Raw genomic sequence first — 107,663 nt, 5'->3', positions numbered from 1 at the left:
ATCTGCCTGCAATATGGGAGACCTGGGTTTGAGACATGGGTTGGAAAGAGCCCCTGGAGAAGGGAATGGCAACTCACTCCAATATTCTGGCCTGGAAAATTCCATGGACAGAGAAGCCTGGTGGGCTACATACAGTCCATGGGGTCACAAAGAGTCGGATATGACCGAGTGACTTTCACTTTCATATTAATATTTCTCTCAATTTTCTATAGACTAGAAATACAAATTCTAGACATGTACTCAGTTGAACAAAATCCAACCACAGTAAAATAGGTTAGCTGTCCTTGGAGTTTGTTATAACTGGAATTTTACTTGTACTGAGCTGGCTGGGGAAAAAAACAAAACTTAAAGGAATATGGTGGGCAGTGAGAAAGTAGATGGCCATTTCTTCCTCCTCCATTTGAAAAGTGCATAATTTATTTATCTCCCTCTCTTTTGGATCTCAGGATTACTTTTCTTTTTGAGGTTTCTAAGTATTTTTTTTTTTTTCTTAAATTCCGGAAATGAATAAAAAAGGAGCGAATTATCTCTTGTTGGTTTAAAAACGAATCCAGACAAGCCAGAAGCTTGCTTTGGGAATTACAGTCCCCCTACATACATAACTCAGCTGGTAAAGAATCCACTTGAAATGCAGGAGACCCCGGTTCGATCCTTGGGTTGGGAAGATCCTCTGGAGAAGGGAACGGCTACCCACTCCAGTATTCTGGCCTGGCGAATTCCATGGACAGAAGAACCTGGAGGGCTATAGTCCATGGGGTCACACAAAGTCGGACACAACTGAGTGACTTTCACTACATATGTGAAAGAGAGCTCTTGTTTTTTTAGAATGCAGAGAAAATGGAGGTAAGCACGTTGCTGGGGACTTGAGTAGGCACAAGTGTCTGCGAGACGCCGAGAGCGCACTGAGACGTCTGTGTTCATGTCTTTATTTTAGAGTTTGGGCCCGGAGAGGGTATAGTATAGTTCACAAGGCTCACTCCACGGCAGGAAGTGGACAAAACTCAATAAAACGTTATCATCTTGCAGAATAGCCTGGGACCTTGACATATTCCCATTAGAGCTGGTCCAAGTCAAGAGAGAGGGATGGGAACTCACTGTCCTCTGAAAAACATGCGTGGAAATGATGCTCAGGGCAAGGTGCTGATTCTAGCAAAATGAGGAACCTGAGGGAACAGGGAAGAAATGACAGTCTTAATTTGAGAAGAAATTAGTGAGGTGATTCCTTAAGGACTAGTCCTGTGGTGAGGCAGCTCTGTGGCATGTGACTCCTTCCCTGGGAGGGGGGAACCATGGAGTCTAGAGGTGGCAAAAAAGGTAGCCTGGGACCCAGGCTGTGCAGCAGACACCAGGGCTTCTTGGAGGTTTCCAGAACACATCACAGGAGAAAGATGCCTATTCTGTCTGTTCCCCTCTTGTCTCCACACCTCCCAAAAGAGACTGGGTCTGGGGAAGGGATAGGTCTGAGACAGGAGGCACCTGGGTCATCATCAAAGTATCTTAGATCAGAATGAGCCTTAATTCATTCGCCTCCTCCCTTTACAGAGGAGAAAACAGTGATCTCTGGTTCAGTGTGTGCTAAGTTGCTTCAGTCGTGCCTGACTCTGTGCAACCCTGTGGACTGTACCCCGCCAGGCTCCTCTGTCCATGGGATTCTCTGGGCAAGAATATTGGAGTTGGTTGCCATTTCCTTCCCCACTGGTCCAGAGTAACTAAGCAAACGATCATTTCCCACCCACCTCTTTGAATTTCCAATCTAGTGATCTCTTGAAAAATAATATCATGCTTTTTTTGGTGGGTGGTTACTCACTGGACTAAGACAACATCCTAGTAAGTAGCAGAAGCCATGGTGGATATACCTGAGCAGTGAGGTATCCCGACAAACTTGGTGATGTCCATTCTTTGGCTCACATCCTGGGTTATCCCCCTCCAGCCCAAGGTACCGTACACTTTCCCCCTGATTGTGGGTTCTGTTTTGCTTTGGCAGAGGGCTTTGGCATACACCCTCGAGGGCCCAGCTTTCAGCTTCTTCTCCTCTATTTCATGCTTTAGCTTCTTGTTTTCCTTTTGCAGATGGACCATCACATTGTGGAGGTGGCTGGGGAAGGAGAGGGAAGGACAGATGGGTGTCTGGTCTGCTTTGGCCCTGTGGACACCCAGTTCCTTCCAGAGCTAGGGCTCTCATGTCTTCTGTGGAAATGGAGGCCTATGTGCATCCCCTGGAAGAAGCCCAGGTCTGGGGTTGGGGTGGGCCCAGAGTGGGTGGGCACTCCTGACCCACTCTGTCATGTCAGCTCTGGGCTGGCTTTCTTAACTGTTAGATGGGGACAATTCAGCCTGATCTGCCTTCTGGGGCTCATATAAAAATCCAGTTTGATAAATTATAGAAATCTGACTCTAAGAGCCAGAAGAGCCAGAAGGACTTGGGCTGCGTGTCCTCAGTTTCTCATGGCCACGCCTTGGAAACATCTGCACTCAGTTCTGATGCCAATGCCCAAGTTCTCTCGCCTCTCTCAGCTGAAAGGTTGAGAGAACAGGGGGTCCTGGCTCCGTTGAGAGCTTGGGCAAATTACGTGTCCCCACTTTATGGATGCAATGGCAGCTCCATGTAGGTGAGGGGAAAGGTAACTGAGCATTACCCTGTGGCTCAATAAATGGCAACTGCTAATACTAACAGCCGCATTTCTCCAAAACCAGTGTTGAGGGCAGGTGACAGGGGCTTTGGGTTCAGGTCTCCCATGTTGGGATTCTGACTCTGTTGCTTACTGGTCATGAGATCACGGGCTAGGTATGTAGCCTGAATCCCTCCCTTTCTATATCCATAAATGTGGATTATAAGTGCACTGCACATGTGAGGTCTTATAAAGATTAAATAAATGAATACATGTAAAGCACTTAGAACAGTGCCTCATATGTGGAAGCAACAAATATTAGTCGAGCTCTTGTTATGAAGATTAAAAGATGGTGTTCCTTTTATGAGGGGAGGACTGCTCCCCTCATAGAGAAGTCCCTTCTTTGTTCTATGTCCCTCACTTGGAGAGGGACTCTCTGTTACCACAGCTTAGCCACTACCCTAACTAGTACAGTCCGCTTTTCAGTTCCTGTTTCCTTCTCAGCATTCTGACCTCTGAGAACTGTGGAAGGTGATAGAGATGGACAAAGAGACTATTAAACCTCTTTTTAGTCGTTGGTGGGGGTACTGAGGCCAAAGAGGTCAAGTGGTGTGTCAAGAGGTCACACAGACACAGATTCAGGACTCGGGGTCCTTCTGTACACATCCAGGAATCCCTGGTTCCCGGCTGACTCTTCTCCTTGGGGGCCAAGCTGCAGCCAGGGTGGCATGGGATGACTTACTCCTTTTCACCAGTCAGCTTGGCGATATATTTGACCTGTTCCCGGAGCTTGTTTCCTAGTTTCTCATTGGCGATCCTATAATAAAATTCACAGAAGAGAAAGAGTTTCCCAGACCCCTGTGAGCAAGAGCGCAAGTTGGCTGAAAAGGACATTGGGTGTTCTTGGCAAGGCCTCTGCTTGGCCTAGACCCCCACTCCCCACTTCTTCCTCAGCCCCCAGAGTTAAAGCCTTCCTTGCAACTGGCAATACTTCAGTGGAAAACCACTGTGGTCCCAAGAGCGTTCAAGGGATCCAGGCAATGAAAGGCAGTAAAGTCCGTTGCCAGGCTGGGAAGAGGAAGTATCCCTTCTGTCAGGGAGCTGCTCCATTTCTGGGTGGATGGGCTTTCTGAACCTGTGTGAAGGGTTGAGGGCCCTTCATCTTATTCCTAACCTTTGGGCCAGGCTGAGACTGGATCAGCCTCCCAGGGGGACTCTGTGTGTGTGTGTGTGTGTGACACTATTCTTTAGCACATGTGTGATTCCAGCCCTTAGAACCCTGCCTTACTGCTTTTTCCTCACTTACTTCTGCTCTTTTGCCCATTGCTCCATGTTGGACATAATCTGATCATTCTCTCGGTGCATCTTGCAGTTGTCTTTGGGCGCAGACCGCTGGGGCAGGCAGGGCTTTGGCACAAGAAGTAAACGAGATAGTAAGGGGAGGGAGCGCAGGCTTACCACCTCCCCACTCCCAAATCAGGCCTCCTCTCTTCCTGGGAGAGGAGATGTTGACTCTGCCGTCCAACCCCGAGGCACCCCGAGGCCGGAGTTGGAACTAACGCAGCAGGACTTCTCCTCCAGCATCGCACTGTCACTAAGGTGATTTCTCTGAGCAGATACCACTTATGCTAGAGACAGAGTAGGCTTGTACCTTTATAATAATGATTTTCAGGGTATCAAAGTGACTTATTCTAAAAAAGCAGTGTATTAAACCTTTTAAAAAATAGATGGGAGAAAAAATATCGGGTAGGAAGAGATGTGTTTTTTTTTCCCCTAATTTGAGCAAAGGCCTGTAGTCACTCCGAGACACGTGGCGGCCTCCTGCTACAGACTTCATTGCTCAGAGAGCTGGGCATGCCCACGGAGCTCTCAGCCGATTCTGAGGTGTCAGAAGGGGCGCGGTCTGGAGGGGTACGGACCAGTGATTACCTAAGTCAGGGGGCTGCTGGAGTACCTGACAGGGAGATGGCAGTCTCTCCCCTCTGAATTGGGACCTTTGCTCTGCTCAATATCTCTATCAATAAAGTCACAGGAAGATGGTCGGGTTGAGACAGCAGCTGTGGGCCTTGAACACCCAGACCCTGCTTTGGTACTGAATGGGGAAGATGTCCTTTCCTTGCTCCCAGGCATCCCGCCCCCAGCCCCACCCAAGGGGGTCTGTCATCCCATCTGTGGTCCTGGGATGTTCTTGGGGGTGGACTATGGATGTTCTTGGGGGAAGAAGTGATCGGAAGACAAGGGGTGCCCACCTCCTTCTCATCCGCCAGGAGGTTCTCTTTCAGGGCGCACATTTCCTCCTGGAATGCCCTGAGCTGCTCCTCTTTAGCAGCCAGCATCTTGAGGTCGCTCTGGTGCTGCTTCTGCCACTGCAGTACCTGGCTGCTCATATCCTCCAGCTTTTTGTCGAAGGCTTGCACCTGCTCGGGAGCACATGGTGAGGAGGGAGACCCTGGCCTGCCACCCAGATCCTGAGTACCCCCAACAAAGCGGGAGGGACCTTCCTCTGGGAGAGTCTCTGGGAGTATTTTATTTTCGGCGGCCAGCAGAGGGCGACCCTGCTCTGATTCGTTGCCACCTTCCAGAAACCTGCAGAACCCAGCAAAAGGGAGGGAGCCCAGCAAAAGGGAGGGAGCCCAGCAAAAGGGAGCGAGCCCGTTAATCAAAGGGTAGCTCAGGGCGAAGTGTACAGCTCTGAGTGCAAGAGGTGGCCTTGGGCCCCTGGACGGGACAGCAGCCCGAGCCTTCGGCTGCTCCTCACCTCTAGCTCACTCTGCTGCTGGAAGCCCTGCAGTTTTTTTAACTCCCCATTCAGCTTTTTCATCCTCTCTTCATAGGCAATGATTTCTTCTTCCAGCTGAAGTTTCCTGTCTTGGGCCTGTGTCAGGCTCCGGTGCAGATTCTTTGTCTCTGAGGTCGAATGATTGAGCTTTGATAAAGACAAAGATGTGGGGAGGAGGGTAGAGAGTGTCTGTCATCGTGCTTGGGCCCTCTCTGCCGAGACCTGGACGGGGAAGGGTTCTACGTCCCCCACCCTCTTTCTCCCCAGGGTGGCAGAGACACCCGGTTACCTTGCTTAGTGTCCCAGAGAGGGGTGAGAGGTGACAACGCTCAGTCTTCTGCATCTCCCCTTTCGCGCTCCCATTTCCTCTCTTTCCAATTCTATGAACTGATCAGCCAGGGGTGATCAGCACAGGGGTAGGGCATGAATTTCCCTGAAAACCCAGGTATTGGGAAAACCTTGCTCCAGGTCACCCATTGGCACAAAGACTTGCTCAATTTGGCCTCTATCCCCTTCTTCCCCAAAGCCTCACTAAGAAGCAGCAAGCCTTCTCTGGACAGACATCCCCGCCGATGCAAGGGCTTGCAGATGGCCTTGGTGACAGCCGGTCATGCAGGAAATTGACTCCTGCACCTCTCACGCTTTTGGGGAAACTCTGATATTAAACAGCCCTGGGATGGGTGGCGCTGTTGGTAAAGACTCTGCCTGCCAATGCAGGAGACTTAGGAGACATGGGTTCAATCCCTGGGTTGGGACGATCCCCTGGAGAAGGACATGGCAACCCACTCCAGTATTCTCGCCTAGAGAATCCCATGCACTGAGAAACCTGGCAGGCTACAGTCCATAGGGTCGCACAGAGTCAGACATGACTGAAGTGACTTAGCACACATCTCTTAGGAGACGCGGTGTGGCCCACCTTCTCCAGGGCTTGTGTGAGGTCGTCCTGGCAGCAGGCTGACTTCCGGCATAACTCCTCATAGACGTCCTTACTGATCATGGTCTGGAGGTAATGCTTCTCTTTCTCCCCAGCCTTGTCCAGCTGAATCTTCAGACTCGCTATGATCTCCTTCTGAGAGGTTATCTTTAGGGCGGGGGAACATTACTGTCAGGGTTCATGGCCACAGAGGCATTCTCTGTGTTCACAGAAGATAAACAAGCCCCGGTCTCTCTCCTCTCTGCACCAGCTTGCCAAGCAGTCTGTGATAATGCTCACTTCCCCTCACCGTTGTAAGAGGAAAAGCTGCTTTCCAAAGTCTTTTGCACTCCTCTCCCCAACTTCCTTTCTATTAATAGTTAGCACATCCCCCAACTACAAGGAATATTGGAAGCACTGGGCCCTGATGTGGCAAGCACATGAAAAGTCTTTTTCACAGATTTCACAGCTTTGATGCATGCCAACCAAGCATGCGTCCTACACTCGTAACTGGATGGTTTCTGGTAACAGCTAATTGTCTCATGGTTAGAGTTAGGATTAGGGTTAACCTGGAAGTCAGTTCTGGGTTATAAACATGATGCAACATTTCAGTTGTGTGCATTGTGCCTCAATCCCTGACATAATCCACTAGACCTAATGCACCGTGAATGGAGGGCTGTGTGTGCTCTCCATCACTGTGTCCCCATTACCCAGAGCTTAGGGCGTGGCACACTAAACAGGTGCTCACTGAGTATACCAAATGATTTGTTTAGACTGAATGAAATACTGCATTGGGCAATACTAGGGATGAACTGAACATGTAGTCCTGACAGAGTGTGTTTAAAATTGAAATATGAACTACTGATGAAGGGAAATGCAGTTTAGAACACAAAACTAAGCCTCTTTCTAAGGGCTGTTTCCAGTGATTCAAAAGGTCTATTATATGTGGGGTGTGTGTTAAGAAAACAGAACGTGCTTCCACACACCCAGACCCCTCTGGATTTCCATCAAAGGAATTCTGAAATTAGTGCTGCAGATTGCATATTTACATAACTAACGTTCTTTTGGCAAATGTGATAACGTGTGTACTGAGTCGCCTCAGTCATGTCTGACTCTTTGTGACCCCATGGACTGTAGCCCACCAGGCTCCTATGTCCATGGGATTCTCCAGGCAAGAACACTGGAGTGGGTTGCCGTTCCCTCCTCCAGGGGATCTTCCCAACCCAGGGATCGAACCTGCATCTCTTATGTCTCCTGCATTGGCAGGCAGGTTCTTTACCACTCGCGTCACTTGGGAAGCCCAAATGTGATAACAGGCCTATGTTAAATATTTAGGCAGTATGCCTTATATTGAGAACAGTTCCTTGGGGATTTGCGTGATTAAGGCCTCAAATCTGGATCACACTAGAGGAGAGACGAAACTCCAGAAACATTGGTGCCTCAGACCTCTGCTGTTTAAGATGGCAGCCATTAGCCACATGAGACTACAGACATTTAAAAGAACCTAAAATTGGTGAGTATTAAGCTTATAAATTCAGTTCCTCAGTGCTACTAAGCCATATTTCAAGCACTCAATAGCCCCATATGGCTAGTGCATGTAGTATCAAGTAACTCTAATATAGAACTTTTCCATCATCATGGAAAGTTCTACTGGGTAGTGCTATTCTTACACTTAGAATAGTCATAATATTTTAAGGTGAATTTTTTTTTATTATGAAGGAATCAGAGCTGCTTGGTCTCTCATTTATAATTCAGGAGACCACCTAATAAAGATGCTGTATTTTTTTCTTGGCCGGAAAGTTGGGAGTACTGCCATTCATGATGAAGAGAAAAAAGAGGTTTGGTGCGACAGCCAGATGGTCCAGGTTCAAACACTGCTCCATCCCATCACATCCTAATTAAGTCAGTTTGAGCCTTAGCCTTTCTCTCCTCTGTAAACCAGCAGAGGGAAGCCATGTCAAGGACTTAAGTAGATAGTCAATCAGTGATAACTGAATGTGAGCACAGTGCCTCACATACATTAGAAGCCAGTGACTCCTTTTTGTCTTTAATTCATGTAATGAAATAGAACCAAGTCCCCCTTCCACCTCATTTTTTTGTGTTTTGGGACTATTTCTGGAAGTGTTCCCTAGCAAATTGCCCCCAAACAATGAGTTCCCCCAACTCTGGTCTAAAAGGCAACTCTGGAAGACTTGATGCCAAAGCACAGATGGTTTGGGGCTTCACCAGATATTAAGACTTTCCGCAACTGGAAGAGATCCTTCTCAGCCAGCAGGTGGGTGATGGAGGCATACCCTACTTCAGGAGAGAAGTGGGGCCTCAGGCACCCCAGAATGCTCATGGACTGGGCAGTTAGTGGCATTTCTGTGATGCAGAAGAGCTGGGCGCCAACTTAAGGGTCAAGAGTCACAGAGCTCAAATTTCTCACCCCCTTGGGGTTTCTGTGTACTCACCTTATTAGTCAGCTCCTCGTTGATTTGCTGGGTGCTGTTTTGTTTGCAGAGATAGGTGTCCAGTTGCATACTAAATTGCTTTACCTGTGATTTGAGGTTATCATTCTCCTCCTCCATCTTTCTCAGATTCTCCATGGACTGCTCCCGGATTAAGGAACAACACCCAGAATGGAGGCATTACTTCATCACCAGAAAAGAAGCCCCTCCTCCTCTGCCCTCAGGCACAGCTCTGCTCTGTGCCTGATGTATCTCAGGCCTTCTTTCTCCCCTTCACACGTCCTTCTCACCTTCCCTCCCTTCTCTCCTGAGGTCTGAGTACCCTCAGCCTCTATATCCCGCCAGGCCATGCAGGGCTCAGGTCCAGCCCTGGGATTCTTAACCCTGAGTCTTTCCAGATTATCCTCACCATCTTTTCTCTCCTTTTCCCTTCTAGTCGGAATGTCTCGAGCTCTTGCTCCACTAACTTCTGCTGCTCTTTGCTTTTTTTCAGTTGCTCCTTTTTATCCTCCAGCAATCTGCTTATCTCCTGAAGTTGTTCTTCTAGACTGCTTTTGGAGGAGGCGTGCTCCCTGTTCTGAGAAAACAAAGGCTGGGCTGAAAGTCAGTGTTAGACACCATTTGGCTGGGCAGGGAGGAGTGGAAACCCAATCCAGAGATGACTGAAATAAATATGAGGACAACTCCTTGGTTATTTAGCATGTATAATAAAAAAATCCCTCAGGCTGAGCAACTCTTTTTTGGTTCAATTAGACATATTTTCTATTTATAGATACAGGTCTCACTTATTTACCAAGTCTTTCCACATAAAAACCTCTTTGAATAAATTTTTTAAAAATCGTAGAAAAATACAAAAAGAATAATTCAAAGTTAAAAAAAATTTAAATTGACTGAGAAGGAGAGCTTATGAGTCCTAGAAAAAGAAATAATATTGTCCTTTTGTTTTTAAGCTTAGCCCTTGAAAATGCTTATTAGTGGTGGTGGGAACTGGAGCTGACTGGCCGGCTTGGCAATTCTAACACAAATTCTGGATAAGTAGTTTGCAATGGATTGGTGGTAGCATCTTCCCAGATAAAGAACAATGCAATTTTTTTTTTTTTTTTGCCTCACCACTGAGTTTGTGGGATCATAGCTTCTGACCAGGGATTAAACCCAGTCCCTCAGCAGTGAGAGAGGGGAGTTCTAACCATTGGACTGCTGGGAAATTCCCAAGAGCTGTGCAATTAGTCTTAAACAGAGCCAATGCTTGCGCTGGCCACCTGCTTGCCTTCCGTACCTGGTGTTGAATGTGGTTTATACGATCTAGCTGTTCATTCAGTTTTATATCTTGCTCAGCCAGTGTCTTCTGAAGCTGCCTCTTTTCCTTCTCTGAAAGCTCAAGCTTTCTCGTGACCTCAGAGAATTCTAACGTCAGCTCCTCTATCCGTTTTCTGAAGCAAAATGGCAACAAACAAACAAACAAACACACACAGGTGGCTGGACTTCAGGGTCCGTGTCAGTGGACTGTGGGCTAGCTGCAACAGGGCTTGCTACCCCACTCCTGGGCAGCGGCCCATGGTGCCCAACTGGCTCACGGGGGACAGAACCTCTGTCTGGAGGTGGACCTGCGATACCTGCTGGGGGCGAGCTCCTCCTCAGCTGTCAAGGAATCCTTCTGCAACTTCTGAAGCTCCCTCTGGAGCTCCTGGATGGTCTCTGCCTTCTGCTTCTCCAGGCAAATACAGCTTTGCAGCTTCCTCTGGCAGTCTTCCAGGTTGTCATTTGCCATAAAGACCTCTTCTTTGTAGTCGGCTGCTTGCTGAGCTGCAGAAGACAGGAGATGACCCCTGGGGCATGTCCACATGTGAGAGGAGTATGTGTGAAGATTGGACTCTCAGATGAGACCAGTTTAAAAAAGTCTGCTCCTTCATGTTGTGACTTACTTCAGTTTCCAATCTGTCCTCCTCTCTATTTCATTATCACTCCTGAAGAGCTTGGTTAAACTATCTGTCTTCAACCTACCCACCAGCCATGGACTTCTTGTTAAGTTAAACAAACTGGTAGAAATTGCTCAGGATCTGTTTTGCGACTCACCCTGTCTCTGGGTACAAATCCTGACCTCATGGAGTTTAGCTGTACCTGGTTCACCTGAGAACCAGTAATGTTAAACTCACACTGACTGTGATCTCAGGAAGCAAGATCAGTGTGGGTAAGTAGAGCCCGGGCCTTAGAAGAAGGACGAGAAAGGTAATTATTGGTGGGGGGTAGAGGTGGATTGTTAGAGGAAATGCACAGTGAAAGGAAGCGGGGGCATGTATGAAGAGGATGGGAAGATACCAGTTTAACTGGAAAGTGAAAAGGAATGGTGGGAGACAGTTAAGTGCATGGATTTGAGGCGGGTTTTGAAGAATGTCAAAAGGCTGAGAGAAATATTTAGACGTGATTTAGTGGGTTCTTGAGCAGGGACCTGCCATAAAGGAAAGAGTGTTTTAGGAAAAGTGGAATGTCTTAGAATGGAGAAAGATTTCTCCTAATATCCTTTTAGCCCACATCCTTGTCTACACTGGGTATGAAGGAAGTGAAGTGAAGTCACTCAGTCGTGTCCGACTCTGTGCGACCCCGTAGATGGCAGCCCAGCAGGCTCCTCCGTCCATGGGATTTTCCAGGCAAGAGTACTGGAGTGGGTTGCCATTTCCTTCTCCAGAGGATCTTCCTGACCCAGGGATTAAACCCAGGTCGCCCTGGGCACTGTAGACAGAAGCTTTACCGTCTGAGCCACCAGGGAAGTCCATACTTCAGGGTATGAAGGAAGAAGCACTCAAATAATTTGTTTACTGGAGTTTCTCAACACAAATACCTCCCCACTTCCTGTTGTTTCTCCTATCATTTCTACGTTAAATATTACTCCTCTCTCCTTTTTTGGGGGGGGGGGCTGGAATACTGGAAGAAAGATGGTGTCACTATGGAAATGATTATATACCCAGCAGAAGGGAGGATTTTTTTTTTTTTTTTAACAAGGAAGAGAGCAGGTTCAGCTTTGGGAATGTTGGTTTAGTCGGGAAGGTGGATGCAGCTAGTTTCTAAAGACAAGACTGACTAGGTGCCATGTCAGGGCGTTGGAGTTGCCTGCAGAGGAATGCGGCCACAAGGAGCAGAGGCGCTCACCAGCAGAGGGAGAGGAGAGACGGCGGAGGGTGGGGTCTTAGAGATAGGTGACCAGGGTCAGGGCAGGAGGGAAATGAGGTGAGATCTGTGGAAGAAAGGGTCAGATCTGTGGAAGAACAAGGGACCTGTCGTGTCTCCAAAGCTAAGAGTTAGAGGAGGGTGAGGAAGGACACAAGCTTTGAACTTTTTTTTCCCCCAAAATTGATACATTGCTCACTTAACATTTATCCTTGTAAATTGTACAGTGCAGTGGTTTCTCATAGGCTCACAAAGTTGTGTGACCATGAGCATATAATTCCAGGACATTTTTTATCATCCCCAAACAACCCATATCCAAGGCAGGAAGTTACTAGTGACCTCTGAGAAAGCACTTTCAGCAGAGGAGCAAGAACATAACCCACGCTCTAAGTGAATGTGTTTGGAGGCCAAAAAAGGAGAGAGAGAGAGAGTTAAAAAGCAGGGAAGGAAGAAGTGAGTGGTGTGATAAAGGTCCCAGAGAAGGTGGAGAGGAGTGTGGTGCAAAGAAGCAGGGTACAGAGCTCTGTGCTCCTGTGTGGAGGAAAGGAGAGGCTGCCAAGAAAATGTGGGCATGTGAGAGCAGCAGTCTGCTTTCCCAGCCTGAGCACCTGCTGTGTGGCGGGCGCTTCACAGGGAGCATAAGGTTGGGGTGAGGAAGGGGCTTAGAGGGCGGTCCTAACTGCTGTGAGGTGAGATGGGATCCTGAGGCGATTGGAGTGAGACAGTGGAGAGGGGAGGGGACTGCTCTGGTCCAGTGCGTTGGGGGCAGTGGGGACAGTGCTTGCCCGGGGGCCTCACCAGCCAGCCTCTGCTGCTGTTTGGCGTCTTCGAGACATTCCTTCAGCTTCTTGATCTCAGCTCGCAGGTGCCCGTACTCGGCCTTGCACTTGTCCTGCCTCTCCTCCTGGATGGCGATTTCGAGTTCATTTGTCATGCACTGCTGCTTTTCCAGCTCCATCTCCTTTTTCACGAGGTTGTTCTGAACCTGCGCCAGTTCCTTCTCTAGCTCGTGCAGCATTTCGTCTTTCTCCTGGAGGAGCTGAAGAAAGTGAAGTGTTAATGCTGATGGAGGCCTGAGCAGCAGCAGGGCCAAGTCAGCTAGAGATCGCCTTGAGCCACTGTCTTCCCTTGTCAGGATGTTATAGTAGCCTCCACCTGGGCTCCCTTCCTCCCCTTGGGCTATTCTCTGACAGAGACTAGCAGCCAGAGGTGGGCTTTACAAATGCGAGCCAGATCTTGTTATGCTTCTGTTCAAAGCCTCCACTGGGTCCACCTCACGTGGAAAAAGGCCAAAGTCCTTACAAAGACCTCCCGGGATGCTCACAATCTGGTACTTGGCTACCTGTCTGACTTTACCTCTTGCCACCCGACACTTGCTCTGCTTCTCAGCTCACTCCCGTCTTAGGGTGCCAGCCCTTGCTATTGCCTCTGCCCGGAATATTCTTCAGGATCTCAGCTTGGGTGGCCCTCTTTCTTTATTCAGATTTATGCCCAGATGTCACCTTATCAAAGATGGTCTTCCCTGACTACCCTGGATAAAATAGCCACCAAGTTGTTTTAGGAATTCATTAGTACCTAACATTTTATTTTAAGTTTTGTTATTTGTTGGTTGTCTGTCTCTATAGACTAGAATGCAAGCTCCATGAAAGAAGGGATGGCACATGTTTTATCATATTCTTCATGCCTTGAAGAGTGCTTGGTGTATCATAGAAATTAAAAAATATCTGTTGAATGAACATACGAGTGACTCAGAGATGCTTATCCAGACTCCTCACTTCCTGTTGTCATCTGTCCAAATATCTCCATTTAAAAAAATTAATTTATTTTTAATTGGAGGATAATTGCTTTACAATATTGTGTTGGTTTCTGCTATACACCAATGTGATTCAGCCACTGATATACATACGTCCCCTCCTTCTTGAACCTCCTTCCAACCTCCCACCCCATCCCACCCCTCTAGGTTGTCACAGAGTGCTGGTTTGAGCTCTCTGAGTCACTACAGCAAATTCCCACTGGCTGTCTGTTTTACATATGGTAGTATATATGTTTCCATGCTACTCTCCCAATTCGTCCCACCCTCTTCTTCCCCTACTGTGTCCGAGTCTGTTCTCTATGGCTGTGTCTCCACTCAGTTCAGTTCAGTCGTTCAGTTGTGTCCAACTCTTTGTGACCCCATGGATTGCAGCACTCCAGGCTTCCCAGTCCATCACCAACTCCCGGAGCTTGCTCAACTCACGTCCATCGAGTCGGTGATGCCTACCAACCATCTCATCCTCTGTTGTCCCCTTCTCCTCCTGCCTTAAATTTTTCCCAGCATCAGGGGAAAGCATCAATCTTTTCCAAGGAGTCAGTTCTTTGCATCAGGTGGCCAAAGTATTGAAGTTTCAGCTTTGACATCAATCCTTCCAATGAATATTCAGGACTAATTTCTTTAGGATGGACTGGTTGGATCTCCTTGCTGTCCAAGGGACTCTCAAGAGTCTTCTCCAACACCACAGTTCAAAAGCCTTTGGCACTCAGCTTTCTTTATAGTCCAACTCTCACATCCATACATGACTACTGGAAAAACCATAGCTTTGATTAGATGGGCCTTTGTTGACAAAGTAATGTCTCTGCTCTTTAATATGCTGTCAAGGTTGGTTACAGCTTTTCTTCCAAGGAGCAAGTGTCTTTTAAGTTCATGGCTGCACTCACCATCTGCAGTGATTTTGGAGCCCCCCTCAATAAAGTCTCTCACTGTTTCCCCATCTATTTGCCATGAAGTGGTAAGACCGGATGCCATGATCTTAGTTTTCTGAATATTGAGTTTTAAGCAACTTTTTCACTTTCCTCTTTCACTTTCATCAAGAGGCTCTTTAAGTTCTTCTTAGCTTTCTGCCATAAGGGTGGTGTCATCTGCATATCTGAGGTTATTGATATTTCTCCCAGCGATCTTGATTCCAGCTTATGCTTCATCTAGCCCGGCATTTTGCATGATGTATTCTGCATATAAGTTAAATCAGCAGGGTGACAATATACAGCCTTGAGTACTCCTTTCCCTATTTGGAACCAGTCTGTTGTTCCATGTCCAGTTCTAACTGTTGCTTCTTGACCTGCATACAGATTTCTCAGGAGGTAGGTCAAGTGGTCTGGTATTCCCACCTCTTGAAGAATTTCCCACAGTTTGTTGTGATCCACACAGTCAAAGAAGCAGTCAATAAAGCATAGTCAATAAAGCAGAAATAGATGTTTTTCTAGAATTCTCTTGCTTTTTCAATGATCCAATGGATGTTGGCAATTTGATCTCTGGTTCCTCTGTCTTTTCTAAATCCAGCTTAAATATCTGGAATTTCATGGTTCACATACTGCTGAAGCCTGGCTTGGAGAATTTTGAGCATTACTTCGCTAGTGTGTGAGATGAGTGCAATTGTGTGGTAGTTTGAACATTCTTTGGCATTGCCTTTTTTGGGGATTGGAATGAAAACTGACCTTTTCCAGTCCTGTGGCCACTGCTGAGTTTTCCAAATTTGCTGGCATATTGAGTGCAGCACTTTCACAGCATCATTTCTTAGGATTTGAAATAGCTCAACTGGAGTTCCATCACCTCTACTAGCTTTGTTTGTAGTGATGCTTCCTAAGGCCCACTTGACTTTGCATTCCAGGATGTCTAGCTCTAGGTGAGTGATCACACCATCATGATTATCTGGGTCATGAAGATCTTTTTTGTACAGTTCTTCTGTGTATTCTTGCCACCTTTTCTTAATATCTTCTGCTTCTGTTAGGTCCATACCATTTCTGTCCTTTATTGTGCCCATCTTTGCATGAAATGTTCCCTTGGTATCTCTAGTATTCTTGAAGAGATCTCTAGTCTTTCCCATTCTATTGTTTTCCTCTATTTCTTTGCATTGACCACCAAGGAAGGCTTTCTTTTCTCTCCTTGCTACTCTTTGGAACTCTGCATTCAGATGGGTATATCTTTCCTTTGCGTCTCCACTGCTACCCTGCAAATAGGTTCATCGGTACCATCTTTCTAGATTACATATATATGCGTTGCCCAGAGTGTATGTGTACTTAGGCACTCAGTTATGTCGACTCTTTGTGACCCTCTGGACTGTAGCCTGCCAGGCTCCTCAGTCCATGGGATTCTCCAGGCAAGAATACTCGAGTGTGCCACGAGAAATGTCAAGGAAGAGCTCAGAATTCCACCCCGCCCCCCATTCCTGTGGCCCCCCCTACCCCCTTGGCCCTCACACCCCCTTGGCCCCCACACGTCCTTCCCCGTGTCTAAAGCGCCGCAATCTCACTGCGCATGCGTAGGTCCTCTCCAAGCAGCACTGAGGATGGCAGAGCCGCAGAGCCCGCTCGCGCCAGGCCTAGTCTCGCACCTGCCCTGTGGCGGTTCCAATCAGGGATCTCCTCGCTTTACCTTGTCTTTCTTCAAACCAAGCTTCTGGGTCTCGGTGAACTGCGTCTGCAGCTCCTGCAGCCGCCGCTGCATGATGATGACCTCCTTATCCTTCCTCTCCACGTGGGCAGATGTCTCCTCCCGCAGCCCGTGCAGGTCCAGCTCTAGCTTCATCATGTCTACAGCGGGAGGAGACAGTGCTTCGTGCTCAGAGGGGCACTCCACCCTCCAGGGCTCCCCTCACCCCACTCCGCCACTGGCCCACGGTTTACCCTTCATGATGTTTTTCTTCTGTTCTGACACGGACTCTAGCTCCATGCGCAGATCCTTCACGAGGTTCTGGTATTCTTCCACGTGCAGGCACTGGCTGTCTTTCTGCTCTTGCAAGTGCTTCAGTATCTGCACAGATGGAAGAAGAGCAGGGCGGGGTGAGGACCTGCGGGGAGAATGTTCCCTAGAATGGCGAGGGTCCAGACAGGCAAATCCGGAGGGACACAAAGTAGCAGAGTAGTTGCGGCGGGAGGGTGGGGGGTGGGGGATGGGGTGAGGACGGGGAGGATGGGGGGCGATCCGTGATAGCTCATGGATATGGGTCTCTTTTTGGAGTGATGAAAATGTTCTGAAATTAGTGGTGATGTTGCCCCATTTTGTGAATATACTAAAAACCACTGATTGTACACTTTAAATGGTGAGTTTTCTGGTATGTTTGGAGAAGGAAATGGCAACCCACTGCAGTATTTTTGCCTGGAGAGTTCCATGGACAGAGGAGCCTGGTGGGATACAGCCTGTGGGGTCACAAAGAGTCAGATACGACTGGGTGACTAACACTTTTCTTGTATGTAATTACATCTCAATTAAGAAATAAAGAGTAAAAAAAAAGAAGGATATGGCCGGCTTCACCTGCTCACACAGAATGGAATGTGCACAAAAGCCACCCCCTTCCTTCTTGCCATACTCAGTGTCATTCATGAAGCACTACTGTGTGCCAGGCATTATCGGGGGTGCCGCAAACACCACAGACACCACTTCTTACCCCAGGGAGCTGACCTTCTGGTGGGGTGAGACAAACAAAGAGCATAAAGTAGTGACTAACAGAAAACATGAACAGCTGATACCTGGGTCTCCTGCACTGCAGGCAGACGCTTTATCGTCTGAGCCACCAGGGAAGCCCATGGAAGAAACAGGTCAGCAAAAGGGGAATGGAGATGTATGGGGTGGAGGTGAGGTGTGCTGTAACTTTAAATAGGTTGGATAGGTTAGCCTCAGTGAGATGGTGACCAAGGAGGAACAGTTAGTTGTCTGGGCATGATGGGATGCTGGGGAGATAGTTTATGTGATTTCAGAGTTGACAGTGATGGTGGGCTGCGCTATGAGGACTGAGGGGAGCAGCTGCAGAAGTGCAGGGCAGTCACCGTATGACCTAGGTGTGGCCCTGAAGGGCCAAGGGAGGGAAGAGAGGTGGCTGGCCCTAAGTGAGATGTGAGTAGTCTCAGTCCTAACAGAATATTTACATAATGGCTTTGGGTAGGATATATAAAACATATGGGAAACTGGATTCTGTTTCTTGAAGAAATCTGTACCTTAAAAAAAAAATAGAGTGTTAAAGAATTTGTGTTTAGTAGATACAGAGTTTCAGTTTTGCAAGATGAGAAAGTTCTAGAGATTTATTGCACAATAATGGGAATATACTTAACACAACTAACTGCACATTTAAAAATGGTTAAGGTGGTCAATTTAATGTCATGATTTTTTTTCCATTATGAAACATCAAAAAGTGAGGGAGGAATAAAGACATTTCCCAAACATGGAGTGTATGAGATCTTGCTATATGTCAGGATGTGAATAACATGGGACTGACCTTTAAAATATATGTTGACAGACGTACAAGGAGAAATTCCAAAGTTCATCCAGACTCTATGGAAATAGAAAGCCCTGGGAAAAGATGCATCTGTGTTCCCCAACCAGGGGATCCCTTGGAGAGCTAATGTGTGTTGACTCTCTCTGCCACTTCCCTTTACCACTACAGTATTCAGCATCGGCATGGCCTCACGTGGCTGGCTTTATTTTACATCTCAAATTCAGGCATGACTGACTTCAGATCTCCTAGAAGGGACCCTCGCCTTGTTTTCACTATTTATTGGTTGGTCAAGTCTTACGATTTGTTTATCTGGCTTAAATGCTTTTTGATTATTTGAGTCAACTTTTGAGAGGGCTTTGAATTTTGAAAACATAAGAGTTTTTAAAAAGGGAGTGAATTTGAATTAATAATCTTCCCTAAATTTGTTGCTTTTCAATTTCAGCCAGAAACCAGAAGGCTGGATGATTCTTCTGAGTCTAGCAAGCCAACAGGAGTCTCTGTCTTGTTTAGCTATACCGTTGGACATGAATGAAGAGATAGATGCAATGCCAAAATTCAATTTCAAAATCTAATCATGCCAGACACATTCCTTGGGTACATTATATACAGTATCCTTATGGCAGGGCTGAACAAAGTGAGGCAAATATAGAATAAAATATAAAATGTAGTATAAAAATTTTAACAAGAAGGAGAGCCCAGAATCAAACCCAACTCAGCCCATCCATCAGCACAAATAGGCAAATTTCTCCCACCTTTTTGATGTCTTCACAATCTTCTGAGGAACTAGGGGGGTGTCGGTGGGTGGCTGTATAGGAAGCAAAGTCTGCTTGTAATTTTATCAAAGCCTCTTCGCGCTCCAGAACCTGCAACGTAGCACAGATCAGTTACTCTGGATCATCAGCACAGTGGCTGTTACTAGTGCTATTTTTGCAAGGTGTTCCTTTGTCAGCCCAAGTTTATTACAGCATTGTGTAATTCACATTATATAAACTAGGGAGAAAGAATTATGTTTTCAGTCTTATATCAAGGCTCACTAAGGCACAGACAGTGGTTTTTCTCGAGTCCATCAATGGCCACACTTTGGACCCCCTCTTGATCCTCTCTGTATGGTCCAGTTTATGAGGCAGAAGAAGGTTCTTTGGAGACTGTGATGGAAAGATGTACTGAATCTCTCAGAAGATAGGATTCAAAGTTCAAGAAGTAAAGAAGGAAGCTTCTTATCGATTGAGTGACTGTGTGTGTTTTTTAAAATAATAAAAAAAGAAACTTTAGTTTTTGTTTGTTGAAAATAATTCAAATAGAACCCAAGCATCGAAAATAAGAAGTGAGGGACTTTCCTGGTGGTCCAGTGGCTTAAACTCTGAGCTCCCCATGCAGGGGGCCTGGGTTTGATCCTGGTCAGGGAACTAGATCCTGCATGCTGTAACTAAGAGTTTGCATGATGCGACTAAAAATCCAGTGTACCACAGATAAGACCCAGCACAGCCAAATAAATAAATACTTAAAAAAAAAAAAAAAGAAGTGAGACTCTCCTATTTAGTTATTCTCTTCTTTCTCACTTCTGCTAAGGAGGAGGAACACTATTGATAATTTACAGTAGGGGTCCCCGACTTCTAGGATCTAATGTCTGATGATCTGAGGTGGAGCTGATGTGATAGTAATAGAAATAAAGTGCACAATGAATGTAACACACTCGAATCATCCCGAAAGCATCGCCACCCCCTCCCCCATCTGTGAAAAAACTGTCTTCCAGGAACCGGTCCCTGGTGCCAAAAAGGTTGGGGATCACTGATATATACTTCTATATTATGATCTAAGACTTAAAAAAATAAAAGCTGGATTGGACTCTACACAGGATTCTGAAACTTTTTCTCAATAATATACCACAAATATCCTTCCATGCAGCCCTTACAGATCTACTTAATCCTTTTCCTTGGCATATTATTATTCCATAATATGGATGTCTCTTTAATAATTTCTTTTAATCTCTTTAACTGTTTCCTTGTTGATGGACTCCTTGGTTGTTGAGTGAGATTTTAAGTCTCTTTAGAATCTCAGACTTAGTGTGAGTTGGGGATGCACAGCAAGTAGAACATGAACAAGAGGCAGGGGCATGTATGCGTAAGACATGTGAGGAGTGCTGGCGAAGAGATTACTTTAGGCGATTCTTTCCCCTCCTTCCTTTACTCAAGACTTTATTTTGGGTCTCTTGGGAAAATGTTCTAGAAGGAGACACTTACCAAAGCATTACTGCAGGCTAGCTTATTTCGAAGTTCCTGTATTAGATCGTCCTGTTCAGAGACCTTTTGCCAGACTTCAGATAATCGTTTCAGGGTCTCCTGATGCTCTTGAATCATGCAGGGAGAAGTGAATATACGCACCTTTGAATGATCACCCTTGTTCTCGGGATCCTGAGATATTTAAAAATGATAGGTTGATTTTGAGCCAATTTTGGAATCAATTTCAGAATGCTATGAACACAAACAATCTCTAGACCAATATTCTAAAAGTTCATGTTCACATATCTGATTCATATATGTGAATCAGATCTTCCAGAACAAAAGAAAACAAATTAAAAAGTGCACATACAGTAAGAAGTTCAAATGGTTCACAAGAGAAAACACTGAAAAGTAAATCTTGACCCTCCGTGACCCAGGTCCCCTTTTCCATGATGGTCTATGGTACCAGTTTTTTGTATATCCTTCTGGGGAGAGTTTATGCATATTTACATATCACTTATATATGTGTGTGTAACCCCTTACTCTTTCCCTACCCAAGTGAAAGTCTTCTGCATACTATTCTAAACATTTATTTAGGATATTTTCCATATTGCTATTTGTAGATCTATCTTATTTTTCTTTTAAAATTAATTTCAAAATGTCAAATTAATTTCAAATTAATTTCAAGTAATACACACACAAATATACATAAAATCTTTATAGAACACTGTAGGGACTTTCCTGGTGGTCCAGTAAGAATCTACTTTTCAATGCAGGGGACTCAAGGGTCAACCTCTGGTTGGAGAACTAAGACCCCACACGCCAAGGGTCAAGTAAACCTGCATGCCACCACTAGAGAGAAATCCATGTGCTGCAACAAGGCGCCTGCATGCTGCAGCTAAGACCTGACAGCCAAACAAAAACAAAAACAAAAAAAAGCAAACCCTAAACTGCCCCACCCCAAACCTCTAAAATGAAGAACACTGTAATATTACAGGCAAGTCTAAATTTCTCTTTGACCACCACCTCTGCTCACATACTTACTGCATTCTCCAGAGATGATAACTTGTGCATATTTTTCTAGAACTTTATCTATACATTTACATACATACAGATGAATATTGCAGAATACAGATATTATTTTCACTTTTTGAAACATAAATTTTTTCTCAACAAGATGTCTTAGAAATTTATCCATGTTGGTACACGTGCCTCTATTTTGGCTCTTTTAAATATGTTTATCTAGTTTCCTATTGATGGGAATATATGCTGTTTCCAAGTATTTTTCTAAAATGAAGCTGCAATGAATATTTTTGCACGTAAATCTTTGAGTAGCTATTGTAGTTTATGTGTAGATTAAATCTGTAGATGTATTATAGAAATCTATCTAAACAGGGTCTATTTAAAGCTCTGATAGCTGTTGCATGCTTATCCTTCAAGGAAATTACCAATTGACACTCTCATCAACATGAATGTGTCTGTTTTCCTAGAACTGCATTTTTTATTTTTAAATGTCTTTCTCTAGATTATCTGAAATCATGCATGAAGGTTACTACCTGTTCACTGGTCTGCACTAATAATGGGGTGAACTGATGCAGAGAAGCAAAAAAGAACAAAAAGTCCTAGTTTGGATGGTAGATCCTTTCTCCATTAAACTATATCCCTAACTGGGCTTTTTCAGGCAAAGTTAGAAATAGTTCATGTTCACTGAGCGTGAAAGTTGCCCATGAGTATATAAATAATTCAGTGTCTATGTGGAAAAAGGAATGGGGAACAATAAAAAGGTTAAGAAACAGAAAGATGATATCTACAGATTCCAATATCTTAATACTTACAGTATGAAAAATAGAAATTACTTTTAAAGTAATAGAAGAAAAATTCTTGGAATTGAAAAAAATGTAGATCTTCAAAGGATCAGCTAAGTGTTGAGAGACTTAATGAGAAATAAATTTTAAAAAATCCTGAGCCTAAAAACCTCTAGAGTTCAGAGATAAAACAGGTGACTCACACAAAAAGAGAAACAGGTTGAAAACTAACAATTCCTCTTTAATACTGCATGGTATAATACAACACAGCTATAGTTTTCTAAGACTTAGTTGTAAATCTGTATACCCAATCAAAATAGTATTCACAAATGATGGCAAAATAAACCTTGTTCAGACATGGAAATTTTGAGAATTTTTTCCATTCACTGTTGTTTCTGAAAGAATTAACAAGGAATTATTGCAGCAAAAGGAAAAGTCCAAGAACGTAGAAGAGGTGGAGTATACCGCTTAGTAAGTAAAAGTTGGCTTTATTTGTAATCTTAAAGAAATGTACATTTTGTCTGTCATATAACTAGCTCAAGAAATTAAAGAAAAGATGAAAAGTTTTCAAATTCATTTACATTAGGGTAGCATAATCCAGACACCAATATGAGATGAGAACACATAAATTTAAGTCATCAAAATAATCTCACTTCTGAAAATAGATAAAAACTAAATGCTAATAAGCTTATAATAGCAGTTTATTATGATTTAATTTAGCAGTTTATTATGATATATATTATTTAATTAAAATTAAATTATTTAATTAAAATAATAACATATATCAAGGAGGATTGGTTCCAGGAATGTAAAGATTGTTCTATAAATGAAAATCTATTAATTTATTACACTTCATTACAGGAAAAAAACTCTATGATTACTTTGATAGGTGCTAACAAAAACATCCAATAAAATCCAATATCTATTCCTGGTAAAAATTCTTGATAAGCTATGTAGAGACAGTTACATCTTTAACTTCAAAAAGGATATTAACAAGAATCCAAGAACAGATATTATATTTAAAAGTGGGATATTAGAAACATTTAAAAATATGAGGAGCAAGGCAAGGATGCTACAATTCTACACTGTTCTGGAGGTCTTAGTCAATGTGGTAAGATGGAAAATAAATTGTATAAATGCCAATAAGGAAAGCAATTTAGGAAAACCTGAGATAGTCAACTAAAAATCTGGGAACAGAGCTCAAAAATACCAGGATAAGAGTTTTTCTCTACATCAACAATAATTAACACAATTAAATGTACAAAAGAGCTCATTCATAAAATAATAACAACTGTAATACATCTAAGAATAAACTTAAGCAAGAAATATGTGAGATCTATAAGGAAAAGTGTAAAATCTTACTAAAGGACACACAAGAAGCCTTGACTAAAAGTAGAAACATATCATGTTCCATGTGTGTGTGCGTGCTAGGTCACTTCAGTTGTGTCTGTTTCTTTGCGACCTCAGGGACTGTAGTCCACCAGGCTCCTCCGTCCATGAGATTCTCCAGGCAAGAATACCAGAGTGGGTTTCCATGCCCTCCTCCCAGGGATCTTTCCAACCCAGGGATCAAATCTGTGTCTCCTGCATTGCAGGTGGATTCTTTACTGCTGAGCTACTGGGGAAGCCTGTCATGTTCTATAGGGTATGATAATTTCTCCCAAATGAATATAAAGTTTGAAAGTAAGACAATATGAATTTCACCAAGACAAGAGATACAAAAAAGACCAAGAAATATTTGAATGTAAAAAAGTGAAGTTGGACCCGCCCTAAAAGGAGGTATGGAAACATAGTATCAGTTACTATCAAAAACAACTCTGATCTGGTGCAGGAACTGACAAGTAGATCAAAAGAACAGAGAATCCAGAAAGAGATTAGTATGTATTTTGAGCTGGCACTTCAAGTCAATGGGAAAAGGTGGGGATGTTTCATAAGTGGAGCTGGGACAACTGGAGATCCATTTTGATAAACATAAAATTACAGCCTTCTCTCATTATTTATATAGGGCTTCTTGGCCCTGGGTCAGGAAGATCTGCTGGAGAAGGGATAGGCTACCCACTCCAGTATTCTTGGGCTTCCCTTATAGCTCAGCGGTAAAGAATCCGCCTACAATGTGGGAGACTTGGGTTCAATACCTGGATTGGGAAGATCCCCGGGAGAAGGAAAAGGCTACCCACTCCAGTATTTTGGCCTGGAGAATCCCACGGACAGAGGAGCCTGGCTGGCTACAGTTCATGGGGTCTCAAAGAGTTGGACATGACTGGACAACAAAACAGCAACAGCAGCTCATTATTTATAAATGAAATATATATATATATATAAAATATAACTACAAAATTATAAAACTGTTAAAAGACAGTATAAGATAAACTTTTGCAATCTGGGGGGCGGGGGCGGGTAGTGAAGGCCTTCCTAAATAAGACATAAAACCTAGGATCTATTTAAAGAAGGGCCAAGAGATTTAGTTTCATAAAATTAAAAACTTTTGTATGTTGAAAAACACCATTAACAAGAAAAAATAAAAATTACAAACTGGGAGAAAATATTTGTAACTTATATAATGAAACATTATTACCTATAATATAGATATAGAAGAACCTTCTAAATCTATATCATAGAAGGTGTAGAACCGTCTATGCGGTTGCTGTTTAGTTGCTCAGTCGTGTCTGACTCTTTGGACTCCATGGACTGTAGCCTGCCAGACTCCTCTGTCCATGAGATTTCCCAGGCAAGAATACTGGAGTGAGTTGTCATTTCCTTCTCCAAAGAACCTCCTATAAGTCAACACAAAAAAGGCTAACAATCCAATAAAAAAATGGTTATACACTTACGAACAGGGCTCAATACTTTGTTCATGAGGTGGGTACTGTGACCTGCCTCCCCGATCCCCTTCAGCAGTGAAAGACTTACCCCTCTAGCTGCGGGGGTGCTGCCCTTCTTGGGGATTGCCTGGGTTGAAGAAAACATTTGCCCAAGGTCATGTCTTTCCCTAGGAAGACAGCTCACATCCAGTCACTGACCACCATGGAGGTATAAAGGCCAGCTCCCTTCTCCCCAGTTTATAATTGCTCTAGAGGTCTTTCCAGTCTCAAAGCTCGCCATGAGGTTGACTAAGGCATTTGCTGGGACAGCCCAATATCTCCTTCTGCCCAACCCTGCTTCCTTTCCCTTCATAGGAGCTGATGCCAAGACCTTTCTCTAAAAATGTCTGACATGCCAGTCTGTCTCAGAGTCTGCTTCCTGGGGAGCTCAACCCACAATTATTAGAACGAAAGGAAATAAAAATTGTAATGAGAAAATCTGTTTTATTTTCCCCCATCCATCAGTTTAACACAACTTAAATAGACTGAAAACATGCCCTGTGAGTGTGGGGGAATTATTGTTGGTCAAAGTGTAAACTGGTAGAACCTTTTTCAGTATTCAATGTAGAATTCTCTTTAAACATTAAAAATAAGCATTTCCTTTGACCCAGCAAAATCTCACTTCAGGAATTAACCCCTGTATGTGGTAGAAAAACAGGTCAGTAGACGGCACAGGGTACAGTCATACTACAGAATACAAGGTAGTAACTAAAAGAAATCATCAATTAAGAGAGAAAAGAAAAAACCATCAAGATATACATTTAAAGAGCAAAGTACAGAAGCACATTTTTAAAGTGACTCATTTATGAAAAAAGAAAACCTCAACATTTTATATATGTAAGTGTATAGCAATAGGCTGGGGAAGATTACCAGCACATTTTGAGTGACTGCCTAGGGGGAGGAGAGTGGGATGGAGAAGGGAAAATGTGGACTTTTACATTTAATCTCCATAATTCTGTCTAGAAAGCCTCTATTGTTGTATTAGTTGTATAATTTAAAAAACCAATTAAAAGAAAAAAGAGACAAGTTCAGGCACTTTGGCTCTTCTTTGCTATGTTTCGTGACTTTCTCCTCCTATTTGATTCTGAAGCTATGATTTGCATGAGTCTTGTGACCTAGAAGAGGCAACAATGGAAGATTTGGAAGCTCATTTGGTAATTTACTTTCTGTCTTATTTGAAGTGGTGGTTCCTTATATTATCTTTCCTTGTGACTCATACGGTAAATAATCTGTCTGCAATGTGGGAGACCTGCGTTCGATCCCTAGGTGGTGAAGATCCCTTGGAGAAGGGAATGGCTACCCACTCCAGTGTTCCTGCCTGGATAATTCCATGGACAGAGGAGCTTGGTGGGCTACAGTCCATACAGTCCCAAAGAGTTGAATACACTTTCTTTTCTTCTCCTTATGTTAATTAAGGAGCCTTAACATTCCTAAGGAGCAATCTTAAAAAAGATGTGAAGGCTTGAAGTTCAAAGCTGAGGGCCACAAAAGTCAAGGGAAGGAATGACAACTAGTTGAAAGTTTGGGTTTCTGACAGAGAGGGTGGGACCACTGCAGGGACCACTGAGAGCTCCTGGCCCGAGTGGTCTGGTTGAAGTCCTACCTGAGCGACGATCCCGCTGAGCTCCCCCTCCAACATCTTCACTTGGCACTCAAGTAACTCGATGTTGCTCAGGGAAGTCTGGTATTTATCCCTGTAGAGGTTTAAGCTCCTTTCGAGGGAGACGATTTTGTCCCCAGCCAAGGCGAGTTGCTCCTGGGCCAAATGGAGCTTATCCCCTGTGTTCTCATTATGATTTCCCAGTTCCTCCTCATAGAGAATCACCTGTTGGTATAGTAAAGAAACCACACTGAACCCACGGAAGCATCTAATGACAAAAGGATATGGCTGTAAGATAGCATGCAGAGGAGTCTTTTATCTTAACTAGAAATGCAGATGCAAAGAATAGGCCCAGCACAGATCTAAAAGCTACCATATGTAAAATCAGAATGGTAATGATTAGAAAAAATTTTTAAAAAGATTGTCCTGTTTGGATGGTAAGCTTCTTAAAGGCAGGGACCATTTCTGTTTCCCATTCTTCCTGGTATGTAGTTAATTCAATAAAGATAATGTTAGTTGATTAACAGGAATGAATGTATAGCTCCATTTTTAAAGGGCTTGAGATGGAAGTATTATTTCTTTACTAGGTATTCTCTAGAGGTCTAATTTAGAAAATGTGGAGTCTCTGGTGCACACAGGTCTGCTTCAGCAAAGGTCCCTACAGACAGTGGGGGAATAGGACCTGAAGTTCCTGGGGAATTCGCATCCTCCTTATTTAGGTTCTTTTTCTTCCTAATCAGTTAATTAGTGAACCAATTGAACAGATATTTATTGAATGCTCAAGAACAATGTCTTTGGTGCTTAGGGATATTTAGACTTACACAGCACAGGCTCCTCCCTCACAGCATTTACAAACTTCTATTGGGGGAGATACAATTTAAAATTAGCAAACAACTCTTGAGTGTGCTAAATTATATGACTTGCATTATATGTATTGAAGGAGTTAAGAGCAGGAGGGTCATCAAGGAAGGCTTTATTTGGGTTCAAATAGTTCAGAATTCAGATAGAACACATTCTGTTGGTTTAAGCTGATGTATTTGCTGCCTGCTATTTTGAGAGTCATCTTAGGAAAGGATCATTTACTTTGAGGTGTTTATTAGGGAAGAAAAAGTTCTAATGAGGTGGATGAAACTGGAGCCTATTATACAGAGTGAAGTAAGCCAGAAGGAAAAACACCAATACAGTATACTAACGCATATATATGGAATTTAGAAAGATGGTAACAATAACCCTGTGTACGAGACAGCAAAAGAGACACTGATGTATAGAACAGTCTTATGGACTCTGTGGGAGAGGGAGAGGGAGAGGGTGGGAAGATTTGGGAGAATGGCATTGAAACATGTGAAATATCATGTATGAAACGAGATGCCAGTCCAGGTTCAATGCACGATACTGGATGCTTGGGGCTAGTGCACTGGGACAACCCAGAGGGATGGTATGGGGAGGGAGGAAGGAGGAGGGTTCAGGATGGGGAACACATGTATACCTGTGATGGATTCATTTTGATATTTGGCAAAACTAATACACTTTTGTAAAGTTTAAAAATAAAATAAATTAAAAAAAAAGAAAAAAAAGAAAAAGAGAAAATGAATATTTTATATTCATATGTTTATAACAGAAGCTGTCAGGAGGCCTGCCTATACCCCCTTGACACTCACCATTCCTCCGTATGCTAACTCCCTTCCAACTGCAAGCATCTTTAGTTTTTTTGCCTGAGGGATGCACTGGCCCCAGGAGCCCACTCAAGCCGAGGAGCAAGACAAGACAAGTGACAAGTACGGGGAGTTAACAATATCAGGGGCAACCCTCAACCACTGACTGGAACGATTGGCTGGGATCAATTTTCAGTGTGTCCTATATTTCCTACCGGAGTTCTCCACAGGGATTGAACCCTGGTTTCCCACAGCAGTGATAATCTTTTTTTTTTTTAATGAATTTTTATTGGGGTATAGTTGCTTTACAATGCTGTTATTTTCTGCAGCACAGCAAAGTGAATCAGCTATATGTATACATATATTCCCCCCTTTTTAAGCTTTCCTTCCCATTTAGGTCACCACAGAGCACTGAGTAGTTCCCTGAGCTATCCAGTAGGTTCAGCAATGATCTTAATTGTAATTTTCTTTATGGGCTTCCTGCCCTTGTTTGACACACTTCCTTACTCTTTCACTGTGCTTTGTGGGATCACCTCCCTCCTGAATTAACTAGTACGTATAGAGTCAGACATGACAGTGACTAACACATACTTGTAGCCATCTCCTTGTTTTAGGATCTGCTGCTGGGAAACCCAAACTTAGAAGTTTGATACTTCTGTGAACAAAGTACTGAGGGAACTTGGCAGAGTGCTGAAAGTAACTTTCCAGGACTTTCCCATATTGGGCTCTGTGTCAGTGACTGTTGCTTGCCAGATCCCACAACAATTCCTTCTCTCCTCCTTGTAACAGAACCTTGACTTTGTTTGGGACAAAAGTGTGCCTCACTAAAACACTGCATTTCTTTGCCTTCCTAAGAAATTGTTACAGCCATGTGACTAATTGTTGCCAGTGGTATATAAGTCAAAGTATTGTGTGGGGCTTCTGCAAAGTGTCCTTTAAAAGGGAGGAGTGTGCCTTTCTCTCTCTACCCCGTTTCCTACCCTCACCCTGATTATTTGGAACAAAGATGTAAAGGTTGGTGCTCCAGCAGCTCTTAGGTGACCTGGAAAATGGAAGCTCTCAGCTGATGATGGTGGAGCCGAAAGACAGGACACAGGTAGCAGTCTTAGACTACCTCTCTCTTATTTTATGTCATAGAAATTAACTATTTTTAAAAATAAAAAGTATTTTATTTTTTTTTTGAAAGATCCTTCCACTAGATAGACAAGTCTAGCTTGATACATTTTTTATATTTTCTGATTACTAAAGAAAGATCTGGTGATCCCCAGAGTTCTCTTTCTGTGTAACTCGATCTTCTCTGTTACTCTACCTTACGAACTCTAAGAACTTAGTCTTCTGGGATCCTTAGATGATTCCCTTCAAGCAAGGGAGTCTACCAGGCTCTCCCAGACTCCCATTTTTGTGTCATGGACTAGAAACTCGAAACAATAAGCCAAGGACAATAGTAGTGCTCACCTCATTCGTTTCCCATTTCTCAAGACTACTGTCTTTCATTGTCTGGTGTCCAGTGTCTTCAAAAACAACAGTGTCTAACTATTTTATTTAAGACCCTATTGCTTTGGCGTTTTCTGTTATATGAAGCCAAGTAAAATCCCAACTATTAATAATTCAGGGTCACTTTATTCAGGCTGGGCTCTTGTTTAAGTTAGGGTGAACCAACCAGTTTTAATACAGCTTTGCATTAGCTTTATTAAACCATGGTTTATGCTCACAGGCTTTGTCCCAGATTATATTTTGTAGAATAACCTTTGTTTCTTTCCCTCTCAATCCTTTACAGCAAATTCTCATTGGTCATAATATTTCCTTAAAAAAAAATTCCATGTTTCTTCAAGGCCCTTCATAAATTCCCTGGAGTTAGTCATTAAGTAATAGCACCATTCAAGACAGTCCTTGGAATTTTATCTCCAAAGGCAGAGGAGGACAATACCAGAGGAGGCTGCCTGTTCCATTACTTCAAACCCATGGTTTTACTACTGCTAGTGCTACCACTGCCCAACTGATTTTCGTTCTAAGGCTTTTGTCTTTGTAATTTACTTGGGATTCTATAGAGATGATATACTCTGGTTAAAAAAAGAAAAATACCACCCCGGGACATGAATAGAAATGAATATCCAGAATGTACTTAAGTCGAGTCTACTTGATCTAAAACTCCAGTCTGCAAAAATGACTGACGAGGTACTCTCAGTGATTAACTCAGACTCAACATCTGGTTATCTTATCCGCTATGCAAGTGCCAGGAATTTATATATGATTGAAATCTGATTTTTCTAAAAAAATGATTGATTTAGTGGACTTTATACCTCTTTCATAACCCCTAGAGACCTAGAGTCTTTTGCATTTAAATTGCCATGGTAATAGAATGGAGATGATAAGCCTCCGTGCACACCACACACATATGTGTGCATGTGCACACATACACCCCACACACGCACACACATACCACACACCCTGTATGCATTAATACTGGACCTCTCACCCAGTTATGCCATTCTGTTTAGTTCCCTCTGTTCAGTTTCAAAGAAATCAAGAGTTAAAGAGGGCAAGTAGATAAAATCTGCTCAAGATGTGAAGCTCTCCTCTAAGTCCACTGCTTGCTTTCTAGTAGTTTTGACCTGATTTCTGTAGATACATGGTCATATAGGACACTTCCATAGTTACTTTCTCTATACCTCATCTTCTTTCATCTTGCAGTGATGGTGGAGAATAACCAGGTCGGAAGTCTGCTTCTCCAGGACTGACTGATACTGCAAGAGGGAACAGTAAGAAGTCTGCAACTCCTCGGTGCGAAACTCCAGTTCTTGCTGAAGGGCCAGCAGCTTTTTCTTGAGTTGTTGGAGTTGCCTTAGATGACACTGCTTATTAGGCTCAAAATTCACGTGTGACTCCTCAAATGCTAAGGCTGTCTTCTTATTCTGTAATTGAGAAAGGCTTTAGATTGTTACCAAGCAGGCAGTCACTCTTTGATTTTTTTTTTTTTTTGATCAACCATTCACATCCATCTATCCACCCTTTTGTCTTTTCATCTCCAGAGCACTTATTAAATGTTTCACTCTGTTCACAATAAAGCATTACTTTGTACTTTCACTCTGTATGAACAATTTAAAAGAAGGAAAAAACCATAGTTCCTTCCTACTATTTAGATCTACCATTCCTATTATGTAGGTCAGAAGAAAACACACACACGAAAGGGACCTAGAGAGCACTATAAAGATACACTCGATAATATGCTTATGTTTTGTCTTCAAGTGAAAAGAAAACACAATTGACCTGGAATGGAATGGATTTCTGGTTATGGTTCTTGGACTAAACTTGATTATTAAAAATGCCCAAATAAAAGGACAAACTCTTGGGGAAATAGCTTTCTGGAATGCTGGGAAACAGGAGGCAGAGATATTGCTAAGGCACATCTGAGCACTGACTCTGTCTCCTCTTGAAGGCAGATATGAGCTTGCAGTTGCTGAGTGTGTGTGTGTCTGTATGTGTGTGTGTGTGTGAGAGAGAGAGAGAGAGAGAGAGAGAGACAGAGATCTCTCCTTGCCAGTCCACAGTCAACCTGAAATGCTGCTAGACCCCACTTAAATTTTCACTCATTCATTCATTTCATAAGCATATGTTGAGCACCTACATTGTATCAGGTATTCTGCTCATAGGACACATCCCTGAGTTGTTTATTCTGGTACAACTGAGGTCTTCGCACGGATGCTTCTATATTTTCTTGCCCAACATTCCCAGTTGAAACAGAAGCAGGACCCTATGGTCCTTCTCCTGCATGTTCTCCACCTGTCTTTTGTCGGTAGAAAAACTTTAGCCAAAGCGTAAGTTTAATCAGAGAAGTGAGAAAATGCAGAAGCAAAGGAAAGTAGTCCAACAAGACCAAACCATAATAGCTTAGTCATTAAACAAAGTCAAGGAACTTTAGCTCCTTCTCAAGGGCTATATAGATAATATTCTGAGCCATACCCTGTGAGCTGTCTTGTAGATACTGAAACCCCCACCAGGTGGAAGAAGTTAACTACCTGATGACCAGACTGTAGCCATGACATGCTGCTGCTGTGCTTCAGTCGTGTCCAACTCTTTGCGACCCCATGGACTGCAGCCTACCAGGCTCCTCCACCCATGGGATTTTCCAGGCAAGAGTACTGGAGTGGGTTGCCATTGCCTTCTCTGGTAGCCATGACATAAGCTGCCACAATTCTGAGAACTGGCCTCAAAGAAATGGGAACAAACCAACCCTGGAACTGAAGATCAACTATACTTAAAACAATCAAGATGACGCTTGATCAGACCACTGCATGACCAACTTCAAGATGACTGTCACAGCTGATGGTGCTGTTTCTGTATGTAGCCCCTTTCCTCCATCTATATGCCCCTGAAACTCCCCTTTAAAAGCTCTTGGCCACTGATTGTCAGTGGCGGGAGTCAGCCTTTGGACATGAGTCTGCCCACCCTCCTCCCCAGTTGCTGGCCTCTCACATACAGCAAACTTTCCTTTCACCAACCTTGCCTCTCAAGTATTGGTTTTAGAGTGGCGAGCAGCCAGGTCCCACTTTCGGTAACATGGTGACTTGTGAAGGAGAGGTGGATGAAGAAGCTGGCTTGTAGGCATCCCTTAGTTCCTTTCTCTGAGTACTGTCTTCCTATTCATTGTTTAAAACCCTGCCCAAATACTGCTTTGTTTTTTGTTTTCCCTCAAAGCTGTATTTGCACCAATACCATAGACTTTCTGGGCATGTCCTTAATGTGGCATTTCACATTCTGCCTTGCATTGTAATGATCTCTGTGCATCTTATCTTTTAATTAGACCATAAATTTCTGAAGGTCAGGGGTCATGTCTACTCGTATAGGGCTAGATTAGAGATTCAGAGAGCCAGGTATTGAAGGAAAGAAAGACATGAAAACTGGCTCCCCAAAATTTGAGCTTGTGACCTTGGCCCAATTAACAGAGTACTTTCAAACTTTTCTGAAATTAAATTTGTTTTTTTTTTTTTTTACAGTTTTATCAGCATCTTCTCTATATGTCATAAAATTCAACTACTGTTAAGTATACAATTCAATGATTTGTAGCAAATTTATAGAGTTGTACAACCATTATTACAATCCAGTTTTAGAATATTCCTATCACCTCAAAAATTCCCTCATGCCCATTTGTCACTCCCATTCCTACCCCAGCTCCAGGCAACCACTAATCTGCTTTCTGTCTCTATGGATTTGCCCTTTTCAGACATTTCATATAAGTGGAATTGTATAATATGTCATCTTTTGTGTCTGGCTTCTTTCACTTAGCGTAATGTTTTTGAGGTTCATCCAGGCTGTAGCAAGAATCAGTATTCTGTTCATTTTACTGCTGAACAGTGTGACTATACCATATTTAGTTTATCTGTTCACCAGTTAATGGATATTTGGATTGTTTCAGGTTTTGGCTATTATGAATAATACTGCTATGAACATTAACAGCTGTCATGTGAATGTCATATTTTCATTTAATTAATTTGTTCAGCAAATATTATGGTACACTTACTATGTGCCAAGCACTCTACTAGTTAATGGGGATACAGAATTTTATAAAACAGAATTTCTGCCTTCATGAGGTCTGCATCTACTGGTGAGGGAGATGTGTGGAGGGAGTGAGGGTCGGAGAGAGGGAATGAGAGAGAGAGAGGTAGCAAATTAAAGAAGTAAATTGTGCAGTTTATTAAGAGGAAAAAGTGCTATGGAGGAGAATAAAGCAGAGGAGGGAGATGAGGAATGCCAAGATGGACGCAGTTGTGATTTTGAATTAAGTGTTCTCATGGAGGACCACACCGAGAAGGTGACATCTGAGTTAAGATAGTCAAGGAAGAAGCCTGGTGGGAACGTACAACAGGAACACTCCAGACAGAAGTAACAGCAAGTGCTAAGACCTGGAGGTAGGAGGCGCCTGATGGTGTTTGAGGAGCCACTTTGTTCAGGTTGTAGCAGAGAAAGTAAGGGGAGAGTGGTTCCAGGTGAGGCGAGAAAGGAAAGGGAGGAGAGGTCTTTTAGGACCATGTAGGCCATCCTTAAATCCTTAACTTTTCCTTTTAGGGAGATGAAAGGCCATTGGAGGGTACTGAGCAGAGGAGTGACATGATCTCCTGTAGATGTCACGAAAGACACACTGGCTGTTATATTGAAAACAAACTGTAGGGAGCCAAGGACAGAAGTGGGGAGACCAGCAAGGAGGCTGCTGCAAGAATCCAGGTGAGAAGGGACAGCAGCATGGACCAAGGTAAAAGGTGGAAGAAGTGGCTGGATTTTAGATGCATATTTGAAAGTAGACTCCACGGGATTTGCTTCTGCATTAGATGTGGAATGAGGGGAGATAATGGTCATCCAGGGCAGAATGATTCCATGGTTTTGGTCTGAGTAACTGGAGAGATGGAGTTTTATTTATTTTTATTTTATTTTTGGCTGTGTCATATGGCATGTGGGATCTTAGTTCCCTGACCAGGGACTGAGCTGGTGCACCCTGCATTGGAAGCATGGATCTTAACCCCTGAACCACCAGGGAAGTCCTGGAGAGATGGAGATTTAAAGAGATTACTTCAGTAAGAGTTGGCACCCAAAAGGAAAAAATCTTCTCTAATGAGAGTGGGTAGGGGCAGCACAGATAAGGTCAGGGAGGCTCAACCCAGTTCAGAACCAGAAAGACAACAGCTGACTGTGTCAATTCAATCTGAAAGAGAAGACATAAAATGGACCATAATGGTCAGTAGGCAGAAGAATTTCCAGACAAAGACAAGCTGAATCCTTGACCTGAACATTTGGTGTATGTGGCCAGAGGGAAGTGGATGAGACTTCTTTCCTAGGCCAAACAAAGTTGAATTTTTTATTTACCCAGCTACAATTGCCAACATTTACAATAAATGTTTTAAATTAAGTGTTTTCATTCTTTTCAAGATAAGAATGGTGCTATTATTACAACTCATGTGTGAATGAGGTTCAGAGGGAAGGGGCTTGGGAGTGATGTGTGTGTGTGTGTGTGTGTGTGTGTGTGTGTGTGCGCTCATGCTTGCATGTGTGCATGAACACAAACATGCATGGGGGAGGTTCTCAAGAGCCCAAGTCCTCAGTCCATATAGGTGATACTGTGGAGTGGGGAACTACTTGGAGAAAGACATGGTCATGGATAAATATACTTAATGTGGGTAGAACTAAAGCAAAGGGTGAACACCTGGGTATGGTTATTGCAGAAGGGCTTATTTTAGTAAAGCACCTACCTATAACCTATTTTGCTCCAGTTCTATTTCTCTTAGCTTTGTTGAAGGTGGCTTGATCTCTAAAAATTAAGAAACTGGAGTTCTGGTCCTTCTAGAACTTGTGTGCAATTGTTGATTTGGACCTGCCACTCTACTGCCAGATGTGTAAGCCCCAGTTGAAAACTGACCAGTCTCCTTATTATATATTCTTTCTCTACCTCCCCTTATTTCCATGTCCCCATTTTCTTTTCATTACCCAAAAGAATAAAAAAAATGCTTTTCTTTTTAAAACAAGCCAAACTCTTTTCTTAGGGCTTCCCCTCCAAGCATATCATCTATACCTCGGTGTGTTCATAATTGTTCTTTGACTTTAAAGCCTCCTGTGGGTAAAAAGTGACTTTTCCTAGTGTAAAGCTTAGCAACCTGGCAATGATACTGGCAAATTGTTAATAATATCCCTTCATCAGAGGTCGTGTTCAATCTTCTGGGTTTAATCTTGGTTTGAGGTAATATGATAGATGGACCAGATGATGAGAGTTCACTAAAGTTTTTCAGTATAGGGCAAAGGTAGCACCTGACCTATTTTGTCTGGCAATAAAGATCCAAGAACTGCTCATACCTGCAGAGAAACTAGAGTTTTCTTGGATGAGGATTTTAAACATTTGCACACTGTAGATACCTATGGGTTTAAAGGAATCAAATTTCAAAGACTTGGAGAAATGCCTAGACTTACTTGAGACTTATTAAATTTCTACTCATTTATCCTTAAGTGTTCAAAAGATTATTTTTCTTAATTCTAAATGAATAGAAAATGACATGCTATGGATTAAGCCTGAATTTCACTTACATTTGTACCAAGAAGCCGTGTCACAAAGGCATAATGCATTTCCTGCTGCTTCTTTGTCTTCTTTTTTTAAAAAAATTCTTTATAGTGAAGGCAGATATTTTATTAGATTCTGCTTTGACCTTTAAACTGAAATCTGGAGAAAATGAGCAAGTTGGAAATAATCTTATGGAAGTAAGACTAGTTCTTAAGATGACCATTCAGAGTTGGACATGATACTGGAGGCCATCTGGTCTACCAATGTTTCTCAGATTGATTTCTGTCCAGGATTCAGCTGTCTTAAAAAATAGAGGACTTGGCCACCTGTAGGAACCTGTTCTCATATTTAGACTACTTTTCAGCTCTCCTTGTGGTCAAAGAGATTATAGCTATTGCTCCCTCCTTGCTTATGTGGCCATTTGATCACAGAAGGAAATTAATTGGCCTGGCATGATTTCACCTTTTGAAAAGTCATGTTGGTTTCCACCCAATACTTGGTGGTTTTCAAGTTGATGCTAATTGATTGATGTTAAGTTCTATATTTTCCCTGATATTGAAGTTAAGCTGACAGGTCTATAATTACCGAGATTGTCCTTTTTCCCTTTTTTAAAAGATGAGCACTTCATTTACCCTTTTTCAGTCTGCAGGGACTTTCTTTATCCTCTTGAGTTCTCAAAAATAATCGCTAGCAGCTATGTAATAACACCTGCCAATTCCTTAAGTACTCTTCGAAGTATATCATCAGGCCCTGCTGCTTTGCCTAAAGCCAGCTTTTCAAAATACTTTTTAACCATTTTATTCTCTTTTTTAGTTTCTGTCTCAGGTTGGCACTGCTCTGAAAACTGAATCCTTGATGATTCTTCTTCATTTAAGGGAAAAAGCCCATCTTTTCCCAGTCGTTGTCAGAACTTCTTTCCGTGTCTTTGAGGTGGGAAGTGAGATATTTCCCCTGTAAGCCTGATTTAGTCTTATATCACTAGAGAGGTTCATCCCGGGGTTGGGACTAGAGTGAGATAAGTGATGGGCACATCTTAAGGAGGCATTCAATCTTAGGACTGAACAAGTACAGGGTTGGCACCTAAAGAATGAGTGCCCTTGGACCTCCCTGGTGATCCAGTGGTTAAGAATCCACCTGTCAGTGCAGGGGACACGGGTTTGATCCCTGGTCTAGGAAGATTCCACATGCCTCAGGACAACTGAGCCCCATGTGCTACAACTACTGAGCCCATGAGCCCTAGAGCTGAGGCTCTGAAACAAGAGAAGACACCACACTGAGAAGCCTGTGCACCTCGAGAATAGCAGCCCTCACTCGCCGCAACTAGAGGAAGCCCACGGGCAGCAACGAAGACCCAGTGCAGCCAAAAATAAAGAAATACAAGTTAAAAAAAATAACGAGAGCCCCAATATTCTGCACCCCAGGCACCTGACTTGCTTTACCTCGGGCCCAGCTCTCTCTGTTCCTGGGACTTGGGGCACACTGTATTCCTGATTTACAAGGTCACCTTGCCCGTCCCTCTTTTACACACACAACATCTGATGTCATATTTTAATTTTTTGCATAACTGTGTTCTAAACCTCTTGCTTATTTCTCCAGCTCCTTGTCAGATATTAGTCAAAATTTCAGAAAGCCTTGGGTTCCTCCTTTGTTCCCATATTATATTTCCTTGTGGAAGGCAGGTCTTGCAGGGGTTTTCTGAGTGGATGAGTGTAAGTCTACATCTAATTGTGTATTTGTATGTGTAGTCTGCAATTTAAATTCTCTGCTAAGTGCTGGGGGAAAAAAAAGAGCCTGTTTTAAAGCTTGTTTCAAGCTGTTAGACCTTCTTTTGGGCAATTAGAATAATAAAATGGGACTTAATACCTTTCTCCCTCCAAGTTGCCAGGTACATTTGTAAGCCACATGACTTTCCCTGACTGGGGGAATAAACTTGCAACAGTAATGGTGAAAATATCCTAAAATGTTAATATTTAGAAAAAAAAATTACAGTAGTATCCTTCCTGGGATTCTTTTAAGGAATCCAATGAATTTTTCTATATTTGTGACTTACTGCAGAAAGGCCAGTACTGTGTGATGAGTTGCTTCAGTCATGTCTAACTCTGTGCGACCCTATTGACTATAGCCCACCAGGCTCCTCTGTCCATGGGATTTTCCAAGCAAGAATACTGGAGTGGGTTGCCATGCCCTTCTCCAAAGGACAGTAGTGCTCAGTAAGAAAAGGTAGAATTGAAAAAAAAGAATTGCTTTGCTTTTAACATTTTTAGGGCATCACAGAGGAATAATTTGTGGTTTCCATAGGGAAGTAGTAAGTCCTGGGAGAACTCTTAACAGAGTTCTAATTAACTCTAATTCTAACTCTCTCAGTTAGGAGAGGCCAGATCCTTGACTGCACCTAGGAGGCTAACTTGGAGGCCTGGCAACAGATCTGTGCAACCAGTACCTGCCTCATGTTCGCCAATAACTCAAGTCCCCAAGTAGAAATGACGACTGCAAGTTAGGAAGTCTTGGAAACCCAAAGTGTTTAGGAAACTCTGGGAAAACATCTCCCAGCTGGCTTCCCAGCTTGTGTGCATAAATTTAGAGACTGGTTTAAAGAGCTTAGAGCTGGAGTTTCCAAAAAGAAAAAACCTCAGAATGAAGTGAAGTTGCCTCAGCTGATGAGTTGCCTAGGAGGTTAGTTCAAAATCAGAGTCTCAAGAAAGATGATCATGCCAGGAGATCCTCCTGCTCACACAGGTTCAGGACAAGTGTTACCGAGTATCGTGGCTTGGGCACCTCTGGAAGCAAGTCCTATGACAAAGAACCAGGCATCGAGTAAGTAGCTTGTGTGGAAGGTAATTTTAGGAAACTCAGGTACGGGAGTGGGGAAATGAACAAAGCAGGGAAGGATACTGTGAAAGGAGGCCAACCCAGTTGCCACTGTGAGCACCTGGTACTGGGCCCCCTTGAGGAACTCCAGGAGGAGCAAAGAACGTGCCTGGAGTTATCTCCAGTGAAATAGAGTAAGGGAGACGGGTTGCTAATCAGCCCTCTCCCCATCAGTCATTGGTTTAGGGCTGCTTCTAGGGGCATTAATTCTTCTGCACTTCAGCTTGTCCTGTGACTGGGCTCCTGTATCCAAAAGTAAAGCTTATATGCAGAGGCTGCAGGTATGGCAATAAAGAGCTCCGGCTGCACTGACAGGAAGTGACACCTCAGAGCAGGTGGAATGGCTACTATTTTCATGGGTGATGTAGAAGTTTGTCCAAAATCCATTAAGAGACTTCCCTAGCAGTCCAATGGTTAAGACTCCACACTCCCAAGGCAGGGGGTACAGGTTTAATCTCTGGTTGGGAAACGAAGATTCCACATGCCACAAGACTTGGCCAAAAAATAAATAAAGTAAAATCCACTCAGAGATGCTATTCTCTTTACATAACTACATAACTATGATCTGGCTTTTTGTTTTTTTTTTAAGGGCAATGGACCTCAGGTGCTAATTCAGTGTGAAAGACCAGGTAAAGAAAAGAGCTCAGATGTAAATGACCTTGGAGATAAGATAGCTAGACTGAAAAGTCCTCAGGGCAGGGATGGCATCTGTGTGTGTGTGTGTGTGTGTGTGTGTGTGTGTTTAGTTCTCTCTCATTGTTTGCTCAGTAAGTGCTCTTGAATGACCAGTGGGAGAACTTTCTATTATTTCTCCTACCCAAGGAGGCAGAAGTGGAAACAGAGGGAGCAGAGGTGGGAAGTGGACAGTGAATCCCTTACGTGGCTGCTGTTCATCATGGCCTCCTCCACACAGAGCTGATTCTCCTGCAAGGTCTTCCCCTGTCTCTTGCAGACATTGTGTAGATTCTTGATGTCAGCTTGCAGGCTCAAGAGCTTGCTGTTCAGACTGCTTACGTCTCTGTCTCTCTCCCCCACCTCGGCAGTCAGAAAAACAAAAGCATCAATTATGAACTATCAAGAAAATGCTTACTTTCGTTCACTGGTTGACAGAGACTTTAAATTTGCTGGAAATTTGTCCATCAACCCTTCACTGTTATTACTTATTCTGTGTAATGTTTACACAGTATCCATTTGCGAGGTGTCTGAGTGCTCTGCATTATTCAGACAATTACTTATTTACATTAATTAATCTTCACCCACTGCTGTGGGGGCATCATAGACATTTCCCTTGCTTTCAAGAGAAAGTCAGTGCCTAGAACAATTTCAGGCACCTGGTGAGCTATCTATAATATTAATGGCTCTGCCACTGATGAGATGAACTAGTGAGATGTCAAATGGACTTGTCAAGACTCTAGTGAATCAGTGCTGGAGTTGATGTGGCTTCTGCAAAGTCTCTTCACTTTCCCTTCTACCCACTAAACTAAAGTCTTCCCTCACCTACAAACTTGGGTTTCTCTGGTGGCTCAGATAGTACAGAATCTGCCTGCAATACAGGAGACCAGGGTTCGATCCCTGGGTCAGGAGGATCTCCTGGAGAAGGACATGGCAACCCACTCCAGTATTCTTGCCTGGACAATCCCACGGACAAAGGAGCCTGGCAGTCTACAGTCATGGAGTTGCAATGAGTTGGCCACGACTGAGCGACTCACACTTTACACTTTTTACACCTATAAACCTTGTGCTTTTCTTTGGAGACATGTATCAATGGGAATAAATGTAAAATCCCTGGACTGATTGCATAAGATCCCTGTCCTTGATTATAAGTGAAGAAGACTTGTTAATTACTGCTAGGTCAGATGGAAATTAGTGATCAAGATCAAAATAGAGAATGTGGGGCACAGTAGCTTGGGTGGGGTTGGGGCGTACAGCCGTGGGAAGGAGGTGGGGACTCTGTCATATAGGATGCCACCTTCCACTCCCAGTGTTGTGGGTGACAACGGTGTGAAAAGATATTAGCAAGCAGCCCTCTGTGAACCTGTCCAGTGGTTTAGTCCTATCACTGTGCAAACTCTTCGTGATACTCCTGAGGACAGGCACCTCCATCTCCGAGTCTTAGATGTTGGAACTGAGGCTGGTGCTTTTATAGTAGGTGCCTGCTTGTGTAAATTATCAGAGCAAGCTCTTAGGTGAGGATTCCTGGCATCTGTTAAAGAAAACAATCCCAAGAGAAATCAGCAAGTAGATGGGGGAAGCAGGACAGGGAAGAGAAGGAAACTAAGGAAGGGCACAGTTTCAGACAAAGTTTTGTGGGAATGGCTTCAGCCTAATTCCACAGGGAACTCCAGAGTCTAAGTAACACCTTAGAGCCCGTCCTAATTAGATGCAATGAAAGCCGGGCTGTCAGCCTCAGCATCGGCCAGCCAATGGTTAAGGGCTGCCTCGTGGAGTGTAAGCTCCCAAGGACTTCCAGCTTTCTGCTCTTGGGAGTAAAGTGACCCCAAATGCCCAAGGGCAATTCTTCTAAGAGAGTTGTAGGTGCAAAAGCACACAGAAGCCATGAATGCCCAGAAATGGCAAAGTGGTCCAAGTGATAGTGTCCAAGGTCCCATAGGTGGTTAGCAGAGGAGAGTTCAGCTCTCCTGGCCCTGCAGCCGGTGCTCCACCACCACGTCCCACTGATTGCGCTGACTTCTTAAATATATGAGCTTTATAAGGCATACTCCCAGGGGGAGCTGGAGACCTGATATGGACATCATAAATCAAGCCTTGCTGGACAGGTCAGTTTAAGAGACCTCTGCACAAGGCTGGGGGTGGGGTGGGAGGGGGCAGAAATAACCACGAGAATCGGACACCTCAATGTCAGAGTATTCGGAATTCAGAAGGTTTCCCAGAAGTGCTGCTGTCTCAGCTGATTTATTCCATCATTTCCATTTAGTACCTGAACATTTTTTTTTTTTTTTACCACTTTACAGTTTAATTAGGTTAACGGCGTGGCTGTGTCATTAAAAGGATTTCATTATCTCAAAACTCTCCTTCTTCCTCTCCAGCTCCTGTCCCTTGTTCCCCACTTTCAGAAAAATAACAGTGGATGTCAACTGCCCCAAGCATGTAATTACCATTAAGACAATTACCAGGGACTCTCTTAAGAGAATATGTGTACAGCAGCTAAAAAAAAAAAAAAAGGTGTACAGACACTGTTCTCTAACTAGAAAACAAAATCCTTGATCTGACAAGGAACAGCAGTTTGATTCTAGTGCTTTTAAAAGCCCTTTTCTCATGGCTTCCTTACTGGGAATACGTATGGAGACTCATTGGGGATTTGGGGGTGGGGAGCCTAGGGATTCCCTATTGCTACAGGACTCTCTCTTTGGCATTTATGAGCAGATTAGGTGAACATACAATGCTTGCTTTATGAAAGTGCCACATGCCCTATACTCTTGCCTGGATGCTGAATATATGCATCCTTAGGTGAGGACCATGTCAACAGATTGTTGTGTATGAAGCTGGGCACACCGAGGACTCACCAACAAAGTACCAGTGATATACAACTTGAGCTTCTCCATGTTAAAGCTCAATACCCTCTCAGGCCAATTAAAAAACCCCCACTCCTTCTAGTTTTAGATGTCCTCTGAGAAGAAGGCCGGCTAGCCCAATTCTGTTGCACCACCAGGGCTTCAGAATGTACACGATCTCATCTGATTTGGACATTAGCACTGACTCAGTGGCACCCCACTCCAGTACTCTTGCCTGGAAAATCCCATGGACGGAGGAGCCTGGTGGGCTGCAGTCCATGGGGTCGCTAAGAGTCGGACATGACTGAGTGACTTCACTTTCACTTTTCACTTTCATGCATTGGAGAAGGAAATGGTAACCCACTCTAGTGTTCTTGCCTGGAGAATCCCAGGGATGGTGGAGCCTGGCGGGCTGCCGTCTATGGGGTCGCACAGAGTCGGACACGACTGAAGCGACTTAGCAGCAGCAGCAGCAGCAGCAGCACTGACTCAGAGTCTCTGAGGCAATTTCTTTGTTCATAAAACAAGAAGTTTGGAATAAATAATCCCTTCTTTGAGGATGCCCTAAACCAGTTGAATAACAAAGGCATTTTGCTGAACGTCACATGAAATTTGCTTTGGAAATCAGAACCTAACCATTCACTCCTAATGGCCAAATTACACAAGGGTTTTGATTCACCAGAATAAGAGTGAAAATGCTGGGAGAGCACTAAGGTGATTTCCATGAACCATGTATTATTTTTTACTGTAAGTGGTTGTAAGAAGGGGCTGTGCTCACCTCAGAACTCTATAAAGGCCAGTGTTTCTGAGGTTTCAGTAAACTTAATTTCTTGCTAATATCATGCACAGAGGTCACTGTACACTATTTCTAATCCTATCTACTTTATGAACGCTAAATTCCAGGCAGATGCCTTTTGAGTATCAATATGCAGTAGAAACTGATTTAATCTGACATTTCATCAATCAGAGCTCTGTAACCAGTACTGGGACACGAGATGAACTGAGAGTCTAACGCTGACCCTCAGGCGCCATCTGATCCTGCTCTAAATATGAAGTCATGAACAATCCGAAATTACAAGCCTCCACTGCTAAATGGGTTTCACGTACATAAACCACATACTTAGATACAGGCAAACCTTGAAGATACTGTGGGCATGGTTCCAGACCACCGAGATAAAGTAAATATCACAGTAAATCAAGTCACACAAATTTTTTGGTTTCTCAGTGCATATAGAAGTTATGTTTACAATATTCTGTAGTCTATTAAGTTTGCAAAAACATTGTATTTAAAAAAGTATATCAGTTCAGTTCAGTTCAGTCGCTCAGTCATGTCCGACTCTTTTCGACCCCATGCATCACAGCATGCTAGGCCTCCCTGTCCATCACCAACTCCCAGAGTTCACTCAGACTCACGTCCTTTGAGTTGGTGATGCCATCCAGCCATCTCATCCTCTGTCGTCCCCTTCTCCTCCTGCCCCCAATCCCTCCCAGCATCAGGGTCTTTTCCAATGAGTCAACTCTTCGCATGAAGTGGCCAAGGTATTGGAGCTTCAGCTTCAGCATCAGTCCTTCCAATGAACACCCAGGACTGATCTCCTTTAGGATGGACTGGTTGGATCTCCTTGCAGTCCAGGGGACTCTCAAGAGTCTTCTCCAACACCACAGTTCAAAAGCATCAATTCTTCGGCGCTCAGCTTTCTTCACAGTCCAACTCTCACATCCATACCTGACCACTGGAAAAACCATAGCCTTGACTAGATGGACCATTGTTGGCAAAGTAATATCTCTGCTTTTCAATATACTATCTAGGTTGGTCATAAATTTCCTTCCAAGGAGTAAGTGTCTTAATTTCATGGCTGCAATACCTTAATTTAAAAATAATTTATTGCTAAAAAATGCTAACCATCATCTGAACCTTTAGCGAATTGCAATCTTTTCGCAAAAGTAACAAAGATCACTGATCACAGATCACCATAACAAATATAACAATGAGCAGTTTGAAATATTGCCCAAAAGCCAAAATGGGACACAGGGACACAAAGTGAGCAAATGCTATTGAAAAAAAATGGCGTTGATAGACTTGCTTGATATAGGGTTGCCACAAATCTTCAATTTGTAAAAAATATAATATCTACAGAGTGCAATCAAGTGAAGCTCAATAAAATGAAGTTTGCCTGTACCCAGTTTTGCTTATAAGGAGTTGGAAACTGATCACTTTGTTTGAAGGCCTGTGATAGCAGCAGCAGCTACCAACCAGGCAAAGTGATGAGTGCTGATGCTGCAGTTGCTACTATATTCATGATAGTTATTAGAAAATAGGTTACTTACTGAAGCAAATTTTCTGTATTGATTAAGTGAGTCTTTTTTCAAAGAACATGCCTTCTTGAACTATATTTCAAAAGATGATATGAAATTTTGCTCTAGGCTTCAAAAGTATTGACAGGACTTGCCTGGTGGTCCAGTGGTTAAGAATCTGCCTGCCAATGCAGGGGACACAAGTTTGACCCCTGGTCCGGGAAGATTCCTATGCCTTGGGGCAACTTAAGCCCATGCACCTCAACTACTGAGCCCACATGCAGCAACTACTGAAGCCTGAGTGCCCTAGCGCTCGTGCTCTGAAATAAGGGAAGCCACCACAGAGAAAAACTTGTGCACCACAGCTAGAGAGTGGCCCCCAACTCCGCTTGCTGCAACTAGAGAAAGGCCTGTGCAGCAACAAAGACTAGGCACAACCAAAACATAGAACTAAACAAAAGATTTTTTAAAAAGTATTGACAGAGAGTCTTACGCTTATTTTCCGGGGGGGCTGATGTTAAACTGAAGCTTGTGATTCAGTAGCACACTCAGGCCCCAGGAGCATTACAAAGATTCAAGATGGCAGCATTTCCCAGGATTTGGAACTTGAACGATAAAGCTTGGATGGCAGTTTCCAGAGTAATTCTGGAGTCCACCAACAATACCATAAAGTTATTATCTGGGAAATTATTTTTGTGAGGATAAAGAAAGGTCTTCAATAAACAATGGAAAACCATCCTTAGGCCTCACTACCATTCAAAACATATCAGTTTGTAGTCAGAGTTATGTTTTTAAAAGCATGAAATCTTAAAAGTTAACATTGCTACAGGAATTTTTATAGTTTACTTCTACAGTAAAAGAGTTTAAAGTTATCTATAGTAATTCCAAACATTGCTATTGATATTACTAACTTGATTCCTGAGTTTACTTTTCCATCTATAAAAACATTACAGTTTTTATTTACTTAAGATGGGAATTAATGGGCACTTACCCAAGGTTTAGCCTGTGAGTAAAAATTTTGGATCCAATTATGTTCATATAGTGAAGACTGAGTATATTTTATTGTGTCTTAAATTCTTTAAAAACTGACACCCTGTATAAGTATATGGCTTAGGATACACATGGCCTATGTCAGAGATCCACCACCTATGGACTATAGGCCAATTCTCATTGGCATATAATTTCCTCCAACATATCCTTGGAGAAATTATTTCCCTAGAGAGTAAGCTCCACAAGAATAGGGATCTTTGTCTATTTTGTTCACTGCTTCATCCCTAGGCCTTAGAGCAATGCCTGGCACAGTGAAGTGTTCCAAAGATAACAAGTGAATGAAGAAATGCCCTTCTAGAAAAGCCATATCAGACCCTTTTTCTTCCTGCAGAACTTTCAGTGAATCCTGAAGGGCTCCCACTAGTAATCTAGCAGGAAAGGAGTTGAAACACCTCTTTTGGAAACTGCTTACCTCTAGGTAGGAGGTCTGTTAGAAAGCATATGTCATGTGGGACAGCCCTACAGTAACAAAAACATCCCCCTTAAGTCCTTTCTGGAACAAGTCAGGGAAAACATAAACACAGTTTGACTGAAATATTAAACTCAGCAGAGCACTCTGTTTCCATATCAGTCCAGATAAAGAGAAAATGTTGGCAATAATATTTAATAAGTGCTTAAGTCCCAAGCACTGGTTTTTTACATGTGGTATCTTACTTAATCCTCACAGTGAGCCTTGGAAATAAGTGCTCATTATTCATATTTTCTAGGTAAGGCAAAGGAAGCTCAGAGAGGTTAAGTAAAATGCCCAATATCACACTGCTATTAGATATGGACCCAGACCCACCTAACTCAAGTCTGGGCTCTTATATGTTATGTATGCTCTGCTGCCCAACTCTGTCTGAGATTTGAGGATGCTTATTATAGGAATTTTGAATCATGAAATTTGAAAAGATGTCCCTTGTAACAAAGGTTCAATCAACTCTATTCCTTTATACAGAGGAGTAAGAAGACTTACCTCATCTTTCATTTCCTTGGTACCTCTCAATTCTCCTTTAAGTTTTAGCATTTTCTGAGCTTTGTTATAAACCTGAAAAAGTCCAAGAATTTAAGATGGAAAAGCATAAATTTGGCCCTTTAAAGATTTTCCCACCTGGATATGCGCTCTCAGCAGGGAGTCTGGAAAAATTTCTGAACTGTTGGCAATACCTACTTGCCTCTCCATCTGTTTGTGTTTTCGAAAGTGTGTTAAAGCCTTTGCTAGGAAGACAGGACCGTGGTTTTACATCTTTCCCCAAAAATCACCAGTTGGTAGGCTAGATAGTTTCTGAACTCATCCTTCTTGGAAAGTAAAAGGTCTGAAATGATTTTACTTTCTAGGTTTCTAAATATTCTACGGCTCAAATATAGTTAATATTAGGTACTAATTATGAACCAGTTGGGATGTGCACGCATATCAGCTTCATTCTCATCATAACCCTGGGATTTCTGTCTCCACTTTACAGAGGAGGAAATGGAAGCCCAGAGAGGCTAAGTGACTTACCCAAGGTCAGACAGGCTCTCTTACTACTCCATGGGGATCTTCCCTTCCATTAATTTCTACTTATTAATTTGGAAATATCTGATGATGTGATTTTTTTTTGCAGTGTCAAGTTACTGTTATATTGGCGGTTGTAAAGCTAGGAAACTTGGAAAGTGCTGAGAATTATCCAAATAAAAAGCCTCAAGGAAAACCACAGATATTTGCACATATGTGTGTGTAAGTATAGGATGATGCATGTGAGGTCATAATGCACTGCACTTATTATTGAAATAATCTAATTCATTATGTTTTAAACTCTAAGACTAGAGGAAGTTTCCATCAGGCACTTACCTGCAGAATAGTTGCAAGAATGAGAAGCTATCAAAATACTCATTCTTTGTAATGAACCACATACCGCACCCCTAATATAAGCCAAGAGGAAGAAAGAATGTTGGTGAGAATTTGGAATGTTTTATGGGGTTGTATTCTGATGTGCTGCATTGTTTACCCTCTTACGGCTTCATGCAGAGAGATGCATCATGGGAATGGTGATGTCCATCTGGCTTACCCAGTAGGGAGGGGCTAGGTGATTCCGCAGTAACAAATAATCCACAAATCTCAGTGATATAAAACCATGAAGGTTTATTTTTCACTTGTGCTACATGTCCTTTATGAGTCAGCTGGGGCTCTGCTCTTTATTGTCCTCAGCTAGTAGAACCTCTATCATCTAGTATGCTGCCTGTTGCCATGGCAGCAGAAAGGGAATTAGGTGAATCACACACAGGTTCTTAAAGTGGAAGTGACACACTTCACTTCTGCTCACATTTCATTGGCCAAAACAAGTCCTATGGCTATGCCCACTTTCTTCCTTTAGCCTCAAGAGGAAATATTGGTGAATGTTACAAATCACTTCAATGCAAGATATCTTAGTTGACTGGGCTGCTGTAACAAAATATCACAGACTGCATATCTTATAAAGAACAGAAAAACTTTTTTCTCACAGTTCTGGAGGTTGAGAAGTTCATGATCAAGGTGCTAGGAGATTAGGTGAGGACCCACTTCAGAGATGGCTGTTTCTTTTTTTTTGCTGTAAATTCGCATGGCAGAAGGGACAAGGGAGACTCCTGGGGTCTCTTTTATAAGGGCACTAATCCCATTCATGACAGCTCCATCTTCATGATGTAATCACCTCCCAAAGGCTCCCACCTCCTAATACTATCACCTTGATGGTTAGGATTTCAACACATGAGTTTTGAAGGGACATAAACATTTACTCTACACTGTTATACAGCCAAGAAGATTAAAAATAGCATGGCCTAAAAGAACACTGAACAGGTCTCTATGCCAGGAAGCTGCTAAACCTAGTTCAGCACCTAAGTCAAGGAGCAGCCTATGGAAAAGCACTCATCTCTCCAAGCCTTCATTCTCCCTCTCTGAACTGAGGAGTTGTACTGAACGATGGCTTTCTTTCCTAGCTCTAAAGTTTACTGTTTTGATTCTACCTTGATGGACATTCTTCTTTAACAGGAATCGTGAACGCAGCCCAAGCATCACACAAAGGTTGTAGTGGAGTAAACATATCCTTGAGAATAATATTCCTCTAGAGGCTGACAACTGAGTGACTAACAACAGAAGCTGACTTCCTGGATCGTCAGGAGATGATTCTTAAATAAAATGAAATCTTGTCCCAGAGACAGAAAAATGATTGTCTAATTCATGATCGTTTCATCTACTATGGAGTTCCACAGCTACCATTGCAAGGGCCAAGAGCATTTGGAAGGAAAAGTGGCAGGCACAGGCTCTCATATTTGCATGGAAATATATTTACTAAGTAAAATAAATTAGAGGAAAAATAGAGAGCTGAACTGTGTTCCATGAAGGAAATATGGGAGTCCTGTGAGTCATTAACAATAGAAGTGGGCAATTTGGAAGTGTTTATGATGAAAAAAAAGGGAAGGGTTATACAGTAAGTTTGGAAGCATTTGACAGTAATGTGTGCCAGATGGGTAAGGAAGAGTACTGTGGGGCAGCCTCAGCTGCTTCATAAAATGATCACAGGAACCTTCACAATGCCTTCTGAGGAGTGTGTGTCTAGTGTGGCTGGACAAATATTTTGTAGAGGAGAGAATTCATCCCAGAGGGAGGGGCTCCCCACCTGATCCATGGTACTGATCTCTGGGCACAGGACTTGAAGGTCCCCTCTCTTCTCAAACTCTTGATTCTACACCTGTGCTATTGTCTCCGGCCTCACTGTTGAGACCTTCACATCCTTGTGCCTCATCTCCTCCACTGGCATCTCCAGTTCTGTTGTGTCTCCCCAGGGAACTATTCTTTGTGTATTCGAAAGTTCTGCCATCTGCTTTTCTAGCAGGCTTTTTCTTGGTGACAGTTGGGACCACAAAAAACAAAAGACAAAAACTTGGGCAGGGGATCTAGTGATGTTTTGTGCCTCTGAAGTTGGCCTCAGCCCCCACACAGAGCACTTTACAGATTCTCAAGAAACACTTATATTACATCTAGTCATCACATCAGTGACTAGGGTAGCAGTATGAACTCAAGTGTGCAAAGAAAAAGTAACTATTTTTGTATTACTCAATCTCTTTGTTAGATTCCATTTATACCAAATGGCAGAAAATGGAATCTTAGTTATTTCTGAGAAATAGCCATCATTTTTCAGATAAAAAATGAAGCAGTTCATGATTCCTTCCACCTATTTAGGTCTCTCCAGAGTGTGCCTCAGTTCTGGGGTCCTGGTTGCTCTGGTCCCTGGTCAAGGGTGTCTCTCGCAGCTGGAGTGTTCCCAGATGTCTATGTGCTGGTCATCAGGCTGCAGAGACTTCATCTTCTTACTGTAGCTTTCTGGGCCTTTTTCTTCCTCTGAGGAAGCTGCTAATGCAGAAAGACACACACACATGTGAGACTGGTCTCAGGCTCTCTTCTCTTGGACCTGCTCTACCATCATTATACCATCATCATTTCCACCATTCTCTAGAAAGGTCAGTTGAGAGGAAAGGGATAGGATTTTAAGATCTTGTTCACTCACTTCCCTGTTACCCCACTCCTGGTATGCATCAACATTTCTGCCCCTGGACTGCTAAATCCATCTGGGGTTCTATTGTTTTCTCAATTTTTGACAATTATACTGATCTTACCTGGGTCAAATTCTCTAACTTATGTTCATATTCTCCTCTCTTTCCTCTTTATTAATTCAGAGAGTCCTTGTTACCTTGTGGGGAGAGGAAGGAAAAAGGTCTAAGTGAATAAGTTCAATGAAACACAGGTTGAGTGGGGGCAGGATGGGAAACACACGTTAGTACTTCTTACACCATCTATCAATATCTTCGTGAGGTTACACACATGCCATCAACACAGATTACTGGTGCTGACTCCCCATGAAACTGCTCACAGCTTGGGCATATGGATGAACTACTGGCCTTAAAGCAACACTGTCTGTTACTTTTCCTTCATGACCTAGATGGAAGAATATCAAGAATCTATTTTTTTAATTTAAAACACATTTCTGGGTTTTCACAGAAAGAGATACTATTTAGTTTAAAGTTAAATCTATCCTTTGGGGTTAATCAAACTTAACATGTTTACCTACACTTAGCCATGAGTCTTTCCACCTGTGAAGAAGGCTGAGTGCCAAAGAATTGATGCTTTTGAACTGTGGTGATGGAGAAGACTCTTGAGAGTCCCTTGGACTGCAAGAAGATCCAACCAGTCCATTCTGAAGGAGACCAGCCCTGGGATTTCTTTGGAGGGAATGATGCTGAAGCTGAAACTCCAGTACTTTGGCCACCTCATGCGAAGAGTTGACTCATTGGAAAAGGCTCTGATGCTGGGAGGGATTGGGGGCAGGAGGAGAAGGGGATGAGATGGCTGGATGGCATCACTGACTTGATGGACGTGAGTCTGAGTGAACTCCGGGAGTTGGTGATGGACAGGGAGGCCAGGCATGCTGCGATTCATGGGGTTGCGAAGAGTCGGACACAACTGAGCGACTGAACTGAACTGAACTGAACCAATAAAAACTAGTGGTAAAGAACCCATCTACCAATGCAGGAGACATAAGAGACATGGGTTTGATCCCTGGGTCGGGGAAATCCCTTGGAGAAGGGAATGGCTACACACTTCAGTATTCTTGCCAGGAGAATCCCATGGACAGAGGAACCTGGCGGGCTATGGTCCATAGGGTCATAAAGAGTCAGACATGACTGAAGTGACTAGCACGCACGCACACACCAATATAAAAGGGTGACGACTCCTAGGGGTATTAATTATTGAAATGATGTTCAATATTCCTTCCAGTTTACAAATACGTGAACACCATGAATTGACAGGATGCCCCTTGTACAATAAATTGCTTCTGCCAAGAGCTCATAGACATAGACATGTGTGGAGGCCTGGCATGAACGATCTACTTCTTTGGATCAAAATCCAGTTCAAAAAGAAAATAATCTCTGGTCATGTAGTGCATATCTGAGAAGCAGAGGTGGGAGAAGGGGATGGTTTTGCTTAGGTTGGGGATTCTGTGCCAGGACTTAGTGACAGGAACCTGACACCAAGGTTACTGACTAGTCCAACCCAATGACTGAGGCTATTCTGGAGAGGAAGAAGGGCCAGTTGGGTCTTCTAAAGGAGACTTTGGAATGGCTGAAGAAACAAGGGTCTTGAAGGAACAAGAGAAGGGGTCCCAGGATTTATCAGACTCATTGCTACAGGTGAAAATCTCTCCCTACAGCTAGCTCTTCTCACAGAGGCTGTCAGTTGTCTGTTCCAATATCCATACTATAAATCTTTCATTGTAACAGAACCTTTATCAGGGTGTCTATGTACTCATCCAAAAGACTACCTATCCCAGCCTCTCTGGTAGCCAAGCATGGCTATATGTCTAAGTTTTGGCCAATAAGATGTAAGATGAAATATTGTGGGGACTTCCTGGAAATCCTAAAGAGTAGTGTACAGCTTTTTGTTCCTTCTTCCTTTCCGGTTGTTTGGAATGATGATTTAGGGGCTGGTGCTCCAGCAACCATCTGGGATATGATGTGATGCTCATAGACGTAGAACCTAGGTCTTTGATGGTATGGAACCACCATGCCAGCCCTGGAGACAGAGAAAGAGCAACTTTAAATTTATTTATGTATTTATTTATCATCACATCTCGCGGCATGTGAGATCTTAGTGTTTCAACCAGAGATCGAAACTGCTCCTATTGCAGTGGAATCACAGAGCCCTAACCACTGGAGAAATTTCTATCATTTAAGTGACTTCTATCTTTAGTCATGGTTGTTTTGGATTTTTTTCTATTTTTAAGCAGTTAAATCTAATGCAAAAGGATAAAGTACCCTTAATTACAGTCCTCTTCAAGAGACCTCTTTACTGGAGAAATTTCTATCATTTAAGTGACTTCTATCTTTAGTCATGGTTGTTTTGGATTTTTTCTATTTTTAAGCAGTTAAATCTAATGCAAAAGGATAAAGTACCCTTAATTACAGTCCTCTTCAAGAGACCTCTTTACAACTCACTCTCCGTTTATAGCACCTCCACTAGCTGCTTCTACATTTTGGAACCTGTGTTTCATTGTGGACCAACTCTTTGACCCCATGAACATTTTTCTCAAATGTTCCTTTCTCTTCCTTGACTTGGTTTTCTCTTGATACAGTCTCTTTGTTTCACTCTTTCTCTTTTTCCACTTGATGTATGGAGTACAAAGATCCAGGGTGGGGAAGGGAGCAACATACTTAGTCCTCCTACTGCCACCATCATTATTCCCATGCCATTTAGTAAAATATCCTCTTTTGAAGCACATACTCCATCTAATCTTGGTTACCCTTAGGATAAACTGACATACTGAAAACTCTCCCACCTGATTTCTCAGTATTTTTCTTTTTCAAATATGAGGCATCTTCTTTCTGTCTGTCCAAAATACACACACTTTCAAGACACAACTCAGTAGCCATTTCTGTCATCTTCTTTCCAACCACATGCACTTATCAACACTTGTGTGGCAGCTACTATATGTGAGGCACTGTACCAAACATAAAGAACAACAATTCTCATAGCAGCCTTGCCAGGTAGGTAACCCCTCAGGCTCCTGTGGCACTTAATCTGTTCACTTAAAAAAATATTCACTTATCTGCCTGCATTAGGTCTTAGTTGCGGTGCGCAGATTCTAGAGAGCTCGGGCTTGGCACTTGCCCCCTGGCATGTGGGATCTTAGTTCCCCAACCAGGGATTGAATCCGTGTCCCTTGCACTGGAAAGCAGATTAATAGCCACTGGGCCACCAGGGAAGTCCTTAACTATTCACTTTTTAAAGGCAACAAAATCTGCCTTTATTAGGCTATTTGTGATTTGCTTTATCTCTCCACAAAGGTAGCAGTGGTCAACTCTGGTGAAAAAAACAGGAACACACAGACCTCTTTGAAATAAAGCTAGATTTTCAGAAAAGTTGCAGACATAGTACAGAGAGTTGCTATATACCCTTTCCTCAGCGTCCCCAGTTGTTAGCCTCTTACACACCATCAGTATATCTTATTACCGATGATATTGACCTTGGTCATTTGGTTATGTTGGTGTCTCCTGAGTTACTATTTCCCCGTTATAACTAATAAAAAATTTCATAGAATCTGCTTCTTGAGTTGCCCTTTGCTGCTTTCTTCCTGATATCATACAATAAGATTCTTATCTCGAGAAAGGATTTTCCACAATTCCTTTACCTTCTCTCCTCATGTTAACCCCCTCCACCTTCTTGCAGGTTTCAAATGATTCAGTCGAAAAGCCCAGGCCTCTTGGAGATGCTATGATTCACGAGCATTTGCCTGAGTGCCTGCTCTCCAGCAGGAGAGGGGTTAAATTCTTTGGTATAACTTCAGCACTGAACTGCCAAGTCTCTTAGGTTCAGCTCAGCAATCAAACTGCATAACCTAATAGAGCCCCTGGTGCTTCGGGAAACACAAGACACTGATTTATATTTTAATATCAGTAATTTCCACAAGAGCAACATTTCTGAGTGTCATTTTACAATTTCTGTCAAATGCCAGCTCAGTTTTTCTTAATTCTGTTTATTGTGTCTGAATTTGCAACCTCATCGGCAATGCAGATTCTTGGCTCCCAGGGGAGGAGAAAATTTTCGTCTTTCTCTGGAATGGGAGGGATGGAGATAGGGGCAGAAATGGGCCTGTAAAGTAATTAGAAATGTAAATAAAGTACTGTTGATAATAAGAACAGTGATAAAATACTTCTAGATGAAAACAGGCAGGAGGCAGTACTGGACAAACTCTGCAAAAAAGTGACAAATGAAAGAGGTGTTTGGTTGGGATCCAAACTGACTCTCCTCCTAGAATGGAGAATGGTTCTGTACACTGCAAAACGGAGAGAAGTGAACGGGTGTGGGAAGAACTTGGCTCGTTGCTCTGGCCACATTAGCACTACAGCAAGTTGTTAAGGGTTTCGGGATCCTTAACGATCAAAGGTGCATGGCTGCATAAACGCCAGATGTTGCCATTAGAAAGAAGGAGCCTGGTTCTCTCCTGTGTTCTTTGAACATCTCATAAAAGAACAAAGCTGGTGCTGTTGGCACCAAACCACCTCTACTCAGTGTGCTCCAGGCTGGGTGTGTGTCCTGAGGCCGCGGGCTGTAGATGCGTGCCCTAGGGAGCCCGGCGTCATCCACGGGTTCCTTGTGGGTCTGCAGCTGTGGTTTTCATATTGTTCTTTCCTGGACAGTTCACAGACAACCTCCTGGAAGAGCTCAACCCAATGCTCTTCTTTGAAGCCCGAGATTTAGCTTCAGCTAGAGAGTGTTTCTTCTCTGCTTGTAACATACAGCCACCCAAGAGTCAGAAGTGAGGACTCTGTAACCTGGTGAAGCTTCTGGTGTGGCTACTCAGGGCCTTTCCCAAATGGCAGTGTCATAAGTGCCCATAATCCTTTTTTTCCAAAGCCTGTTAGGTCACTGCGAGCCCAAAGCTAGTTTTCTGCCTCCAGTTGCTGTTAAGACCTCGCGCTTTTCGCCAACATCCTTTAGCTTCATACACTCTAAATCCAACATCATGTCTCATTGCCAAACCTCTGGCAGAAGCCGTGTTGAGTTTCTCAGTGGAGCTATCGACCACATTGACTGAAGCCGCAGCAACGTGTTTCTCCCCGTCCAAAAGGGTAAAAATAACAGGAACAAGTTGTCGGAAATGAAATTTCAATTCATCCACGCCCTTTCTACACTTCTGCTGCGACTCCCAAGCAGGGATCAATAGTGTTTAGACAGCCAAGGAGATTTTTTCCCCTCTTAAAGCACCAGATCAATAGTAAAAAAAAAAAAAAAAAAAATCCTCCAGCCCTCTGTATGTGTTGTAGTAAATGTGAACAAATCAGAGGCCTTCGGCTAAACGGATTGACGGAAGGCAGCAGCAGTCTGGCGCTGTGTAACTAGGAGCACATCAACTGCGCGGGTGGCAATGAGGCAGGAAGGCCACCAGGCCCCGGGTGAACGCTGGTGGCTCTCCCTCAGTTCCATCACAAGGAGGCGTCAAAGGGGATTTTTGTCCCCAAAATGAAGGGGAAAATTAAAAGATTACTGTGCATTACAGCATGTGGGTGTGACTTTTACAAAAGTTAGGAACGGTCAGGACCCTTTATGGAAATGAATTTTATTTGAAGATAGCTTGGGTTGTGGGGTACACTGCACTTCTCCATTTTGTCGCTGCTTTTTACAATTTCTTTTTATTTTTTTTTTAGATTAAAGTTTTTGGCTACCTATTGCTTTTCCTCACCGCTTCGCAAATTTCATTTTCCACAATGCTCTCAAATATCTTTTCCCCTAGAAAGATTCTGAATGCTGCTTTACTGGGTTGCCTGCCTTTAGCCCAGCATGGGCATGCCTCTGACGCACCTGGATTCCTCATTTGGCATCACTGATGTTCTCTGGTCTGTTCTCTCTCCTTCCCTTAATCCCATTATTCATATGAGGGAGAAATTGAGTTGAAGTTCAATTTTGATTTTCCTCAAATGATTTACCCAGGAGCAACCTTTCCCTCCCATTATAAAAATTTCTGTATTGCATCTTTTCTTTTCTGCCATAGGTAAATAATACAGTGTGCAGATATTCACATGGATATTCTAGTCTTTAGACTGACTTCCAAATTTGGTCTTTCTGTTTCAAGAGAGAGAGAGAACTGATGGACTGAAGCCTTAATTATGGTGTGAGAAGCTGAAGACTTCTGACAATCCAGTTCCTTAACTTCACTTGAAAAAGCCAACCCAAGGGCTCAAAAGACTATCACATAGCTGGTGCCGGTTTGTGGGATGAAAAGTTATTCAGACTGCAAAGATGAACTGCTATGAACATGTGAATGCTGGCTTTTATTATAAAAGACTTGTTATTCTTATCGATGATTATCATGCTAAATTCTGTAATGAATTAAAATTTTATTTGAAATAAAGCACTGGCTAAATCTAATATAGAAGCATAGAAAAATGATAGCATGTCAACATGTATTAGCTTTAGATAATATAATTTTTGTGGTAAGTTTAGTTATGCAAATGTTTATAGCCATAGATAAAAGAAATGATTCTTACTGATTATCCTATAAACAGAAGCTTTTCCTGGAGTCCCTTCCTGCCTCTTATATGCCCATACTTTAAACCAGACCTGTTCTTCTTACAGTCACTGGCATATCTGAAAGATCTCCTAGGGGAAAAGAGATATACCTCAGTCACTTTAAATAATCAAGAGGTTAGGTGATAGCAGAAAAAGTCCCTCTCAGTGGATGAAAAAAAGAGAAATAGAAAAATACAAATATTAATGTATTCAGTAATTAAAAAGTGCCAAGAACCCAGTATGCATCAGGTGAAGCAGAAATGAACAAAGACAAATATAACTACCAGGATAGTGGTTCCATAGAACAGTCCACTTCTCTCCTGCAAGGGGCCTCACACAGTGTGCAGACTTGTTCTGCAGCTTCTCCTTCTCTATGATTCTTCGTATCAGCAAGTTAAAGGTTTAAACATTTGAATACATAATGCAGCCAACTGATTCCAAAACGTGGAAAGGCATTGGGCCAGGTTTCTCTTTGTCTGTTACTTTCTACCCTTTTCTTTTCTTGTTAGGGATGTTCAAGGGAAGGAGGTGGGGAGAACACAGGCTTGGAAGAAGAGCCAAGACTTAAAGGTAACTGTTTTTAGTTACTATTCGTATGAAGATAGTCCAGAACAAAATCCCCAGCACAGATCCCATTTGCAGCTCCAGATCTATGTATGCAATTGCCTACTAGAGATCTATTCTTGATTGCTCCACAGATTTATGCAGTTCAGAATCTCCAAAATGAAATTCATAATCCGTTATTCCAAACCTGCTACTCCTCCTTTGTCATCTATTTTGGTTATATAACAAACACGTATAACATTTATTACCTGCAAGGCATTGTTCTGAACATGTCAGTATTAACCCATGTAATCCAAATAACAACTCTATGATACAGGTACTCTGGTTATCTTCATCATAGATGAGAAAAATAAATAGCCCCACATGAAACAGTGGTAAAGCCAGGATTCAAACCCAGGTAGCCCAGCTCTGAGTTTGTGCTCTTAATCGCTGTCACATGCTGCCTCATTGAAAGGCACAACCACCCACTCTATTTGTTCAAGCTCAGAAATGCGAGCACCGTCTTGATTCTTCCGTCTTCCTCTCTCTCTTGCTCACTTCCACTCCTAGTCCCTTTATCTCTTTACTCACCAAGTCCTGCCTATTGTATCTTCTAAATAAATCTTCTATCGGTCCTCTTTTCTTCATCTCCAATGACACTGCCCGCTCCTCCAGCAACCAGCGATATGATCATGGCATTTACTTGCTTAAAACCTTTCAATAATTCTGCATTGCTCTCATGATAGAGGACAGACTCTTAAAATGGTTTATGGGCCCTCCTTGATCTGTGTGCTGCTCTCCTGGCCCTCCTCCCTGCCCTTATTCACATTCCCCACTCTAGCTCCACTGAACTATGTTCAGTTTCTCAGACATACCCTGAATCTTTTTCATGATGTCTGTGCTTATGTGCATCATTCCATTTCCCTCCTCCTATCATCTTTGGGCTAACTCCAGCTGATGCCTCAGGATTCAGGTAAATATTATTTTCTCTACAAAGGCTTATCTGGCTCCTGGAGCCTGGATTCTTTCTCCAAGCGTGTGCTCCCACCTGGGTTCCTGAACATTTCTAACGAGGCACCGCACCTTGTAGGACTGTGGGCATACTTGTCTGTATCTCCCTCAAGACCAGCAGTCCCCAACCTTTTAGGCACCAGGGAGCGGTTTTGTGGAAGAAAATTTCTCCACGGACCGGAAGTGGGGTGGGGATGACTCTGGTTTCTCCCACTTGCTCATCTCCTGTTGTGTGGCCCGGTTTCTAATAGACCACTGACCGACTGGTACTGGTCTGTGGCCCTGGGGGGACCCCTGCTTTAGAATGCAAATGCATTAGATTGAAGGACTGTATGGCCTTGTTCACCATCTTATCTCAAATGAGTAGATAAATACCTGACACATTGTGCGTGTTATTCGCTCAGTCATGTCTGACTCTGAAACTCCATGGACTGTAGCCTGGCAGGCTCCTCTGTCCATGGAATTCTCCAGGTAAGAATACTGGAGTGGTTTGCCATTTCTTTCTTATAGTAGATATAACATTAATTAAAAGAATGATTAGCCAACTAACTAATATACAGTGAGAAATCACTGTCACAGGAGCTAGAATATTCTCAGTCCATGCGACCAGCGCATGTTCTTTCTATATATAGGAAGACCAACATGAAAAACCCAGAAGGATTTTGGTTGACAGAATCAGGACTAAGGGGTATCTAAAGAGTCCAGGGTTGACTGGCAGCTGGCAACGATGGCATCATAAAACCATATCAGATAGCAAAGGTGTTACCAATGGAGCTAGTATTAGCATCTGTTGGCCAAGGCCTTCTGTCTCTTGGACATCACTAGGAGGGTCCAGGCATCATTCCCTCTGTGACAATGCTCCCTCCTCCCTTTATGCATCACAAGATTGATAATCTCTTTCTTTAAATAGTCTATTCTGGTACAGTCTGGTTTTGCAGATATGGAAGCTATTCTGTCTCTCTCAGGGGACTCTAGATTCATAATATATCTTTTTCTCATTTTCAAGTTCTGGGGTAACCCCCCATAATTCACTATGAAGAGGCAAAGTGTCCAAAAATTTTATAGCAGTTCAGAGGTACAGTGGTTCACTTTTCACTGGAACAATCAAGAAAGACCATGGAGATGACTGCATTTGATCTTGACTTTGATTCTGATAGGGGAAGATGAGTTGTATTCTAAGGTATTGGGGAATAATGAGAATTTCCAATGAGAGCCAGAAAAGCAAGGAGAGGCAGGTTTGTGACAAGCTTTCGATGCTAGGATGTAGAGTCTGGGATTTATCTAGAGGCACTAGGGAGCCATTGAAGGTTTTTGAGCTGGGAAGTGACACTGCAAGAGTTGCTCCAGGCAGTTTAGCCTGGCTTCTGTGTGTAAGGAGACAGGGTAGCAGAGGCAGGAAGAAGAGGAGAAGGCCCAGAGAGCTAGACAGGAATTAGGAGATGACGATTTTCAAATAAAGTTAACCAGCTGAGTAGAGTAACAGGCAAGAAATCTGTGTCTTTAGTTTTTCACTATACTAGTACAATATTATATCCAAATACACAAACACATCATGCTGAAGTTTCCTGAATAGTAATTAAAAGCAAGCAAACAAAAGAACTTCATTCTGAAGAAATACTTACTAACTGTCTTACACTGTTGGTGGGAATGCAAACTAGTACAGCCACTATGGAGAACACAGTGGAGATTCCTTAAAAAACTGGGAATAGAACTGCCTTATGATCCAGCAATCCCACTGCTGGGCATACACACTGAGGAAACCAGAAGGGAAAGAGACACGTGTTCCCCAATGTTCATCGCAGCACTGTTTATAATAGCCAGGACATGGAAGCAACCTAGATGTCCATCAGCAGATGAATGGATAAGAAAGCTGTGGTACATATACACAATGGAGTATTACTCAGCCATTAAAAAGAATACATTTGAATCAGTTCTAATGAGGTGGATGAAACTGGAGCCTATTATACAGAGTGAAGTAAGCCAGAAGGAAAAACACCAATACAGTATACTAACGCATATATATGGAATTTAGAAAGATGGTAACAATAACCCTGTGTACGAGACAGCAAAAGAGACACTGATGTATAGAACAGTCTTATGGACTCTGTGGGAGAGGGAGAGGGAGAGGGTGGGAAGATTTGGGAGAATGACATTGAAACATGTGAAATATCATGTATGAAACGAGATGCCAGTCCAGGTTCGATGCACGATACTGGATGCTTGGGGCTAGTGCACTGGGACGACCCAGAGGGATGGTATGGGGAGGGAGGAGGGAGGAGGGTTCAGGATGGGGAGCACATGTATACCTTTGGTGGATTCATTTTGATATCTGGCAAAACTAATACAATTATGTAAAGTTTAAAAATAAAAAAAAAAAAAAAAAAAGAAATACTTACTAAAGAAAGATAGGTGGTGGGTGAGATTTAAAATCACCCCAAAGGGATGATACCTATTTCTGAATGGTTCATTTGCTTCAATTACTAGATGAGTCTACAGGTTAGATCTGGTTACAATGGGCTCCAAGATCTGTCCACATTGAACGGTTTGCTCAAAGAAGTCTTAGGTACTAGTCAGGTTGTGGGGACTTGGAAACCTTTCCAATCTAAACAATTTCTGCTGCAGTTGGATCTGCCCTGTGCCCTATAGAATTATGTGTCCAACATCTCAGTTGTAGCCCTAAAAGGTTGTTGAGATGAGATGAAGGTAGGGCTGGTTTTAGAATTGGGTGGGGACAGTAGACTACGTATTTCAAACTCATTTACATTTCAAAGTCCTTTTTCTGTAGCTGTTCTCCAGTGATGGAGTCTTGGAGGGAAGGGAGAGTGAGGTGGTTACATATGGGCGCTGCTATTGTTATATAGGAAAATACTTTTTGATGAACAGTCATTTCCTTCCACTGCCAGAGGGTGTTGATAATGAGCAAATTACCTTTTACTCCCTCTGGTGTGGATGTGAAATTGGCTGTTAATAGAGTTGCTAATGCTACCGGGTTAGCATGTGATTGTTCTATTTTAAGCCAATTTAAGTTATATTTGGGGACTAGCCAATCAGACAGCTCGCTAAGAATATGGGCCCAACTGCAGCATTTAATATTGAGAAACCTGCTTCACCCTTAGATGTGGCTGGGAGCAGAAAGTGCTGAACAGGCTGTTGTTAACATGAAATGTTTTAATACAATGTCTTTTTTTTTTTTTTCCTTTGTAGGTACAAGAATGGTCTCATTAGACAAATACCAAATGTTTTCATCATAGGATAGGACCCATTTCAAGGCTCAGTACTATGGAATGCTATCTGACAATGATGTACTGTGCTTAATCTAACAATGGGTTAATATCGGTCATTTCATTACTGCTTGTTATGCTGTGAAAGCTTACTAGAAAATGAAATGTTCAGAAATTAGTTGAAAGGAGCAAAAAAGGTGAGAGATTTCTACTGAGTTATATGCTCGATTGGGCTAATTAAAGGTACAGATGCATTAGTAAGGTATGGGGATAGCTTTGATTTCTTAAGATGCTTGCCTAGGAGGGGGATGGTTTACGGCTTTGTGAGCCCCTACACCCAAGGGAAGGGAATACAGCTTTCTCTTATATTCTTCCCAGCCCTCCCCTCACAGCACCCATTGCCACCTGGCACCTGGTGGCTGAATTGACTGCATTGCTTGGGAAAGTTTCTTGCTTAAATAGGATATTCTTGAACAAAGCACTGTTGATTTGTGATTTTTATGTTTTATGGGCCTTTCATGTTTTAAATGTAAAGCTCATTAGCTACATACAGAGAAGGAAACAGGTATGAAGAATGGAAAATAAAACTCAACTGATGTGATACAGAAAGGTACAGTGTGTGCCATTCTGGTTTAGATTAATTGGGCTTGGCACCATTATGACTCCTGTCACCTGATCAGTTTACTGGACTGAAGAAATTGCAGGAATGGAAAGTGCTGGTGCCTAATAGTACCCCAACCTCATTTCTTGCCAAAATACCTCCCAAGGAAATTCTAGGCTCATGCTCTCTGATTTGCTGTTAAGATGGAGTAGCCATGGTGAACCTATCTCTTCTGAACTTCCTCTCACTTAACAAATGCTTCCAGAGAATTGCCACATGCCAGGTTGGAATACAGAAGAGACAGGGACAAAGTCCCTGACCAAGGGAGCACAGAGTATACTGGGAAAACACTTATCTAAAAACATAATATATGGTTATAATTCAACTAATAAGAGATGATTAAAAGCATGGACATTTGCAAAATACTTTGAGAGTTGACTTTTTCCCTTCTTAAACATCTACGGGACTTACAATGACACCCACTCTAAGAACTTTACAAATATTAACTCATTAATTCTCATAGCAATCTTTGGTGGCAGGTACGATCATTGCCTTCATTCTATAGTTGGGGCACAGAGAGGTTAAGGTTGAGTAACAAGGTCACACATCTTGTCAATGCAGAATTAGGATTTGAACTCTCATCATCTGGTTTCAAAGTCCCTAGCTACCACATGCTGTGGTCCCTGGAAGACAAGTGGGATTGAGCAGAAGGAGAAAAGAGGAATAGGTGATATTTGTTTTCTCTTTTTGACTTACTTCACTCTGTATGACAGATGCTAGGTCCATCCACATCTCTGCAAATGGCACAATTCCATTCCTTTTTATGGCTGAATAATATTCCATTGTATATATGTGCCACATCTTCTTTATCTGTTTCTTTGTTGATATTAATAGACATTGAGGTTGCTTCTATGTCCTGGTACATTGAACTTACCTATTTTTAAAAAAAGAGAGAATGGGTGAGATGAGAATTTCAGGCTTAGCCTTTCAGGCAAAGGGACAAACTTATCCAGGGTTACTGACGGGTGACTACATATGGCATTCAAGGAGAACCCTCGTGGTCACTAACAGGATAAGAGGGGATGTGGTTGGGGTGTGGGTCCCAATCTTAGAGGGATGGGAAGAGAAAGGGGAAGTGGTGGGGAGGGCTGAGAAGGAGCCTACAGAAAGAGAACTCCCAGAAGGACCTTTCCAATGGGAGGGCAGAGAGAGAAGTCCAAGTAGGATGAGGAGAACCTGGCCATTGTTTTAGAGATAAGGAGGCCATCGATGACTTTGCGAGCACTGTTGGTAGAACAGGGGACTGAAATGAATGCTGTAGTTGATGCGGAGTTCCTGGAGGAGAGTGGTGTGAATGTTTTTCTAGAAGTTTTATAGTAAAGGGAAGAGGGGAGAGAGAGAGTAAAGGGAAAGGAAGGGAAGACAGTGATTCTTGGCTAAGGATCAGAGAAGGGGGAAAAGCAGAATGAGGAGGGGGGTGGGGAGTGGGGAGGAAGCATCAGAGACAAGTAAGATTGAGGTGCGGAATCTCTTCTTGCCAAACCTCAACCTGAAGCATTTCCTGAGAACAAGGTCAATATTATTTTTACCAGGCAGTGGAACATAATGTCAAGAGGTTCAGATGCAGATTTAATACAGGGGTCTTTAGAAGACATCACAGGCTGTGAGGACTTTGAGAGAAGAGGTTGTGTTCCTAGCAGAGCACCAGGTAGAGAGCAGGTTCTTAGAATGTGTTTGTTGAATGAATAAATGGGTCTTATTTACATTTTTATTGTGAATATTATTAAAAAAGAGTAAGACACTGCTTATAAAACACTTGGAGATACAGTCATAAAAAAAAAACTAACGTTTTATGGACTGGGAATCATTTTATGAAATGTTGCAGATACCCTATATCCATCCTGCCTGAGGCCTTGAAGTAATAGGACCATTATAGGATTTCTCATTGGGTCATCAAAAAAGTTTCATCTCTCATATTCCTGCTACTTCACAGACAGATTCTGTGTTTTATTAAAGGTAGGGAAAAAATAAGTTGTTTCTGAAGCACAGGATATAGTTAAAGGTGTTAAGAAAACATGCTACAATCCTCACTAGTGTCTTGACTACTAATTTGAATAAATGTTTATTCTTAACTGTTTCAGCATTATCTTTCTTTTTCCAGAAAGGTCACGCATATGCCACTAAAAATACATTCAGTACATTCAAGAATATTTTTCAAGTGATTTATTGGGGGGTAATGTATGGACTATTTATTTAAATATCTCTCCTATTTCCAGTAATGCCACAACCTCATTAGAAGTGACTTGGCTCATTGCTTAAGCAAAATGATTTTGCTATTTAGTACCTCTCCTTTAAAAATAGGCTATTTCCCTCTAAGCATTTACCAGAATTGGAGATCTATTTTTAGAAAAGTAGAAGAGAATGGGTAAGGTCACAGCCTTGGGCCTTGGGGAATCCCTCCTGAAGTTGTGTCTGTTGTACCTGTGGGCTCATTTTTCTCCCTCTGGATTCTCCAGAGCGAAGGGAATTCTCCACTTGAGGTGTGAGGGCACAGCCGCTTCTCTGGGGAATTGCTGAATCCTGCCAAGAGGCTCTGTTTCGTATTCCCGGTGGCAGGCATCTAGCCGGCAAAGTATGGGGCCTGGTTTTAGCAGTGAAAAACTGCTTTGCTCTTTGGGGACATGAGAGAACTATTTGCCGTATTAGCAAATGAAATTTGCTAACGAGAGACTCTGCAATACATAACCAACCTCTCTGCGGCTGATACATTTAGATGCTTATAACACATATAAAACAGAACAATAAAGTGAACATGTGTGACCCCTCTGGGAGCTGAACCATTCCCGATGGGGCATTTAAGAGTTCCTTCTGTTTCATTCTTCTGACCCTGTCTCCCCCTGAGAGGTAACCACAGTCCTCAATTTTGTGTTCATAACTTTTCTGATGAAAAAAATGCTTTTGTCACATATGTATGTACCCCTAAGCAATAAGCTTTTTAAAGTTGGCTTGCTTTTGAGCTTTATAAAAATTGTATCATACTCTATTTAATGTTCTGCAACTTGTTATTTTCCTTCAGTGTTGTTTCAAAGATTCATCCATGCGATCGCACTTAGGTGTGGTTCATCCATTTCACTGCTGCGTGACAGCCCATTCTGGGAATAGGGCACAATTTGCTCAGCCCTTGTCTTGCAGGTGTACACTTGGGCTGTTGGAGGTTTCTTAGCTAAGCCAGACAGGGCCGCTGTATGCACTCTTGGGCACGGTCATGCTCTTGTACAAGTGATTCTCTAACGTGTATGCCTGGTTCAGAGGCTTGCAAACTTTATAACACAGAGCCAGACTGTTATTCTCAACACTGCCATTTGAATTTTTTACCCCTTAATGAAAAATATGTCAATGCAGCTGTGATTCAAAAAGAAAGGCGGCAGGCAGACAGGTAAGGAAGGAAGGAGGGAAAGAAAAGAAGGTAGGTGAAAAGAGAAAAGGGTTGGAAAAGAGGGAGAAAAGAGAACTCCCTTCAAATAGTTTAAGGCTAGTATAGAAGATACATAAATTTCCTTAGGTGTTTTGTTCTATTTAATGATCCAGCTCCAATGGCTATAGGATGTTTACATGTTATTGAACTGGAAGACTAAAGAAGGTACTAAATCTAGTTGGTGTTAATGTGACAAAACTGACATTTTCATTTATTGTTTGTGGAGTGTTAATTGCCTCCTTTTTGAAAGTAATTTAGCAATATGGAGCAAAAATCCTAAAAAAATTTCCATTTACTTGGCAACTCCTTTTAAAGGATTTTATTCTAAGGGAAGAGAAGAATAAGTATATGAAGATGTTTGTTTAAAGATGATACCTGCAGAGTTACTGCTAGCAAAAAGAAAGGAGGAATCATCTAAATGTCCAAAAGTTATTGGTTAAATAACTATTTAGGAATTTTAAACGAGGGAAGGATGTGCATGTTATAGTGCCTAGACGGACTTTAAGTGATGGTGATGATGATGATTGCTTATTCATTTTTTTTCACTTTTTCTATAAAAATAATGCATTACTTATCTTGATTAAAATAAAAATAACTTGTGGCAGTCTATTAAAGAGAAAGCTTGGAGATTTTTGATACTGCCTACATGCCATTATCCAATCTGTGGATTATCCTTAGAAAATTTAACATCATAGATTGTCACCTACAATGAAGACTTTCTCTTGCTTTCTGGGGATGTAAACAAATTTTATATTAGCCAACACACACACACACAAGCCAAAAAATATAATTCTACAACCCCCAAATGCATTTCACTGAACAAAAAGTAAACAAAAAAAAATCTGCATTAGCTCTGCACATAATCATATGTCCCAGCTCCGGTCTATCAGCCTGGATCATCCATACCACCACCAGCTACTTCCCTCCTCACCATATTTTCCTCTGGGTGGTTTAATATTTCTAATTCCATAATTTCTATTTTTATAACATTGCTATGAGGTGGGAAGAGTGTTCAGTGGCAGGTATAGTAATTATCAAGGGCGTTTTTTTTTTTTTTTTTTAATTTGGTAGAATACTGGTCAAATATTTTCATTGTATAATCCCTGGTCTCTTGGAGCCTTTGAAAATAATGGCCAGTAGTTGCACAAGTTCATTAACTAATTCCCTTAAGGTTGGGGAACGTGCGTTATCTGGACCTGCTGATGTACATATTGTGCTATGTTTTCAAGTATTCCCTTACCTGGTTTATTTCAACATCTATATTTAAAGGTCTTCATTACTTCTTAATTATCTATGCTCCCTTCCCTTATTTTTCTTGTTAAAGACCAATTTAAAAGAGCAGCTTGGTCTCTCTGCCACTCAGAGTCATCATTAATTTCACTCCCCTTCTCATTTATTAGGCCAGCCTCCTTATTGCCCAGGTTTCTTCCTCCCCAGCCTGTTTTCCTTGCCTCCAACCTCTTTGGTGGTACTAATGCATTCTGCCTTCTCCGCTGCTCTTATCTTTCTTTCCTTGAGGAGCCTTAGAGAGAGTTGTGCATTCATTTTTCTTTTTCTGGAGTGGTGATGGTGGTGGTGGTGGGGCGGTGTGCTCTTCTTCATCCTTTATTTCCACAGTGGGCTTTCTTCTACCTTTAGATCTTTTCAAGGTTCTTTGTCAAGCGCTCCTTGTATTTTTTTTTTTTTTAATTCAAGGTATCCTGGGCCTTTGTGGCTTAACTGTTATTTGGAAACTTTCTGCCCTTGCCTGTAGTGCTATATGGGTTTCTTAATTCATCCAAATTGGATTTCTGAAAATCTTTGAACTTGAGCAAGTTCCTTAATGTTTTTAAATATAGAGATCAGGTCATACTGCCAGGGCAGTGGCGTCTCATGGTCAACAGCAACAAAGACCGTTTACAGGAAGGAGAGAATCAGCACAGATGTGAGGTCATTGTTCCTGCCTTAGGCAGGATATAGACATTTTCAGACCCAAATCCATCCTCAACGAAAAAAAGCTAAAATACTGTTGGTGTTCCAAGTTGTTGACATTGAACTTGGTTTCAATGTCATACACTGGATGGCAAACAGCTTGCTCTTTAGAAATGTGGGATTGAGAAATGCTTCCCAGGAGTTCCACTTTTTAGTTTACATTAACGAAATGAGGACAAGTACTAGATTCTATGCTCATCAATTTAAATGCACCAGACCACAGTGTTCCTTCATTCTCTGTTTTTGACTGGGTCTGTGTGTGGACACGTGGATCTGCTGGCAAGTATGTGATCTCAGCAGTTTCCCTTCCAGTCTATGGTAGCCATAGAGTCCTGCTGCTCAGGTCTCCCTTCCAGAGTGGATCAGTCCTCAGGAGTGCAGTTAGCTGGCAGCTTCCTGCTATGGATGTCTCCAAGGCAGCTGCTACTCAATGACCAGGCACAGTGGTGGGAGCAGGGACCCCCCTTTTCTGGATTTTTGTACCAGACTTCCCAGGGGGGCTGGCAACCCCTTCTCTGTGCTACACTACAGCCTGAGGCTCTGTTTATCCCATCTTCTTTCACAGATGTCAGACCAGCATGGTGGTCTGAAGGTTCTCCCTGCTTACCAGTGATCCATCTCCCTTTTTCCTTTGACAGGTGAGAACACTACTAAGTCACTTGTATGTCTAACTCTATCTCAGCATTTGCTTCTTAGAGAATCTGAACTGACAACAAGGACCCAATCCCCCTTTAACCTTACCAACCCCTCTGCCTGCCCCACCCATCTTGCCTTGGCATGAGCTCAGTCATACTCTCCTTTGTTAGTCGATGGAAAATCCAAATGCTACAGAGTCATAGAACATATTTCAAGCTAAACGGAAACAGAATTGGAGGTCATCTCCAGTCTGGGATTATACGTACAACTACTCTCATTCATTAATATGAATAATCGATCTCATTACAGTTTGATCAAATTGGATAGTTCTCAGGAAAAGAGCGTGTACTTAAACCACAGGATCACTAGGTGACGCTGCTGCCCCACATTAAGGCGACAGCCTGAGCTAGGCTTGGACAGAGCCATTCGGGGCTGGGGGTCCGCCGTTTCCTTGGTTAGATAGAGCCCACATGTCTGTAATCCACCCCAGAATCTGAAAAGGTAATTTCTGGGTCCATGAGACCAGGCTCTAGAAGAGCATGCCAAATCTCTCTCTCTCTGTTACAGCTTATGGAAATGTGTGTGAAGGAGTTCTTTGAAACTCTTAAACTGATTAAAAAAACAAACCATATCTGTTCTAACTTCTCCAACTGTCTGCCCATCCACCTCACATGACTACTTATCCTTTCAGATCAACAGAACAATATGGGAGAACTATCAGTTTGAGTGGTATCTGCACCATGGTCTTTATCTAGAGCCCCTTAATAGATTTGCACACCCAGGCCTCACTCACTTGTGTTAGGAGTGTAGGGAGACAAGGAGTATCGGGTGTGGGGGCCACTTTCATGCTTGGCATCTTCTCTGCTGAACGCAGAACATGCATCTCCCAGGTCAGGTTTCTGGCTTGAGTGCTGCCATCGTTCATGCTGCCTCTCCTACCTTCTCACATGTGCAGTCAGCAGTCTGTAAACATAACACCTGTCCTGTAAATCCTCATGGACAAAGCTGCTGAGTGGCACTAAAAACTTAACCCTAGAAATCACCCCTCATCCCCAAGCAGTCTTATCTGCTGTGCCTGCACAGTACTCTATGCTTAGAGCTTCTCGGTAGGCACATTGTCAACCTGAGTTTTAAGAAAAAAGTCATTGTCTTACACGTGGAATGAGTATTTCATTGCATATGAAATACTTTCATTTCATTAGGACTGGATTCATTCATGCTTCCACTGGGGAATCTCCAGGACCACAACCATCCATCTATTCTTCATGTTTCTTCAATATACTGCTCAGTCTTCTCATCACGTTTTACACCCATAATGGTTAGGAATTTCCCAGGAGACTTTTGGCCCACTACCTTACATAGAGACATCAGGAGTGTGTCACTAGAAAGTTTTCAATATAGCCCTCACACTGCCAATACGCTCACAATCCAAGTGCAGCGTGACTCAAGTGTGCTTGATTGTAAGACACAGATTCCCGAACCTCTCCCCTGGGGAATCTGACTCAGTAAATCTGAGGTGCACTTGGGAGTATATATATAAAACAAGCAATCCAGTGACTCTGCTGATCAAGTTAAGAAAACACAGCCCCACTAAATGAAGTGGGTTCTAGCTAGAAACAAGGCAAATAAAATAAAATAAAAGATACTGGAGATGTTAATAGCTAGAGAGAACCATCTGTGAGTTGTGGGACACCCTCACCAGGTAATTGGGCACCTAGGGTGATTGTAGCTACCTGGAAAATTCTGATGGAGGAAGCACTGGGGACTCTTTTATTAACATATTTAATGTGCTTGACTAAGGGGAAGAAGTAGAGGAGGCCTTGTTAGCAACTCCTCCTTGTGTAGCGCAGGGCTAGGAAACAATGCTTTCTTTCTCAGGAAAGGCTTATTTAACCCCTGATTGTCTTTCTCTGGGGAGAAATCACTTGGCATAATCAAGCCTAAACAGAGTCTTCCTGAAAGAGTTGGGTGTGCCTGGGGCCCTGTGGGTAGTGCCTGGGAGGTGTTCACAGAGGGTCACATCAGCCTTTGTCGTGGAACACGGCACAGCTTCTATGACAGAGCAGTGTGCCCTGTTACGTTCCTGGCTGCCCTCCTCCTCTCCTGGGTCAGCTTGAGAACTCCTGAGGACTCCAGAATATTGACCCACCCAATGAGGGATCCCACCTCCCCTTCATCATAGCTGGGGAATGAGTGCTGCTCTTTCCCAGCTGAGAGTTGACTAAGATAAAGAGATGCAGAACCTTAGTGGGAGGCTGAGGTTGGAACCATGTGTCTCAAAAAGCCAAGCAGAACCTCTGATCTGCAGGTTTTTCAGGCCACTTCTGTCACTCCGCACTCAGACCAACATCACACCTGCACACAAACCACAGTAGGTGAGATTTCAACTTTCCCCCTCCCCAACAAAGTCAGCCACTCTGCGGGGAATTTTCTGTTTGGTGGCAACAAACAGCCAAGTTGAAAATGCAACATTCTCTTCTCGACTGTAGATAAATCACGCAGCATTGTGGCATCTTTTTGTTTTCTATCCCTGAAAGAGTCTGGGGGTGTTTTTTTTTTTTTTGCTTTTTTCATAAATAAATATTTTAACTGGAAATTTCCAAGCATATGACAGGCCTAGAATGTGAACTTGAATGTACTGTAATAGAAATCATCAGTTGCCATGGCGACGTGTTCCAGGAGCAGATTGCAGGGAGTCACATGGGCAGAGAGTGCTCAGTAATACTAACACATCAGAGAGCGAGGCCACTTAACCTCAATCGCTTCCAGCTATTGTGCAGAATGCAATTGAATTTATTCCTAATTTCTGCCAGTGCTAAAGAACAAAATTTCCCTGCAGATTTTAATCTTACTCAGGCAGGCCCAGCTAGTGCTCAGACGCTGTTCAGCACCAATATTCAGTCCAGTTACTCACCCACTTTACAGCTCTATTTTCTTATTTTTATTTTTCATAATAGCTTCCCTCCCCCTGCTGGGTCCCGCATGTCCCCCTGCCCTAGGGAGAACTCCCCTCCTCCTTTCCGAATGGCTGCACGGTCTCTCTGACTCCATTCTGCTAATACAAGGAACGCAGCTTTCATAATAATAGGGGTAAAAAAAAAAAAGAAAGAGCTTCCCTGTCAGCAATAGCTTTCTTTTTTCCCCACCCCAAACCTGTTCTGAAATACAATTCCTGCCAGCTTTGGGTTGTACCTTGGAATGCCACAATTAACAGCCCCGGAGTAAGAAGGCAAACTTACGGATCAGTGAATAATGGAATCAAAGTGCATGTTTTCAATCCCTGTGACAGTCACCTCCCCCTCCACATGTACAACCCCAACCAGGAGAGAGACACAGGTTAGCAGGAGGTCCAGCCGCCGATCACAGAGCGCTCATTTCGAGAGCTTATCCGCTCTTATGAAGGCTGATAAATCAGAGACTCTCGTATGGACAGTCTCAAGTTAGCAGCGTCATCGATCTCCCCTGGCCCTTTTAAGTTATTTGTCTTATTCACTTCCAAAGATGATATCAGCGATGCCAAATGATTCTTTGTTTTCTACACTCTTGTTCTTCCCAGGGTGAGTGGCTGTGTTGTTGTGGGGGCTAAGAGGCCTGCTTCTGGGGCCCAGCCCTTTCTTTCCCACGGAAGGTCACCTCTCCCTGCATCGAGGTGTTGTCAGCAGCCTGCCTGTGTTCCCAGGCCGGAGATAGCATTCTCCAGGCTGACGGTCTTTGCGTGGCTCTAGTTCTTGGATGATCTCTCTACTTTATGAATATCTCTTTTAAAAAGACAGAAAGCCAGCTTTAATAGCCAAATGAAGACAAGGCAGAGCTGGGCCTGAAACAGTCCACATTCTAAAGGTCAAGCAACGGGAAACTTAAAAATATAGGGAGATTATGGAAAGGTCTTTTGAGGGGAGGAAAAAAAGATAGTTTCTGAAGTGGTTTCCTTTAGAGAGTAGGGTCCTCTAATACGGGGGAAAATGTAGTGACAATTCACTTCCTCAGCTAGTACCAAGCCGTTGTTCTAATTCTGCGCTGGGACAGGAAACGTGGAGAGAAACTGAGAAGAGGCAGAATGGCGGCAGCATGGAATTAGGACGAGCTGTTGGTAGTGGTTCCTGACTCTACACAGAGAACCTGCTGACTGCAGATGTATCCACGGAGGCTGTGAGAGAAAAGAAGCCAGAGAGGACATGCAGAGAAGCACTGCAAGGAATTTTCTATCAGTAGTGTGACATTTGGATCTGGAGAGAGAAAACCACATGCCAAGCTATTGGCAGCACACGTGGCTGTGTGCCTGCCCTACTGCACCGAAGTCTCTGGAAGGCCTTTGCCAGACAGCTTTGCCCCACAACTGCCTGTCCACTTGGCTGGGTAGCTCAGGTCAAGCCAGCCCTTCAGCCTCTATCAGGGACTTCATTTATTTTTTTATTACAAAATTTTTAGTTTTTGACTGCGTTGGGTCTTCGCCACTGTGAGCAGGCTTTCTCTAATTGAGGTGAGTGGGGGCTACTCTTTGTTGTGGAGGACAGGTTTCTCATTGCAGTGGCTTCTCTTGTCACAGAGCACAGGCTCTAGGCATGCGGGCTCTAGAGTGCAGGCTCAGAACTTGCGGTGCACGGGCTTAGTTACTCCGCAGCACGTGGGATCTATCCAGACTGGGGATCAAACCCATGTCCCCTGTAACTGGCAGGTGGATTCTTAACCACTGGACCACCAGGGAAGTTGTATCAGCTCAAGGTACTTCTAACTAGGGAGGAGTAGCACTGTCTTTGTAAATGGCAAAATGCTCAGTTATCTACAACTTTGAACATGTTTTCTAATCAAAGTTGGTTTGATTTGTACTGAAGCATTTCCACACTTACTGGTTAGAAATGCTTGTTGACCCTCTTGTGAGAGTCATTCAGGCAATCAGAGCCTTGGAACGTTCCAGGAGGTTGTCTAATCTCTACCTAAGCAATGTCTGTTTAGGCAGAGTAGCCTTCTGGAGACTTTATCCACACAGAGGTACTTGGCTGGGGGACCACTGAACCTCATGGCCTCTGACTGAACAAAGATGGCAAGAGAAGGTTAAGAAAAGAGCCTGAGGCTTTATCTGTGATGAATTTCATTAAAGGGAAGGACAATCTGTGCTATTATGCTAATACCTGCAATAGCAATCTTATTATGTTCATTAATCTATAGCCAAGGAATAACATTATTACAGTTCTTATAGCTTTTCAAAGTACTTTCATGACTGTTAACTTATTTGAACTGCACAGCAACCTTATAATGTAGGTGGGGCACATTTTTCAGCTGAGAGATTAAGAGCTACAAAAGTTGGGACTGGAACAAAATCATACAGAGTAAGGACAAGATCTAGATCTTAGGACACTAGATGCTGTGTTCTTTCTACCACCCTGTGTGCTGGCCAGGCTGAGAGCCAGAGTACCTGCCTCTTCTCAGGGAAAATGGCCCAAAGAGGCTCCTCCCTGCACAATTTGCTATAGTCCTATGTACAGAAAGGACTGGCCCATGGGTAAACGGAGAGGGGTTGGCACTGTCCATGGGTTGAACATGAGGGTCAGTGCCTCTGTACAAGTTTGGTGTAGATTCTGCTCATTAGGGTTTTCCAGATTGAATAGAGACAACCCAACTCAACCCAGCTTCTTTTTTGGGAAGTGTGAATCCTGGTGGAAAATGAGGAGGTGGGTCTAATTCTTCTTGCAAGAAGCCTGATGCACAAATGTGCCTAATAAGCAGCAGGACTCAGAGTGAAGATGGCATTTGAGGTTTTGATGTAGCACTGTTGACTCTGCCAAAACCCAAGCCACCGTATCTCAGTTACTGAGTAACAGAAGAAATAGACATTTTTCTGTGCCTCCCTCCTTCCCCACCCTCTTCCTTACCCAGTCCTTGGTGCTATAGGGACAGGGTCAGCGGTGGGTTGAGAGTTAGGGATGTCTGATAGATACATTACTAGCAGTAAAAAAACCCCAGAGTTTCCACACTGGCTGTTGTGAAGAAGCTTCATGGAAATGGCCCCACGAAAACATCTAGCTTGATGACTCTCTGGCTGATTGAAAAAAGGTCCCTGTGCTGCTCCAAGTTTCTCAAGATCCTTGCACTGATCATCTATTGCAGAAAGTATCCTGAATGTGGCCAGATATTATTTAGACATAATCTATTTTCTCTTTCTTCTCCTTTTCTTTCTACAAGCAAGTAGTCTGGTCTCTGCCTCCAAGGTGGGCATGTTGTAAGGCAGGGTGAAGGTCCTTCTGACTTCCATAATACTAAAGCTTAACTTCTTAGCATAATGGTTCTGATAAAGGTGTCACTAGACCTAAAAGGGTGTTAGAAATGAATGGCCCTTCTGAATGTTACTGGTAGTTGAAATGGCTGGGAGGTATCATTGGCACTCTGTTCTCTAAGGAGCTGGGGATGGTAAACATCTAACAGTGAACGAATGGGCAGGAGTTTTGAAGAAACATGAAGGCAGAAAGATGACAGCCTAAAAGAGATTCCCCCAAAGTTGGGAAGAGTGAAAGGGGAGGAGCGGGAAGGAGAAGAGGAAGAGTAGAGAGAACTCGGCATCCTGACTGCAGAAGAGATTGGTTCCCTGTTCCCTGGTTCCCTCTACGTGAGGGGCAAGACCTCAGAGTACCATGCATGTGGGGTGCATCTACACGCAAGGCTGAGGCGTCCTCAACCTTGATGCAGTTGGCACGGATGACATTAGGCCAGATAATTGTGAGACTTTCCTGTGTATTGTAAGACGTTCAGCAGTGTTCTTTACCTCCACCCACTAAAAGCCAATAGCAAGCTCCTCAGTCACAGCTCAAATGTCTCCAGATGTTGCCAAATATCTCCTGGTGGGCAAACCTGTCCCTAGTTGAGAGCCACGGCTCTAGGCCAGGGGTTGCAAACTCAATTGGTATGGGAACCAGGTGACAATGATGACAACAACAGAAATAGTAGTAGTAACAGTGAACTCTTCTATGAGTGCCAGACACCATTCTAAACACTTTATACATTTTAATTCATTTAATCCTATTACCCTATGAAGCAGGCACAACCTCATCTTACAAATGAAGAAACCGAGGCACAGAGAGACTAAGAAACTCATGGAAACTCACACACTAGTAAGTGAAGGGTAAGCATTTGCACTCAGGCCCTGTGATCCCAGAGCCCCAGCTTCTCTCTAAGGCCTGACTACTGCACCATTTCCCTTTATTGAAGTCAGTTTATTTACCTTGCCCATCAACTCAGGGAGAGAACGTTCACTTTTTAAGGATTAAGGAGTCTTACAGTCTCCTGTGATACAAATACTTCTATATTCACCAAGCATTGCTGCAATGAGAAGACTTACTGAATTGACAAAAATAGGTGAGTGTTTTAAAGCACGCAGTGTTAGGTGTGTCTTGGCTTCAGCAGTGTGTGGAACCTTCCTCTGAGCTACATCCTCTTGTATGTGGGCAGCACAAGGTTTTTAGCTTCCGTGGAACATCTGTAGAAGTTGGGTGCACGTCCAGAATTTACCATACCCTGTGCTTTCGTCCTGCCTCTGCTGCATTTGGGAGGCAAGGAACAGTTCACTTAGTGATGGGCTTTGCCTGAAGGAAACAGCTCCTGTCTTAGCTGGGCATTCTTCATCATGGCTTGAGTGATGGCAGGATGCCTGGGGAAGTGGGGAGTAGGCTATGGGTCCCGATTCTGCATGCTGCTGGAGACGTACATGGAGACTGTCCTTGGTGGGGTCTCTGGGAACCCACCTGCCAAGGCAGGAGATATAATGAGACCTGGGTTCAACTTTTGGGTCAGGAAGATCCCCTGGAGGAGGGCACGGCAACCCACTCCAGTATTCTTGCTTGGAGAATCCCATGGATAGAGGAACCTGGCGGGCAACAGTCCATGGGGTCGAAAAGAGTTGGACATGACTGAGGCGACTTAGCATGCACACGCTGGGTGCTTTAGCTGCATTACAATCCCCTGGACGACTGTCCACTCATCGCACTTCCACTTTCTGTTTCATAGTCTGAAGAACTCCTTGTCCCCACCCTACCCATGGGATGGATTCACAGAGCTCCCCAGACTGTCACAGAATTGTGAGGGCATCTTTGCTTTTCCAGTGCTTTTCCAGCTCTTTTCCAGTGATGCTTCAGCAATGACCTGGAAGGGTCTGATGGGAAAGCTAACACTGGGCTTTGAGTCAGTTTTCAGGCTTCCCCTTGTGAGGGTGATGAGATGCTAATTTCAGTTCAAATTTTATGCTAATTTCAGTTCAAATTTTATACCCTTAGAACAGAGCATTTGGATTTAAATTTAAATTGGAGTTTGAGAGGTGTAAAAGTCAAAAGTACCATGTCCACATTTTCATTATAGATACTCCTCATTCCCAACAATTGTTAGAAAGATCTTCAACACTTCCCACATTACATCTGGTTTTTAATTCAGTTAGAATCATGTGTGCCTCTTCTGTTTGTCATAGTTAGAAACAAATAGCGATTTTCAGAGCAATTCTCTCCAACATGACAGTGAGCACTCTTCCAGAGTACAGAAGGGACTGGAGCTAAAACAAATAATAATAAAGAATTCAAGCAAAGCTGCCAATACCAATCCTTAACACTGAAGTTTGTCCAGGGCTTGTCCTGCATTTCCAGCTGATATTCCATCACAACATTTTTCTTTCCCTCTGGGGTTCATTCCCATCTCAGAAAATAAATAATTTATCAATATATTAATATATAATATTAATAATAATATTAGTATATTATTTAATATATTTATTAATTGTCAACTAGATGGCTAAACTGGAATCAAGATTGCTGGGAGAAATATAAACAACCTCAGATATGCAGATGATACCACTTGAGTGGCAGAAAGTGGAGAGGAACTAAAGAGCCTCTTGATGAGGGTGAAAGAAGAGAGTAAAAAAGCTGAGTTAAAACTCAACATTAAAAAAAATGAAGATCATAGCATCCAGTTCCATCACTTCATGGCAAAGAGAAGGAGAAAAAGTGGAAGCAGTCACAGATTTTATTTTCTTGGGCTCCAAAATCACTGTGGACAGTGACTACAGCCATGAAATTAAAAGATGCTTGCTCCTTGGAAGGAAAGCTATGACAGACCTAGAGAGCACTTTAAAAAGCAGAGAAAGGTCCATATAGTCAAAGCTATGGTTTTTCCAGTAGTCATGTATGGATGTGAGAGTTGGACCATAAAGAAGGCTGAGCGCTGAAGAATTGATGCTTTGAAATTGAGGTGCTGGAGAAGACGCTTGAGAGTCCCTTGAACTGCAAGGAGATCAAACTAGTCAATCCTAAAGGAAATCAACCCTGAATATTCATTGGAAAAACTGCTGCTGAAGCCAAAGCTCCAATACTTTGGCCACCTAATATGAAGAGCAGACTCATTGGAAAAGACCCTGAGGCTGGAAAAGATTGAAGACAAAAGGAGAAGGGGACAGCAGAGAATGAGATGGTTAGGTAGCATCACTGACGCAATGGACATGAATTTGAGCAAACTCTAGGAGACAGTGAAGGACAAGGAAGACTGTCATGCTGCAGTCCATGAGGTCGCAGAGTCGGACACAACTTACCGACTGAACAGCATATGAATAAACACTCAAAGTGTGTTATTTAGATCACATGTAACTAGAAGAACAGATATATTGACAGACCACTAAATTTACACCATAGCTACTAGCTCAGCGACAAGGTGCTCTGGTTGTTTGGAGGGGCTGAACTCCAAATATAGGGCTGCTCCTGAAGGCTTTCACGGAGGTTTCTTCTTCCAGGAAGGTTTCCCAGATCTTTCTCCTCATTTCCCTTCACCAAAGTGAAGTAAACGATCTCATCCTCTAACGTTCACATAACTTTATTTCACCTACTTTCCTGTACTAGAGGTACTTATTCGTGTCTTACCTCTCTGTTAGACAGAAGTTGTTTTAGAGAAGATTGTCTCTTTTATTTATCTCCCTGTGGACACCTTGATTAGCACGGTGTGATGTAAGTTGAATAGATAGTCTTGAATGAATGAATAAATGAGTGAATGAATTGATATGCATCTTGAGCTGGATCTTGAAGGACAGACAGGCAGGTTGAGATGCTTTTTAAAAAGTAATAAGTCCATCACTATAAGCTATAGACCCTTTTGACTAGCATCCTTCTGGAGTTCTTACTGTTGTTTACCCATGCACGTTTCCTCCCCTAGGTCCGACCTTGATACTCGTTAGAACTGTTCCCTAGTAACACAGTCTTTAGTGACATCAAGGCTTTATTGGAAGAAGGAGTTGGCACTTTGTTGCAGAGATCCCATTACTTCCCCATAGGAGGCTGTCAATCCCCTAAGTGCACCACCTCTGGTGCCAATCTCTTGCTCCCGCGTCCTCCTCCTGACTGCTGGGAGCACGTAGGCATGCTACATGTCACCTGCTCCTCCAGCTCTTGACAGTCTCCTTCCTTTGTTTCCAAATTCTAAGCAAATTGCTCAGTTGACAATCAAAGCCTGCTAACATCAAACAGCTGCTGTAGACAGGTGTGTTCTACAGTTACCTGCTGTTTGCTTTCCTCAGCAGGGACGGATATGACAAACAAAACCAGGAGCTGGGTGCCAGCTTCCTGCTAGCATTTTTCAGACTTGGAAATTCACCCTAAAAAAAGCCTCCCTCAGTCTTCATCAGTGTGTGGCTGGGTGAGATGTTGTACAACTCCACCAGTTCCCGTGGTTCTTTGCAAAAAACTAGAAATCACAGTGACTACATCCAAGCAAAGAGGTTGCACGGTTCTAGAACTCTTGATTTTTAAAGGACTCCCATGCATGCATGCTCAGTCACTTAGTCGTGTCCGACTCTTTGCAACCCCATGGACCATAGCCCACCAGGTACTTCTGTCCATGGGATTCTCCAGGCAAGAGTACTGGTGCAGGTTGCCATGCTCTCCTCTAGGAGATCTTCCTGACCTAGGGATCGAACCCATGTCTCCTGTGTCTCCTGCATTGGCAGGCGGATTCTTTACCTCTAATGCCGCCTGGAAAGCAGTTGCCTTAAAATTTTTCTAGATTTTTCTTCCCTGTTAATGTGATTATATGAGTGTTCCCTCCTGCTTTCTGCTTTTGGCAGTGTTCCCAAAGGTCTTAAGTTTCTGACCTTTGAAAGTTGTTCTCATCATCAGGCGGTACGACTGGCCATTAAGTCTCCCATCACTGGGGGTATGAGGCTGTGGCAAGTTGGAGGTGGAATGAATTCCCACTTTTTCCAACATTCCTTCCTGTGCTTCAGAGCCTGGAAAACTAGCAACCATTATTTTCCATACTATTTTTTATTTACCAGGTGTTTTTGCACCTGAGGTTTTGAATGTGATTTAAGTCCCGCCACTTAGATGACCCTGCATGAGACGCAGAAGGTGGCATGGGGCGGGGGAAGCCCATGTTCTCTGGGGCCAGTTTCTCCAGTGGCATCACTGCCACCGTGTTGGGGTTTCCCATGGTGGCAAGTTCCTCACTGTATGGCTTCCTCATTATGGTGGCTTCCTGGTCACAAACCAGACCGCAGTCCCTTCTGTGGTCATGCTCAGAGTCACTCTTGAAAACTCCACCTAGTGTCTGTGTCTTTGGCTTCGCTGGTAATTTTGTAAATCATTTAATATCCTGCTTTGACTTGCTAGAGTGAATTCTCTTCTCTATGACTGACCCTTAATCAAAACAGAGGGCAACTGGGCCAGACACACTTCCCCCCACAGCTTGGTGGGGGTGAGAGGAGGTAATCAGCTAGCTGGCAGGGGTCCGCCTCAGGCTGGAGGCTGGGAGAGAGGAGGCTAGCGTTCTGCCAAGGGAAGAAGCTCTCTCCCTCTGTGCCTGTGCCCAGGCGCTTCTTCCAGCTCAGGAGTCCTTTCTTCACCACCACATTACTCCTGCTCTGACAGCCACTTCTTTTCTTGAGCTGGAAGTAGTTTTTGCTTCTCTGAACTCTGTGAACAGTCAGCACACTTCTCCAAAGAAACGATCACTTTCTACTGGTATTATCGTTACTTCTGTACAGTTCTTAGCTCCTGAACCACACTGTTAGTCCTTTAAGAGAAGAATCTGAATCGTTTTGGCAGATCCTGAGAACCCCCACCCCTGGGAGACACATGATAACATTCAAGACAGGAAGGAAAGACCAGAGGAGAGGGTCTGTGCCTAGCTATACTCCCTGGCAAGCAACCAATTGATGATTTATTTTTTTCATCATTTGTTTTTTCATGGATTTTGGGGCCCTTCAAAGGCCTCATGCTGATTTAAATGATGGTGTGAGAGGAGTAGATTTGCCCCATAGCTTTCTGTGATGGTGGAAATGTTGTAGGTCTGCACTGTCCAGTGTGATAGTCCCTAGGATAGGTGACTTTGGACCACTTGAAACATGGCTAGTGTAGATGAAGAATGGAATTTTAAAATTTTGTTTAACTTTAATGAATGTAACTTGAAGGAGCCATAGTGGCTACTGGCTGCTGTAGTGGAGGGTGCAACATAAGAGTCCATACTGTTCTAACTGGCACACAGGCCAGTCTGTATTAACTGTTCATTCTGTCACAGGAGGCCAGAACGCTGTGGATGTCATTCTGGTATTTAGTGGGCTGGGAGTTTGTCTTTCTGGCCAAGGACCGGGTTTAAAGCTTAAGAGAAAGACAGAGAAGTGGAAGCTTCATCAAAGATTCTATAAACAGGGGACCAGTTTTCAAACACTCTTTGTCATAATTTAAAAAAGTGACCTGACTCTTTAGAGCAAATGATTCTTCCTACATCTTGCCCCATTGAAGTGCAGGGCTGTGGGAGCAGAGAGGCAAAAAGTTGCTAGAATTGTTTGGCTACGTGTTGAGTGGATCTCCTCCCATGAATTGGTGCTGAATGGATGATTCTTTTTGGAAAGGATAATCACGTTCTCATCAAGACACTTTCCTCCTCTCTGTGGCATCTTCTACAGCAACCACAAGTGTATGTCAAACTAGATCTGGATGTCAAGGATGAAAACCACCTCCTGGGGGCATCCTGGACTGCTGTGGGTATGTTGATCCCAACTTTGATAGCTCTTGCTACACATACAGGAAAGGGTATGATGCCAGGACAGGACTGGGATCAATGTGGCAGACACAGAGCACAGTATTTGCTCCGGACGAACACGTGGTCCTCTGTCTATGGAGTGCTTCCCGTCCATGAAGTTCTAAGAATGTTCGTGTAGGGCTCTTTCACTTACAGTGATCTCTTTCATAGAATTCTTAGAGATCAGGGTTTCAGATCCTGAGAGAAACCAGTTCTTGGATTTAGTCACTTCTTCAGTGAACTTGCCAGAAAGTGTGAGAGTGTTAGTCCTTCAGTTGTGTCCGGCTCTTTGTGACCCCATGGACTGCAGCCTGCCAGGCTCCTCTGTCCATGGGATTCTCCAGGCAAGAATACTGGAGTGGATTGCCATTCCCTTCTCCAGGGGATCTTCCTGACCCAGGGATTGAGCCCAGGTATCATTACAGGCAGATTCTTTACCATCTGAGCCACCAGGGACTTGCCAGAGGAGGATATAATCACTGACCACACTCACACTTGGTTTCACTCTGCTAAGGGCTCATGTTCTTACCTAAACATTAGTTTCCTCTTTCTGAATTCTCTCACATATACTATTTCTTTTTTCCTGCTGGGCACACAGATTTAGGCACACAGTCGTATATCCATGGTCACAGTTTAGTGGCACTAGGGGAATCATCTTAATACTGGCTTGGTTCTGGCTGGCCTGCAAACAATTTTGGGTGGACTTCTGGGAAGACAAGCACACTGGCTTGATTCAGGGAGGGATCTGAATCTGGAATCCTGAGTGGAAAGCGCAGGGCCTTCCCCCTCGGAGTAAATGGCTCCACTGGAGGAGGTGCTACACATTCGGTGAGCTTTTCACTTTCTTCCCGCTCACCCTGCTCCTCTCTCCTTACCCATTGCATGCACCCTCCCTTGCTGTGCACAGTCTTAGAAGCCCAGGTGCAGCTCCATCTACTTGAAAGCAGGAGCTTCTGGGTGATTCGCCTAAAGGGGAGGACGGAGAGGACAGCAACCTCTCTCATTTTTCAACTTCCTCCTCTTCCTTCTCTTTCAACTCTAGTTTCTTACTTGTCCTGAATCTCTATCTTCCTCCAACTCTGCCTGACTTGCTGACCCTGTGAGATGTGGTCTCATCCAGGCCCATCTGAATTTAATCAGGAAGTTAATAATGTGCTGTGATGAGGGCCTTACACTTCTCCTCTTAGAGTCAACCTAAAGAATTAATGTTTTATTATGGAAAATATAAAATATACAGAAGAGTTAGAGAAGAGTATAATGAATCACCCACTTCAACAATGATCAATAAATAGTTTGCCATTCTTGTTTCATCCATTCCTAGTCCATTTGTTTTGTCTGAGTCTTTTTAATCTTTAAAATATTCATTTGTTTATTTATACAATTGAAATATATTTGCTGTAAAATATTATGTTAGATTTAGGCAAACTACATAGTGATTTAACATTTACATAATATTAGGAAATGAGTGATCACCACAATAAGTCTAGTAACCATTTCTTTCCAGACAAACTTGCTATAATATTACTGACAATATTCCTTATGCTACACATTACATCCCAGAGGCTTATTTATTTTATAATCAAAAGTTTATACCTCTTAATCCTTGTCACATATTTGCCCAACCCCCAAACACCCTCCCCTCTGGCAACCACTCATTTGTTCTCTTTAAGGCTGCTTCTGTTTTGATTTTTAGATTCCATATATAAGTGAAATCACACAGTATTTGTCTTTGATTTATTTCATTTAGATGATACCCTCTAGGTCCGTCCATGTTGTCATAAATGGCAAGATTTCATTCTATAAAATGGCTGAGTATCATTCCATTGAATGTATATACCACATCTTTTTTTTTTTTTTTATTGTTGTTCATTTGCTTTTTTGGCAAGCAGCATATGGGATCTTAGCTCCCCTGAAAGTGAAAGTGAAGTCGCTCAGTTGTGTCCGACTCTTTGCGACCCCATGGACTGTAGCCTACCAGGCTCCTCTGTCCATGGGATTCTCCAGGTAAGAATACTGGAGTGGGTTGCCATTTCCTTCTCCATATATACCACATCTTTATCCACTCACCAGATGTTTTCATTCTATAAAATGGCTGAGTACCATTCCATTGAATGTATATACCACATCTTTATCCACTCACCAGATGTTTAGGTTGCTCCCATATCTTGGCTCTTGTAAATAATGCTGCAAGGAATATTGTTGTATATCTTTTCACATTAGTGATTTTGTTTTCTTTCAATAAGTACCCAGAAGTGAAGTTGCTGGCTCATATGGTAGTTCTACTTTTAATTTTCTTCACATCCCCGCAACATTTGTTATTCTTTGTCTTTTTGGTAATAGCCATTCTGGAGAGATGTGAGGTGATATCTTATTGTGTGTGTTTTTTTTTTAAATAATTTAATCAATTTATTTTTGGCTGTGTTGGGTCTTCATCGCTGCACAGGCTTTTCTCTAGTTGCGGTGCTCGGGCTTTTCACTGCTTCTCTTGTTGCAAGGGCTTCCGCAGTTGCAGCTTCCAGTCTCTAGAGCACAGACTCAATAGTTGTGGCTCATGGGCTGCGTGCTCCGCGGCATGTGAAATCTTCCCAGATCAGGGATTGAACCTGTATCTCCTGCATTAGCAGGTGGATTCTCTACTACTGAGCCACCAGAGAAGCCCTTACTGTGGTTTTGATTTTCATTTTCCCAATTATTAGTTATGTTGAACACCTTTTCACAAGTCTGTAGGCCAACTGTATGTCTTCTTTGGAAAAATATACCTTCAGGTTTTCAGTCCATTTTTTAATTGAGTGTTTATTTTTTTGATGTTGAGCTGTATGTGCTATTTGTGACTTTGGATATTAATCCCTTATAAGATATATCATTTGCAAATATCTTTTCCCATTCAGTAGGCTGTCTTTATGTTTTGTCAATGGTGCACTTTACCGTGTAAAAGTTTTTTAATTTGATGTACTCCATTTGTTTATTTTTACTTTTGTTTCCCTTGCTTGAGGAGATAGATTAAAGAAAAATATTGCTTAAAAAAATATTGTTAAGATGCATGTCAAAGAACATACTGCCTATGTTCTCTTCTAGGAGTTTTATAATTTCAGGTTTATGTTTAAGTCTTTGATCTATTTTATTTTTGTATACGGTTTGAGAAAGTAGACCAGTTTGATTCCATTGCGTGTAGCTGTCCAGTTTTCCCAACACTATTTTATTGAAGAACTCTTTTCCCCCCATTGCATTTTCTTGCTCTCTTTGTCATAGATTAATTGACCATAATCTTGGGGATTTATTTCTGGGCTCTCTATTCTGTTGCATTGATATACATGTCTGTGCTTTAGCTTTTTAAAAAAGCAAATTTGTCAGCAGATCATTTCTTCTACAAATACTTCACTAATTATTGCTGATAAAGAACTTAAAAAGTGTCATTGTCATGTCTAACAAAATCCAGAAAATTTTCTTAATATCATCAATATACAAATAGCAGGTACACATATGTACAAGTTGGTGCATCTCATCTTTAGGGAGGGCAATTTGGCAGTAGATTTCAAAATTTAAAATGCCTATACCCTCTGACTTTGCATTCTATGTGTAAAAATTTCTCTTAGGATGTACAGTATCAACTAAACTATGCAAAGAAAACATTGTTTATGAGACCAAGAAATGAGAAAAAACCCAAAGGGGCTGTTCAGCCATTTGTACTAAATTCATGTAAGGATTTAAAAGAAGGTGGTAGCTCTATGTGTTTTGATATGAAACTATCTAAGACATACTGTTGCATAAAAACAGAATAGCAGGAAAGATAGGTAAGGAACTTCTCGGAAGGTTGGGAATGAGAGGGCAAAAGTAAGATAGGAGGGGAAATATTCCTTTTCACCTGGTATCTTCTCATGCATTTTGAATTATTTTTTTTTATCATGAAAATGTATTACTTTTGTAGTTTAATAAGTAGTTAATTAAAAAAGTGTATTCTCAGCAGGACAAGTTTGGAGAACTCTTGTTTTCACGTTTCTGATAGCTTCTCATGTAAGTATATGGTAGCGGTTACTAGTGTGCTTCATATCCTGTACTCCTCTCCTTCCTAGTCACCCAGGAGATGACACTCCTCCGCCCGTCTGCAATTAGGGAGGGTCGTGTGATGAGTTCCAGCCTCCAAAGTATGTGTGGACATGACACATGTCACCTCTAGGCTAAGGTGTTTGAGAGTCCATGTGCCACCTCCGTGTTCTCTCCCTTCCTGCCATGGTCACTCTGGAAGCCTTCTGTTGAGATGGCAATGTCGCTAAACTGAGGGAGCCAGATCCCCAAGGCACGCCCCAGAGGAGTCCTAATGTTCCGACTTTGCGTGAAAAAGAAAGAAGCTTTTGTTGTATTAAGCTGCTAGATTTCAGGGTTTGTTACTTCAGCTTAGTTGATCTTATCCTGACTAAATCGGTAATGACAGTACAGTTTCAGCACAGCAGAAACAGGCTTTCTCAGACCGCACTGCATTCCCTTGTAATGCTGCGTGGAATGATTATAAACCTCTTCCCTTTGCTAATGTTGGGATAATCATGCCATTTGAACTGCAAAAACAAGTAAGCACAATTTCTACAGCAGAATTAATATCCATCTTCAGGTCATTGTGATGCCTTCACTGAGGACCTCAGCACAAAACCAGGAAGACTGCTCTCAGATTTGGAGCTTAACACTGAAGTCCAGGGATGTTTTTCTCATTCTCATTGCTTCTCTGAGCCTCCTCGGCATGAGAACAATTCAACTGGAGCCGCGGCAGCTCAGTCTCCATGCCCTGCCTGTCACCCTTGATGCCCCATGGTATAATACAAGCAGGAAAGCTTTAGAAGGAACAGGTGCCTGAAGGCCTCGGTCTCGTCTTTTTCTGCTGCTCTAGGGCCACTGCTTAGGAAGGTGAAAGCTTCAAATACAACAACCAGAGAGCCAGAAAAGACATCTCACTGCTTTACCTCTGTTTGAATCAACTAAAAATAAATAGATGTACTGAGTAGATGACAATTTGTTATTGGAAGATGAAGTGGAGGGGTCTGGGTAAGGGAGTGAGAGTGACTTGGATGGTATGACAGAGACAGGAAAAAACCCAGAGAGGTACAAGAAAAAAGCACAGCTAGAGCTCAGCTCAAATCCTAGCTGTGTAGCCTTAGGCGCATAACCAAGTCTCTGAGAGCCTCAGTTTCATGCTATGGGTGATTGAGAGGCTGGAATGAGAATGCATGTAACAGTGCTTGTAGAGTGTCTGACAGACAGGAGCAGAGGCACCTCCAGGTAGGAGGTCTTTATGACCTGCACATACTTACAACTTTTGAAGGTGAGCCAAGATGGGGGGCAGCAGCATGCCCACTTATTCCTGGCTGTAAAATTGGCATTCCTGGCTGTAAAACTGGCATTCCAGGAGGGCAGCTCCACGGGGTAATTCCAGTCCTGCATTGGCAGCTCACCAACAGCAACAACAATGTGATGAGTGCTAAAGCTCAGCCTCTATTGTGAGCATTTACACTGGCCTAACCATTTTTGCAAAGACTTCACATGACTGAAGTGACTTAGCTGCATGCACGCAATCACTTTCTACAAAGCCTTGAAACAGTCCTATCAATGTGATTATTGCTATTTCCATCTTGCAGATGATGAAACTGAGGTTCTAAAAGGTTAAGGGATTTGCCCAAGTCGTGGCGCCAATGGTAAAGAATCCATCTGCCAATGTAGGAGCCACAGGAGACAGGGGTTCGATCCCTGGGTCAGGAAGATCCCCTGGAGAAGCAAATGGCAACCTGCTCCAGTATTCTTGCCTGGAAAATTCCATGGACAGAGGAGCCTGGTGGGCTACAGTCCATGGGGTTGCAAAGAGTCAGGCACGACTGAGTGACTGAGCACACACAGCCTGAAGGTGGTAGAGCTGGGATTCAAACCCAGGGAGTTTGGTTTGAGAGTTCATGCCGTTATCACTGCCTCATCTGGGTGCAGCAACCATGATGATTTTAGCTAATGGTAAGAAATGCAAAGCAGGTTGGAAACATTTATCTGCCTAAAGTTTTATAGTGAACTTCTTATAAATCATATTTTCACCCAGATTGTATGTAATTTCAAAGTTAAAAAAAATGCATGGGGACTTTCCTGATGGTCCAGTGGCTAAGACATCACACTCCTCATGCAAGGGGACCAGGTTCGATCCCTGCTGGGGGAATTAGATCTCACATTCTACAAGAGCTCACATGCTACAGCAAAGATCAGAGATACTGGTGTGCAACTAAGAACTGGCACAGCCAAATAAATATTTTTAAAATGCATGAAGGAAGGGGACTTTGAACTGGAAAATATAGGTTATTTACATTCTATATTTTTCAGCGTTAGAAGGAGTACAGAGTGTATCAGAAGGGCAGTACTATGCAACATGGCTCCAATGCCTGGAGTTCTATTTTATCCTGAGAACCACTCTAGAAAGGTGGGTTAGATGGTGGAGAGGCTTCGAGGCTCAGGAACAAAGTCTGGGCTTTGCCTTGAGTCACTGGAGGTCACTGAGGAGGGGACAGATGTGGTGAAATAATGTTCTGCTATAGTCCGTCTGGCAGTGGTATGCAGGATGAAGAAGCAAAGGAGACTGAGGCAGGGAGGCCACTAGGAAAGCTGTTGCATGTGGGGATGAGGGCTGGGCTAGGGTTGAAGCAGAGGGAAAGAAAAGAAGGTGTGTCTGGAGAGGAAAGGAAAAACTAACAAGAGTTGGTGATTATTGGATCCTGGGGTGGGGGAAGCAGACACAGAGGTATTCAGCCACAACAGTTAAGAGGAGAAAAGAATGATTTTAAGGGAAAGACGATTCAGACACTGAGTTTTAGATGAGATGGGAGTACTGAGGAACAATGGCTAATAGGTGGCAGGAGATACTGTGCTGGAGGTAGAGGACAACTGAGGGTTATGATGAAGTAGAGAAATGGGAATTGCAGTGGTGAGAACTGGAGAAAGTTATGAGAAAAGGACTGAGAACCAAGAGAAAAGGAGAGGAAGGAGGACCTCGAGAGGTGGGCAGACCAGTGAGTGTCAGCATCAACAGGGGTGAGCATGGCGATCAGCCCATAGAACCAGACAGGGACAGAGGGCTGGTGACATTTGAGAGTACGGCTTCAGTGGTGCTGTGTTAGTCAGGGCTCTCCAGGGGAATAGACCAGTAGTGTACGTGTGTGTGTGTGTGTGTGTGTGTGTGTGTGTTTATTAAAGAGATTTATTATAAGGAATCAGAGGCCAAGAAGTCCCAAGGCCTGCAGTTGGCAAGCTGGAGACCCAGAGAAGTTGATGTGTAAGTCTAAGCCCAAAGACCTGAGAATTGGGAGAGCTGATGGGAAAAGTTCCAATTTGAAAGCCAATATGCTTTCATAATGACCCAAAAGGAGCAGATGTTTCTGAGTCTGAAGGTTGGAAAAGACCAGTGTCCCAGCTCAGGCAGGGATTCCCTCTTACTCAGACTGTGTTTATTCAGGGCTTCAGTTGATTGGATGAGGCCTTGGTAGCTCAGTGGCAAAGAATCTGCCTGTACAGCAGGAGACCTGGGTTTGATTCCTGGATTGGGAAGATCCCATAGGGAAGGAATGGTGACCCACTCCTGTATTCTTGCTTGGAAAATCCCATGGACAGAGGTGCCTGGTCCATGGGGTTGCACAGAGTTAGACACGACTGAGTGACTAAAACTACCACCAGCACCCACGTTGGGGAAGATAACCTGCTTTACTCAGTGTATGGATTTGAATGTTAATCTCGGGACTTCCCTAGTGGTCCAGGTGACTGAGACTCTGCACTCCCAATGCAGGGAGCCTGGGTTTGATTCCTGGTCAGGGAACTAGATCCCATATGTGACAACTAAGAGTTTTCATGCCTCAACTAAAGATCTTGCAGACTGCAACTAAGCCTGGCACAGGCAAATAAATAACATAAATGAATAATTTTAAAAAATGTTAATCTCATCCAGAAACACTTTCACATGGCCAGGATAATGTTTGACCAAATGTCTGGGCACCCCGTGGCCCAGACAAGTTGACACACAAAATTAACCATCACAAGTGTCATGGAGTCAGCTTTTTGGGAACCAAATAAGGAATGGGTGTTGGGGAAAAGGAAGTAGGAAGACAAAACCACCTACTTGGGAATGCTGGCAGCCCAAAGAAGGAGAAAAATCACATGCTAACCTGAAGGGGCAGCCAGGTCAACCAAGATTTATTTACATGATGGAGGAGACCTTTTAACATGACTCTTCTTTGCTAACTCACACAGACATTCATTGTCTCCATCTCTCCTTAATCTGTCCGGGCCTCCCGGAAGGTTATTAAGTTGAATACACAATTTTCTATTCTAAGCATATTTGGCCAAAGGTAAGTTTAAGTTTGTTTGCATTTCTGGCAGTCAACTCTTGGCAGAAGCAGGTGGTTCAGAAATGATCTGGGGCAGAGGAAGAATTCAGCCCATGATCTGAAATGTGCTGTGGATAAAGGTGCACACTGCTTACCAAAACAATCGAAGTTGATTTTTCCATGTTATTTGTGGATTTTCGTCATTGATGCACAATGGATCTATTTCTTACCACCATGATGACCGCCTTAGCATTTATTTAAGCACCAGGAAATACACATTTCAAGCATGAATGTTAGATGGGTCAGAAGGAGCAAAGGATGAATTTGCAGTTTTGTCAGATGGACCAGGTGGCAAGAGAGAGAGTGAGAGAGAGAGCACAATGCTTTCAAGAAAGGAATTCAGACTCTACAATACCTTAAGGCTAAGTAGTGACAAAACTCTTTTTGAAATTTTGCTGGAGAATTTTCTAGAATCTGAGTTCCATGTTTCCTCAACTCCATCTCTACTCTTAAATAGATCCCACATCTAGCTGAGTCTGGCCACTCAGTCCTGATGAGCCTTCTTCCTGGAAACTGCATTTCTCTCCTCTTGCCACTTAACATCTCCAAAAAGACCACACAAATGCCTCTCAAATAGCACTTGCATCCAGAAACTCATATGCATACTGGACCTGGCCAAACACATGCTTTAACTGTCATCTCTCTTTGACTCTACTGTCTTTACTTATTTTATTTTTTTATACAGCATTTCTTTATTAAGAACTTATACCACACAAATCAGGTTACTTTTCCTGATTACAGAGTTAACAGGACTTGGATCCATATTTAGAGCAGCGACACAAAATTGTAGTAGGAAGAAATTCTGTATATGGATCAAAGGACTACAGTGCACCACTGCAAGAAGATTCAGGTTTGTTTTCCATGTTTTTAACTCTCTAAAAGGGATAATACATTAAGGGGATAATATAGCCAAAGAAGGGATGATGTAGGAAATCATGCAAAATTAAATGAGTATAAGGGTCATGAGAACTTGAGAAGGTGTGAAAAACCAAGCAGTGACAAGGCAGCTCCCTGGAGATGCACCAACCCTGATTTTTCCCTATCCTATATGAAACTGGTGGACTCTTCATCTGGGCGCTTCATTTTGAGAAATCAGCTAGATTAAAGATTTTTAAACAAAGGTTTATTTTAAAAGTAGATACAACTTAGGGAGAGAAAGTTAAACATTAAGAAAGTATTAACTCCTTGAGAAATCAAAATTGTACAGCCAAACGAAAGCAAAGTATAACATTTGGATAAAAATGTTTCTCTAAGGGCAAAACTCAGTTTTCTGAGAGTTCTTTTATTTAACAGAGGGTCTTCTCTGGCTGAGACCTACTCATTCATTGGTTTACCTTGATACCTCACACATTACTCTATATTATTATCATATTACAAAAGGTGCTCAATCATTGCTCTTGTTAGATTCACTTAAGTTCAGTCGCTCAGTCATGTCCGACTCTTTGCAACCCCATGAATTGCAGCATGCCAGGCCTCCCTGTCCATCACCAACTCCTGGAGTTCACCCAAACTCAAGTCCATTGAGTCGGTGATGCCATCCAGCCATCTCATCCTCTGTCGTCCCCTTCTCCTCCTGCCCCCAATCCCTGCCAGCATCAGAGTCTTTTCCAATGAGTCAACTCTTTGCATGAGATGGCCAAAATACTGGAGTTTCAGCTTTAGCATCATTCCTTCCAAAGAAATCCCAGGACGGATCTCCTTCAGAATGGACTGGTTGGATCTCCTTGCAGTCCAAGGGACTCTCAAGAGTCTTCTCCAACACCACAGTTCAAAAGCATCAATTCTTCGGTGCTCAGCTTTCTTCACAGTCCAACTCTCACATCCATACATGACCACTGGAAAAACCATAGCCTTGACTAGATGGACCTTTGTTGGCAAAGTAATGTCTCTGCTTTTAAATATGCTATCTAGGTTGGTCATAACTTTCCTTCCAAGGAGTAAGCGTCTTTTAATTTTATGGCTGCAATCACCATCTGCAGTGATTTTGGAGCCCCCCCCCCCAAATAAAGTCTGACACTGTTTCCACTGTTTCCCCATCTATTTCCATGAAGTGATGGGACCAGATGCCATGATCTTAGTTTTATGAATGTTGAACTTTAAGCCAATGTTTTCACTCTCCTCTTTAACTTTCATGAAGAGGCTTTTTAGTTCCTCTTCACTTTCTGCCGTAAGGGTGGTGTCATCTGCATATCTGAGGTTATTGATATTTCTCCTGGCAATCTTGATTCCAGCTTGTGCTTCTTCCAGCCCAGCATTTCTCATGATGTACTCTGCATAGAAGTTAAATAAGCACGATGACAATATACAGCCTTGACATACTCCTTTTCCTATTTGGAACCAGTCTGTTGTTCCATGTCCAGTTCTAACTGTTGCTTCCTGACCTGAATATAGATTTCTCAAGAGGCAGATCAGGTAGTCTGGTATTCCCATCTCTTTCAGAATTTCCCACAGTTTATTGCGATCCACACAGTCAAAGGCTTTGGCATAGTCAATAAAGCAGAAATAGATGTTTTTCTGAAACTCTCTTGCTTTTTCGATGATCCAGCGTATGTTGGCAGTTTGATCTCTGGTTCCTCTGCCTTTTCTAAAACCAGCTTGAACATCTGGAAGTTCACGGTTCACGTATTGCTGAAGACTGGCTTGGAGAATTTTGAGCATTACTTCACTAGCGTGTGAGATGAGTGCAATTGTGCAGTAGTTTGAGCATTCTTTGGCATTGCCTTTCTTTGGGACTGGAATGAAAACTGACCTTTTCCAGTCCTGTGGCCACTGCTGAATTTTCCAAATTTGCTGGCATATTGAGTGCAGCACTTTCACAGCATCATCTTTCAGGATTTGAAATAGCTCAACTTGTTAGATTATTTGAGTATAATTAATTGTTATAGTTCACCAAGAGGAACCAAAGAACCTCTTAACGAGGATGAAGGCAGAGAGTGAAAAAGCCAGCTTAAAACTAAATATTAAAAAAACTAAGATCATGGCATTGGGCCCCATTACTTCATGGCAAACAGAAGGGGAAAAGGTGGGAGTAGTGACAGATATCTTCTTCTTGGGCTCTAAAATCACTGTGGATGGTGACTGCAGCCATGAAATCAGAAGACGCTTGCTTCTTGGCAGGAAAGCTATGACAAACCTAGACAATGTGTCAAAAAGCAGAGACATCACTCTGCCGACAAAGGTCCATATAGTTGAGGCTATGGTCTTCCCAGTGGTCATGTACGGCTGTGAAAGCTGGACAGTAAAGAAGGCAGAGCTCCAAAAAACTGATGCCTTCGAACTGTGATGCTGGAGAAGACTCCTGAGAGTCCCTTGGACAGTAAGGAGATCAAACCAATCAATCTTAAAGGAAATGAACCCTGAGTACTCATTGGAAGGACTGATGCTAAAGCTGAAGTTCCAGTATTTTGATCACCTAATGCAAACAGCTGATTCACTGGAAAAGTCCCTGATGCTGGGAAAGATTGAGGGCCGAGGAGAAGAGGGGATCAGAGGATGAGATGGATGGATGGCATCACTGATAAAATGGACATGAACTTGGGCAAACTTTGGGATGGTGAGGGACAGGGAGGCCTGGCGTGCTGCAGTCCATGGCGTTGCAAAGAGTCGGACACGACTGGGTGACTGAACAACAGTAATTGTCATAGTGTAAAATAAATAGAAGAAAAGGGATTATGCTTAATAATGCTGTATGATATACTTCAAAATTGCTAACAAACTAGATTTTAAATGCTCTTACTACAAAAAAGAAATGATAACACTATGGGACATGATGGAGGTGTTTGATAATGTTATGTGTACATACTAAGTTGCTTCAGTTGTGCCCGACTCTTTGTGACCCTATGGACTGTAGCCCACCAAGTTTCTCTGTCCATGGGATTCTCCCAGCAAGAATACTGGAGTGGGTTGCCACATCCTCCTCCAGGGAATCTTCTTGACCCAGGGATCGAACCTGTGTCCCTTACGTCTCCTGTATTGTGGAGGGTACTTTACCACCAGCGCCACCTGGGAAGCCCAATGCTATGGTGGTAATCATATTGTAACATATAAATGTATCAAATTACTACTCTTACACAATATTATATATATATCAACTATATCTCAATAATACTGTATATATATATATATATAATGCAGTCAGCTCTCTGAATCCCCTGGGTTCAGGATCCTCATATTCAATCAAGTGCATATCAAAAATTTCAGAAAGTTCCAAAAAGTAACTATGTATATAGCATTTACATTGTATTCACAACTATTTTCATAGCATTTACATTTTATTAGGTATTATAGGTGATCTGGAGATGATTTAAAGTATAGGGGAGGTGAGATGAGGTGGCCAAGTGAATGAGGTGATGGATTGCTATAAAGAATAGGGGAGGATGTGCATAGGTTATATGCGAATACTACCTTATTTTATCAGGGACTTGAGGTGGATTTGGGTATCTGTGAGGGGTGCTGGAACCAATCCCTCACAGATACAAAGGGATGAGTGAAGAAATATCACTATATATTACACGTTATAATAATAACTAGTGATGTCTCTTTTTTCAATTATTTTTAACACTATAATAATTATACTCAAGTAATGTAAGAGCATTTATTGAGTAGGTAGAAAGGTAGTAGGTAGACAGGTATTAGGTAGACAGGTAGTAGGGAGGTAGGTAGTAGATAGGTAGATGGTTGGATGGCATCACCGACTCAATAATATGAGTTTGAGCAAGCTCTAGGAGTTGGTGATGGACAGGGAAGCCTGGTGTGCTGCAGTCCATGGGGTCGCAGAGTCGCACATGACTGAGCAACTGAACTGAACTGAACTAGGGGTAGTAGCAGCTTTCTGCTGTTACTAGTCTCTGGGTGACCCACCTATCCTTGACTCTTCTTTTAATCCTGTCCCCTCCTCTGTCAGTAACCCCTTCCTTAAATTCTCTTCATCTGTACCATTGGCGGGGTGGGCGGGTGGTGAATTCTGTTTCCCATGGGGACCCTTGACAGATGCAATGAAACTTAAGAAGTTGCAGGTAGGGGGTTCTTTTGCTTCTTGGCAGAGATTCTAATGCGTCGACCAGAACAAATACTTGTTTCATGGAGAAGGAGGTTAGTGTTCCCCAGCAGGAGAGGAGGAACTTTGAAAGCAGAGTCTATTTATAGAGAAGGAAAAAGCAAGAGTTTGACGTGAACAAGTTGGTGTTTGGGTATACACAAAAGTCTGATTTGTACAGCTAATTTCTAGACTTTAAAAGTTAAATGAATCCTTCCTGGAAGCCTGTGCTTCCTGAACTATCACTTGTTTGAAAAGAGAGCTACATCAAAGCCCCAGGCATCAGAATTTCCCAGAACCCAAACTTCATAGCCATGCTGGGGGACACTGCAGATCCTCAGTCAAGAGGGGGAGTGGAGGTGAGCAAGGAGCCCTTCCTGCTGTAATTAGTTCTGGCATAATATTCTTTTTCAAGCTTCACTAATTGAAATTAAACAGCTGCCACGTTTGGACAGGGACAAAAAAGAATCCATTTTTCAGCCTTGTCTGATTTAACAAAGACTGACAGGTTGTGAGGAAACCAGGGGCAATTTCACTCCCATGGCTGAGTCTCCCAGTGGTCGATCCAAAGCAAAACAAAGTGGTGAGGAGGTGAAGTGTCTTCAGCAGGAGCAATGCTCTCCAGGAGTTCACAGGCCAAAGGACACAGTAAGTTAGTCTCATGGCCAGTCTTACGAAAATGACCCAGCAGCCAACTCTTTCCTGTGGCCCCTCACCCCCCAGATTACCGAGATATCTACTACCATATGCTGGAAGAAGCTAGAAACAATCAAAGAAGAAATAAAAATGCCTGCCAAGCGAATCCTTTGCTATGTAAGTCCTTTTTTAGATAGGGAGTGGTGATAAGCGGTGGTTTTATCACTCTAGGGGCCATTTATTAGTTAAAAGATGTTGAAGAAAAAATAATTTCCGCGATGCACTGAAAAGCATACTAAGTGCCTTCAGAGAAGCTGTCCCTTCAATCCCCACAGCAACATGGTGACTCAGGTCTTATGAAACAAACTGGACTTGGAGCTAGAGGGCTTAAGTTTGAGTGTGGCTTCACCAGAAACTTCTTGTGTGATTTTAGGTCTCTGGGTTTCAGTGTCCTTATAAATAACATGAAAACAACACCTTGTCCTCGTGGGTGAGAGACAGTCAACTCAAGCACATTGTTCTCTTTGGATAAAAAATTCAGTCTATGTTAGGAATTAACAATTATTAACATGAATATAAGCAATGAAATCACTGACTAACACACACACACAAAAGCAGAAGAGAATGCATAAGTGAATACTCAGATAGCAAAACCATCAACCATAGGAACAAGGGGTAACTGAAATCTAAAAGCTTTCTCCAAGTATAGTTCTTCAGTGTGTGTGTGTGGGGGTGGGGGGCGAGGGTGTTTGCTTAGATTACAATTAAATTCTCTTTAAAAATGGTATAGGAAATGGCATTCATTCAGGTATCTGTTCAGGTGCCACATAACCAGAGAGGATCTCCCTGATCACCCTACAAAATAGCATGCTAGTCACTCATCTTCCTTTACTCTGCTTCATTTTAAAAACTTAGTTTATCTTTCTTGACTGTAATATAAGCTCCAGCAGGAAAGAGATTGTGTCTGTTTTGTTCACTGTTGACTCCTCAATGCTCACTACAGTTCCTGGTACATAGTATTATTTACTGAGTGAATTTAGTATTGATATAATATGAATTTAATAATGATATAATATAAATCTTAGTATTAAATATTTTTCCAAATTTTTCTTGGTTTGGAAAAACTTGGAAAATTTTCCATCTTAACTATTTTTAAGTGTACAGTTCAGTGGTGTTAAATAAACTTACAATGTTGGGAACCTATCACCACCATCCATCGCCAGAGCTCCTTTCATCTTGTAAAACTGAAACTCCACACTCTTAAACAGTAACTCCTCATTCCCCCTCCCTCCAGCCCCTGGCAACCACCCTTCTACTTTCCATCTCTGTGATTTTGACTATTTTAAGTACCTCATCTAAGTGGAATCATACAGTATTTATCTTTTTGTGACTGGCTTATTTCACTTAGCATAATGTCCTCAAGGTTCATCCATGTTGTAGCATATGTCAGAATTTTCTTCCTTTTAAAGGCTGAAGTGTTAAATATTTTGATTCTCATAAAAGTTTTGGTATAGAGGGTACCGTGAAATACCTACTCTATCCAATCTTCTAAAAAATGTGCTTTATGAAAATGGTAGCCATATTGAAAGTAAATCTCACTGCAAAGCAAACTCAGCAAAAAAGTATTCATTTCCTCTCACATTAAGGGTGGTATTAGAAGTTCACGTAAACATCAATTTAGGTGGCTGGAGTGGTATTAAATAGAATAGTTAGGTCACAGTCAGCAGTTTCCTGCTCATGACTGTCTTGGTGATGGTAGTGGTTTGGTTGCTAAGTCATGTCTGACTCCTGAGATCCCATGGACTCTAGCCTGCTAGGCTCCTCTGTCCATGGGATTTCCGAGGCAAGAATACTGGACTGGGTTGTCATTCTCTTCTCCAGGGGATCTTCCTGATCCAGGGATCGAATTCAGGTCCCCTGCATTGCAAGTGGATTCTTTACCGACTTAGCCACCAGGAAAGCAGGCAAAAACGTTCTACACTGTGTCACTCAATGGTGAAAGATTGTCCTGGGAGCGAGGAACCACTTTTACCTAATGAATATCCTCACTCACATCACTCACTCTAAAGAGTACTTAGCCTTCCAGATCTCAGTAAATGGCATTCCATTTATCCAAGGTGATCTTAAGTCCTAAAATAAGACATATAGGATTCTTGATTAAATATGGTAGATTAACTACATGAGTTTATCTCTGATTACATCTGAGATCTTATTAAAATGATTGTACAGAAGTGTTTTTTTTTTTTTTTTAAAGATACAAATCCACTATAGAAAGACAGTGAAAGAGGTGACTGAACAGATAAGAAGATTCAATGATTTTTGGAAGTTAAAAAGCAGATGACTAAATGAGATGGCTCATTTAGGAAATAAAGAAGGCCACAGCCTAAAGTTAATTTAGAGGGTGATATATCTTAGGCTGAAAAGGTGCATGAAGTATCCAGACCAAGATACGAAGCTTAGCCTTTACTATGTCTGAGATAAAAAGAAGATCTTGAAAGTTTCCAGAAGGGATGGAAAAGCAGGTCACTTACAGAGGAATGAGAGGTCAGACTTCACTTTTCTTTTAGGCTGCACTGTGCAGCTTGCAGGATCTTAGTTCCCTGACCAGGGATCAAATCCGGGTCCCCTGCATTGAGAGCAGAGAGTCTTAACTACTGGACCACCAGGGAAGTCCCAAGACCAGACCTCTTAATGCTAGATGTTAGAAGGAAATGGAGCAAGGCAGCTCTAGAGGGAGGGTGTAGAAAACAGACTATTTGTAATGTGCGTTGTTATTCATTGGCTTCTTTATTATAAGAAGATGAGCTCAGGAGAGAATTGGCAGGTCTACAAACAGAAATCAATGAGAATAAAAAGAGTCAAGACATTTGCATAGCCAAAGGTTTAAAGAAGTCACTGCTTTCAGACCCCAAGAGTAAAGGATATGTAACAGAGACCTGGTAAAACCCTCAGGTGAATAGTACAATCCAGCCTGTGGCAAAGACCAGACTGAAGGTATGGCATTCCCATTGATGGTTCTGGATGGTCTCAAGCCAGTGCCTCTGAACTGATGGAGACTGGTGTTGAGGACAACAAAGCAGAGCTATGAGGCCCGATTGAAAATCGTATCTAGCAAATTATTGGCTCATGGAAATGAAAGGGAAGCAAATAAACTAGAAGACCATGCTGGGAAAGATTGAGGGCAGGAGGAGAAGGGGGCAACAGAGGCTGAGATGGTTGGATGGCATCATCGACTCAATGGACATGAGTTTGAGCAAACTCCGGGAGACAGTGAAGGACAAGGCAGCCTGGTGTGCTGCAGTCCATGGGGTCACAAAGAGTCAGACACGACTGAGCGACTGAACAACAACAACAAATTAAAAATAACTCTAGAATATTGTGGTCGATGTTAGAAGCAATAGTAATATGAAACATAATCAATGCCAGCCATCTTCAACACCAAATCCTAAACTATTGTTATTAGCTTTGCCTGTTCATCATGGCTTTCATCCACTAGTGATCTCTGTTCTTCCCCAGTTACACATTCAGAACTAAAAGTATATAAAAAATGACATCTCTGATGTCAGAGGTTCACTTAGTATTAATTCATTTTTCAAAAACCAGAATCTCAGAGTTGTAGGTAAATTGTTGCTATTGGTTGGAGGCTTAAAAAAATCCTTCAGCTTTAAGGTAATGTTGAAAGACTCTGTTTTAACTATTTGTGTGTGCTTAGTCGCTAAGTCATGTTTAACTCTTTGCAACTCCAAGGACTGTAGCCCACCAGGCTCCTCTGTCCATGGGATTTCCCATGCAAGAATAGTGGAGTGGGTTGCTATTTCCTTCTCCAGGGGATCTTCCTGACCCAGGGATCAAACCTGGGTCTCCTGCATTGGAGGTCTCCTTCATTGCAGGCAGATTCTTTACTGACTGAGCCACCAGGGAAGACTTTTTCAGGCTCCTCTGTCCTTGGGATTTTCCAGGCAAGAATACTAGAGTGGGTTTTCTCATTTCCTCCTCCAGGGGCTCTTCCCGACCTAGGGATTGAACCCACGTCTCCTGTGTCTTTTGCATTGGCAGGCGTATTCTTTACCGTAGCCACCTGGAAGCCCCTTTTTAATGATAATAGCACTAGATATTAAAGTTTGAATCTGGGTACTAATCTTATCTCAACCAATTATCCCCTAAAGTTAGAATCTGTGATCTTTTCTCAGGGAATATTCTATCAATACTTACACTAAGCACAAGTAGTCAGTCAGAAAAGCACTCAAAAGATACTATAACGAAAATTAAGAAATGTCTAGCAATAAATCAATAGAGTCTACCAGAAAACAGAAATGCCCTGAGAACTGTTTCTTTCCCCAGGCTGAAGAGTTCTTAAAATTTTTAAATATAAACATCCAACCCTAGGTTAAAGGATTCTTTAAAATTTCAAATATAAACATTTAACCTAGACTGTAAAACAGTCCACAAAGTACAGTGGGTAACAGTTTGGAAGGAAACACATTTCTACAGATGCCTTGTTCACTTACCAGACATTCACTAGGCGTCTACCACGAGTGCCTTCATGGAGGAGGTGACGTGGAACTGCTCTGTGGGGAGTGCACAAAGGGCATCCTAGGCATAGCAAATGGCCTGAATAAAGTTATGCATTGAGAAATGCATAGTGTACGAGGGGGCCAAATTGTATGAAAGACCCTGATGACTCAGACATATCAGACTATGTTCTATATACCAGGAGGGAATCTCTGTAGGGTTTTTGTTTGTGTCAGAAAAGTCAGCACTTTAAAGGCTAAAATGCTGAGGGAAACTGGAGTTAGAAGGCAGTTGGGAGGTGAGAGACAGCATTAGTCTAGGTGAGAGACAGGGGTATGAAACAGGATGGTGGGAATGGAGGGGAAGAGGCGTGAACCTGTGGGGAGGTAGGTCACATCCACAGGGCTGGCTGACTGAGCATGCGTGTACTGGGGGCTGTGTGAACAGGGCTGCACTGTAGAGGACTCCTGTGTCTGGAGCTATGGGAACGGCTCAGGGGGGCCACCTCAAGGTGGGAAAGCTGTGTGAGGAGACTTACATTTCAGTTTTGAAAAACTGAGCTGGAGAGGCCACTGGGCACACGTGGGTGGAAATAGAGCACTCAGAGACACATCCTCAACTTTCCATTTCATGGATAGGTTGATTTAACAAACATTTCTTAAGTCTTTACTACATGTTATGAGGAGAACCTTAGCCGCATCGGGGTTCACGGTCTAGGAAGTTCCCTAGTAAAAGCAGCCTTTAGTTTAACTGAAACATTACCCAAATTAGCAAACTTGGTGGAGAAACTAAAGAAACACATTTAAATTTGCCAGATAAGTTAAGGTTAGCTGTAATACTCTATCCCGTGGCACGATTGAAGAAATAGACACATTCATGTATTATTTGGAGAAGGCAATGGCAATCCATTCCAGTACTCTTGCCTGGAAAACCCCATGGACGGAGGAGCCTGGTAGGCTGCAGTCCATGGGGTCGCTGAGTCGGATACAACTGAGCGACTTCACTTTCACTTTTCACTTTCATGCCTTGGAGAAGAAAATGGCAACCCACTTCAGTGTTCTTGCCTGGAGAATCCCAGGGACGGGGGAGCCTGGTGGGCTGCAGTCCATGGGGTCACACAGAGTCCGACATGACTGAAGCGATTTAGCAGCAGCAGCAGCATGTATTACTAGTGGAAGTAAACAGCATACCTCTTTGGAAAGTTACTGGAAGTATATATCAAGATCTTAAAAAGGATTATATTCTCTAAATCAGTAATTCCTTAGGCTATTCCAAAGGAAATAATCCCTAATTTTACAAAGCATTTTGTACAAAGATGTTTATCACAATAGTATGTGTGATAACAGTTTGAGAATTAGCTTGGAGGCCCAGTTGCAGCAGAATATTTTGGTAAATTATGACAAATCTGCTAGATGGAATATTAAACAGTCATTAAAAACAATGTTTGAAAGAAGCTTGTTACTTATATTATTATGTTAACTGGGAAAAATGATATTCAGTAATACCACAACTGCATAAAATAAAACCAAAGGCCCATGAATAGAAAAAAAGAATAACATCTAGAAGCAAACACCACCGTTTTAATAGTGGCTGTTTTTCAGCACTAGAATGCGGTTTTCCTTATTTGATCTGTCCTTTTACATCTCCCAAACTTTCTATCATAAGCATTTAATGACTGTTTAATTAGAAAAATAAGTTTTAACTAGAAAATACATAACGAAGACCAATGAGGACTGAGTGGAGACTGCCTTTGAGGTTGAAAGGTAGTTGAGGGGGCTCAGACTGTACGCAGGTACTTTGCTCTGGGTCTCTAAGGATGTAGAGCTGGTCTGATGCCCCAAGCTCTGTGGAGACATTTAGGAGGGACCAGGTTCTCTGAATAAATGGCTAGATGCTAATAAGATACCCCTTGAGTTCCTTCCACTGGTACTTCCCCCTGTCTGTTTTAGGAAAGATTCGGTCACCTCTGGACACCCTCAAAGGCCCATGGATGGTTCTGGTGAACTCGCAGTTGCCTGCACTCATGTCATTTCCCCCTTTCCCTGCACTGGCTTCTCAGACTCAGCGAGCCCAGAGCAGGTTGGGGAGGGGAGCAGGAAGCACGAAATTGCTCTGAGACACACCATAAACCCATAAAGTCTGAGAGGTTAAGCCAAGACTGAAGCATGAAGAGTGAAAATTCTCCATTCAACAATAATCTTCCCCCTCCCTCAACTCCTCTTAAAATGGAAAGAAAGGGTGCAGGATGACATTAGGCACTTTAAAATATGCAGAATTAGGAGCTGGTGCAGACCTCATTAACACCCGCCTCCAACATCATTAAGATGTTTCCAAGAAAATTAATTGAGAGACTCATTAAAAATAAATTAAGAAAAATGTGTTGCAGAGCGCCTGCACTCAGCTCATAAATCACAGCTCAGAGCTCCGGCCTGCTGCTCCGGCAATTAACTCCAACCTATTTGTTTTATCCTGACTGTGAAAATTAGAAAGCAGACGTGGAGATTAGATTAGGGACGTCTGTCAAGCGGAACTTGAAGTGAATATTTTAGGATACAAAATGGAAACCAGGAAAACAAAGAAAGCAGAGATTTCATTCTGAGGAGCTTGTCTTTGAAAAGTGACAGGCAGATGAAGGGTGTTGGTGAGGGGGAGCGTGGGGAAGGAATACATATGTTTGCTTGGGAGGCAGGAAGGGCAGGGTGGAGGGTGGGAGGAAAAACAATGGACATTTGAACTCTTCTGACCAGGAAGAGCACAGAATATTTGCATTATAAATATAAACAGATCCACATCCCGTAAAGATGGCATTGAGACATAAAGTAGATGTTCCTAATGATACTAGCATATATCATACTTTAATGTTCAGACATATAGCCATTTGGTCTAATCACTCAAAACAGTTATTGGTCTCCTGCAATATGTTATGTATCTGTGATGACTACGTGGTCTGTTATATGAAGTGAAATATGTCAATCCCTTCTGTGTATCTCTATTCAACAATACAACCAAAGATTACTGAGTAGCGGGCACCTTGCTGGTCTCAACTGATGTACGTGATTTCATTTAACTTTCATATATCCAAAGAAGAAAACCGTTTTACAAGATGTAGAAACCGAGGCTTAGAGTAAAGCTTGATGCTTGGGAGTTACTTGTCAGGAAAAGGCAGAGTTGGGATTGCAACCCTGGTGTTTTAAATCTAAGACCTGGGCAGCCCTCAGTAACACGGCTTCTTTTCATCCAAAAGTACATATTGGGTCACTGTGTTTTTCAACCCTCAAACTAGAAAGACTTTTTGTTCTTCCCTTCCTTCCTCCCTTTATCTTCTCCTTCCACAATTATTTGTTGCACACCCACAATATGCCAGGCATGGTCCCAGGTCTTGCAGGATAATAATAGGGGCATTGTTGAGTTTGGAAAGCCAAGCACTGAATAAGTCATTGCAAATGTGAGGGATGCTACAAAGGACATGCTGAGAACACTGCAAAGGGAAGCAGAGGCTGTCTATCATTTGGGTCATTGATTGAATGCCTACCGTGTATCGGCACTGAGGGCCCGGGTGTTGGACTGCTGGATCTCCCACTTACTGACTACAAGACCTTGGGTAAGTCATTTAACATCTCAGTTTCCACATCTGTACATTGGGGGCAATACTAGTACTTAACCTAGGGATTTATTTTGAGGATGAAATGAGAAAATCCATTAGAAACCCTTAGCAAAGTGCCTGGCTCAGAGTAAGCACTGAGTAAATGTCAGCAGTTATTATTTAGAGGTGACATTTAACTTGGTTCTTAAAGGAGCAGTAGGAATTTAATCAGAATTCCATTTCTGGGGACAGCTGCAGCCTTATGGGTGGTATTTAAAATTATTTGGGTCTTTCAAATAAGAGAGGGAGTGAATAATCTTGAGTGGATAATAAGAGCCTATCATGCCAGACAGCCTCACTGGGCCCAGGGTCTGCTGCTCTGGGATGCAGAATCAAGTATGGAATGCAGGAGGGCAAGGAACAAGAGGCAGCTTTGCTTCTTTTCCTCCAAGGCATCTTACAGGTAGGGGTGAAAAAAAAGCCCCATGCACAGGGAAGAGAGGTTATGGTTGAGAAGGTGTGTCATGTCACAGAATTTTCAAAATTCCTTCCTACTTTGCCTGGGAAATGGGATCATTAGTTAGTGGACTGGCATTAGGCTTTGGAAAGTAGGCTTTGGAAATTCAGTAACACTGCAGTCAATTGTTGTTTATTTTTCATTTGGTTTTAATTTAGTTTTCAAAAGATTTTGTAGAATTCTTGACTTGGCCTGTTGGCCCATCCTTATTTGTAAGGATGTATTAATAACAAGCCCAAAGATGCCAATAGCCAAGCTGACACTCAGCCAAATGTTCTGATATGTTCCTAACAGTTGCCCTTGATTGTGTTCTTCATGGACCATGAACAGTGACTGCTGTAAGGAGTTATTCAGTATTTTTAATATCACCCCTGGCAATAAAGAAGGCTGGACCAAAGCAAAGTTTGAAAAATATGAAACTTGAAAATAAAATACTTTTGTTAGAAATTTCCTTTTTAAAGCTTTCTAAACTGGAATCAAGATTGCCAGGAGTAATATCAATAACCTCAGATATGCAGATGACACCACCTTTATGGCAGAAAGTGAAGAGGAACTAAAGAGTCTCATGATGAAGGTGAAAGAGGAGAGTGAAAAAGCTGGCTTAAAATACAATATTCAGAAAACTAAGATCATGGCCTCCAGTCCCATCACTTCATGGCAAATAGATGGGGAACCAATGGAAACAATGACAGACTTTATTTTTCTTAGGTTCCAAAATCACTGCAGATGGTGATTGCAGTCATGAAATTAAAAGCCGCTTGCTCCTTGGAAGAAAAGCTATGACAAACCTAGACAGCATATTAAAAAGCAGAGACATTACTTTGCCGACAAAAGTCTGTATAGTCAAAGCTATGGTTTTTCCAGTAGTCATGTATAGATGTGAGAGTTGGACCATAAAGAAGACTGAATGCTGAAGAATTGAAGCTTTCGAATTGCATTGTTGGAGAAGACTCTTGAGAGTCCCTTGGACTGCAAGGAGATCAAACCAATCAATCCTAAAGGAAATCAACCCTGAATATTCATTGGAAGGACTGATGAAGCTGAAACTCCAATACTTTGGCCACGTGATGCAAAGAACCAACTCATTGGGAAAGACCCTAATACTGGGAAAGATTGAGGGCAGGAGGAAAAGGGGACCACAGAGGATGAGATAGTTGGATGGCATCACCAACTCAATGGACATGAGTTTGGGTGAACTCTGGGAGTTGGTGATGGACAGGGAGGCCTGGTGTGCTGTGGTTCATGGGGTTGCAAAGAGTCAGACATGACTGATCGACTGAACTGACTGACTGAGGGAGAAGGTGAAGGACAGAGAGGCCTGGTGTGCTGCAGTCCATGGGGTCGCAAAGAGTCAGACACGCTGAGTGACTGAACAATAACAAATTTCTACCTTAAAACTTAGAAATTTGTTGAAGGAGAAATACCTGGGAAGGGTAGTATTGTAAGCTCCTATCAAGCAGGATGAGTTTCACATCCATTCCAGCTTTTTTTTGGTCATGCAGCATGTGGGATCTTAGGTCCCTGACCAGGGTTTGAACCTGGGGCCCCTGCAGTAGAAGCACGGAGTCTTTACCATTGGACTGCCAGGGAAGTCCCTTCACATCTTTTCCAATTGACAGAATTTGACAGTGGAAAGGAAGTAAGCATACATGCCATGGATCTCACTACACTGAGATCTCTGAAACTTACAAAAAAAAGCAAACAGCTACTTGAGAAGTATTGTCTTCAACTCCATCTTCTCTCCCTGGCCCCGTGTCCGAATAGGTATCATATTCTATGGATTCTGCATTCTCCATGTCTTCTGCATTCATCTCTCTTTTTGATCCCTCTCTGCCTGAGTTTGGCTCTTTCCTGTCTAAGCTCTTGCAAAAACCTTCTACTGACTTTCCTCAAGTCTCCTGTGCTTTACTCCATTGACAGACTTACTGTCCTATAGCTTAGATACAAGCCTTTGATATTTACAGAATAAAATTCCAGCTTTTCAACTTGCTCACCTTGAATCTGGTCAGTAGTGATCTTTTTAGTCAGCTCTCTCACTGCTTCCTCCTTTTCTAATTGCATGTTTTTGACTTATGCCCAACCAGATCATTCATTATTTCCCAAAACACCCAGTATGTTTCCCATGCCATGCACTCCCCCATTATCTTTGTCACAATGCCACAATTCACCTCTGACTAATTAATTTTAATCTTTTATTCAAACTCCAATCCAAATGCTCATTTCCATAAAGCTATATGATGTTGCCTCTCCCAACTTCAGAAAGAAGTAGTTTATTTTTAGAGTGTGCACAATGCCTTCCAATACTTGTTGAACGACTGAATAAACTTTCTCAGAACAGTAATCGCAATGTCTCTTACACCTCAATTAGTTGTAGTATGTGCGTTGGTCTGTCACCTCACTAGATTCCAGGCTTCCTAAAGTTATGAACCATATTTAGTTTGTGTCTCTCACTGAATCTGTACCTTGAACATAGTGAGGACTCTTTAAAATTTTGTTATACTTTACTTACAGTGAAATTTAAGTGCTTTGGTATATTATTTCGTTTCGGTTACTTATGCAAATAAACATACAGTTCTGCTCTTGATAATGGAGGATTAATGGCATGTGTAGGTTAATTTACTTGTGACACATGGTGGTGGAGCTGAGGCCAACTTCCCACTTCTGGTCCAGGGCTCTTTTATCCATCATACTTTATGCACATATTGACATTCTCCAAGAACTAGAGCACTTCACAGTACTCACTTTACCTAGAAGAAGATAACTGAGAAGTGATGATAAACCACATCCTTCCCATGCATCGAATGATGTACAGATGATAAACCAGGGCTAATCACACACAAAACACCTTGTTTTCACTTACTCTCCCAAGACCAGGCTTACCACCCTGGCTCACTCTCTCATCTCACAACAGGGGGGAATTCAGGAAGTCGACAGCCCTTCACAAAATCCTGGAAACTCTTAGTTGGATGTAATCCTCTTCATATTGCCTATAAATGCTAGGTGAGTGGTCACATTTCAAGAAATAAGGCTGGGCTGCAGATGAACAAATTACCACATTTTGTTCCTTTACCTGAGGCCACATGCGCATGTGTGCACATGCATGTATCCTCACACACACACACACACACACACACACACAGAGTCTTCAGGGGCCAAAGTGTCTCTAAGCTACCAGTAATGACTCTCTGAAATGTCCTACCCAATTTCTTCCTGTCAGTGCTGTGTTTTCACTGAACAGGGTCATCCCCAGCAGGAGACTACACCCTGTGCTACGGAATCCATCCTTTCTGTCAGACTACATGTTTTTATGCTTTATTATCCATCTGGGCTGGTCCAGGCTTTGTGAGCACCGTCTGTGTGTCCCTCTGGGAGTTCTTTGT

General features: G+C 42.8%; 1 protein-coding gene across 3 annotated transcripts; it reads right to left on the bottom strand.

Moving 5' to 3' along the window:
• Positions 1-910: 910 nt before the first annotated feature.
• PMFBP1 (polyamine modulated factor 1 binding protein 1) lies at positions 911-49,048 on the bottom strand. 3 transcript variants are annotated; one of them, XM_061387777.1, is made up of 21 exons: positions 48,516-49,048; positions 47,011-47,082; positions 40,078-40,233; positions 30,962-31,204; positions 26,644-26,865; positions 20,396-20,566; positions 18,908-19,018; positions 16,570-16,696; positions 16,319-16,476; positions 12,712-12,952; positions 10,365-10,554; positions 10,028-10,181; positions 9,161-9,328; positions 8,755-8,892; positions 6,305-6,469; positions 5,368-5,535; positions 4,859-5,026; positions 3,916-4,016; positions 3,352-3,426; positions 1,857-2,095; positions 911-1,163 (listed from the first exon to the last, which is right to left on the bottom strand). In XM_061387777.1, exons 1-21 carry the CDS (start codon positions 48,537-48,539, stop codon positions 1,147-1,149), a joined length of 3,108 nt encoding a protein of 1,035 aa, XP_061243761.1. In that variant the 5' UTR covers positions 48,540-49,048; the 3' UTR covers positions 911-1,146. The 3 variants fall into 3 exon arrangements, with proteins under 3 accessions (XP_061243761.1, XP_061243762.1, XP_061243763.1); XM_061387778.1 differs by lacking the exon at positions 48,516-49,048 and adding an exon at positions 47,866-47,952; XM_061387779.1 differs by lacking the exon at positions 8,755-8,892.
• Between the last annotated feature and the right edge of the window lie 58,615 nt (positions 49,049-107,663).

This window comes from Bos javanicus, chromosome 18, assembly GCF_032452875.1.
Source record: "Bos javanicus breed banteng chromosome 18, ARS-OSU_banteng_1.0, whole genome shotgun sequence".
NCBI classification, from domain to species: domain Eukaryota; kingdom Metazoa; phylum Chordata; class Mammalia; order Artiodactyla; family Bovidae; genus Bos; species Bos javanicus.
The sequence above is the reverse complement of the archived record's forward strand: the minus strand, read 5'-3'. Positions and strand labels throughout refer to the sequence as shown.

Bases quoted from the DNA above. Each gene is read 5' to 3' on its own strand.
- PMFBP1 (XM_061387777.1), bottom strand. From the start codon at position 48,539: ATGAACTTCTCAACCTCCAGAACT. The intron at 40,234-47,010 runs GTAAGTCTTCTT...CTGACTGCCGAG, and splicing joins CCAAGGAAATGAAAGATGAG to GTGGGGGAGAGAGACAGAGA. The intron at 10,555-12,711 runs GTGAGGCCCCCG...TGTCTTCTGCAG, and splicing joins ACAGCAGCAGAGGCTGGCTG to CTCAGCAAGCAGCCGACTAC.